Source organism: Helianthus annuus, chromosome 5 (genome assembly GCF_002127325.2).
Source record: "Helianthus annuus cultivar XRQ/B chromosome 5, HanXRQr2.0-SUNRISE, whole genome shotgun sequence".
Lineage (NCBI taxonomy): Eukaryota > Viridiplantae > Streptophyta > Magnoliopsida > Asterales > Asteraceae > Helianthus > Helianthus annuus.
In genome coordinates, this window is record NC_035437.2 from 108,590,706 (window position 1) to 108,723,258 (window position 132,553).

Genomic DNA, 132,553 nt, shown 5'->3' on the forward strand with positions numbered 1-132,553 from the left:
GGATTTGGGTTGCCTCACTTGTCTAGTGGGCTTCTTCTTTTCATCCTTAGGATTTTCATCATCCTTTGACTCAGAAGTACCCTGCGCATTCAGCTCCACATAAGCTCTTTTCTCCTGTTCCCACCTGGCTTTATCCTTAGCCTCTTTATCCCTTTTAACACTTGCTTTTGCTTCTGCAAGTGCATTTGTGGTGACATCAATTTTCTTACTACCATCTGGCAAGGGAATCTTTTTGGTCATGGCATCTTTTTCTGGTTCAACATACAGACCATCATCTATTCCCTTCTTCTTCCACTCCTTGATTTTATCCCCCGTTTTGGCATTATCTGGGGGTAATTGATCGATGAAGAGAACAGTGAGAGGAGCAGTGCCAGTGGTATTCAGGATGTGGGCCTTTATAGCCTTGATGTCTGCTTAAGTGTTTCTAAACCTTGACTCCATCATGTTTCTCAGCTCTTGTACATATATTGCATGTTGCTGATCTGCCATTTGTCTTTGTTGTTGGAGCAGGGGTTGAAATAAATTCCACAACCCATTTGCAGCAGGTGCAGGTTGTGTAGGTGCTTGAGCTGGAACAACAGTGGTTGAGACCTTTTGAGCATTCAACAACTGTTGCATCATATCTTTTATTTCAGCAACAGATGTCTCAAGATTGTCAATTCTACCCGTCAATTCCTGATACTTTAAATCATCACCCAATTTAATGGGATCATCTGATTCCCCACCATCAGTGGTTGTATCAATGTGTGATTTAAGGAAGGAATTCCAAAAGTCATTCATTGATGCTCCTTGTTCTTGGTACTGGGGTCTTCTTCCTTCAACACTTGATAACCTTTTGAAGGTACCAGTGGTCATAACAAACTCACTGGTGGTTACCATAGGTGCTATAGAAGGAATTGCCTTCAAGGGAGTCTGATTGATAAAATAACTGGCCAAATGTAGATCTGTTGATCCAAAACTTGTAGTTGCTGCTCCACTTGAACTACTGACAGGAGTTACTTGTAACTCCTGCAGTGTAACCTCCTCAATTGTTGCTGGGATAACAGGGGTATAAGCATCAGACCCAGTCACTTGTGGGAGTGTACTCTCAGTAGCAGGTGATTGAGAGGAGCTGGTTTGTGTCTGAGTTATAGCAACTGCATGCAACAAGGGTATTATGGATTGTGGTAATGAGAGGGGTGAAGATATGGGTGTTGAAAGAGATATGTCCTTGGGATTAGAACTAAGGAAGATGGATCCAATTGGATCCAGAGCTTCATAATGTGGGGTCCCTGTGTTTACAACCTGATCCTTTTGTGAGGATGCAGGAAGAGTTTGAGGCAAGGGTGGAGATCTTTCTTCCATCTGTTGTGAGGAAGTAGCAGCAGTGGTTTCTGGTGACATTTGTGTTGTCACTGGCAGTGGCTCTGGGATTTCATCTTCCAGAGTTGCCTTTGATTTGGGTTTGGGGGGCCTTTTGGATGATTTCTTTTTGGTAATGGCAGGTGTGGGTTTCATAGCAGTGGTTGTGCTACTATGATCACCTGGAGCAGTGGGCTCAGCAGCAGATACATGAGGAGCAGTGTTATCTGCTAAAGTCTGCTCAGGCACCTCTGCTTTTGTTTTTGTAGGTGTTAACATTCTAGTGAATGTTTCAGGTGTTAAACCATTTATTTGAAAATAAACACCTTGTTTGAGCAAATTTTCATTTTCCTTTCCGAATTTTTGTTTAAAATAGTAGCTAAGAAACCTTGGAAAAAGTAAAAATGATTTGCTGTCAACATTTTTTACCAAGTCATCAAAGATCTCCTGGGAATAGTTAAAATTTTCATTATGTAAAATAGCAAAACCCAGGTATTGGATCTTTAATGGTATTTCATTAAAAGCAGTTGTTTTATTTGAAACGCACATCAAAAGAGTATGGAATAAAAACCTAGGTGCAGAAGGGAAGAAACTTTTTGTAAGGTATCCCTTTTTGTTTGTTCCGCATACCCCCTTTCAAGGAAATCAGTTTTTAACTCGTTTTTGGGAAAGAAGGTTTTACCTTGCTGGTCATTGAGTTTAAAGACTTCCGAGATGGATTGTGGAGTAATTTGAATCTTTTTACCCTGTATGGAAGAGTTAATGGCTATGACATTCTCGCCTTGTTTGTCAAGGGTAGCATTTTTCCAAAACTCTCAATGATGGAATCGAAAGTGTGGGTGGTGGTGGTTTTTGTGAGTAAACTCAAGTAATTGTGAGAGGATTTGTATGGGATTTCTATGGGTTCAGCGGCCTTTTGAGTGACCTTTTTGGAAGATGAAGATGAGGATGATTTTGATTTTGATTTTGATTTCGTCATTTTGATGAAGAAGAACGATTTGAGATGAAAGTTGGAAACTGCTTTGAGAAGAAAATTTTGGAATTCAATTCGACAGTGTAAAACCTTGTTTGGGGGTTTTGGTCAGGGTTTTATTTTAGGGAAAAAGTAAATGCTGATGTGGCAGCGGTTACAAAGATCTGATGGCTAGAAACTGACCACGTGCCAACCTCTGATGAAAAGATGAATAATGGAGGACAGTTGTTTAGAGAACCACCGATGAAGCAAATATCAGTGGTTGCAATGGTCAAAGTGAAGACAGTGGATGATTTTAACTATTAGTGGATAACTTTATCAGTGGATAAAACACTGATTTTGAACAACAGTGTTTATCAAGAATATGAGAGAACAGAGGTTAACTTTCAGCAGTGGACAATATTTAGGAAACAGATGTTTGAGCACAACAGTAGTTAGGGGTAAAGAAATGGTAAGGGTTTGAAAGACTATTAAGTCAGCAACTATTAGTGCAACAGTGAATAAGCTTTTGACAAAAGATTTGAGCATCTGCTTGTTCTGATGAAGGGAATGATTTTGTCTTGTGTAACCACAATATCATGTCCAACATCTGTTAATGGTGATTTATGAAATATCTGCAAGAATGCTATCCTCAACAAAATACATTTTAGATGCAAATTGTCAAGTTTAATATGTCAGCAGTTTTTACAGGAATTTGTATTCAAGGTTTTGCCACATGTCTATTACAAGTTTTGAAGCTTTTATAAATTCATGACAGTGGTTTAGTACCCCAGATGATGGAAACCCTTTTACAATGGCTACTCATTTTGTGTCATAATATTTTAATTAGGACATGAGTATCCAAGTATTTTTAAGGTTTGTTAGCAATCAATCTTTGATCTGTGTTAAAACAAACTTGAGTTTGACATGACCTTGACACTTGTACCATTTCCTTTTGATCTAATTTCAAGGATGATATTACCATAAAAAAATAAGTGTTCTATATCCTGACAGGAGATTGAAACTTTTACTATCAGAAACAGGTAAAAGTACAAAATATATCATTCTAAAGAAAAATAATGAATAATATATCCTGTTTTATTTGAGAAAAACCTTTTTTTTTTAAATAATTAAAGGTTATTCTTAAAACAACATCAAAAAGGATCTAGTATACTTTCCAATTAAGCTCATAATCACATCATTCTTAAGTTTTATGAAAATGGTCAATGATTTGAAATACATCGTAATAACCACTGTTTGAGACCATTTCTGTGACAACCCTGTTTTCGAATGTCAAAGTCAAAGTCAAAATCCAAGTCAACTTTGACTGTAGATAGTCTATTTTCAGTTTTATTTATATTATGTTGAGTAAGTGTTGTAATCAGAAAGAATCGAGGTAATCGAATGTTTTAACGCGAGCCGATTTACAACTGTGAATGGTAGGAAGTAACAATGCGATAAAGTCAACTAATCTATAATCAAACCGATCTAACTATCACCGAACTCGAATCTCGAATTACGCGAACCTTGGGTGTTGTTATACGTGTGTGTGTGCCTTATGTGTTATCTGTGCGTGTTTACCTTATGTTTTGTGCTTTTTATGGGGATCAATCGAAACTCGAATCGAAACCTAGAAACTCAAAATCGAATACAATCGAAATCGAACTACGACGAATGGTAACGTTAGGATAAGGTGAATTATAGGTGATTGTATGTTAGATATAGTAGTTGGGACTGAAAGTAATTTGAATAGGAAACTCTATCGTACTCGATCAAACCGAAATCTCGAAAATCGTCGCCCGAACCCACGAACCAGGCTGTTGATCGAAAAGGCTATCAGCCGATCGAACAGCCCAGCCGATCGAGCAGGCTGTTCGATTGAGCAGGCTGTCCGATCGGGGAAGCCTGGCCGATCGGCCAGCCCTTTCCTCTTTTGGAGCCTATAAATAGGGCTGTCATTGTCACTCTTTACCACTTTTGGAAAGTTCTGACCGACCAGCTCGTGCTCCTCTTCTTTCCTCAGATTTCTTCCGATTTCGGTAAGTTTCTAACCTAAATCTTGTACTTTCTTAATCAAAACATGCTCCTACACCTTTCTATCTTTCGATTTTTGATTTCTAACCGTGAAATCACCAAGATCTAGGCATTCTTGGGTGATGTCGTCATGGTGTTCTTCAAGAACACCATGTCCTGACTTCAATCCACCATGACTAGCTTGGATCTAACCGATTTCCACATAAACAAGCTAAGATCTACCGAAGATCTAAACCTTTCCATGATGTGAAGGATTGAAAGAAGGAATTCCAACTTTCTTTCAACTCTTTTACGCTCAATGCCTTCAAACCGGTAGAAACGGAGCTTGAGCCAACTCACCAAATATTCTAGTGGATGAGTGGTTCAAGATTCGGATTCTATTTACGAGGTTCACCGATTTCGGGTTAAACATTAAACTACCGTTCCGAACCGTTCACTGGCCGGATTTGGGTGATTCCTGTCCGAACAGGTGAAACAAGTAAGAATGGAAGTTCCATGGTTCAGCTCGTCATCAAACTACCTCGATATAACGTCAAATAACCAGAACAGCCAAGTGTTAGATGAACAGGCCGACCAGGTCAGGATGTTGACCGAACGGTTAGGCTGTTCGAACGAACAGCCCAACCGATCGGATAGGCCAGCCGATCGACTAGGCCAGCCGATCGACTAGCATGTGGCCCCACAATTTGACAAACTCATGAGGTATGGTATTGAATGAAGTAATGTCCGATCGAACGAATGATTGGTAAACATTACTCTTCGGATCATGAGATACTATGCTTCAACACTTAATCGATTTTCAACTCGTTCGACGCACTGGAGTGCCACCCGATCGAACATGCTATCAGAACGAATAGGCTGTTCGATCGAATATGCTACTCGATCGAGTGACACACTGCTGAGAACTATTACTGAAGTTCCTAACCGATCGGTTAAGCCGACCGATCGAACAAACCGTTCGATCGATCGACCTGAAAGGTAGGTACACTTCAGTGTTCTCAAATGCTACAACAAAAACTTCAAAAGTTCAAACCATCATACACAAACACATCCTACTCAAAGGAAGAAACAATCCACTCGAACAGTCCCACCGATCGAGCCTACCGGCCGATCGGGCAGGCTGTCCGAACGGATTGTCCAGCCGAACTAACAACCCGCTCGATTGAACCTGCCGTTCGATCGACCAGGCTGTTCGACTCACTTACACGTTTTTCCATTCTACGTGTATTCATCGTTATGCTATCGAACTGTTCAGGCTAACCCTACTCTCAAGCGCTCCCTTCAATCCATCAATCAACCGCAGTGAGTATACTCGATCCCTTTTTGCTTTAGCACTTTTGGGTGTTACATACGTTACTTATCAAAATCACAAATCGACCACACTACTCAATTATTTGAACGCTAACCAATATGCATGTATTACGTGACTAAATGAATGCTTGTTGATTGTGTTTACACGTGGAATGTTGTCTACCTGCCTTAACAACGTAGTACTATAGTTTGGACTCAGCACCCGTTCACACGGGGATTGTTAAGGACAATTACTTGCATGGATTACGGTGGTAATCATGTATTGCGAACCGTCTCGGACGGTCAACCCGTAGTCATTGGTATTGATAGGTCCATGTCGATAATTAACATGCTTCGTTTTCCTCTGTGTACGTGCTGGTTATGCGTAAACTATTCGAACTTTATATGCTATTATCAAACTTGTATGCTCACCTTTACATTATGTGTATTGACTTTATTTTAACGTATGTGACAGGTGTTTAGGATGTTTGCTTGCTAGGAAAGCGAGGCTAGAATAAAGCTCTAGAGGCCCCCAACGAATAGTTGTCTGTCAGGAAAGACCAACTAGAGCATAGTTGTCTGTAGATCTTGTCAGGTTGGGTCTTTAGGAGCATTTAAACAATATTTATTTCATTATGATTAAATCTGAGTTGTCGGAACAGTGTTTCTTGTTTTGGATGTTATCTGTAATAATGTATTTATTTATTCGGGATACGGTATGGGACGTATCTTTAACTGGATTATATAAATAGTTGTTATGGAAACTTTTGGACAATCTGTTTCGCTCAGTGCCATGCCCCGATGATTCCGCCATCGGTTGGGGTGTGACAGATTGGTATCAGAGCCATAACTATAGGGAATTAGGCAGGACACGACCTAGTCCGGGTCACTGTCTTAGAGACCTAGACTATAGTTAGGAACCAACAGACCAAGTTTAGGTGCTATATCCTGCTACCCTACGCTATCACTACACTCAAATTTTCAAATAGAGCCAAGCGATTTGGTCAAGATTAGGTGTGAAAGCCGCAAACTCTCGACTAAATCGTCTGACCGATGATTTCTTCATTATTTTCGATAACAAACGAGGTGAATTATACCAAATCAGGAGTGAGATCCATGTTTTGATGAACAATCACCTCAAATTTTACTAAAACAAGGAAGAAATTGCTAAGCCATGGGTGAAACCCGAATCTTGGCAACCTATTCCAACTTTTACTCATCTCACCAAAGCCTCGACGGACTCCAACGACCTAAACTCACAAGTATGACCTAGGGAATACGCGCTGAATGCCCAAGAATCGAGGCAGAAACGCGATCCCAAGAGTCTAAAAGTGACGACAAGTCTACTGCGAATAGTCGAATCGCTTTGGGTAGTCAATGTCTAGTAGCCGCAGACAGTCCATTTCCTCGATTTTATGTGTTTCGATTCTGAGCCAGCAACTGCCGACTCTGATGCTTTGTTGATTTTTATGTGTTTTATGCGTATTTGCCTGTTTATGTGTTTAATTTTGATGATTCGTTCGATTTTTGCTATCACTTCGATCGACACACACGACTCGCATTGCCCTGCTATCTCAAAACGGTAACAAGTTGCTGCAATTCTAGACGATACTATGCTAGGATATACACTATACTATGCTGTACTTGACATGCTATACAAATATGTGCTACTATTCGATATACTATACACGGTCGCTATATACGAACGACGCACGAGCTGTGAATAATAGGTTTCTGTATTCTGACTGCATCCGTGATTAAGTGCCTACATGCTTATGTGCCTCTGTGATTATGTGTCTCTGTGCTCTATGTGCCTATGTGCTTCTGTGATTACATGAATCTGTGGTTGTGTGCCTACGTGTTTATGTGATGCGTGATTCGACGTGTTTCTAAGCTTTAGTAAGTAGTAGACGTGTGAGGTGAGATTTGATTTGTTGTGTCTGAGACATACGACAATGTCTGTTGCAGACCATGTCGTCATCTGGACACCGAACCCCACTCACTCGCTAAGAGAAGAGAGACAGACGTCTCGCTACTATCATTGCCAAGAGCGTGGCAAAAGCTATGAGTAATGTCTTTGAAAATGCCAGCAAGTCATCTGAAGAGTCGCGAATCGACGCTCCTAAGGATGCCAGCAAGACTGGTTTCAGCTTCAAACAGTTTAAAGCATACGGACCCAAGGAATTCACCGGAGAAGATGGCCCTACCGCCATGTTTCAATGGTTCGATTCAGTTGAAGTCACTCTGTGCCAAAGCGGTTGTCCTGAGAATCTCCGCACCCTCAATGCTACAGGCGTCTTCTAGTCCCGAGCTCTATACTGGTGGACGGCCGAACGAAACAAGCGCAGAAATGATGCGGCTTATGAGCTGACTTGGGAGGAGTTAAAGGCAATTATGATGGACGAATTTTGCCCTCCCCATGAATGCCAAAAGCTGGAGGACGAGTTTTGGAACATCAAGCAGAAGGATGGAGACAACGCTGCTTTAACTGCACGCTTTAAACAGCTCATTATCATCTGTCCCGATCAGGTCAAGACGTCAGACATGGCCATCAAGAAGTATATTCGAGCTCTACCCGATTGTGTTGCCGATTTTGTTCATGCCGCCAAGCCATCAACGATTGAAGAGACTTACCTACTTGCCGCTGAAATCAATGACAAGCGGGTAAAGTCTGGTTTCTGGGATAAGCATACCAAGTCTCTGCACCAAGCCACCACCACGTCAACCGTCGACACCACCACTGCCCAATCCTCCAAGTCATCAAGAAGAAAGAAGAAGCACAACAACAGCTCCAGCAACAAGAACTGTGCTGTGACAACAACTGCTGCCCCTCGACAAGCTTCAGTGATCAATGCGTCGCCAGCTAAGCGCGCTTACACAGGTCCCCACCCGCTCTGCCCCACATGCTCATACCATCATCCGGTGGGAATCGCCTGTCGTTTCTGCGCTCACTGCAATCTTTCCGGGCATTTCACTGCAAACTGCCGCTATGGTCCCCGTCAAGCCCCAGTCCAAGCCGCCGCTCATCAAGCTTTACTTCCGGCCCCTCAAGGCCAACCTGCAGCTCAAGCACCCGCGGTCAATGCTCGAGTCTGCTTTGCATGTGGTGACCCTAACCACTTTGCAAACATGTGCCCGAACCGGGTTGTGAAACAAGAACCCCAGCAACAGCAGCAGCCTCAGCAGCAACAGCAAGCAGCCCGTGCCAGAACCTTTAACATCAATGCTCGTCAAGCCCAGGCTAACAACAACGTGGTTAATGGTACGTTCCTTGTGAATGGTATTTATGCATCATGTTTGTTTGATACTGGAGCCGATAACTGCTTTGTGTCGTTTGAATTCGAGAAGCTCCTTAGTCGTAAGCGTTCTTATCTTCCCTCGTCATTCGAAGTTGAAGTCGCTACTGGAAGAACTGTTGCCGTTAATTCTGTTCTTCGTGATTGTACCCTAGAGCTCAACAATCACCTCTTTCCAATCGACCTTATTCCGATGCAGCTCGGAAGTTTTGACGTCATAGTAGGCATGGACTTTCTTCGCGAAAACCATGCTGAAGTTGTGTGCTTTGATAAGATGATTCGATTCTCGCTCTGTAACACCAAGTAAAAACGTGTCAAATTATACATAGACACGTGTCCTAAACTCCGGTTATGCGAAAGATTGAGTTTAAGGGACTAAAGTTGACAACAAATGAAAATATGCAAACGAAAGGATTAAAAGTGTCAACATGCCAAACTTGGGCCTCTGAATGACCACACGTGAAGAAAATATTCTTAAATGGGTAATTGATTGGGTATGCGAAGCCGTTTGTGAAAATAATCGGAAGATTATAAATTACAAGGGTTAAAAGTGTCAATATGTCAATTCTGACCTCTGAGTGGCCTTTTAACGAAACCGAGGCTTCGTAATATTCAAATATACTCCCGAGAATGTGTGATAAAAATTTCACGTGATTCCGAGATCGTTAAGCATGTTTTCTAAACTTTGGGTTAAAAGCGTCAACTTGATGAAACTTGCGTTTACAAAGGAATTTAACGAACCCGAGGCTAACGAAGTTTGTTTGCACATCCTTGGGCTCCAAGAAATTAACCACAAGGGCCTTGATTGCCAAAAATGGAGTTAAAAAGGGCTTAAAACGTTCAGGGACTGAAACTGCCAAGGTTTAAACTTGTTTTACCAGTTTTCCCGGTCCACGCGGCCCGCGTAAGACCCCCCTTAGGTCTTACGCGCCCCGCCTCAGACTGCCAGATACAGAAATGTGATGCCAGGTGCGGGTTTGGCCTGTTCCACCGCCTTAACCTAGTTCCTATCGACCTAGGGAGCTGTAAGTCGGTTTATTTTAGTAGCTTGGACACCTGGGATGATCTCCTAACCTCCTAAAACACCTGGAAGCAATCTAAGATCATGGAAATTCCTATATAAGTGCACCTCCTCTTGTGTTCTTGACTCACATTCACAACAATTCAATTTGGGACTTGCTCTGGAGCTTGCTAAGGACTTGGAGAAGATTTGAAGTGTAGAAAAGATTGCTAGGACCTGTAGTAAGCTTCTAATTACTCCTTTAAGTTGTTTAATTAGTTTAATTACTTAAAAGTCAAACTTAGTGCCTAATTAGTTTGACTTTCGTTTTTTTACATGTGGCTTAACCACTGATCAAATTGAAAGTGGTTATGAAACCACATTAGTATAGGTGATTAACCCCTGGAAGGGTGTCCCCTAATTATCTCGTTTGATTGGTTAAATGTCGGGTCAAAGTAGTTTGACAAAAAATCAAACTGGTCAGAATTGACTAAAATGATTAAAATTAATAAACCAGAGGTTCTAAATTATAATATAACATTCTAATGACTTGGTAATGACTATATAAACATGTTTTATCAGTCCTAATCCGACAATTAATCATCTAAGGGCAGATTATAACCGAAAGTCGCAAAAGCTTGACTTTTGCTATGACTTTCAGTTCTGGCCCATTCAAGCTTATTTCTTCCATGTTTTAAGCTTCCATTAGGACCATAATACATTGTAGTGTAACTCTCTGAAGTTATATTTCATGGTGCCTAATCGTTTGTCATTTATGCTCTTGATCGTAATTATGCTCATTAATGCCTAAAACGCCCTTTTTGTATAAAACCGAGATTTTTAGCAATGTGAATGAACTAAAACCTTTGCTACTGATATTTAGACATGTCTCGAAAATTTGACATCAGTTTGAGGTCTAGAATGGGAGTTATGCTCAATAGCGTAATTAAGGGACTTCTTAGTAATTAGAAAGCGTAATTAGCATAAGGCCCATCTAAACCCGATTTTTTGTTACCAAACTTTTTACCTACTGATGTTAAATAATATTTTGGGATTTTTAAAGATTTTTATTTATTTTTAAGCTGAACTTAACATAGGATTATAGCCTAGTTTCGGTAATTACCAATTTTACCCTTTTCACGCATAAAATGAGTTTTACATAACTTTTTGAAGCCAAACTTTTTGCTACTGATCCTAAATGATAAATGTATTATTTTGAACCTTATAAACTGACCAAAATATCAGATTTCCTATTTTTACCATATTAGCCCTTTAAATCGCATATTTAGCATTTTTAGCACCTAGTATGGGTTAAAACTATATTTATCACATAAAACTCATAACCTACTGAAGTTTTAAACTAATTTACATAATATTACAGTAAGCTAATGTTTTAAACTCAGAAACCTATTTTTAACCCTTAAAAGCCTATGTAAGATTACCAAAATGCCCTTACGGTGCATAATTGGTTATAAAAGGTATATTTTCTATATGTTAAGTATCCTACTGATATAACTTAATAAAATACATATTTTTACTAATCTAATCAGACCTGGAACCCAGTTTTAATAAATAAATTCTTTTATGAGCATCAAAATTACCAAAATGCCCTTATGGGACTTATTTTGGTTTAAATTGCTTTTTGGGCATAAATGTTGATATACTACTGATATATTAACATATTATGAGCATAATAATGATTAAGACCTGTTTATAGCTTGTCCGGTTACCCGTTACGCATTTACGCGTTCGGATCGGTTTACGTGACTAGTTTACGTAAAATAGCCGAAACGGGCTTAACCTAGTCATTAAAACCTCATTTTCCAGAATGTATTTAGTTTACCCATATTATACAAGTATCCAAGCTTGTCGGGTCTAAATCACATTCTATCCCGGTCTCCGCTTAATCTACCAGTTAGGTCCGTAAGGTTTCTTTCTAGCTAGTTGGTCTAAGTCTTCGACTTAAGTAAAGACCCATTAGCATCCTAATAAGATAATTAAACCTTCTATACAGATTTATAGCTTCCGGTAAAAAGTATCTTTCAAGAATCTTAGGAACTTACTGCTACATCAGGTAAATACTTTTAACTTATTTTCCCTATACGGGCTTGGGATACGGTATATTAATACCGCTTGGTCGGGTATGGGATTATTATGTCTGATTGTGATTTAATAAATCAGCATAACCCATTTTAATCTGTATTGTTTGATAACATAAACATTTGGGGGTTAACGACCGTGTCCTGGATATCCTTGGCTCAATTAAGTTATTAATGGCCACGACCATGCACGGGGTGCAGGCATGCACCCGACAGATGCAAATGCTAAATATTAATTTACCCACAAGTTGGGGATAACTCCTTTGTGGGTTCTATAAGTGGTGAGTCAGTTAACCATGTCCGGCTTACAAACTGGCCCCACATGTATGACAAGCATGTAAAACTGTATACAAGATTTTAATAAGATTGTCCCAAGTTATAAAAGATTTGTGCCTTGTGCATCTAAACCAATTTTCTTAAATGTTTTCAAAACGAGTCAGTTAAATTGTATTTACCAGTGTATACTGACGTATTTTCCTAAAGATTGATTTGACAGGTACTTATCGAAATAGGCTGGAGCTATAGGGTGTTGTAGAGGATGTTGCAAATCCCATAGATACCCTGAGTCTGTAGTTTTTGTTTCTTTGTACTTTATGATCCGCCTGTGGATCTTGCTACATTCCGGTCTGTATTTTTCTTGTACTCGAACATCGACAGACAGTATGGTTTGTAATAGTTTATTTACCCAGCCTTCCGCTGTGCTATATCATTGTGTGTGTTGACAATGATGATATCAACTACGTCACGATACTCCCCACCGGGCCCACCGGTAATACGTGGAATATTGGGGTGTGACAGGTTGGTATCAGAGCCAACATTGAGTGAATTAAACACTAACCTTTTGTGTTTAATCTCAATGACACAATAAGCACATTCCTTAGACTCTCGAGTCTAGGCAAATGACCTAGGATGCATCTTTATCTTTCCTTTGTTATTTTTATGGTTTGTTTTATTTTGTTCTCTTGTTCAACAGGAAGTTAACCATCATGCCTCCAAGACTAAGAGGACGTGGCAAGGGACCCATGCGTGGAGGACCGTCATCTGCTGGGCCATCGCACAGACGCACTCCATCGGCGTCTTTTTCCACCTCCGACTCCCGCGATATGTGGGGTCAACCTTTCGAGCCGGCAAGACACTCAGTCTCGCTCAGCTCTTCGCCATCTTTTCATCCGTCTTTCGGACCATTTGCTCCAAATGAGCCCGAACACTCTCACCATTCGGACCAATCTCACCATTTGCATGAATCATACCTACCGCATAACTCTTTGCAATCTCATTCATTTCATCATTCCGAATCCCCCTACTCTCCAAGACAATTCAACCCAGCTGACTACGTTAACGACTTTCTCGGCTACAACCCGTTGGGCCCTGAGGACCATTTCTCTCAGGAAATGGAGATGGATGATGACCCCGACCCGGAAATGCAAACAGGAACCCCGGGCCACCCGATCAGCATATCTAGTGGGTCTCCGTTTCAGGGATCTCCTTATCGTGGACCTAACTCCTTCCAAGAGAGGATGGCTACCTATGACTGGATCTTTACTCCATCTTATCATAGCTCTCCGGCTCAACCACCTTTAGATGATCCTCAACTTCAAGCTGTCTCTCCACCACCACTCCCCGTAGAGGAGCCACCACAGCAACCACCGCAACCACCTCCCGAGCCTCCGAGGCGAAGGAGGAACGCCCGTATGTCCGTTAGAGGAGGACCCCGTTTCAGTTCTCCTCGAGGATCGAGTTCCTATCCCCCTATTCCAGAGGACCCTCAGATGGGTGGGCCCTCAAACGCGGCACCTGAGGATAACCCTCCGCAAGCTTCTTATGCACCACCTATGCCGCTTGTGGGATTTGATAACCCAATTCCGACATACCCAGGTTCTTCTGGGTATAATCCTTATGGAGACCCGTCGGGATATCCATTGGGCTACGGAACTCATGACCCATATCTTACGGCTGCGTAATATCACCACCTTTATCCTTCTACTTACCCTCCTATGCCTCCAACTGACTACCCAATTCAGGGTTATCAGTATCCTCCATATCAGCCACCTCCTTCCCAGCAACTACAGCAGCAGCAACAAAATCAGGAAATCTTGGAGAGGTTGGACAAGGTTGAGCAGAAGACCAAGAAGAACAAGGAGAGGCATATTAGCTTCATGAAAGGCCTCGCCAACCTTATCAAGGGGAAGAAGAAATAGAGGGTTGTTTTTGTTTCTTGTTTATTGTAATAATGTCCCTGCGTGGACATTTGTCTGATTTCTGTATCAAGTCCCTGCGTGGACTTATTTTCATTCCTGTATACCCCTGCGCGGGTAGTTTGTCTTTCTTAAGTCCCGTTTAGGGCGATTGTATTCGTTTTCTTCGTAATGAAGTTTTAACTTTGGTTTTAATTGTGTATTTTATTACACCATGTTATTTCCTTTCAGTTTATAATTGATCTGCCAAAAGAAACTCTTAGAGGTATAACCTAGCCAAAGTATTAATTGGCTATGATGGTACAACCTTTTTAAGATAGCAAATCTCAGTTAACATCTGAAAATATGTTAACATTCCTAGCTGTGTGGTGCGAGAAACCACACAAGCTTCCAAAAGGTACTTGGACCCTTCCAAGTCATATAAAGCCAAAATAATCAATATGAATCCTGGCTAGAAAATATCAGTGTGATGAATACACCAAGACATCCATTTGAGATGCATGCTTTAAGCAAAGGTGTAAAATGACAATGAAAGTACGATTCATAAACTTCTTGTCAAAAAGGCGATCAACTTGGTTCAGACCTTAAAAGATCACTGATTTTTGAGATCATTAATTAGAATCTCAACTCGTTCTTGTGACAAGCTTTTAAGCCATTTTAATGTCCTTTGAAACGATTTTAACGATAAATAAAATGCCTTCTATGACACTGACAGTTGTGAAATTTCTATCTTTTCCCTGTCTAGTAATATGTAGAAACGCATTATGTAAACATTTAGTTATGTTTTGAAATGGTCTAAATGGTTTAATAATACCATGACCAATGAATCATCAATGCGATGAACTTATATGTAATTTAAATTACTATTATTGTTTATATTATAGCATTTTGAAATGGCTGGCTCCGATGAAGTAAACAGTCATCCAGCAAAGGGCAATACCAGAATTAACATTACTGGTGCAGAACTACAAGCTATGATCACCGCTGCAGTCTCTCAAGCAGTTGATGCTAAGTTTAAGGAGTTGAGCATCGTTCGGTCACAAACTCACTCGAAAGCTCATTCTAAATCTCACACTCATAAGAAGAGTGAGTCAGTGCATTCGTCTAACCAGGGTAGTATACCCAAAAGACAGATAGATCTTGAGCCGACCCCTAGGTACACCAAGGGTTGTACCTACAAATATTTTGTTTCCTGTAAACCGAGGGATTTTACGGGAGAAAAAGGGGCGATAGATTGTATGAAGTGGATTGATGAGATGGAGACGGTGATAGACATTAGCGGCTGCGCTAAGGAAGATGTAGTTATGTTCGCCTCCCAATCTTTTAAGGGCGATGCCCTTACGTGGTAGAAAGCACTCGTGCAGTCCACCGGGAAAGTCCATTTGTATAACCTTTCTTGGGAGAAGTTTGTCGATTTGGTTAAGGACACTTATTGTCCTCAACACGAAGTAGAGCGTGTGGAGACCGATTTTCTCACTCTCGTAATGAAGGATCTAGATTGTAGATCTTATGTGACGAGTTTCAATTCCATGTCCAGGTTGGTACCATATTTAGTCACCCCTGAGCCGAAGCGCATCGTGCGTTTTATTGGTGAATTGGCCCCTGAGATTAAGGGAAATGTGAAGGCTTCTAAGCCAACCACCTATAGATCTGTTGTGGATCTATCACTATCCCTCACATTGGATGTTGTGAGGAGCAGGGCAAAGAAAAATTCTGAAGAGGGGAAGAGGAAGAGAGAGGATGATCAGTCCTCTCACTCAAATAAGAAAGGAAAGGGGAACTCTGGTTCCAAGAAGGGGCAGATTGATGACAAGCCCAGATGCAAGACTTGCCACAAGAGACACTTTGGAAAGTGCAATTGGGACCCACAGGCCAAACCATGTGGGATTTGCAAGAAGAAAGGGCACAAGTCTGTTGAGTGCCGAAACATCAAGGATGCAACCTGTTATGGTTGCAATGAAAAGGGGCATATTAAGACCAATTGCCCCAAGAACGCGAAGAAGCCTGAAGAGGCTAAGAAGAACAGTGCCCGAGTGTTCCAAATGCAGGCAAGGGAAGCGGTGACTGATGATAATGTCATAACAGGTACCTTCCTCATCAATAATATTTATGCTAGAGTCTTATTTGATTCCGGTGCTGATAAGTCCTTTGTAGATCATAAGTTCTGTAAGTTATTGAATTTGCCTATTAAGACTCTAGACATAAAATATGAGGTAGAACTTGCTGATGGTACCTTAGAATCTGCTTCAACTCTTCTTGATGGATGTTCAATATCCATCAAGAACCATTCTATCCCGCTGTCCCTCCTGCCAATGAAATTGGCTGGTTTTGATATAGTTTTAGGCATGGATTGGTTGTCGCATAACCAAGCCCAAATTGCCTGTGATAAAAAGCTTATCATTATCAAAACCCCCTCCGGTGAATCAGTCACTATCCAAGGGGACACACAATATGGATTGCCAAGCAATGTATCCATTCTTAAGGTATCCCAGTGTTTGAAAGGTGGATGTGTCATTTACATGGCACAAGTGACGGTGAATGTTCCAAGGCCGAAGATTGAGAACATCCCAATTATTTCAGAGTATCCTGATGTCTTTCCTGACGAGTTACCTGGATTACCTCCTGAGAGGCAAGTAGAATTTAGGATCGACATTCTCCCTGGATCTGCGCCTATCGCACGAGCTCCGTATCGCCTAGCGCCTACCGAAATGAAAGAGCTCAGAACTCAATTGGATGAGTTATTGGAAAGAGGTTTCATTCAACCCAGCTCTTCGCCTTGGGGAGCTCCAATTCTGTTTGTGAAAAAGAAGGATGGATCAATGCGCTTATGCATTGATTACCGTGAACTGAATAAGGTAACGATCAAGAATCGTTATCCCTTACCCAGGATCGATGACTTGTTCGATCAACTCCAAGGAGCGAGTTATTTCTCAAAGATAGATTTGAGATCTGGGTATCATCAACTTAAGGTTCGAACCGAAGATGTTTAGAAGACGGAATTCAGAACAAGATATGGACACTTCGAGTTCTTAGTGATGCCTTTTGGGCCCACTAATGCGCCTGCAGCATTCATGGACCTCATGAATAGAGTCTGCAAACCATATTTAGATAAGTTTGTCATTGTTTTTATAGATGACATACTTATCTACTCACGTAGCCAAATGGAGCATGAAAAGCATCTTCGATGTGTTTTAGAACTGCTTCGACAGGAGAAGTTATATGCCAAATTCTCTAAGTGTGAATCATGGCTTCGCAAAGTCCAGTTTCTTGGACATGTGGTCAGTGAACACGGTATTCAAGTGGATCCTACCAAAGTGGAGGCTGTAATGAATTGGGAAGCACCTAAGACACCTACAGAAATTCGCAGCTTTCTGGGTTTAGCAGGATATTATAGGAGATTCATTGAGAACTTCTCAAGAATAGCTGCACCATTGACTTCCTTGACCCGTAAGAAGGTGAAATTTATCTGGGGTCCCAAGCAGCAGGAATCCTTCGAGACTTTAAAGCAAAGATTGAGCAACGCTCCGGTTTGTCACTACCGGAAGGAATTGAAGACTTTGTTGTTTACTGCGATGCTTCACACACCGGCATGGGGTGTGTACTTATGCAACGAGGCAATGTGATTGCCTATGCATCGCGACAGCTAAAGGTGCATGAAAAGAACTACACCACTCATGATTTGGAATTGGGTGCTGTGGTATTCGCACTAAAGTTATGGAGACACTATCTGTATGGAACTAAATGTGTGATCTATTCAGATCACAAAAGTCTCCAACATTTGTTCAATCAAAAAGAACTCAATATGAGACAACGTCGTTGGATGGAAACGTTAAATGATTATGATTGCGAGATTCGCTACCATCCCGGTAAGGCGAATGTGGTCGCAGATGCTTTAAGCCGGAAGGAAAGAGTTAAGCCAATTAGGATCAATGCAAAGAGCATTGAATTGAAGAATAATTTGAATGAAAGACTGTTGGCTGCACAAAAAGATTCCATGTTGGAAGATAATCTTCCAAATGAAAAGATAGGTGTAACCGCTGAATTATTGACACCTGGAAAAGATGGAATTCTTAGGATGAATGGCAGAATTTGGGTTCCTATTCAAGGAGGACTTCGGGATGTAATCCTTCAGGAAGCCCACAATTCTAAGTATTCGGTTCACCCGGGAGGTGACAAGATGTATCAAGATTTAAAGGCCAATTATTGGTGGATAGGTTTAAAGAAATCTATTGCCACCCATGTAGCTAAGTGCCTGACATGTGCTCAGATTAAAGCCGAACATCAGAAGCCATCAGGACTTCTACAACAGCCGGAACTTCCCACTTGGAAATGGGAAATGGTAACCATGGACTTTATAACCAAGTTACCCAAAACAAAGCATGGAAATGACACTATATGGGTTATTGTTGATAGACTGACGAAGTCAGCTCATTTCTTGCCCATCAAGGAGACCCATAGCTCCGATAAGCTAGCCCAGTTGTATGTTGATAAGATTGTAGCTCTTCATGGAGTACCGGTAGCAATTATCTCTGATAGAGATACTAGATACACCTCTCACTTTTGGAGAAGTTTTCAACAATCATTGGGCTCACGTCTGAATTTTAGTACTGCTTACCATCCTCAGACCGATGGTCAAAGTGAGCGTACTATTCAGACCTTAGAAGACATGCTTCATGCATGTGTCATGGATTTGGGTGGTAGTTGGGACGACCACCTGCCTTTGATTGAGTTCTCCTATAACAATAGTTATCATACCAGCATTCAGGCTGCGCCTTTTGAGGCACTGTATAGAAGATGCAGAACACCTGTCTGTTGGGCCGAAGTGGGAGAAGCTCAGATATCAGGACCTGATATAGTCCTTGAGACAACGGAAAAGATTATTCAAATTCGAGATCGCCTAAAAGCGGCCAGGGATAGGCAGAAAAGCTATGCTAATTTGAGACGAAAGCCTCTAAAGTTTGAAGTAGGCGATAAAGTGTTATTGAAAGTGTCACCTTGGAAAGGTGTAATGCGTTTTGGTAAAAAGGGGAAGTTGAGCCCCAGATATATCGGACCATTCGAGATCCTCGAATGTGTTGGCAGTGTAGCATATAGGCTAAGACTGCCAGAGGAGCTAAGTGGAATTCATGATGTGTTCCACGTTTGTAATCTCAAGAAATGTTTAGCTGATGAATCTCTAGCAATGTCTCATAAAGATGTGCAAGTTGATATAGGCTTGAGATTCATTGAGAAGCCTATAGAGGATCGGCAAGTCAAGAAGCTCCGAAGAAAGTATGTACCGATAGTAAAGGTTAAATGGGACGCTCGTAGAGGTCCCGAATATACGTGGGAAGTTGAGTCTACTATGAAACAGAAGTACCCTCACTTGTTCCAGTAAATCTCGGGGTCGAGATTTCTTTTAAGGGGGTGAGGATGTAACACCACGTAAAAACGTGTCAAATTATACATAGACACGTGTCCTAAACTCCGGTTATGCGAAAGATTGAGTTTAAGGGACTAAAGTTGACAACAAATGAAAATATGCAAACAAAAGGACTAAAAGTGTCAACATGCCAAACTTGGGCCTCTGGATGACAACACGTGAAGAAAATATTCTTAAATGGGTAATTGATTGGGTATGCGAAGCCGTTTGTGAAAATAATCGGAAGATTATAAATTACAAGGGTTAAAAGTGTCAATATGTCAATTCTGACCTCTGAGTGGCCTTTTAACGAAACCGAGGCTTCGTAATATTCAAATATACTCCCGAGAATGTGTGATAAAAATTTCACGTGATTCCGAGATCGTTAAGCATGTTTTCTAAACTTTGGGTTAAAAGCGTCAACTTGATGAAACTTGCGTTTACAAAGGAATTTAACGAACCCGAGGCTAACGAAGTTTGTTTGCACATCCTTGGGCTCCAAGAAATTAACCACAAGGGCCTTGATTGCAAAAAATGGAGTTAAAAAGGGCTTAAAACGTTCAGGGACTGAAACTGCCAAGGTTTTAACTTGTTTTACCAGTTTTCCCGGTCCACGCGGCCCGCGTAAGACCCCCCTTAGGTCTTAAGCGCCCCGCCTCAGACTGCCAGATACAGAAATGTGATGCCAGGTGCGGGTTTGTCCTGTTCCACCGCCTTAACCTAGTTCCTATCGACCTAGGGAGCTGTAAGTCGGTTTATTTTAGTAGCTTGGACACCTGGGATGATCTCCTAACCTCCTAAAACACCTGGAAGCAATCTAAGATCATGGAAATTCCTATATAAGTGCACCTCCTCTTGTGTTCTTGACTCACATTCACAACAATTCAATTTGGGACTTGCTCTGGAGCTTGCTAAGGACTTGGAGAAGATTTGAAGTGTAGAAAAGATTGCTAGGACCTGTAGTAAGCTTCTAATTACTCCTTTAAGTTGTTTAATTAGTTTAATTACTTAAAAGTCAAACTTAGTGCCTAATTAGTTTGACTTTCGTTTTTTTACATGTGGCTTAACCACTGATCAAATTGAAAGTGGTTATGAAACCACATTAGTATAGGTGATTAACCCCTGGAAGGGTGTCCCCTAATTATCTCGTTTGATTGGTTAAATGTCGGGTCAAAGTAGTTTGACAAAAAATCAAACTGGTCAGAATTGACTAAAATGATTAAAATTAATAAACCAGAGGTTCTAAATTATAATATAACATTCTAATGACTTGGTAATGACTATATAAACATGTTTTATCAGTCCTAATCCGACAATTAATCATCTAAGGGCAGATTATAACCGAAATTCGCAAAAGCTTGACTTTTGCTATGACTTTCAGTTCTGACCCATTCAAGCTTATTTCTTCCATGTTTTAAGCTTCCATTAGGACCATAATACATTGTAGTGTAACTCCCTGAAGTTATATTGCATGGTGCCTAATCGTTTGTCATTTATGCTCTTGATCGTAATTATGCTCATTAATGCCTAAAACGCCCTTTTTGCATAAAACCGAGATTTTTAGCAATGTGAATGAACTAAAACCTTTGCTACTGATATTTAGACATGTCTCGAAAATTTGACATCAGTTTGAGGTTTAGAATGGGAGTTATGCTCAATAGCGTAATTAAGGGACTTCTTAGTAATTAGAAAGCGTAATTAGCATAAGGCTCATCTAAACCCGATTTTTGTTACCAAACTTTTTACCTATTGATGTTAAATAATATTTTGGGTTTTTTTAAAGATTTTTATTTATTTTTAAGCTGAACTTAACATAGGATTATAGCCTAGTTTCGGTAATTACCAATTTTACCCTTTTCATGCATAAAATGAGTTTTACATAACTTTTTGAAGCCAAACTTTTTGCTACTGATCCTAAATGATAAATGTATTATTTTGAACCTTATAAACTGACCAAAATATCAGATTTCCTATTTTTACCATATTAGCCCTTTAAATCGCATATTTAGCATTTTTAGCACCTAGTATGGGTTAAAACTATATTTATCACATAAAACTCATAACCTACTGAAGTTTTAAACTAATTTACATAATATTACAGTAAGCTAATGTTTTAAACTCAGAAACCTATTTTTAACCCTTAAAAGCCTATGTAAGATTACCAAAATGCCCTTACGGTGCATAATTGGTTATAAAAGGTATATTTTCCATATGTTAAGTATCCTACTGATATAACTTAATAAAATACATATTTTTACTAATCTAATCAGACCTGGAACCCAGTTTTAATAAATAAATTCTTTTATGAGCATCAAAATTACCAAAATGCCCTTATGGGACATATTTTGGTTTAAATTGCTTTTTGGGCATAAATGTTGATATACTACTGATATATTAACATATTATGAGCATAATAATGATTAAGACCTGTTTATAGCTTGTCCGGTTACCCGTTACGCATTTACGCGTTCGGATCGGTATAGTGACGTATTTTCCTAAAGATTGATTTGACAGGTACTTATCGAAATAGGCTGGAGCTATAGGGTGTTGTAGAGGATCTTGCAAATCCCATAGATACCCTGAGTCTGTAGTTTTTGTTTCTTTGTACTTTATGATCCGCCTGTGGATCTTATTACATTCCGGTCTGTATTTTTCTTGTACTCGAACATCGACAGACAGTATGGTTTGTAATAGTTTATTTACCCAGCCTTCCGCTGTGCTATATCATTGTGTGTGTTGACAATGATGATATCAACTATGTCACGATACTCTCCACCGGGCCCACCGGTAATACGTGGAATATTGGGGTGTGACACGCTCGCGAATAGTGATCTATTATGTGTGTACGGTGAAACAGCTTCGAAAGGTCTAAAACTTATGTCATGCGTCCAAGCTAGCAAGTATCTCCGCAAGGAATACAGCGCTTTCTTGGCCAACATTATAGTAGCGGAAAAGGAAAAGAAAAAGAAGGTTGAAGTCAAAGACGTTCCAGTGGTTTGTGAATTTCCTCAGGTGTTCCCTGATGATCTTCCTGGACTACCGCCAAGCCGTGATATCGACTTTCGTATCGACCTCATTCCTGGAGCTAACCCCGTTGCCAAAGCCCCTTATCGACTCGCACCATCTGAAATGAGGGAACTCTCAAACCAACTCCAGGAGTTACTTGAAAAAGCCTTTATTCGCCCGAGCACCTCTCCTTGGGGCGCGCCAGTCCTTTTCGTCAAAAAGAAGGATGGGACGTTCAGGATGTGCATCGACTATCGAGAATTGAATAAGCTGGCCATCAAGAACCGTTACCCTTTGCCTCGAATCGATGATTTATTTGATCAGCTGCAAGGTGCCAAGTGTTTCTCGAAGATCGATCTACGTTCGGGTTATCATCAGCTACGCATACAAGAGGAAGATATACCCAAAACCGCCTTTCGCACTCGCTATGCCACTATGAGTTCGTTGTTATGCCTTTCGGTCTAACCAACGCACCCGCGGTTTTTATGGATCTGATGAATCGCGTGTGTAAGCCTTATCTTGACCGTTTCGTCATCGTGTTCATTGACGATGTCTTGATTTATTCCAAATCGAAAGCCGAACACGCGCAACATCTACGTTTGGTTCTCGAGTTACTCCAGGGGAACCAACTCTATGCCAAGTTCTCCAAGTGCGAATTCTGGTTAGAGGAGGTTCAGTTTCTGGGTCACATCGTGAATAGTCAAGGCATTCATGTCGATCCCGCGAAGATTGAAGCAGTTAAAAGCTGGATTACGCCAAAGAACCCGTCTGAAGTCCGATCATTTCTTGATTAGCGGGTTATTACCGACGATTTATCGAAGGATTCTCTAAGATCGCTGTGCCGCTTACCACTCTTACCCATAAAGACAAGTCTTTTGTTTGGGGAGCTGAACAAGAATCCGCTTTTCAAACCCTTAAACGCAAGCTCTGCAATGCTCCCGTTCTCACGTTGCCAGACGGAAACGACGATTTCATTGTCTACTGTGATGCTTCTAACCTTGGTCTTGGCTGTGTCCTCATGCAACGAGACAAGGTTATAGCTTACGCATCTCGTCAGCTCAAAATCCACGAGAAGAACTATACAACCCACGATCTCGAGCTAGGTGCAGTTGTTTTTGCATTGAAGATTTGGCGACACTACCTGTATGATACCAAGTGTACGATCTTCACCGATCACAGGAGTTTACAACACATCTTTAATCAGAAAGAACTTAACATGCGTCAACGCCGATGGGTAGAACTTCTTAATGGTTACGGCTGTGAGATTCGTTATCACCCAGGCAAGGCAAATGTTGTTGCCGATGCACTCAGCAGACGGAGTTATTTGCTCAGTATTCGCAATACCCAAGCCCAGCACAACCTCGAAGCTCTCATCCGCGAAGCCCAACATGCTTGCTTTAACGAACGCACTTTGAAGAAGGAGAGAATCTACCATGATGGAGCTCAGCTAGTAAGCAAAGCAGATGGGATCTTCTATTATCTGGACCGAATCTGGATCCCTAAGCGGACCGAGTTGCGAAAGATTATAATGAACAAAGCCCACAAGTCCCGATACTCTATTCATCCCGGTGCCGATAAAATGTACCAGGACCTTCGTTACAAGTACTGGTGGCCGGGTATGAAACGGGATATCGCTCTCTATGTTGGAGGTTGCCTGACTTGTGCAAGAGTCAAGGCTGAACATCAACGACCTTCCGGCTTGCTCGAACAACCTCCAATTCCCATCTGGAAGTGGGAGAGTATAGCTATGGATTTCATAACCAAACTTCCACCCACGCCATCAGGTCACGACAGCATTTGGGTTATAGTAGATCGTCTGACCAAATCAGCCCACTTTCTGCCAATACGGGAAGACTACAAGGTAGAACGACTAGCCCGAATCTACACCGACGAGATCATTCGTAATCATGGTACGCCTCGCGACATCATTTCAGACCGTGACGCTCGGTTTACTTCGCGACTATGGGAAACGTTTCAAGCGGCCCTTGGTACGTCGCTTAATCTGAGTACTGCATTCCATCCTCAAACTGACGGACAAACTGAAAGAACGATCCGTACTCTTGAAGACATGCTCTGTGCGTGTGCTATAGATTTCGGTGGTAGTTGGAACAAACATCTGCCGCTAGTCGAATTCTCGTACAACAACAGCTATCATGCCAGCATACAAATGGCACCATTCGAGGCCCTGTATGGAAGAAGATGTCGTTCGCCTATTGTGTGGCACGAGATCGGGCATTCGCAGTTAACCGGTCCCGAGTTACTACAAGAAACGACTGACAAAATCCTCCAGATTCGCGACAACTTGGCAAAGGAAAGGGATAGACAGAAAAGTTACGCTGATAGAAGACGCAAGCCCCTTGAATTTGACGTTAGAGACTACGTACTCCTAAAGGTATCACCTTGGAAGGGTGTAGTCAGATTCGGCAGGAAAGGGAAACTAGCGCCTCGATACATTGGACCTTTTAAGATTCTGGAAAGGATCGGAAAAGTCGCCTACAAACTCAAACTACCGGAGGAACTTAGTAATGTCCACCCGACTTTCCATGTGTCAAACCTCCGAAAATGCCTAGCTGACCATGATTTGATTGTACCTCTCGACGATCTTCAGGTCAACGAAACACTACACTTCGTGGAAAAGCCTGTCGAAATCATGGATCGCCAAACCAAGCAACTCAGACGCTCACGCATCCCTATCGTGAAAGTCCGATGGGAAGGCAAACGAGGTGCGGAGTTCACTTGGGAACTCGAAAGCGACATGAAGGCCAAGTACCCACAATTGTTTAAGTGAAGATCTAAAGTGTCAAATTGGTAATACACGGTACTGTGCAGCTTCGAGCCTAATTTCGGGATGAAATTCCCTAAACAAGGGGAGGCTGTAACACCCCGTGTTTTCGAATGTCAAAGTCAAAGTCAAAGTCCAAGTCAACTTTGACTTTCTTTGACTGTAGATAGTCTATTTTCAGTTTTATTTGTATTATGTGGAGTAAGTGTTGTAATCAGAAAGAATCGAGGTAATCAAATGTTTTAACGCGAGCCGATTTACAACTGTGAATGGTAGGAAGTAACAATGCGATAAAGTCAACTAATCTATAATCAAACCGATCTAACTATCACCGAACTCGAATCTCGAATTACGCGAACCTTGGGTGTTGTTATACGTGTGTGTGTGCCTTATGTGTTATCTGTGCGTGTTTATCTTATGTTTTTTGCTTTTTATGGTGATCAATCGAAACTCGAATCGAAACCTCGAAACTCAAAATCGAATACAATCGAAATCGAACTACGACGAATGGTAACGTTAGGATAAGGTGAATTATAGGTGATTGTATGTTAGATATAGTAGTTGGGACTGAAAGTAATTTGAATAGGAAACTCTATCGTACTCGATCGAACCGAAATATCGAAAATCGTCGCCCGAACCCTCGAACCAGGCTGTTGATCGAAAAGGCTATCAGCCGATCGAACAGGCTATTCGATCGAGCAGGCTGTCTGATCGGGGAAGCCTGGCCGATCGGCCAGCCCTTTCCTCTTTTGGAGCCTATAAATAGGGCTGTCATTGTCACTCTTTACCACTTTTGGAAAGTTCTGACCGACCAGCTCGTGCTCCTCTTCTTTCCTCAGATTTCTTCCGATTTCGGTAAGTTTCCAACCTAAATCTTGTACATTCTTAATCAAAACATGCTCCTACACCTTTCTATCTTTCGATTTTTGATTTCTAACCATGAAATCACCAAGATCTAGGCATTCTTGGGTGATGTCATCATGGTGTTCTTCAAGAACACCATGTCCTGACTTCAATCCACCATGACTAGCTTGGATCTAACCGATTTCCACATAAACAAGCTAAGATCTACCGAAGATCTAAACCTTTCCATGATGTGAAGGATTGAAAGAAGGAATTCCAACTTTCTTTCAACTTTTTTACGCTCAATGCCTTCAAACCAGTAGAAAAAGAGCTTGAGCCAACTCACCAAATATTCTAGTGGATGAGTGGTTCAAGATTCGGATTCTATTTACGAGGTTCACCGATTTCGGGTTAAACATTAAACTACCGGTCCGAACCGTTCACTGGCCGGATTTGGGTGATTCCTGTCCCAACAGGTGAAACAAGTAAGAATGGAAGTTCCATGGTTCAGCTCATCATCAAACTACCTCGATATAACGTCAAATAACCAGAACAGCCAAGTGTTAGACGAACAGGCCGACCAGGTCAGGATGCTGACCGCACGGTTAGGCTGTTCGAACGAACAACCCAACCGATCGGACAAGCCAGCCGATCGACTAGCATGTGGCCCCACAATTTGACAAACTCATGAGGTATGGTATTGAACGAAGTAATGTCCGATCGAACGAATGATTGGTAAACATTACTCTTCGGATCATGAGATACTATGCTTCAACACTTAATCGATTTTCAACTCGTTCAACGCACTGGAGTGCCACCCGATCGAACATGCTATCAGAACGAACAGGCTGTTCGATCGAATATGCTGCTCGATCGAGTGATACACTGCTGAGAACTATTACTGAAGCTCCTAACCGATCGGTTAAGCCGACCGATCGAACAGACCGTTTGATCGATCGACCTGAAAGGTAGGTACACTTCAGTGTTCTCAAATGCTACAACAAAAACTTCAAAAGTTCAAACCATCATACACAAACACATCCTACTCAAAGGAAGAAACAATCCACTCGAACAGTCCCACCGATCGAGCCTACCGGCCGATCGGGCAGGCTGTCCGAACGGATTGTCCAGCCGAACGAACAACCCGCTCCATCGAACCTGTCGTTCGATCGACCAGGCTGTTCGACCCACTTACACTTGTTTCTATTCTTCGTGTATTCATCGTTATGCTGTCGAACTGTTCAGGCTAACCCTACTCTCAAGCGCTCCCTTCAATCCATCAATCAACCGTAGTGAGTATACTCGATCCCTTTTTGCTTTAGCACTTTTGGGTGTTTCATACGTTACTTATCAAAATCACAAATCGACCACACTACTCAATTATTTGAACGCTAACCAATATGCATGTATTACGTGACTAAATGAATGCTTGTTGATTGTGTTTACACGTGGAATGCTGTCTACCTGCCTTAACGACGTAGTACTATAGTTTGGACTCAGCACCCGTTCACACGGGGGTTGTTAAGGACAATTACTTGCATGGATTACGGTGGTAATCATGTATTGCGAACCGTCTCGGACGGTCAACCCGCAGTCATTGGTATTGATAGGTCCATGTCGATAATTAACATGCTTCGTTTTCCTCTGTGTACGTGCTGGTTATGCGTAAACTATTCGAACTTTATATGCTATTATCAAACTTGTATGCTCACCTTTACATTATGTGTATTGACTTTATTTTAACGTATGTGACAGGTGTTTAGGATGTTTGCTTGCTAGGAAAGCGAGGCTAGAATAAAGCTCTAGAGGCCCCCAACGAATAGTTGTCTGTCAGGAAAGACCAACTAGAGCATAGTTGTCTGTAGATCTTGTCAGGCTGGGTCTTTAGGAGCATTTGAACAATATTTATTTCATTATGATTAAATCTGAGTTGTCGGAACAGTATTTCTTGTTTTGGATGTTATCTGTAATAATGTATTTGTTTATTCGGGATACGGTATGGGACGTATATTTAACTTGATTATATAAGTAGTTGTTATGGAAACTTCTGGACAATCTGTTTCGCTCAGTGCCATGCCCCGATGATTCCGCCATCGGTTGGGGTGTGACAATTTCCTTGTCAATTGATTGCAGAATGAGGAGACATGTACACATAAGTTTTGAAAGTCCTGTTATAGACTTTGTTACCATGTGATGACTCAGAAAAACTTGTCTAGTCCTCTTTTAAGTTTAATTACTGGTGATACTATTGTTACCTGATCTTCCCTGAATCAATGAATGCACACAGTTGCTTGATGACCATTGTTCACCCAATTTTGGACTCTTAAGTGTTTTATATTTATACTCTTTTCTTTTGACTTCAAAAGTTTTGAGATAAACACACTTTAGAGTTTTTGTGATTTTTCTTCTTCCCTTTTTACCCTTCCCATTCATAAGTACTAAAATACTCATTGGGAGGTTTTTATTGAAGGAATACTTAGACCAGAATCATTTTACAGCAATGTTTGGAGAGACTTGGACATTTTTGCACAAGCTTATGTCAAATCTCACATTGCATATGATTTAGTCTGTTTTAACACTTGATTTTCTTAATGCATGATTAACAAAGTTGATTTGATCCTTTTTAACAGGATTCTCAACCTGTTTTTCAACACATAAGATCGAATAACTAAAGTTTTAATTTCCCTCTTTTTATGTTAACAAAAAAACACTAATGTTTTCACTGAACATAGATTTTTGTTGACCTGAGGTACACACTTTAGCAAACATGACAGATACAGCACCAACTTCATAACATCAAATGAAATCAATTTTGTAAAGAAAATAATTATACCATAGTTATCAGATATATTGTCAGATTTGAACACTATAGGTGATTTATGCATGACATCACTTGTTATGAGAAGTTTGTGTGTCTTATGACATCTTGGTTGTTTTACAGAGTTTTTGAATAGCAACTTTGAACGTGCTCACTCGTTACTCTGTTTTTTCAACAAAATACGATAAACCTTAGCATCAATGATTTTTGAGCTGAACTGTTATGTCAAATTGATTGTTAGATTGAATTTGACTGTCCGTGCTCAGATACCAATTGTTAGGATCGGAGGCCCTCATGATTGTGTTTGTTTGAATAAATTGAGCAAATCAATAGATATGAATTGAGATTAAATGCAGTGGAAATGAAAACAAACTTTGTAAACACAATCAGAGGAAAAATAGTTTTGATAAACTCATGCTTCTCATTGAGTCAAATGATTACAATCAAAAGCTTACATGCATGCTTACAAACTAGACTCCCCCTCAGCCTGATGCTCCCTGGTTGATCGCACAAGATGAAAGGATTGGATTAGAGGAGAAGAACTTACTCAATCAATCAAATGTAACAGTACAGGGTACTGTTCCATTTATAGGCAAATCAAACCAGTGAAGCATCTAAGCTGACGTCACCATGAAAGTGACATCTAACAACCTAACAACCTTTAACCACTGTTACATATAACTACTGCTAGTTAAACACTGATACTATTACAATAGACAAAGTAAAGAACTATTTCTTCATTCCACTGCTTCATTCCAAGCAGGGCTTTGGTCTTTAGCAGCACTTGACTTAGGGCAGTGGAGTAACGAGCAGCATTTGTCTTCAGCAGTTGTTGTACACAAGCAGTACTTAATGGACAACAGTTGTAGTATACAAACAGTGGATGAGGGCCATCAAATGTTATAACCACTTTCAAGGGGAAAGTCTAATGCAAATAGTTGCTTATGATGAATCCACTGATGTGAACCGGTTTTGGCTCTAATTATCTGTTCCTCTGATAGGGTTCAATCCCAACACTGGCCGTGGCCCAACTTAGGAATTTTGACACACGGGCCCAAGCCCAAGTCACTCCCCTTGACTACGTTAACTACAATGAAAGCCCAACGAAAGCTGGTCAACCACTAACCTTTCCCGCTCTTTACGACCAGAGAACCATACTTTGGTCATAAGAAAAAAAGGAGACCATCAAGACGTGACCAAACGAGAGCATTTAATGCTTTTGTGACTGGCGGCTAAGCATGTGCTCCCGATGAGACAATCTGAAGGTAAGAAATGTAATGGAATGGGGATCATTCAATGCCGTGATCCCCCCATGATCCTCCGGAGATGACAACCTTAGAGCTTTTAACCTAGTAATACGATTACCATGGAGATGATTTGTTTTGTCCACAGACAAGGAGATATCTTCGTGTAAAGGGTCAAGAATATAAGGAAGTCATGTTATCATATAAAGGTGTCTTATCTTATCCCAAAACACAGAGAATACACATTGAATGCGCCAAGAACATTCTTGACATTGAATTGGTCAAAACTATTTTGTCCCTTTGATCCTACAAACGGTCTCTTACTCTCACGCCTTTGGTTAGACATGGACCCCCCTCGTGTTCTTCGTGACGAGACTAACACTGTTTTGTTTTATAGGTCTTTCCGGTGATCAGATACATGCCGGAGTGATTCTAAGTCAACAGTCACATCGGACTGTTAATTTTTGCATCAACAATAAGTGTATAAATAAATAATTTTTTTGTTTCATATACGATATATCAGATGATTTTTAGAAATTTCAGTTTCTTTCCCATACAACATGTGATTATTTTCTGTACACTACATAACCACATATATATTAAGGGGAAAGATCATTTAAGAAGAAATTTATAATAAAACAATAAATAGTTTAGCTTTCCCCACACTAATTGTTCTCTCTCTAGGAATTAGTCAAAAAGCATTTTATCCTACATATATTAAATATCCTATGCATGTCGAAAGTCACCATATGTTTTTCCTACATATATTGAAATTAATTATGCATATACCGAAATTCATCATTCACTACAAATTAGGTTTGTTTTGAAACACTATATTTTACAAATGAGTTATGAGTTTAATTTATTTAGCCAATTTAGACGGAAGAGAACTAATGAATTAATTATATAACTTTATATTTATGTCTTTATAATAACATTAAATATAAATATTAAATAAATTTTTTTATTGATTTAAAATTGTTCCTTTCATTTTTAAAAGACATTTTCTTCTTATTTAAACTTTTCACTAGACGATAGTATAGAAAAACCCATAACCTTCTTAAGTAGCATCATATCATAACGTGTCAATTTTTAGATATTTAAACAAACTTCGATTACTTACGATAAACTATATTAACTAAAATCATGTCCGGCCAGAAGGGGGTGTGGGGTGGGCAACGACTCAGGGCCCAAATTCTTCGAGGGCCCAAAAATTAATTTATTTTAACAAAGTTACGATGTAGAACTTAGAATATATAAGTATTGAATTGAAAATGACATGATGAGGTGCATGATTTGGTTGTTCTATGTCACCTTATTAGCAAGCAAAACCTTGGGTTCTAATCCTAATAACTTCATTTTTAGAGCATACGTAGTGGGGCGCTATGGCCCCCCATAGCGCCGGAAAACGCCTCGGAACACCGCCACGAAGGGCGGTATGGTAAAAAAAAATTGAGGAGCGCGATGTGGATAGCAGCGTTACTGGATTGAAGTTTGATTTTTTTTTTTTTTTTTTTTTTGTATTTTCTGGTTTTCCCCACTCAAACATATATACAAACATCCAAAATTGTTAGATCTGTTTTGAAGAAGAGGGGTGGGGTTTTGTTTTGTTGCAGGTTTCAAAGAAGGGGTGGGGCTGTTTTGTTGCAGGTATGGAAGTAGGAAGAAGGAAGAAGAAAGAGGGGTTTTTAAAATTTGTTTTTAACATATTTGGTCCCTGCAAGTCTCAAATATCTAAAATTTGTTTTTAAAACTTGGTTTTTAAAATTGGTTTTTAACATATCTGGCCCCTGCAATTATGAAACCTTATTTTATTTAATGTTTTTTATTTAACAATAAAGGGTTTTAATTTAAAAAAGTTAGAAATTAATAAAAAAAATTGAAAATTAATTAATTGAGTAATGATGACAAAGGGGCTTTATGACTATGGGCTCAAGTTGCATAACGTCCCATAAAGCCCCGTGATGACATGGCGTGCCACATGTCGCATAACGGCCACAAAGGGGCCTTATGACTACGGATGGCCTTAGTTGATTTTTTATATATGTTTGTTACCTATACATTAAATGCAAATGACATTAATCGACTAATATTGTGTTACATTAAATCAAAATGGGAATTATAGTTTCTTCTTAAATCTAGTTTGAAAATGATTATTTATGTTAATTTTTAAAATATTTTTCAATCTATAATTAGTTTTGTGTGTTTCATTTTTTTATGAAAAAAGTCTTATTTTGTTTTTTGTTTCTCTTTCAATATGTGTATTTTTCTAAATAAATTTGGGTAGGTTACATGATCGTAATTAACGAGTTTACGATGTAACTATTCCATATTTTCTTAATTTACCCTTACAACGTGTTTTCTTTCTATGTTTCGTTGTCCAAATGCGTGTGTGATGTGCTTTTTATCTACATTTCCATGTAAAAAAACATTCCGCCGCAATATGCGGGTGATTCCACAAAATTTTAATTCATTTTCATATATTTAAAACTTTTTTTAATATTCTTTTTAAAAAGTTTATATTTTAGGGGTTTGTATTTTATCTTCGCACAGGGCCAACAGATTTTCGAAGATTTTCAAAGACGGCCCTATTTTCAAAGACGGCCCTAACTAAAATTAACCGACTCGAAACAACCCTTTTCTTCTTTCACACCACATCACCTACCATCACGTTCCTTCTTGAAATCCTGAGATTATAAATCTTATAACTAACAATGTGAACAAAAATAATCCTACTAACAACCACCAAACGGCAACGTTATTAAAAACCAACAAAAATAAAATATTAAAATCCAAAATAAACAATTAAATATAAAAATCTATGTAGTGATTCTGACATCACAAGGAACAAAGGTTGGGTGTATAAATATGAAGCATGCGTCTCTCTTTCTTTGTATATTTTAAACACACACACAAACACACACATTTAGTGGTGAGGTGTAGTACACTAATGGCTCAAACGACGCCGAATCACAAACTTACCGTCTCCGGTTGGGCTGCCCGTGACAAGTCCGGCGTCATCACTCCCTACTCCTTCAAAAGAAGGTATATATATATAGGAGATCTCAGTTGTTATTGTTATACTTTATTAGTCTTTTTAGATTTAAATCACGTGTTTGAATAAACTATGTTTGATTTTGTGATTTTACTTGTAGAGTGAACGGGCCGGATGATGTTTCGATCAAGATCTTATATTGTGGAATTTGTCACACTGATATTCACCATGTCAAGGACGAGTGGGGCATCACTATGTACCCCGTTGTTCCAGGGTATATATCGACCATTCTTTATCTCTCTTGGTCACTTTACGCTCTTGGTTAACGATGTTACGTCAACGTATGTGTCCGTATAATATGAATTTGTGGGGATGGGGTTTCATAATAGGATTATTCTTTATTATTATGTTAATTTCAACTACTTGCTAAAGGATATTACATCGGATACCCAACTACTTCATTATACACCCTCTAGTTTCACTCATGTGCGTATATAGAGTGATATTTTTTTAAACGGCGTAAGATTCTATGGAAAATAGAACGGGGCCAGCGGGGTATGTAGTGATATACACATACATATATGTGTATGTGACGCATAGTAGAACTGCAAAAGCAAAAAAGAAGCATTGAGAGAAAAATGAAATATTATAAAATACCAAAACCAATAAATGCGTAAATTAATGCAGTCTACAACTTACACGATTTCTTAAACTTGAAATGAAATATATAAAGCTGTAATAAAACTGAGAAAAGCTGTTGAAATTCGCAATTGGGGATCTCAATGTTAAATGTTGTTTTACATATGTGCCGTTTACGACATATTCAGTGGCGGAAGCAGAACGGTTTAGTTAGGGGGTCATCATAAGCTTATATTCTATACTGGTTCAAATTAGGGGGTCCATCTCTAAGTTTGTTCTTCAAAAACTCAAAATTTATAAATAAAAATTCAAAAAGTTCCGGTGACCGGAGGGTCAATGGACCCTCTTGACCCCCCTCTGGTTCCGCCCCTGGACATATTTAGTCTAACTTATGCATAATGCCAAGATATATCGGTAGTTGGCATCTTATGAATTGAAGTGAGACAAAAGGTCATGACAAAAGTTGTATGTTTTTGTCTGTCATATTTAATTATAGAGTTAACTGCCATTTTTGTCCCTGTGGTTTGGTCACTTTGGCCATTTCAGTCCATTTTTCAAAAATGCGCCATTTTCGTCCCCCACGTTCTGGAAAGGTGCCATTTCAGTCCAAAAATCATAACCCAGTTAAGTCAGTTTGTAAATAAGGACTGATTATGTAAATTTGTAACATAAAGGACTGATTGTGTAAATTTGTAACACCACCACCACTAGCTCTGCCACCACCACCACTCCGCTGCCACCACCACCACCACCACCACCACCGCCACCACCGCCACCACCGCCACCACAGCCACCACAGCCACACCGCCACTCTGTTAACTGCCGCCGGAACCGGAGCTCAGCCTAAAAATCAAAACAGATGTCGTCTTCTTCGTTTCAACAACAGTTTCCCGACGCTTTCAAAGTGTCACAAAAACAAAGAAACCCAGCTTCTTTTTCGTTTCAACGACAGTCGAACCCAAACCAAAATATGAAACTCAGCCGCAAAACACTCCAACCTGATGATGGTTTGATAAAAGTTTAAAGGCGGTGGTCGGAGAACGAAGATAATGGCCGGTAGTCGGTGATTGATAAGTGATGGCGGTGGACGGAGATGATGGTACGACGATGACTGAATTAAAGAGAAACAGTTACAGGTTCTGGGATGATCGGTGTACGGTGGTGTGGAGGAATGATGGTGGCAGTGGAGATCGTTAGTTACTATTTTAACGTCTTCATGCTGCGCAGACGAACTGAGCAGAACAGACTAGATCCAATGAATGCCGACAGCGATGATGATGAATCGCCGGAGTATGATTCAGAACCCAGAAAGTTACGCGACGGTTGTAGTTTTGATTCAACATCGGAGAAAATCGTTGTCGATGAAAGCGGAGATGGAGGCCATGATTTCTTATATGATTCCTGCACGTCATCTGATACCATTGGTGCACCGTGTACAACTAAAGTCAACACATCATGGGTGAACCATGAGTTTAACTTTGAACCTTTGGATCCACGAGTATGGGATGTCGGTTATTTTTCGTGTGCCAGAACTAAAACTGAGTTCTTGCCCACAGGCTCAATGATTGAAGAGGTTTTTGGCGTTGAATCTTGGGCAAAAATGAAGAAGAAGCTGATAATTTAGCAAGTAATGTGGCAAAAATGAAATTAGGAGAAAAGGTTGTTGATTGGTGGTGGTGGCAGTGGCTGTGGTGGCTGTGGTGGCGGTGGTGGTGGCAGCGGAGTGGTGGTGGTGGCAGGGCTGTGGTGGCGGTGGTGGCGGTGGTGGTGGTGGTGGCAGCGGAGTGGTGGTGGTGGCAGGGCTAGTGGTGGTGGTGTTACAAATTTACACAATCAGTCCTTTATGTTACAAATTTACACAATCAGTCCTTATTTACAAACTGACTTAACTGGGTTATGATTTTTGGACTGAAATGGCACCTTTCCAGAACGTGGGGGACGAAAATGGCGCATTTTTGAAAAATGGACTGAAATGGCCAAAGTGACCAAACCACAGGGACGAAAATGGCAGTTAACTCTTAATTATATTTTCTTAGTTTAATTTATTTTAAAAATATAAACTATTAATGCATAGAAGCTGACTTGTTTTGTGATGAATATTTTGTCTATTAATTTCTTAGCCACGAGATAACCGGAGTGATAACTGAAGTCGGGAGCAATGTGAAAGGGTTCAAGCCCGGGGATCGAGTTGGAGTAGGATGTCTGGCAGCAACGTGTTTGGATTGTGAGTTCTGCAAAAGCTCCCAGGAAAATTACTGTGACAAAGTCCAATTTACCTACAACGGCATCTTTTGGGATGGCAGCATCACCTACGGTGGTTACTCGGAAATGTTGGTTGCCGACCATAGGTACAACTATTCACTACACACTTCTATCTATCTCATATTTAACACCCAAAAAAGTTGAAACGATCCTAACAAAAACTGATTAGTTACAAAAATTTAGAATTTAGAGTAAACTGATAAAATGGTCCTTGAGGTTTGTTCACTTTAGTCTAAAACTCAAACCTTTTGAATTTGGGTCCATGTGGTTTAAATTTTGTTGTCATTTTTCATCCAAAATCAAAATCTGGTCAGGTTTTTCAGTTATCATCCAGTTTTTCTGTCTTTTTCCTTCCTTTGAATGAAGGGCAAAATGGACTTTTAACGTTTTATTATAACAAATTAAAAAGATCTGACCGTCTTTCATTAAAAGGAAGGAAAAGGAAAAATAACTGGATGTTAACTGAAAAATCTGAACAGATTTTGCTTTTGGATGAAAATGACAACAAAATTGAAACCACGGGGACCCAGATTCAAAATATTTGAGTTTTGGACTAAAGTGGTAAAAGTGATCAAACCTCAGGGACAATTTTGGTAATTTACTCCAAAATTTATAATCATCAGTTTGATGTGTACTAACGGAACCAATATATACCAGGCCCGTACTTTGAACATTAATATTAACATATAATGCGATGGTGGTTGGGTCTTAATGGCATTATCTACCGGTCAAGGTAGTAAGTGATTATAAAGAAAGTGTGTGGAGTGGACCACCAATAAATTCAAGCCATATAGGAGTATTAAATTTAAATGGGCCCGGTCCACGCACAAATGGGCCCGCTGCCTGTCCAGCTTACCAGCTATGACCCATTTTCTCAATTTTCCTTGCCACTCATATTATCATATGTATATAGATAATTATATATGCTCTCCTTTTGTTTTAATCAAACTTTTTTCTCCTATCGTGCTCGACCGGTGGGGTAGTGTGTGAATCACACGGGTTTAAATCAAAAAGTTTGGATTGGTGTTTTATTTCATATAGTTTTTAGTTTCATAAATAGGTAATAGGGTAAATTACTTTTTTAGTCTCTGTGTTTTAGTAGTTTTAACTAGTTAAGTCCAAAAGCAAAAAGTTTAACGATCTGAGTCCCTATAAGCCTTTTCTTTAACCATTTGAGTCCTTTTGAGACCAAATTTTAACCTTTTGAGTCTAATTTTTTGGACTCAAATCGTTATAAAATAAAGAAAATTGGACTCAAAACGTTATAAAATAAATGGCTAGGGACTCAGGGCGTTAAACTTTTTGATTTTGGACTCAAGTGGTTAAAACCATTAAAACACAGTGACTCAAAAAGTAATTTACTCTTTCTTTATTAAATATGATCATAAAACTATATTGCTAGAAGAATAATCAAGTTTTATCAATCACCTTATAATTTTACCTGCTTTTAACCATTGAACTTAAAGGGTGTTCATCCAAATTTGGTAAACAAGTAATAAATATATATATAAAGTATGTTCATATATAATTCAAATATTTAGGTCAAATTGGTTTGAAAATTACAAATTCAAATTCGATTCGAAAACAAAAAATCAAAATTCGGTTAGGTTCAGCTTTCGGATGTTTTAGTACAATTCAAATATTCAACACCCTAACCCATATAGGTATTTTTTCTGGGATTAAGAAGATTTAAAAAAATATATTCTTGCAAAAAAAAAAAAAAAAATTATGTTATGCAACTTTTTTTTCTGGTTCTTCAAACTAAAAAAATAGAATAAATTTGCATAATATCATTTTTTTTGCTATGAAGGTATGTCGCACATGTACCGGAGAACTTGCCTATGGATGCAACGGCACCATTGCTATGCGCAGGAATCACAGTGTACACACCGATGATTGACAGCAAATTACATGAGTCGACTGGAAAGCGAATCGGGATTGTTGGGCTAGGAGGGCTTGGTCATGTGGCTATCAAATTCGGTAAGGCATTTGGCCACCATGTAACCGTCATTAGCACCTCCCCTTCCAAAGAGAAAGAGGCCCGAGAACGCTTGGGTGCCGACGATTTCATCATTAGCAAAGACCCTAAACAAATGCAGGTTCGTTCTTAAATAATAAATTATTTTAAACAAAGAGTAAATTATGTTTTTAGCCCCTGTGGTTATATCACTTTTACTATATTAGCCCAAAATAAGATTTTTTAACATATCTGCCCCCATGGTCTCTATAACTAACCATTTTGGTCCCTAAGTCTAGAGATCATGGGGGCCAAAATCGTTAGTTATAGAGACCGTGGGGGCCAAAATGATAAGATTTAGGGGCCAAAATGGTTAGTTATAAAGACCATGGGGGCAGATATGTTAAAAATTCTTATTTTGGGTTAATATAGTAACAGTGATATAACCCCAGGGGCCAAAAACGTAATTTACTCTTAAACAAATGTGTATCATCAACAAAATTCCAACGGAACCCACGAAAGCAAAAATAATTGATAATAATATATATATATATATATTTTTTTATTATAGATAGATTCAATAAGATATTGTTGGCAACACTATTATTGACGGAATCATCTGTAGATGATACTCATTTGTTCAATAGTAAAATCGAGTATTGTAACATATTTTGGTAAACGTTAAGTTGACTTATATTTTGTTTAGTCAAAGACGAGAACACTTGACTTCATACTGGATACAGTGGCTGCACCACACTCGCTTGGGCCATTATTGGAGCTACTTAAAGTGAATGGAGAATTGTCGCTTGTGGGTGCACCCGATAAGCCACTAGAGTTGCCTTGTTTCCCTTTGATCTTTGGTAAGCTTCTCAACTTAAGTATTTACTTTATACGTCACACTTATAATCACTATAAATCGAAGGAACTTTATTGACGGATAAATCACATATATGTTACTAAAAGTCTAGGGAGAAACTGAGTATGGGTAAAAACGATTTAAATATGGTTTTGCTTCTGAAGTTCGAAAAATCCTTCAAAAGATTAAAAATATCCATTTACTCAAAAAGTTTTATCAGTTGTTTCAATTTTATCCTGGTCTCAAACAACATCCATCTCATCGTTAAGTTTAACCCTTGTGTCTATCATGTGATGGGCGTCTTGGTCATTTTCCCCACTAAACTCAAGAAACCCTACATAGTCCAAATCTCACTCATGCCTGTTTGTTTATTCCAAGGAAAAAAAGACATTCTCCAACATCCCTAATTTCATTCGATCCTACACAAAATGCAAAACCCTAATTTCATTTAATCTAGACATTCAGCCTCTCGATAATATCTCAAACCGAAACCACAAAGTTGTTTGAGACCATCTAATCTCAGGCCATAATAGTTCCAGTCCGAGATGACCGAGATGCATCACATGACAAACATACGGGTTAAACTTAACGAGGAAATAGATGTTGTTAAAGGTCTGGATAAAAATAAACCAACTGATACTGATGAAACTTTTGGAGGTAAATAAATATTTTTAATATTTTAGAAGAAAATCATAATTTTTGTCAAATCTCTAGGAGCAAAACTGAATTTTACTCTTTCATAAATACCGCATATTAGTTATAAATACGTTAATCTTTTATGATAATTAGTATATTAAACAATTTAAAAATTTTGGTAATTTTTAAACTTCCAACCGTTTTCTAGTGACGATTTGAGTCCGGGTCAGCTCATTTCAATCGGTTTAGACCTAACCCAAACTTGTTCAAATTTTATATGATATATGCAAGTACAAATACTCATGCACACACATATGTATATTGTTTTCGGTAAATGTGTCATGCTAAGTATAAGGATGTTTGAATATACTAGGGAAAAGGGTGGTGAGAGGTAGCATTATCGGAGGAATGAAAGAGACACAAGAAATGTTGAATTTTTGTGGGAAGCACAACATCACATGTGATATCGAAACGGTTACACCAGACAAAATTAACGAAGCCTTAACCCGATTGGCGAACAATGATGTCAAGTATCGTTTTGTTATCAACATCGGTGACAAGAAGCCAAGCCTTTAGTTCAATGTCTCAGATATAGTGTCTCGTTTCCGTTTTGTGTCTACTAGAGAGGATACACTATGTTTGAATGTCAAAATCATTTTGTTTTCTACATGAATAATGTGAACAATATATTCTGCTAGCTTATTGCTTATAAAAGGGTTTCTATATGCCAGTTGTGGGTCTGGATCCATATATAAGTTTATGTGATTCTGTTTGTTTGGAATTTGACCGGATAATAGATTTGGGTCCAGGATTTAGGGTATTCATAAATTACTTCAAATCAATGTACTAATTTGCACATGAAATTATAGCATAGTGACATCTTTATGGTGGGATAAAGCTTAGGGACTATTAACCACTGGGTGTCAGCCCAGTGGCCACCGACGCCCACACAAATCGTGGGGACCCAGGTTCGACTCCGGTCGGTGACAATTTAGTCACCCGAGGTCCACTCGATGGTTGGGGACTCACCGCCAGGCAGCAGTGTCGGGGTGCTAGCCTGGAAAGGGTGTAAAACCCGACAGGATCTTTCAATGATATCAATGTTAACTTGTGTAAGTGCGGAAACCAAACACAAGCGGATTCAAGAAAACAACAAAGTAAAATAAACACAATAATCAAATCAGCATACGATCTTGCATTCACCTTAACACCGATGACTGATACAAGACGCACAAGGATCTCGAGTGGGTTCTGACCTTCTACCAAGCGATTAACCCTTTAAACATAACAAGGGTTTGTTTATATAGTACTTAAAATGGACCGAAACCATCCTAAGCCCACTCGAGATCTCACCAAAACCCATAACTACATTCGACCCCAACATAATAGTTAAAACATTACAATATCAACCCTATACTATAATATTTCTCTATGAATAAACCTTAAGGTTCCAACAATCTCCCCCTAGGTTTATGCATAGAGAGTCTTGAGACTTCAACCATCACGAGCACCACCCAGACGATCTTTGAGCCCACCAAAACCTTTTGTACGAATGTGAATCGCTGAAGCAACAGCTGCAGTCCATCCCTTAGCAATTTCTTCGTATTTTTCAGTAGCTCTGATTTGATTCTGAGCTAACACTTCCAGGTCTTCATAAGCAAGATTCAATAAGTCGACTTGATCCACCAAGCGGAAATTCACATCATCATCACAAACAATCACTGTCTGCCCTAGACGTTCATCATAAGCCCAAAAATGCAGCGATTTCAAGGCGCCTTTTGGAATCTTTCTTACTAGGGGAATCACTTTCTCCTTGTCAGTTGCAGGCCAATGAACTACCTTCATTCTCTTGTTTGTATATGGATCTCGAACACCTTTAACTGGTTTAACAAGAGACTCTGCAGTATGCATGGAAGGAAAACCACGAAGAACCTCCCTCTTCAACCTCTCGTAAAACAAATGACCACGACCTCCAGGCTTATCATCCACATAAGGTGCATTAGACAAGTTTGTCAAATCAATCTTGGTAAATGTCTGAAACTGAGCTGGAGCCTTGTACCATTCAACAGGACCAACTTTTCTCTTAATCCACCATCTTCTACGATCATGATCAAATCCCCAGCTAACAACACCAGATCCATTTCCAACTTTATCGTAGAGAGTTTCACCAACATCCATTAGATGATGAGTTGCTTGAGCATCATCATCATCATCATCAGGATTAAGATTCTTGTTCTTCAATATAACAAACTCCCTTTTCTTCTTAATTCTCTCAGCCTTTTCCTTCTCTGCGATAGGATCAATCACCCTTTCAAAATACTTTTCCATTGAAGCACTTCGCTCAGCATCATCTTTATCAAAGGCTTTTCTTCTGTTCTCTACATCTTTTGGGTCAGAAAATTCATTCCCAAATTTCTTCTCCAACTTTCCACGTAAATCATATACCATGTTGAACAACAAACTGACATCTCCTTGAAGCTGTTCAATTTGTTGATTCTTTTGCACTATAGTATCTTCAAGTTGGATGATTTTGGCATCTTTATGAATTGAATCTTGCTCAACCACAATTAACCGTTTCTTCATTTCTCTCATACTAATGAAATCATCATCATCGCTTGAATCATCTTCAAACGGCATTCTAAACGGCTCTTCAGGTCTCTTACCACTTGAACTGCTAGGCATATCAAGAACAACTCTAGAAGGACCTGCAGATTCAGAAACACCAAGTGGCATTGTCTCAACAGCAGTATCAACATTAACATTAACATTTGTAACCTGAACATCTGCAGTGGCGGTTTCCAAAACATCTCTTTGAGAATCAGTGTTGAACTCAAAGATATCTTCAGTAGTGGTGGTGGTGTCAGTGACATTTTTCTCAAAATCGAAATCATATAATCCATCATCATCTTCAGCAGTACACACAGGTTGATCTTTGTTTTGCTCAACATACATTCCGAGTCGAGGATCCCTCCTTTTTCGCTTCAAAGGCAATGAATCAGGATCCTTTGGGTTTTCATCAGGCTCTTCATTTGATACTGTAAGATCGGAAGGAGGATTTCCCATCTTATCAGTCATTGATTTTAATAACAAAGCCAAACTTTCAGCAGTAATCACCGATGGAACAGTAGAAACAGCAATATCAGCTTCATTTTCAGGAGGAAGCTCTTCATCATCTCCCGAATCACACATAATCTCTATGCCCCCATCGTCAGAGTTAATTGTTAAGATCTCTGTCTCAGGCTCATCAGCAACTGCACCCTGGACATCATGTTCTTCAGCTACCATTGCATTCACAGCTACAGGTTGTACTATAACTGGATCAGCAACTACATCCTCAGTCTCAGCAAACTGACCAAACTTCTCCAGAGGAATCAAACCTTCAAACTTCTTTTCAGTACCCTTTTTCAGAGTTAGAGCACCAAAGCAAGCAGGGCCCATAGGCTTCAATTCCAAAGTATCTCCAGATCGCATCAAATCTGGATAACGCACATTTAGAATCATCTGCAAGAACCTTGGATACATCAGAAACTTGTCTTTTCGAACTCCTGTCACATTTCTTTTCATCCCTTCGAATATGTACTTTGAGTAATTGAAAGGTGCATTGGTTATTAGACAGGTAAAAGCAGCAGATTGAGTGATGTTCAATTGATCAGCGCCTCCTCGATTTTCTGTCATGCAGAGAATGAACATGTGTACCAATAAACGCTAATAGGGATGCACAAACTTCTTCACTAACGGAGGGTACTTTCCTTCATAACTTAATCTTGGCAGAATCGCTTCCACAGTTCCTACTGGCAGCTCAATAGAATCAGTTTCCCGGTCGTTGAACTGCAGTACCTCTCTGATCATCTGTTCAGTCACAATGATGGGTTTCTTTTGAATCTCAGCAATTAAAGCTCCCTTTCCTTCAGCTCCAAGAGCGTCAAAACTAGCAGTCTTCCAAAAATCTTGAATTAAATTCTCGTAGACAACAGGATTCTCTCTTAATGCATGAACAAGTCTGCAACTATTCAATCCTTTAATCAACGACGTATATAATCCCCTGTGCTTTGCTGGAGGAGCAGCCAAGTATCCAGCATGATTATGCGTAGAAATAAACTTTAGATCCATATCTACACAACAAAAACATTAATTCCATAAGAATTTCTTTCTTGATGAAGTTTATTAACAAGACAAAACTGGTCAACATTCAACAGGCTGATCATTGATCAACAACTCAGATTGCAAAAGTCAGCAAGGATGTTTTTCAAGTCACTCGAGACCATAATATTTCAAGTCGAGACCATACAGTTTCGAGTCGAGACCTTGGTCGAGACAACATAATCACTCGAGACCTCAGTCGAGACAGAAGAGATTGCGACTCGAAACCAATATGACATCGACTCGAGACCTCAATCGAGACAGAAGTGATTGCGACTCGCAAACACCGATCTCGAGTCCGTAAAAATTTCCTTCAATCTGAGTCGAGATCTCCCAAACACCTTTTGATCTGTTAAACTTTGGATCAAAATCCAAAAACACTTTCAAAATCATTTGAAGACCAAAACATGTCCAAATTTAGGGTTCATGAGCATCTTCAAACATTCATATGATGTTCAGACTAACTTCATCAAATCTTCAATAAAACCTGCAAAGACTTCAACCAAAACATCATCAAGTTCATCAGATTACCTTTAATCACAAGTCGAGACCGGAGTTATTGTCGGACAACACAAAGAAATCGCCGGAGAATGAGAGAGAATTTGAAAGTGACAATGATTTGTTTCGAGTGCACAGTGGGGTCTCGAGTCGAGTTCCCTTTAAATACCCAAATCTGTGGGCCGGCCTTTAATGATATGGGCCGAGTCCACAGTCTCGATTCGAGACCATTCATCAATTTGAAACTTGGACTAAATAAATATATTTTTCAATTATTTCAGAAATCCAATTGAAAAATCAATATTTTCTTATACAACCCTTCAACTTTCTGAGCATGTTTTATTAGACCAAAAACCTACAAACATAAAATTAAATAATATCGAAATATTATTTACAAAAAAAAAATAAATAAAATAGGAAATATCATAATTTGCTCAGGGATCAAATCACGGGTTTTGGACTTGACTACACTTATCAACACTGATCTACCACTGAATGATCTAGACAATTGCCAGTATATTTGTCCACCTAAACTCATCTCCCAAGACCTTCCCATATAACTGCCTGTAAGAAATTTTATCATGTTTTGATTTCTTAACAATGAACACCCAATCAAATACTAATCAAATCCTGGAAATATAAACAGCACACTCTATCATGCAAGTAGCTTCCCTACCACATATTTCACAAGTCCAGTCCAGATCTCTGAAATTTTAACTGGGATCAGAATAGATCTTAAGCAGAGATGGTATAATATACAAATCAAATGAGATTTTCTCAGTTTGATATAGGTTTCTTGGGTTTCTTTTGGGAACTTGAGGACCTCTTTCGGGTGTATAAATGATCTACAGAGCGACAACGTACAGCTAGGTCAGCATGTATCTCGATACAGCCGAAGCTGACGTTGCCTAGCACCTCCAGGTCAGCATATATCTGGATGCAGCAAAGGAGATACACGACTTTTTCAGAGAAAATTTCAGAGTCAGACCAAAATTGTGTGTATCGGGACAACATACAAGCATTCAAATAGAAATGAGCTAATCCCAAGTGATTTTCTTTCCTGAGGTCATGTACTAAATTAGTTCTAAACAGAACAGCCGATGTTTCCAGTCTTTAAGGATAGAGCCTACCAACACATCGTTCTAGAGTCAAAACTGTTTCAATACTGGTCTTACATGAGTCAGCCCTCGACCATAATGTGAAAATTCATTTCATTTCCCAGTCATGGCAATGTTTCTTTTTGGATTTTAAAATTTTTTATTGTTTTTGTATTTTTTCAGAATTTCTCCCCCTAAATTTGTGCATAAATAAAAACTACCTAAGAATAGAAAACTTTATGAACAAATTTACTTAAACATAAACAACCATGCTCAGTCGGTATACCAGATCATTTTCAGAAAATCAACAAGCACTTTGAATTTTGAGCTGCTGACAGGTTTGGTAAATAAATCGGCAGCATTTGCATCTGTGTCGATTTGCTCAAGTTTAATAAGACCTCTGTCAAAGCAGTCTCTAATGAAATGAACTTTTATGTCTATGTGCTTGGTTTTGGAGTGAAATAAAGGATTTTTAACAATTTGTATTGCAGCATCATTATCGCAGTAAATAGTAGTATTGAGATAAGTCAAACCGTAGTCCTGCAATTGATGTTGCATCCACACCACTTGAGAGCAAGATGCAGAGGCGGCAACGTACTCAGCTTCAGCTGTAGAAATCGCCACTGTTTGTTGTTTCTTGCATTGCCAAGAAATGAGCCTGTCACCCAGAAATTGACATCCAACTGATGTAGATTTCCTGTCACTATCAGTACCTCCAAAGTTGCTATCAGAAAATGTAAACAAGTCAAAATTGGAATCCCTCGGCCGAAAGATTCGTTTAACAGCAGTAAGATGAGAAGTTTTAGGATTAGCCTGATATCTTGCGCAGTTGCAGACAACAAACATGATATCCGGACGGCTAGCTGTCAGATACATCAACGACCCGATCATAGACCTATACTGACGTTGATCAACAGAAGCTCCTTCTTCATCTTCAGTCAATAATGGTCTCTTCGCCATTGGGGTTTCAGCTGATTTTGCGTTTGAAAACTTGAATTTTGCTAGCACATCATCCACATACTTCCCTTGATGAATAAGGATGCCTTGAGAATTCTGTTTGACTTGTAGACCCCAAAACACTGTCATTTCTCCGAGAGCACTCATCTCAAACTTCTTTTTCATAACTCTCTCAAACTCCCTGCAAAGCTCCTCACTTGTAGATCCGAAGATAATATCATCGACATAAATTTGAACCAAGATCTGATCCTTGCCCACTTTCTTGATAAACAGAGTCTTGTCTATCGTGCCACGTGTGTACCCATGAGCCAAAAGATGTTCAGTTAGTGTAGCATACCAAGCTCATGGTGCTTGGTGTAATCCATACAATGCCTTGTCTAGCTTGTAGGCATATTCTGGATGATCTGGATGCACAAAACCTGGTGGCTGCTCGACAAAGATTTCTTCCTTCACATCTCCATATAGAAACGCTGTCTTGACATCCATCTGATACACAGTGAACCCCATATATGACGCGTAAGCTAAGAAGATCCGGATGGCTTCAAGTCGAGCAACCGGAGCATATACTTCATCATAATCCAGACCCTCTATTTGTCGAAAACCCTGAACCACCAGCCTTGCTTTATTTCAAACAGTAACCCCTGCAGAATCTTGCTTGTTTCGAAACACCCATCTTGTTCCAAGTTTGCACTTTCCCTTTGGCAACTCGACAAGTTTCCATACTCCAAGCTTTTCAAACTGGTTCAGCTCTTCATGCATAGCGTCTACCCAGCCTGGTTCCTCCAAAGCTATATCAACAGTTTTAGGTTCTATTTGTGAGATGTAGCAAGAATATAAACATGTATTGATGGTTCCTGATTGGCTCCTGGTTAAAACTCCTGCATTTACAGGACCAATCACATTCTCTATAGGGTGATTTCGTTGGAGACTTGTAGGTATTGCCATATCAGGTACGGTCTCGTCTTCAGGAGAAGCATTTTGATTATCAGCAGTGGTGTTGCTAGACTCCCCCTCATTAGATGCTGCAGTATGATGAACAAATGGAGTGGTAACAATGCAATCTTCAGGAATGGATTCAGGAAATAGTGCAGATCCTGAACCATTAGATACAACACCACTTGATGAAGCACCTTCAGGGGATTGATGGGACGTTTGCTGAGGCGTAGGATGCCGAGTGAAAACCATTCCCGGTGGGTCAATGGTATGATTTCTTGATCTTTCTTCAGCTTGTTCTTCCTCTTCAGTGTCACCAAATGACAGCGGTTGTTTCGGAGTAGACACACCTGCAAGTGTAGGGACACTTGACAACATGTTAAATGATTTAAATAATGCAGCATAATCATATAACCAATCTGGTCCAACTCTAGCATCCGTAGCATTTTCTTCTAGCCATTCAATGTTGCACGACTCAACGACCTTTTTAGTTACCTTGTTGTATACTCTATAGGCTGAACCTTTAGCGTATCCAACAAAGTAACACTCGTCCCCTTTGACTTCAAACTTTCCATTGGCGTCCATGAGTAGTAACACACATGGGCAACCAAAGATGCGAAAGTGTGAAACCGAAGGTTTACGTCCTTCCAGAATCTCATAAGGAGTTTTCATATGACGTTTGTTTACTAAAGCATGATTCTGGACGTAACAGGCCGTGCTAACAGCTTCAGCCCAGAAGAAACTAGGAATCTTTGAATCGGCCAGCATAGTACGCGCAGCCTCTATAAGAGTACGATTTCGTCTTTCAGCCACTCCATTTTGTTGTGGAGTTCGTGGCACTGTACTGCTGATCAATTCCCTTTTCTGCACAGAATGTATCCATGGTAACATTTTTGAATTCCGTCCCATTGTCTGATCGAATAGCCTTCACTTTCGTACTGGCTTGATTTTCCACCAAATTAATAAATTGTTTGATCAAACCCGCAGCCTCACTCTTGTGACTTAGAAAGTATACCCAGGTGTAGCGTGAATAGTCATCGACTATCACGAGACAATAAGCCTTCTTGCGAATACTTAACACATTCACTGGACCAAACAGATCCATATGAAGTAATTCAAGCACAGCTTTGGTTGAGGGTGTAGGCTTGGATTTATGAGGCTTCCGATGAGCTTTTCCCTTGGCACAAGCAACACACTTTTCTACCAACATAAAGTCTTTGATTGGTAGATCACGGACCAGTTGACCTTTGGCAAGTCGATTCAAATTCTTCATATTCACATGTCCAAGACGACGATGCCACAATAAACATCATGTTTTGATATCTTCGAAAATAGACAAGTAATTTCTTCACACGGCTTCTTGTTCATATCAATGACATAAGCATTTCCCCGTCTCTCAGCTGTCATAAAAAACCAATCTTCAGGAATGACAATCCCTGGTTTCAATACGTAGCATCCTTTCTTTGTAAAATGAACTAAATTTCCTCGGTCACAAATTTGTGAAATGCTCAGCAAATTATGTTTCAGTTCTGGGACATAATTCACATTTTCGAAGCTTAAAACGCCCTTTTTCACTGTTCCCTTCAACGTGATTCTTCCAGATTCTCCTCCCGCAAAAGAGACATATCCCCCGTCAAATTCTTTTACATTGACCAGTTGAGACAAGTCTCCCGTCATATGCCTGGAACAGCCACTATCCATGTACCAGAGGCGCACGGTAGTCCTCCACAGCTGTTCCTGCACGATTAGCGGGATCAGTTAGATTTAGGAACCCAGCCATAGTGGATCTGGGTTTCCCTTGTGCATCAACGTAAGTTACTCTCTGCCATACCAAATTGTCTTTATTTAAAAATTTCGAAGGATTTTTAATGGCAGAATTTTGATGAGATGTATGAGACGAATTGGAATGCGTGGCCTTAGCTTTAGGTTTCCAATGCTTATTTGACCATTTAGAATTGTAGTGACCAAACGCTTTATATTGATTTTTCGAAAAATCCTTTTGTTGATTTTGATTTCTACGTTTGGCTGCATTCCAATCTTGATCAGAAGGCTTAACCTTACGATAGTTATTCCTCATTGTCTTAGACTTTTCAGTCGTCACTGACTCTGAATAACAATATCGGTTTGGCTTGACTTTCTGATTTTGTGCATGTTTATTTTTAGACTGCACACTTGGGAGATGAACACAGTTTCTGGCGATGTGTCCAGCAATTCCACAATTGAAACAAGTTTGTCGTTTCAGTGTGTGGAAGATTTGATGCTTCACAGCAGATGCGGGTCTCTTGGGTCTTGAGGATTGAGCTTGCTTGTTTTGTTGGCTTGTGCCTTTTCTGAGCATTTAGATACCTGTTGGTCAGAACTAGCACTGGCACAAGCATGAGATTTAGATGGATTAGATTTATCTTTGTTTACCATTTCATCAGAACCATTTTGAAAGGGTGTTTCAGATTCCGTTTTAATTTTGTCTTCAGAAAACTTTTGTTGCAATTTATCATCTAAAACAACCTCTTTTTCCTTTTGAAAATCAATTTCAGTTTTAATCTCAGAAGATGTTGAAACTTCATCAACACATGAATCATCTGAGTTTGATAATGGTTCCTTTTCAACCTCAGTTTCTAATGGGGTCCCACTAGGTTCAACATTAGGGACATCCACTGAGATCGATTCAGAAGAAGAATCAGAACACTGTTGATTTTCTTGGGAAGGAATTTCAGTGGTTTCACTGAATGCGTCCTGAGGGACCTCACCTGTCACACTATCATCAGCTGAAGAGTTAGAAACATTAGAATCACAATTTTCAGCTACTGAAAAACATTCATCATCACACACATTATTAAAAGTTTCATCACAAGCATTCACAGTTTTGCCCATAACATCAGGCCCAAAAGAAGACGAAACATAACTATGAAACGAGTTCAAAAACGATTGTCCAAACACACAACCAGAATCAGTTTTATCAAAAGTAGTTTTAGAGGAATCAGAATCTAAAGTTTGTTCATTCCCAAACATATCTCCCCACCTCACTTCAGGTACTTCATCTGCACATGATGAAGAAACGTTAGGATCAAAAGTACCCTTGGATACAAAACAAGCTGGTTTAACCACCTGTTTTTCAACAGGTCTGACAATAACTGATGACTTATTGTTTTTGGGACCATAAGTCATTTTGCTTTCATTCATTATCTCCTCCTCAGTCATAGGTAAGTAAGTATAATTGTCATTATACGGAGGAGGAGCCTGATTATACCCCAATCCCAACCCTTTCCTTTTATGGTATGCTAGCTGTTGATCACACGGGTTTTTGACTAATTTGCTAGAGGAATCAAATTTTTTAATATTTAGCTCATTTATTTGATATTTATCTTTGATAACCTCCAATTCTTTAGTCACATCGCATAGTTTTTCTTTAACCATGAAAAGTTGGGTCGTTTTTACACTAACATCATCCTTGAGTTGGATGATGTCTTTTCGCTGAGCTTTGATTTTCTCCTTAAAAAGTTTTTCATTATTAGTCAAAGTGAAATTTTTCCTTTTAATGTCATTATAATCTTCGATAAGCTCAGCGTTGTGTATTCTATAGGCTTCAACCCGTTCTCTGCATTCAGGGGTACAGAAAACAGAAATTACCTCTTCTTTGGTGAGACCCTTGACTGGAGCTGAAAGAATCTGAGTCATGAAAGCAAGATTTTCGGCTGAAATCAAGATTTTCGGCTGAAATCTCCTCCTCAGGTGCTGACGTCTCATCCTCAGGCGCTGAAACTTGATCATCTGTGGCCATGAAAGCAATGTTGCTTGAATTAGCTTGATTTTCTGGAGCTGAGATGTTCAGTCGCTCAATTTCCGAATTCCAATCAAAGGGCGAATCAGGCTGAACCACCAAGGCTTGAGCCAATCCCAGGGGTTGAGGACTTCCACTGAGAGCAGCATCAGCAGACATACTCGATGTGGTCACAAGAGCTCTCTCTCGATTAGGTGTAGCAGGTGCAGCAGGTTGGGCTGGAGTTTGTTCATTATTGACCCTAGGTTTGGTACAGTTTCTTGCCAAATGACCTTGTTCATGACAACTGTAGCAACGAAACTCAAATGGCATTTTTGTGGGTCCAGTAAAGGTAAGACCTTGCCATTTGTTTCTCCCGGTTTTCTTCACAAAATTTTTGGCTCTAAATGCCGCCATAGCCATCTGCCAAGTTATATCCATTTCTTCTACATCTTCGGGATGAATTTGATCTAAGTCATCCATAGAAAACTTAGGAGGATTAAGTTTACCAGCAGCAAAAGCATTCAAGCAATTTATGACAGAAGCAGCTATATCAAGGTTTTCCTTTGACTGTTGCGAGAAGAAAGCAATCATCTCGTTTGTAGCAATGGGAGTTGACGATGCAGCAACAGTAGCATTAGCAGAAGGTGGTGCAGCAGCAGCAGCAGGTGCTGGAGTTCCAGCGTAGTAAAGATTTGGTGAGGTAGGAGCAGCTTTAGCAGAAGCAGAGTTGCTGAACGTTTGAAAACCAACGTGAGATACAAAAGCAGTATTATTGCTTGATGTCGATGGTGTTGCAGTGAATCCTGCAGCTAACATGCTATTCTTGTAATTTGTTTCTCTTTGTTTATCATCTAGCTCACAAGCCTTAATGTGAGAAATCATTTCAGATAAGCTACATCTTGCTAGATCCTTGGTTTTCTTTATCATTGCGACGTGATGATCCCAACTTTTTAGTAAAGCATTTAGAAGATGCCTGTTAGATGAGGCATTTGACGTGTGCATTTCCTCCATCTGCATTTGAGTAACCAACTTAACGATTCTCTGAATTTGATTATCAACAGTCTCTCCATATATATGATTAAAATTGTTGAAGCTTTGACTCAGCAGATTCCTACGACTCTCTTTCATATCTTCATTGCCTTCATAGACATCTATCAATGATTCCCACAATTCCTTAGCAGATTTGCAAGTGCGAAAACCAATAGCAATGTCTGGTCCCAATGCCATGGTCAGGTAAGAAAATGCCATCTCATCCTCCTCAACAATCTTAAAATCTTCTTCAGTATACCGATCAACAGGCTTTTTCACTTTCACACCATCATCAGTAGGACTATCCATCATAATTTCTCTTGGGCCTCTTAGAATACTACGCCAGATTTTTGCATCTTTGACCTTAACATCTTTCTCGAAACGCCACTTCCACTCAGGGAATTCATTTCCATCTAACAACCGGGGAACACGAGTGGTGGTTCCAATGATGGAATCCAGTTCTTGATGTTTAGACATAGCTGCCAAGTCCACAGTTTGATTACTTGAAGTCATGGTTACTTAAGTCCTTAATTAATTTACTGATTAATTAATTATTTAAGTTCAAAAGTCCAAGAGTCCAAAGTTCACAATTTGAAAGACGTTGCAAATGACGTTGCGAGTCGAGACAAGAGTCGAGACTGAAGTTGCGAGTAAAAAATGACAGCTCGAGACCACAGCAGTTACGAGTCGAGACAAGACGAACTATCCACTCGAGACAGAAGATTTCTATACTCGAGACCACAGCAGTTGCGAGTCGAGACAAGACGAACTATCCACTCGAGACAAAAGGTTTCTATACTCGAGACCACAGCAGTTGCAAGTCGAGACCAAACAAGCTTTCCACTCGAGACACAAAGCTTCAATACTCGAGAACAAAGTCGTTGCGAGTCGAGACCAAAGACTTTCAATCGATACCCTGCAAAACAGATTGATGAGATAATAGTAACCGTGATCCCTGATTTTCAGCAGCTTCCAAATATTCAAAGATATGATATCTTTGAATCTTTTATCCTCAACAAACTTCCGTTAATTCAGCAAACACCTTAACAACGAATCACAATCCAAAATCAGCAACTTTAATCAATATTTGTGAAGAACAGTTGAATCCGAACACAGTAACAATACTGAAATTCTGTAAAACACTTAGCAAACAAGATCAGTACCAATTAATGCCTTCTTGAATCCAATGATATCAAAACCGAACCAAGACTTGGTTTCTTGGCTCTGATACCAATTGTAAAACCCGATAGGATCTTTCAATGATATCAATGTTAACTTGTGTAAGTGCGGAAACCAAACACAAGCGGATTCAAGAAAACAACAAAGTAAAATAAACACAATAATCAAATCAGCGTACGATCTTGCATTCACCTTAACACCAGTGACTGATACAAGACGCACAAGGATCTCGAGTGGGTTCTGACCTTCTACCAAGCGATTAACCCTTTAAACATAACAAGGGTTTGTTTGTATAGTACTTAAAATGGACCGAAACCATCCTAAGCCCACTCGAGATCTCACCAAAACCCATAACTACATTCGACCCAAACATAGTAGTTAAAACATTACAATATCAACCCTATACTATAATATTTCTCTATGAATAAACCTTAAGGTTCCAACAAAGGGAGAACCCTTCCGCGGTCAGGGGTACCGTGCAATTTACCCTCTTCTAGGGACTATTAGGTCCTATGGTGGTTTTTCCAAATTTATTGGATTTCCTTCTGAATTGATGTATTTTGCTGGTGGCACAATGATACTTTAGCGGTCCATCAGTGGCCGTTCAAAAAAAATTGTATACATATATAAATATAACAATTCAATATTTTTAAGTATTATTGACAAATGTTTGTACGTTATTTGATTATTTAAATTCTTTTTAAGAAACTTATATGTTGAAATCAAAATGTAAAAAAATTGAAGGCACCAATAATATAACCCTTTGAAACATAAATTAATAACTAGTTTTTTTTTATATCGCACGTTGCAACGAAACCGAGCAAATGATAATGTAATACAAACGTGATTTGAAAATAAAACATGTTGTTTAGAAAGTCAAACCATTAGAACGATTTTAGTTTATCATCGTACTATTTTATGATACCAAATAAATACTTTATTTTGAGTATAACCTCGTTTTAACAAAACTTATAACGGAAGGCCAGGGAAAGAAATCAAGCACAACTATGTACTTAAGTTTTTAGAAAAAAGTCATAAACGTAACTTATTAAAGAAGTATCAAATTAATCGATAAATTAATATATTTAAAAAAACAATTATTAAAAAAAGGTAAAGGAAATATATGTTTAAAAGAAAAACAAAAATATATTACTAAAAGTAAATATAATAATAAACTATTATATTATCATATATATTAAATAATGAAGTAGTAAAAAACTATATATTATTATAAAAATAAAGTTACTATTCATAATAACTCGAAAACAATATATATATATATAGTAAACTGCAATTTTACCCCCTAGGGTTTAGGCCAATTGGCACTCTGACCCCCCCTAACGAAATAATTGCAATTTTATCCCCAACGTTTGGTGTTATGTCGCAAGTTTACCCCCTGTGAACAACTGCTGTTAAAAGTCAACATAATTAAGTAATGGTCAAAGGGTATATAGGTCATTTCCACTATACTTTTGTATCTTAAACATTATAACCCCCTATACATTTGAGACTCCTAGCACTCTTAGCCCCTCACCTTCCCACACCGCTCCTCCACATCTCCGGCGATCTTCATCTCCGGCGATCTTCTTCTCCGGCGGTCGATCTTCATCTCGAAACCCTAACCTTTTTCCCTCAAATTTTCAGATCATACAAGGCGGTCCCTGGCTAAAGCTTGAAACATCTGTAGAAAACATCGCTCCATTGCTGCAAAAATCAATAACACCATTCTCGTCGCAAACCCAACAGAAAATCCATTACAAAAAGTATTTGCTGCCAATGTTACTCTGATTTAGAAACAAAATATGTTGTCGCTAATGTCTGTCCCACAAATTTGCTGCCAATGTTACTCAGATCTACTGTACAACACATGTATGAATTAATTGTAAATTGTTTCATGTGTTAAGTATACAAGAACTTAAGTTTCGTTGAAGATTCTTGGACACCATGATGGTAATTGTAATTCTTGATTCTTCGACTGTTTTTTTTCCTGCTGATGTTCCTAGAGTTTTGGGAAACATATAATTTGACTTTTCCTTTCTGATTTTTGTCAAATGACCAGAAAATGAGTGTGACGCCGGTGGTGGTGTATCGCCGGAAGTTGCAGAGCTCTGTTTGTTTGTAACAGTTGCTTATTTTGACCATTTACCTCAAAAAGTCAACTTCTTTTTGTCTCCCATGATCCTTCAGTAACCTTTTCTTTGTTTCTTAATTAATTAGATGACATCAGTTTATGGGTTTTGAATCTTTGATCCGAACAAACAGAGCTCTAAGATTCATATATAAGAAAGATGAAGAAACCCAGTATTGATATGCGTGAAGTATTTAACACCGGGGGGTAATATTGCAGACTACAACAAACCATAGGGGGGTAATAAGAAAGGACAATTTAGTCATTTTACACCAGGGGTAATATTATAGATTAGAACAAACCATAGGGGTAATATGAAAGGGCATTATAGTCATTTCACATTCCAGTTAACAGATGTGTTAACTTATTTGACACCAGGGGGGTAAACTTGCGACATAACACCAAACGTTGGGGGTAAAATTGCAATTATTTCGTTAGGGGGTGTAACACCCCGTGTTTTCGAATGTCAAAGTCAAAGTCCAAGTCAACTTTGACTTTCTTTGACTATAATTAGTCTATTATGTTTTATTTGTATTATGTGGAGTAAGTGTTGTAATCAAGAAAGAATCGAAGTAATCGAATATTTGATCGATGCAAACTAACTTACGACTGTGAATGGTAGGAAGTAACAATGCGATAAAGTTAATCAACCAGTAATCAAACCGATCTAACTATCATCGAACTCGAATCTCGAATTACGTGAACTCTGATTGTTGTTATACGTGTATGTGTGCCTTATGTGTTACCTGTGCGTGCTTACTTTATGTTTTGTGTGGTATTCAATCGAATCAATCGAAACTCGAAACTCAAATCGAATGCAATCGAAATCGAATTACGGCGAATGGTAACGTAAGGATAGGGTGATAAGTAGATAATTGTATGTTAGATATAGTAGTTGGGACTGAAAGTAATTTGACTAGGAAACTCCATCGTACTCGTATCGTCTTCAATCGAAATCGAAATATTGAAAATCGTCGCACCGAACACTCGAACCAGGCTGTTGATCGATCAGGCTATCAGCCGATCGAACAGCCCAACCGATCGAACAGACTGTTCGATCGAGCAGGCTGTCCGATCGGGGAAGCCTGGCCGATCGGCCAGCCCTTTCCTCTTTTGGAGCCTATAAATAGGGTTGTCATTGTCATTCTTTCCACTTTTGGAAAGCTCTGACCGACCAGCTCGTGCTCCCCCTTCTTTTCTCAGATTTCTTCCGATTCCGGTAAGTTTTCATCCTAAATCTTGTACTTTCTTGATCAAAACATGCTCCTACACCTTTCTATCTTTCAAATCTTGATTTCTAACCGTGAAATCACCAAGATCTATGCGTTCTTGGATGATGTCATCATGGTGTTCTTCAAGAACATCATGCTTTGGCTTCAACCCACCATGAATAGCTCGGATCAAACCGATTTCCACATAAACAAGCTAAGATCTATCAAAGATCTAAACATTTACATGTTATGAAGGATTGAAAGAAGGAATTCCAACATTCTTTCAACTCTTTTACACTCAATGCCTTCAAACCGGTAGAAACGGAGCTTGAGCTAACTCACTAATCATTCTAATGGTTGTGCGGTTCAAGATTCGGATTCTATCCACGAGGTTCACCGACTTCGGGTTAAACGTCAAACCGCCGTTCGGAACCGTCCACTGATCGGGTTTGGGTGATTCCTGTCCGAGCAGGAGAAACAAGTAAGAATGAAGGTTTCCGGGTTAAGCTCGTTGTCAAACTACCTCAATATAACGTCAAATAATCAAGAACAGCCAAGTGTTAGACGAACAGGCCGACCAGGTCAGGATGCTGGCCGAACGGTTAGGCTTTTCGAACGAACAGCCCAACCGATCGGACATGCCAGCCGATCGACCATGCCAGCCGATCGGCTAGTATATGGTCCCACACTTTGACAATTTCATGAAGTATAGTATTGAACGAGATGATGTTCGATCGAACAGCAGTTTGTCAACATTACTCCTCGGATCATGAGATACTATGCCTCAACACTTAGTCGATTTTCAATTCGTTGGACGTATAGGAATGCCACCCGATCGAGCATGCTGTTCGATCGAGTATGCTGTTCGATTGAGTGACATCCCGCTGAGGACTACTACTGAAGTTCCTAACCGATAGGTTAAGCCGACCGATCGAACAGACCGTTCGATCGATCGACCTGAAAGGTAAGAATACTTTAGTGTTCTCAAATACTACAACGAAAACTTCAAAAGTTCAAATGGCCACACAGAAACACGTCTCACTCAAAGGAAGAAACAATCCATTCGAACAGTCCAACCAATCGAGCCTACCGGCCGATCGAACGGACTGCCCGAACGGATTGTCTAGCCGAATGAACAACCTGTTCGATCCAACATACTGTTCGATCGACCAGGCTGTTCGACCCACTTACACTAATTTCCATTCTACGTGTTACTCATCGTTATACTATCGAACTATTCAGGCTAACCCCACTCTCAAGCGCTCCCTTCAATCCATCAATCAACCGTTGTGAGTATACCCGATCCCTTTTTGCTTTTAGCACTTTTGGGTGTTACATACGTTACTTATCAAATTCACTATCGAACGCACTATTCAACTATTTGAACGCTAACCAATATGCATGTATTACGTGACTTAATGAATGCTTGTTGATTGTGTTTACACATGGAATGCTGTCTACCTGCCTTAACGATGTAGTACTATAGTTTGGACTCAGCACCCGTTCACATGGGGTTGTTAAGGACAATTACTTGCATGGACTACGGTGGTAATCATGTATTGCGAACCGTCTCGGACGGTCAACCCGCAGTCATTGGTATCGATAGGTCCATGTCGATATTAACATGCTTCTTTTTCCTCTGTGTGTTTAAGATGTTTGCTTGCTAGGAAAGCGAGGCTAGAATAAAGCACTAGAGGCCCCCAACAAATAGTTGTCTGTCAGGAAAGAGCAACTAGAGCATATTTGTCTGTATATCTTGTCAGGCTGGGTCTTTAGGAGCTCTTGAACAATATTTATTTGTCTTATTTAAATCTGAGTTGTCGGAACAGAATATTTGACTAGTTGTTATCTGTAATAATTTGTTTGTTATTTGGGACACGGTATGGGACGTGTTATTTAAACTGAATAATAATGATAATTGTTGTGGAAACTTCTGGACAATCTGTTTCGCTCAGTGCCATACCCCGATGATTCCGCCATCGGTTGGGGTGTGACAGATTGGTATCAGAGCCATAACTATAGGGAATTAGGCTAGACACGACCTAGTCCGGGTCGCTGTCTTAGAGACCTAGACTATAGTTAGGAACCAACAGACCAAGTTTAGGTGCTACATCCTGCTATTCCTCGCTATCACTGCACTCGAATTCTCAAATAAAATCAAACGATTTAGTCAAGATTAGGTGTGAAAGCCGCAAACTCTCGACTAAATTGTTTAATCAGTGCTGATTTTATCAATTTATCAATGAATTCCTTATTATTTTCGATAACAAACTTTACTAAAACAAGGAAGAAATTGCTAAGCCAGGGGTCAAACCCGAACCTTGGCAACTTATTCCAACTTTTACTCATCTCACCAAAGCCTCGACGGACTCCAACGACCTGACCTCACAAGTATAACCTAGGGAATACGTGTAGAATGCCCAAGAACCGAGGCAGAAACGCGATCCCGAAAGTCGAAAAGTAACGACAAGTCTATTGTGAATAGTCGAATCGTTTTGGGTAGTCAATGTCTAGTAGCTGCAGACAGTCCATTTCCTCGATTTTATGTGTTTCGATTCTGAGCCCGCAACTGCCGACTCTGATAATTCGTCGATTTTTTTATGTGTTTTATGTGTATTTACCTGTTTATGTGTTTAATTTTGATGTTCGCCCGATTTTGCTACTACTTCGATCAACACACACGACTCGTATTGCTATCCTATCTCAAAACACTAATAAGTCGTTGAAGTTCTAGACCATACTATGATACGATATACGCTATACTGTACTCGACATACTATACGATTATGCGATACTACTCAATATGCTATATACAAACGACGCGCGAGCTTTGAATAATAGGTTTCTGTATTCTGACTGCTTCTGTGTTTAAATGTGTGTGTGCTTCTGTGCTTAGGTGTCTCTGTGCTCTACGTGCCTACGTGCTTCTGTGCTTCTGTGATTATGTGAATCTGTGAATTTGTGTTTAAGAAATTATGTGATGCATGTTTCGGCGTGTTTCTAAGCGTTAGTAAGTAGTAGACATGTGAGGTGAGATTCGATTTGTTGTGTTTGAGACATACGACGATGTCTGTTGACCATGTCGTCATCTGGACACCGAACCCCACTTACTCGCCAAGAGAAGAGAGACAGGCGTCTCGCTACTATCATCGCCAAGAGTGTGGCAAAAGCTGTGAGCGATGTCTTTGAAAACGCCAGCAAGTCATCTGAGGAGTCGCGAATCGATGCTCCTAAGGATGCCAACAAGACTGGTTTCAGCTTCAAACAGTTTAAAGCATGCGGACCCAAGGAATTCACCGGAGAAGATGGCCCTACCGCCATGTTTCAATGGTTCCATTCGGTTGAAGTTACTCTGTGCCAAAGCGGCTGTCCTGAAAATCTCCGCACCCTCAATGCTACAGGCGTCTTCCAGTCCCGAGCCTTAGACTGGTGGACGGCCGAACGAAACAAGCGCGGAAATGATGCAGCTTATGAGCTGACTTGAGAGGAGTTAAAGGCTATTATGATGGACGAATTTTGCCCTCCCCATGAATGCCAAAAGCTAGAGGACGAGTTTTGGAACATCAAGCAGAAGGATGGAGACAACGCTGCTTTAACTGCACGCTTTAAACAGCTCAGCATCATTTGTCCCGACTAAGTCAAGACGTCAGATATGGCCATCAAGAAGTATATTCGAGCTCTACCCGATTGTGTTGCCGATTTCATTCATGCTGCCAAGCCATCATCGATCGAAGAGACCTACCTGCTTGCCGCTGAGATCAATGACAAACGGGTAAAGTCTGGTTTTTGGGATAAGCATACCAAGTCTCTGCACCAAGCCACCGCCACATCGACCGTCGACACCACCACTACTCAACCCTCCAAGTCATCAAGAAGAAAGAAGAAGCACAACAATAACAGCTCCAGCAACAAGAACTGTGCTGTGACAACGACTACTGCCCCACTGCAAGCCGTACAGGCTCAGCAGCAGTCTCACCACCGACAAGCTCCAGTGATCAATGCGCCGCCAGCTAAACGCGCTTACACAGGTCCCCACCCGCTCTGCCCAACATGCTCATACCATCACCCGGTGGGATTCGCCTGTCGTTTCTGCGCCCACTGCAACCTCTACGAGCATTTCACTGCGAACTGTCGCTATGGACCCGTCAAGCCCCAGTTCAAGCCGCCGCTTATCAAGCTCTACTTCCAGCCCCTCAAGGCCAACCTGCAGCTCAAGCACCCGCGGTCAATGCTCGAGTCTGCTTTGCATGTGGTGATCCTAACCACTTTGCAAACATGTGCCCGAACCGGGTTGTGAAACAAGAACCCCAGCAGTAGCAGCAACAGCAGCAGCCTCAGCAGCAATAGCAAGCAGCCCGTGCCAGAACCTTTAACATCAACGCCTGTCAAGCCTAGGCTGACAACAACGTGGTCAATGGTACGTTTCTTGTGAATGGTATTTATGCATCATGTTTGTTTGATACTGGAGCCGATAACTGCTTTGTGTCGTTTGAATTCGAGAAGCTCCTTAGTCGTGAGCGTTCTTATCTCCCCTCGTCCTTCGAAGTCGAAGTTGCTACTGTTAGAACCGTCGCTGTTAACTCTGTTCTTCGTGATTGTACCCTAGAGCTCAACAATCACATCTTCCCAATCGACCTTATCCCCATGCAACTCGGAAGCTTTGACGTCATAGTAGGCATGGACTTTCTTCGCGAAAACCATGCAGAAGTTGTGTGCTTTGAAAAGATGATTCGATTCTCGCTCGCGAATGGTGATCTATTGTGTGTGTACGGTGAAACAACTTCAAAAGGTCTCAAACTCATGTCGTGCGTCCAAGCTAGCAAGTATCTCCGCAAGGAATACAACGCTTTCTTGGCCAACATTGTAGTAGCGGAGAAGGAAAAGAAAAATAAGGTTAAAGTCAAAGACGTCCCAGTGGTTCGTGAATTTCCTCAGGTGTTCCCTGATGATCTTCTCGGACTATCGCCAAGTCGTGATATCGACTTTCGTATTGACCTTATTCCTGGAGCAAACCCTGTTGCTAAAGCCCCTTATCGACTCGCACCATCCGAAATAAGGGAACTCTCAAACCAACTCCAGGAGCTACTTGAAAAAGGCTTCATTCGCCCGAGCACCTCTCCATGGGACGCGCCAGTCCTTTTTGTCAAAAAGAAGGATGGGTCGTTCAGGATGTGCATTGACTATCGGGAATTGAATAAGCTGACCATCAAGAACCGTTACCCTTTGCCTCGAATCGATGACTTATTTGATCAGCTGCAAGGTGCCAAGTGTTTCTCGAAGATCGATCTACGTTCAGCCTATCATCAGTTGCGCATTCAAGAGGAAGATATACCCAAAACAGCCTTTCGCACTCGATACGACCACTATGAGTTCGTTGTTATGCCTTTTGGTCTAACCAACGCGCCCGCGGTGTTTATGGATCTGATGAATCGCGTGTGTAAGCCTTATCTTGAGCGTTTTGTCATCGTGTTCATCGACGATGTCTTGATTTATTCCAAATCGAAAGCCGAACACGCGTAACATCTACGTTTGGCTCTCGAGTTACTCCAGGGGAACCAACTCTACGCCAAGTTCTCCAAGTGCGAATTCTGGTTGGAGGAGGTTCAGTTTCTGGGTCACATCGTGAATAGTCAGAGTATTCATGTCGATCCCGCGAAGATTGAAGCAGTCAGAAGCTGGATTACGCCAAAGAACCCGTCTGAAGTCCGATCATTTCTTGGATTAGTGGGTTATTATCGACGATTTATCAAAGGATTCTCTAAGATCGCTGTGCCACTTACCGCTCTTACCCGTAAAGACAGGTCTTTTGTTTGGGGAACTGAACAAGAGTCTGCTTTCCAAACCCTTAAGCACAAGCTCTGCAATGCTCCCGTTCTCACGTTGCCGGACGGAAACAACGATTTCATTGTCTACTGTGATGCTTCCAACCTTGGTCTTGGCTGTGTTCTCATGCAAACGAGACAAGGTTATAGCTTACGCATCTCATCAGCTCAAAATCCACGAGAAGAACTATACAACCCATGACCTCGAGCTAGGCGCAGTTGTTTTTGCATTGAAGATTTGGCGACACTGCTTGTATGGTACCAAGTGTACGATCTTCACCAATCACAGGAGTTTACAATACATCTTTAATCAGAAAGAACTTAACATGCGTCAACGCCGATGGGTAGAACTTCTTAGCGATTACGACTGTGAGATTCGTTATCACCCGGGCAAGGCAAATGTTGTAGCCGACGCACTCAGCAGACGGAGTCATTTGCTTAGTATTCGCAATACCCAAGCCCAGCACAATCTCGAAGCTCTCATCCGCGAAGCCCAGCATGCTTGTTTTAATAAACGCACCTTGAAGAAGGAGAGAATCTATCACGATGGAGCTCATCTTGTAAGCAAAGCAGATGGAATTTTCTATTATCTGGACCGAATTTGGATCCCCAGGCGGACCGATTTGCGAAAGATTATAATGAACGAAGCTCACAAATCCCGATACTCTATTCATCCCGGTGCCGATAAAATGTACCAGGACCTTCGTTACAAGTACTGGTGGCCGGGTATGAAACGAGATATCGCCCTCTATGTTGGAAGTTGCTTGACTTGTGCGAGAGTTAAGGCAGAACATCAACGACCTTCTGGCTTACTCGAACAACCTCCAATCCCCATATGGAAGTGGGAGAGTATAGCTACGGATTTCATAACCAAACTTCCGCCCACGCCATCAGGTCACGACAGCATTTGTGTTATAGTTGATCGACTGACCAAATCAGCCCACTTTTTGCCAATACGGGAAGACTACAAGGTAGAACGACTAGCCCGAATCTACACCTATCATGCCAGCATACAAATGGCACCATTCGAGGCTTTATATGGAAGAAGATGTCGTTCGCCTATTGTATGGCATGAGATCGGTCATTCACAATTAACCGGTCCCGAGTTACTACAAGAAACGACTGATAAAATCCTCCAGATTTGAGACAACTTGGCAAAGGCCAAGGATAGACAGAAAAGTTACGCCGATAGAAGATGCAAGCCCCTTGAATTTGACGTTGGCGACTACGTACTCCTAAAGGTATCACCTTGGAAGGGTGTAGTCAGATTCGGCAAGAGAGGGAAACTAACGCCTCGATATGTTGGACCTTTTAAGATTCTGGAAAGGATCGGAAAAGTCGCCTACAAACTCGAACTACCGGAGGAACTTAGTAACGTCCACCCAATTTTCCATGTGTCGAACCTCCGAAAATGCCTAGCTGATCATGATCTGATTGTACCCCTCGACGATCTTCAGGTCAACGAAACGCTTCACATCGTGGAAAAGCCTGTCGAAATCATGGATCGCCAAACCAAGCAACTCAGGCGCTCGCGCATCCCTATCGTGAAAGTCCGATGGGAAGGCAAACGAGGCGCGGAGTTCACTTGGGAGCTCGAAAGCGACATGAAGGCCAAGTACCCGAAGTTGTTCAAATAAAGATCTGAAGTGTCAAATTGGTAATTCATGGTGTTGTGCAGCTTCGAGCCTAAATTTCGGGACGAAATTCCCTAAACAAGGGGAGGCTGTAACACCCCGTGTTTTCGAATGTCAAAGTCAAAGTCAAAGTCCAAGTCAACTTTGACTTTCTTTGACTATAATTAGTCTATTATGTTTTATTTGTATTATGTGGAGTAAGTGTTGTAATCAAGAAAGAATCGAAGTAATCGAATATTTGATCGACGCAAACCGACTTACGACTGTGAATGGTAGGAAGTAACAATGCGATAAAGTTAATCAACCAGTAATCAAACCGATCTAACTATCATCGAACTCGAATCTCGAATTACGTGAACTCTGATTGTTGTTATACGTGTATGTGTGCCTTATGTGTTACCTGTGCGTGCTTACTTTATGTTTTGTGTGGTATTCAATCGAATCAATTGAAACTCAAATCGAAACTCGAAACTCAAATCGAATGCAATCGAAATCGAATTACGACGAATGGTAACGTAAGGATAGGGTGATAAATAGATAATTGTATGTTAGATATAGTAGTTGGGACTGAAAGTAATTTGACTAGGAAACTCCATCGTACTCGTATCGTCTTCAATCGAAATCGAAATATCGAAAATCGTCGCACCGAATACTCGAACCAGGCTGTTGATCGATCAGGCTATCAGCCGATCGAACAGCCCAACTGATCGAACAAACTGTTCGATCGAGCAGGCTGTCCGATCGGGGAAGCCTGACCGATCGGCCAGCCCTTTCCTCTTTTGGAGCCTATAAATAGGGCTGTCATTGTCATTCTTTCCACTTTTGGAAAGCTCTGATCGACCAGCTCGTGCTCCCCCTTCTTTTCTCAGATTTCTTCCGATTCCGGTAAGTTTTCATCTTAAATCTTTTACTTTCTTGATCAAAACATGCTCCTACACCTTTCTATCTTTCAAATCTTGATTTCTAACCGTGAAATCACCAAGATCTAAGCGTTCTTGGATGATGTCATCATGGTGTTCTTCAAGAACATCATGCTTTGGCTTCAACCCACCATGAATAGCTCGGATCTAACCGATTTCCACATAAACAAGCTAAGATCTATCAAAGATCTAAACATTTACATGTTGTGAAGGATTGAAAGAAGGAATTCCAACTTTCTTTCAACTCTTTTACACTCAATGCCTTCAAACCAGTAGAAACGGAGCTTGAGCCAACTCACTAATCATTCTAATGGTTGTGCGGTTCAAGATTCGGATTCTATCCACGAGGTTCACCGACTTCGGGTTAAACGTCAAACCGTCATTCCGAACCGTCCACCGACCGGGTTTGGGTGATTCCTGTCCGAGCAGGAGAAACAAGTAAGAACGAAGGTTTCCTGGTTAAGCTCGTTGTCAAACTACCTCAATATAACGTCAAATAATCAAGAACAGCCAAGTGTTAGACGAACAGGCCGACCGGGTCAGGATGTTGGCCGAACGGTTAGGCTGTTCGAACGAACAGCCCAACCGATCGGACATGCCAGCCGATCGACTAGGCCAGCCGATCGGCTAGTATATGGTCCCGCACTTTGACAATTTCATGAAGTATAGTATTGAACGAGATGATGTTCGATCGAACAGCAGTTTGTCAACATTACTCCTCGGATCATGAGATACTATGCTTCAACACTTAGTCGATTTTCAATTCGTTGGACGTATAAGAATGCCACCCGATCGAGCATGCTGTTCGATCGAGTATGCTGTTCGATTGAGTGACATCCCGCTGAGGACTACTACTGAAGTTCCTAACCGATCGGTTAAGCCGACCGATCGAACAGACCGTTCGATCGATCGACCTGAAAGGTAAGAATACTTCAGTGTTCTCAAATACTACAACGAAAACTTCAAAAGTTCAAATCCCCACACACAAACACATCTCACTCAAAGGAAGAAACAATCCACTCGAACAGTCCAACCGATCGAGCCTACCGGCCGATCGAACGGACTGCCCGAACGGATTGTCTATCCGAACGAACAACCCGTTCGATCGAACCTACTGTTCGATCGACCAGGCTATTCGACCCACTTACACTCATTTCCATTCTACGTGTTACTCATCGTTATACTATCGAACTATTCAGGCTAACCCACTCTCAAGCACTCCCTTCAATCCATCAATCAACCGCTGTGAGTATACTCGATCCCTTTTTGCTTTTAGCACTTTTGGGTGTTACATACGTTACTTATCAAATTCACTATCGAACACACTATTCAAATATTTGAACGCTAACCAATATGCATGTATTACGTGACTAAATGAATGCTTGTTGATTGTGTTTACACGTGGAATGCTGTCTACCTGCCTTAACGACGTAGTACTATAGTTTGGACTCAGCACCCGTTCACACGGGGTTGTTAAGGACAATTACTTGCATGGATTACGGTGGTAATCATGTATTGCGAACCGTCTCAGACGGTCAACCCCCAGTCATTGGTATCGATAGGTCCATGTCGATAATTAACATGCTTCCTTTTCCTCTGTGTGTTTAAGATGTTTGCTTGCTAGGAAAGCGAGGCTAGAATAAAGCACAAGAGGCTCCCAACAAATAGTTGTCTGTCAGGAAAGAGCAACTAGAGCATAGTTGTCTGTAGATCTTGTCAGGCTGGGTCCTTAGGAGCATTTGAACAATATTTATTTGTCTTATTTAAATCTGAGTTGTCGGAGCAGAATATTTGACTAGTTGTTATCTGTAATAATTTGTTTGTTATTTGGGACACGGTATGGGACGTGTTATTTAAACTGAATAGTAATGATAATTGTTATGGAAATTTCTGGACAATCTGTTTCGCTCAGTGCCATACCCCGATGATTCCGCCATCGGTTGGGGTGTGACAGGGGGGGTCAGAGTGCCAATTGGCCTAAACCCCACGAGGTAAAATTGCAGTTTACTCATATATATATATATATATATATACAATGTTGTAGAAGGCGCTAGGCGCTAGTCGGTCGGTGAGGTACCGCCTAGGGATTAATCGAGATTAATAGGGATTAATCGGAATGGACTTTTTATGTATGATTTTACAAATTTATATAAACATAGAGTTAGTTTTATACATTTTATATATAAATATACAACTTTGGGAGCCATATGTAAATTAGTGAAAGATAGAGGGGTGTTAAATGTTAAAAACCCCAAACATAATAAAACCTAAACTCTTACCCACGTTCATCATACGCCGCTCTTTCCCACTCTTCATTGTTCATCAGACAGATAAACAAAACACAAACCCTGATCCCCAAATTCGCTTCATCTAAACAATTATTTGTTCAATGGGGTTCGATTTTGAACGATGGATACAGATGCAGGTCCGATTAAGGTTCGAATCGAGGTAAGAACTCATTCCTTTTGACTGATTTGGTCCGATTTTGACCTAATATGATTCAATTTTGACTTGTTTTTTGACCGACTAGTCCGATTTCAGCCGATCTTTTACCGATTTTGACTTATTTTGACCGATTTTAACTTTTACCGTCTAAGTTGACCGACTTGGCAAAATCCGGGCGGTAGACCTCCGATTACCGTCTAGACGCCGATTAATCGGCCGCCTAATCCGATTTCTGCAAGTATATATATAGGCGAATCCGCCTTATGCCAAACAAGTGTCGGATATCTTTTCATATTTGACCCGATGCACAATTTATAATTTTATAACAAGATATATTATATTTTTATCATAATATTTTTTATACATTTTCATTTATGCCGCACTATTTCTTAAATACACCCTTTTAGAAGGATTGAAAGAAACATCTAATAGATGACTTGGACTTTGGCTGTATTTGACAATATTGCTTCAACTTATCTTCTCTTGGATAGAGTGGTTAATTACTTGCCCCTGCCTTAGCAAACTCAACTTTATATTATTTTATCCACCCACAAAATTTAGTCTACCTAATCCACCAAAAAGGACCATGGTGTTCATAAGTGATAAAGGAAATACATAAAAGTTAGAACATAAACTATAACATCTAAATTCAAATACATCTATTTTTGTCTACCGAATTTAACATGAAATAAGCTCGGATTAGTACTATTTTACAGCCTTCTTTGCAACTATCCAAGAACTACTAGATCACCCCTTTAATTTTGGGGAGACGAAGTTGAGGATATAATCAAGTTGACTCAAGCTTGTGCTTGTATAAGCTCGAACTCTGTTAATTTCAAGTTCGATCTTTGCTCGTATATTATTTATTAATTACATAGTTATATTATTAAAATACATACATAATTCTTTTATAATTATCATTTTATTAATATAATATTATGTATGTATATATAATTGGTTTTTTTATCATAATTATATACATGATTAATTATACAAATAGTATATGTGATTTGACAAAAGTAAGAAAACATACAAAAGAAAACGAAAACCACATATAAAGATAAATTTTCTAAGATTACCTTGACCCCCATCGATCTTCTTTTCCCCAAATGATTTATCATGTATAAACAGCAACACCACAAAGAAAGAGGCAATACTCTTGTAGTGTACCACCGCTTTTCCGACGAAGGTATGTTCCGGTTGTCAAAACTTTTATTAAAAACCCTAAGTCTTGGTGCTATATATGGAGGCACTCGGACCGTCTCCTTCTCTTGAGATATGCTACTTTTCTCGGTAGTAAAAAAAAAAATTGGTGGTAAACTCGGTTACAAGTTTAAATGAAGTAAAATAAAAATAAGCCCATCACAAATGGTTGTTTTATGGTAGTTTATGGATCACCAAATCAAACATGATCATACTAGCTAGCACTCTTTTGCAGCACTATTCGACACTAATTTTAGTTCAACTAGTATCTATGTATCTAACCGAATATGAGGTATAACTATGATAGCTAAGCTATCTAAAGTGTATCCTAAATTCCCGCATTCACAATGAAAAATATTTAATCATCATTTTTTTTTATCAAAAACCACTAACAACTCTAGCTTTTCTATCAAACACAATTATTTTCAATAAAGAGATTTGCTCACCTGATTTTGCCAACACCTTCATGTCAACCTCTACATTGTCGTCTTCAATTCTTTTCATTACAAATAGCAACATTTCTCTCAATCATCTTCATCAAAACTTAAAGTTTCAAACACCACCAGAAAGTTCTTTGCTTCCAACAATGGCAGCCAAGAACACCACCATCTTTTCCTTTTTTTCAACTCTCATTTTCTTCGGTTTAATCCATTCTAATCAGATTGATGCGCTGAATACTAACTACTACGATCACACATGCCCCAATGTCGAATCAACCATTACAAGTGTTGTGAAGAAAGCTATGATGAATGATCCAACAGTTCCTGCTGCGCTTCTTAGAATGCATTTTCATGATTGCTTCATCAGGGTGACGATTCTTCTATCGCTTAAATCTTTTACATGTGTATACGCACACCTAATAAATTTCTATCGCTTAAATCTTTTACATGTGTATACGCACACCTAATAAATAAGGAAATGGTTGCGCCACGTGTCCCGTGGGCCCAAGATTCTCTTTCCCACTTCTCTTATTTCATTTTTTCATATTTTCTTATTTTTAATAATTAATTTTTAAAAAAGAATAACAGTAACATGTTATCATATATTAAATTAATAGTTAGTAACTTATATGGAATTTCAATCATATCCTATCTCAAAATATTGTTTTATAATTCTTAATTTCCATTCCTAACTATTTAATATTTACCATTATCCAACACGTGCATTATATATTACAAAGGTTAATTTATAACCTAGTGTATATATATACACAGGACATATACAAGTATAATTGTTGTAATCACTATATCATTTTGTTTGATTACTGACACGACTATATAACCAAGTATTTGTTACGGCCAAATATACTAGCAAATGCGCAGCGAAAGCCAATTTTGCTACGTTTGGTCCTTAGCTATTCATCTCGTCGCTAATCACTTTTCCCACGGAATCACATTTGCTGTGGTTTTAGCGACAGAAAAATGTCACTATTTTAGTTATGGATTTTGCTACGTATTTTTTATTAGAAATTTGGGCTAAGAAATTTTGCTAAGGAATTATTTTCATAACTTCTACTAAGGATTCAGCTACAGAAGTTTGCACGGTTTTTCTCTAGATTTTTTCTAGAACCTAAAAAAAGAAGTTTCCTTTTTATGTATTATATCATTTTTTTTTCTTGTAAACAAGATATTCAAATTCTCTGAAATAGATACAAAAATCATAGTAGTGTGATGACTAAATATTTGTTTTTGAAGGGCTGTGACGGTTCGGTGTTGTTGAATTCAACTGGAAAGAACAAAGCTGAGAAAGATGGACCACCAAACATATCTTTGCATGCATTTTATGTAATTGATAATGCCAAGAAAGCACTAGAGTCTTTATGCCCCAAGACTGTTTCTTGTGCAGATATTTTGGCATTAGCTGCAAGGGATGCAGTCACTTTGGTCAGTAATGCATGGTTTAAAATCTTACATATACAGATTTCACATGTTTTGATCTTAACTCTTAATATTATTCTTTTGTGTGATTCGAATGTAGTCCGGAGGGCCAACATGGGATGTTCCCAAAGGAAGAAAAGATGGAAGAATCTCAAAAGCAACCGAAACCCGACAATTACCCGCTCCAACATTCAATATTTCTCAGCTTCAACAAAGTTTTGCTCAGAGAAGTCTTTCTATGGATGATTTAGTTGCACTCTCAGGTAAATAAACTAGTTTTGGAGGCAACAAAGTTTTGCTTACATGGACACATTGGTGACTGACTTTTAACTTTTAGTAACTGGCCTTTCACTTGCTAAATTATTACTTTCAGTGCCTGACGTTTTACTTTTAGTTTTATTTTTTTTTTTCCAAAGGCGGCATTTTTATAAAGTATTATAAAAATACAATCAAGGGGTCAACGAGAAGCTGAGAATCCCGAAAACAACAAACATCACATAATAACATCTCGCACATTGGATTCACACCATCTCTCCTAAGTTAAGTTAACGAGAGCAGGGATCTATTTTTAGGCCAGAAATACTCTTTGATAGCGTCCACCACCTTGTTAACCTAGTGAGACATTACTTTTAGTGACTAACCTGTTACTTTTTAGTGACCCACTTTTTTACTTAGTGACAGGCTTTTTTACTTGGTTAATGACTACTGATTTTAACTTTAGTGACACTATATTTGAGACAAAGAAAATAAGTGTTATTGTTACTATTGTTTAGGAGGACATACACTTGGGTTCTCTCATTGCTCATCCTTCCAGAACCGGATACACAACTTTAACTCAAAGCAAAGTGTCGACCCAGCATTACAGTCGTCATTTGCAGCCCGTTTAAAGAGCATATGCCCGGCACACAACACAGTAAAAAAGGCGGGTGCAAATCTTGATTCGACTCCCACAACTTTCGACAATAGATATTATAAGTTACTTCTACAAGGCAAGAGTATTTTCTCATCTGATCAAGCATTGGTCACTATGGCAAACACCAAAACATTGGTCTCAAAGTTTGCTAGCTCACAACATGAGTTTGAGAAAGCATTTGTGAAATCCATGATTAAGATGAGCAGCATCCATGGTGGCCAAGAGGTTAGGTTGGATTGTAGGGTGGTAAACTAAACCAAATTGGTGGAAATGGAAGGGACTGGCTTGACCCAATGTGTTCTTGAATGAAATTGTATAACATTTTTTATTTGTATTCCATTGGATGCTCAAAGTGTATTGCTACAGAAGTTAGTAACGTTTTGTGTTGTATTTTGATTTTTGGGTGAAAATATCATCTTTAAGTTTTTTTTTTCTTTCAGTTTTTTAGTTTTGTAGCCGTTATGTGAAACTAGCTAGATCATAAACATCGGAAGCAAAGAGAAAATAATCTCAAGAGAAAATGGATATAATACTGAATATTGAGTTAAGTCCTAATTTATAGCATATATCTAAAGGGTAAAGATACTATACAAATAGTCTTATCGTACAAAACGTACAAAAGGCATGAAAATGTATAAAAAACGCGGTGACATTTTCATAATTATTTTACCCGTAATTACCCTATAAGATTAAAATTACCCTACAAAATCAAAATTACCCTAAAAGATCATTTGTAGAGTAATTATGATACTCTACAAAATTACCCTTACAAGATAAAATTAGCCTATACGATCATTTGTAGAGTAATTATGATACCCTACAAAATTACTTTACAAGATCAAAATTACCCTACAAGGCCATTTTACAAAATTACCCTACCAGCTGATCAAAATTACCCTACAGGACCATTTGTAGGGTAAAGTTTACAAAACATAGCCTTTATCAGGCAGCGCCTTGGCATCCGTTGCTGGGTTCAAGATCGATAATTACTCTACGAGTAAATAATTACAAAAATGTCATCGCGTTTTTTTACCTTTTCATGTCTTTCATACGTTTTGTATGAAAAGACTATTTGTATTTGATCTTTTGCCATATCTAAATACGACAGGTCGAGCAAAGTTTGAAAAACCGAAACAGGAGGAAACCACCGAGTCTGAAATAAGGGCTTCAAATCACGAGCTTTTAAATAGAAAAGAAAATAAATTAAAACTTGTAAATTGGGGAAACTATTGAGTCTAAAATCAAGGCTCCATATCCTATCAATTACCTAGGCGCCCCCTAACTTCTTACATAGCCCAATCTTTTTTTGAACGGTTAATTTCTTTAATTCTCTGTCGTCCGTGGGACTCGAACCCAAGACCTTCCCCTTCCCAACCTAGGTGTTTTAAAGGCTTTACCTTTGTCAATGGACCACCACCCCATTGGTCTTATATAGCCCAATTATGCTTTTTATAAGTCGGACAAATTTTTAGCCAATTTACCTATGTCTAGCTAATCCAAGTATAAGTCGGACAAATTTTTAGCCAATTTACCTATGTCTAGCTAATCCAAGTAAAAGTGTACTAGCTCCTAGATCAACTCGGTATCAACTCCATTGATGTATTGGTATTATAAAGAAGGAAAAGGTCAATTCGGTGTAGAAATGACCTGTTATGATTTGAAATTGAAATGATGTTAGCTTGACGGGACGAAAGGGCTTAAAACAAAGAAGGGTTTTGTGTAATGCCAAGATAAGGAGTTTTGAAATAAAGAGGATCGCGGACTTGCAACAAAAGGCTCGTATTAGTTGGGCGAAATTGGGGGATGAAAACTCAAGCTTTTTCCACAAGTTCGTTAACATTAGAAAAGCCTCTAGTCAGATCCATTCCATATGTATAAATGGGGTGACGTACTTGGAATCGGGAGATATAAAAAGGAAGTTTAAGGCAACCTTCAAAAAACTTTTTATTCTGAACCTAAAAAGGTTAGGCCGAAATTGTTGCCTTCCGATTTTAATTGGCTGGAGGAGCATTAGTCGTTGGGTTTCGTTGGGCCCTTCTCGGTAGAAGAGATTAAAGCGGTGATATAGGCGTGCGATAGTGACAAGGCGCCGGGGCCGGGTGGATTCACTTTTACATTTGTTAAAAGTTTTTGGAGTCTCTTGGAACTGTTGTTTGTTAGCCTTTTTCAGCAATTTCACTATATACCGGAGGCGTGCAATATCGGTAACTCTTCTTTGATTGCTTTAATTCCAAAAGTGTGGGATCCTAAAGTTGTAAAAGACTTTCGACCCATTTCTCTAATGGGTTTGATGTATAAAGTAATTACTAAAGTCTTAGCTTCTAGACTTAAACCAATCTGTCACACCCCAACCGATGGCGGAATCATCGGGGCATGGCACTGAGCGAAACAGATTGTCCAGAAGTTTCCACAACAACTATTAATACTATTCAGTTAATTGATACGTCCCATACCGTATCCCAAATAATACAATATATTATTACAGATAACAACTAGGCAAATATTCTGTTCCGACAACTCAGATTTAAATTAATAACATAAATATTGTTCAAATGCTCCTAAAGACCCGGTCAGACAAGATCTACAGACAACTATGCTGTAGATGCTTGATCCTGACAGACAACTATTTGTTGGGGGCCTCTAGAGCTTTATTCTAGCCTCGCTTTCCTAGCAAGCAAACATCTTAAACACCTGTCACATACGTTAAAATAAAGTCAATACATATAATGTAAAGGTGAGCATACAAGTTTGATAATAGCATATAGAGTTCGAAATAGTTTACGCATAACCAACACGTACACAGAGGAAAACGAAGCATGTTAATTATCGACATGGATCTATTGATACCAATGACTGCGGGTTGACTGTCCGAGACAGTTTGCAATACATGATTACCACCCTAATCCATGCAAGTAATTGTCCTTAACAACCCCCGTGTGAACGGGTGCTGAGTCCAAACTATAGTACTACGTCGTTAAGGCGGGTAGACAGCATTCCACGTGTAAACACAATCAACAAGCATTCATTTAGTCACGTAATACATGCATAACGGTTAGCGTTCAAATAATTGAATAGTGTGTTCGATTGTGATTTTGATAAGTAACGTATGTAACACCCAAAAGTGCTAAAAGCAAAAATGGGATCGAGTATACTCACAGCGATTGAATGATGGATTGAAGGGAGCGCTTGAGAGTAGGGTTAGCCTGAATAGTTCGATAGCATAACGATGAGCAACACGTAAAATGGAAACAAGTGGTGATGGGTCGAACAGCCTGGTCGATCGAACAACAGGTTCGATCGGACGGGTTGTTCGTTCGGTTAGACAGTCCGTTCGGACAGTCTGTTCGATCGGCCGGTAGGCTCGATCGGCTGGACTGTTCGAGTGGATTGTTTCTTCCTTTGAGTAAGATGTGTTTGTGTATGATCGTTTGACCTTTTGAAGTTTTCGTTGTAGTATTTGAGAACACTGAAGTGTTCTTACCTTTCAGGTCGATCGATCGAACGGTCTGTTCGATCGGCCGGCTTAACCGATCGGTCAGGAACTTCAGTAGTAGTCCTCAGCAGGATGTCACTCGATCGAATAGCATGCTCGATCGAACAACATGCTCGATCGGGTGGCATTCCAATACGTCGAACGAATTGAAAATCGATTAAGGGTTGAAGCATAGTATCTCATGATCCGATGAGTAATGTTATCAAACAGCTCATTCGATCGAACATCACCTCGTTCAATACTATACCTCATAGAATTGTCAAAATGTGGGGCCATATGCTAGCCGATCGGCTGGCCTGGTCGATCGGCTGACATGTTCGATCGGTTGGGTTGTCCGTTCGGACAGCCTAACCGTTCGGCCAGCATCCTGACCTGGTCGGCCTGTTCGTCTAACACTTGGCTGTTCTGATCATTTGACGTTATATCGAAGTTGTTTGACAACGAGTTGAACCATAACACTTTCGTTCTTACTTATTTCCCCCTGCTCGGACAGGAATCACCCAAGTCCGGCCGGTGAACGGTTCGGAACGGCGGTTTAACGATTAACCCGAAGTCGGTGAACCTCGTAGATAGAACCCGAATCTTGAACCACCCAACCGTTGGAATGATTAGTGAGTTGGCTCAAGCTCCGTTTCTACCGGTTTGAAGGCATTGAGTGTAAAAGAGTTGAAAGAGAGTTGGAATTCCTTCTTTCAATCCTTCACACCATGTAAATGTTCAGATCTGTGATAGATCTTAGCTGGTTTATGTGGAAATCGGTTAGATCCGAGCTATTCATGGTGGATTGAGGCCAAAACATGATGTTCTTGAAGAACACCATGATGACATCATCCTAGAATGCTTAGATCTTGATGATTTCACGGTTAGAAATCAAGATTTGAAAGATAGAAAGGTGTAGGAGTGTGTTTTGATCAAGAAAGTACAAGATTTAGGATGAAAACTTACCGTAATGGGAAGAAATCTGAGAAAAGAAGAGGAGCACGAGCTGGCCGGTCAGAGAGTTTCCAAAAGTGGAAAGAATGATAATGACAGGCCTATTTATAGGCTTCCGAAAGAGGAAAGGGCTGGCCGATCGGCCAGACTTCCCGATCGGACAGCCTGCTCGATCGGACAGTCTGTCCGATCGGCTGGGCTGTTCGATCGGCTGACAGCCTGATCGATCAACAGCCTGGTTCGAGTGTTCGGTGCGACGATTTTCAATATTTCAATTTCGATTGAAGACGATACGAGTACGATAGAGTTTCTTATTCAAATCACTTTTAATCACAACCACTATATCTAACATACAGTCATCTATATTTCAAGTTATCCATTCGACATAATTCGATTTCATTTGCATTCGATTTGAGATTCGAGTTTCGATTCGAGTTTCGATTGATTCGAGTGAATACCACCCAGGACATAAAGTAAGCACGCACAGGTAACACATAAGGCACACACACAAGTAATATAACACCAAATTCGCATAGTTCGAGTCTCGAGTTCGATTGATGATTTGAGTAGCTTGATTATTGATTGATTAACTTTATCGCATTGTTACTTCCTACTATTCACAGTCATAAGACGGTTCGCGTCGATTAAACATTCGATTACTTCGATTTATTCTGATTAACAACACTTACTCCACATAATACGAATAAAACATAGAATCGACTAATTACAATCAAAGAAGTCAAAGTTGACTTGGACTTTGACTTTGACATTCGAAAACACAGGGTGTTACACAATCCTCCCTAGTCTCGTCTCCCCGGTTCAATCCGGTTTTATCAAAGGGAGATCAATTCTAGATGACCCGTTAATTCTTTGCGAAGTTTCTCGTGGGTCAAGGTGGCTAAGAAACGGTTACTTGTTTTCAAAGTTGATTTTCAAAAGGCATATGATTCAGTTAATTGGAGTTTCCTCTTGGATACTCTTAAAGCTATGAACTTCCCGCATCTTTGTAGGAAATGGATTAAGTGTTGTTTGAAGTCGGGTAAATCATCAGTCCTTGTTAACGGCTCCCCTACTCCCGAATTCAAACTTTTTATGGGTCTAAGACAAGGAGATCCAATTTTGCCTTTCCTTTTTGTGCTTATGTTAGAAGCTTTGGAGGTTATTATGAAAAGGGCGGTGGAAACAAGGTGTTTCAAAGGGGTCACCTTGCCTAATGGGGGTCCTACCTTAACACACCTTTGCTATGCCGACGATGTGGTTTTCATAGGCGAATGGTCGGTGGAGAATATCTTGAATCTTAATAGGATTTTAAGATGCTTTTTTCTTTGTTTCGGGTTAAAAGTCAATCTTCAAAAAAGTTGTGTGTACGGTTCCAGTGCTAATGAAGATGAGGTGCAACATATGTAGAGGATTATTCATTGCAAAGTCGGTAAGTTTCCTTTCACAATCCTCTAGCTCCCGCTTGGAGCAAATAAGAAAAGAGTTAAATATTGGAAGCCTATTGTTGACAAATTCAACTCTAAGTTGTTCGGTAGGAAGGCTAAATCCCTTTCATTGGTGAGGAGAGCCGCTCTTGCTAAAGCGGATATTGGTGCGTTCCCTAACTATTATTTTTCTTTATTTAAAGCTCGGGTTAGTGTTATCAGTTCCTTGTAAAAAATTAGAACGAAATTTTGTGTGGGCCAACAAGCATATTCAATGGGTAGCATAAGATAAGATAGTTGGTCAAAAACGTCATGGGGGCGAGGCATAGGAGATATAAGAAGTTTAAACATAACCCTCCCATGTAACATCCGCCAAAATGGGTAATAGAAAAATCCGACCCGTTTTGAAAATTGGATCCGAACCATTTGTAGACGATGTGCTCAGAGTAGTTTAACTAATACAAACTAAATTTAAGCCTAACCTAGAAACTCTAAGTTCTAAATTTATAAATTAAGACTCTCTAACCCTAAACCACACAACTGGAAAGTGTACCGATCAATGTAGTACAGCCTAAGAAGTCTGAATATCGAACCTACGAGACTCTATTGAAAACGTCTACTAGACTTTATTACTTATTTAAACTGACTCACCTTAATTGTTTTTATGTTTTCACAAGGGTTTTCTATTGACCGAATTGCAATTAATTAAAGATTAACTAAAACTAACTAAGACATGAACTTTACAAGATACAAGATCAGATGATGGAAAAGCACTACCTAGGTTTGGAATCCTATTTATGAATCATGATTTTCTAACGGTATTGGTAACCAGATGGAATCAAGATCTATGATGCTAATGGGGGAGGGATTGAAATTATGGTTTGAATTTTGAAATTTTGAAAGTAGAGCCAGAACTATCTGTGTTATTTATGTATTATTAATAGTAATATTAAATTTTAATTGAAAATATAAAAATAATGATTCAATAATGACATAAAATTGACATTGTTAAATCACCTAGATGGTTGCTACGTCAACATTGTGATGTCAATAGTAAAGATTGGTCACTTTTTGTACATAATAATTAAATTGAAAAAGATCACAAAAGTCAAACATTTACGGTGTATACGTGAATTTTCATTTCCACCAAAATTGGTTATGAAAAATACCCCTTTATTATTTTGTTTTGTTCTCGTCATGCAATTTTAAGAAATTACATTAACTAGTGTTTTTCAATAACGCGCGTTGCGCGAAAGGCATTGGTGTTTTCGACCGACATCATTCTTCAAACGACTCGAGATAAATGATGCGTAACCAGCCATATCCGGCATCGTGGAGTGTATTAAAAAGGGAGCAATTGGACGATTGGATGCTGCCTAGGTGTTTCTTATAATGCCCACGGGTTGTTCGTTTCAAAACCACAATTATGAGGATTCGTTTTTCGAATTTTGGTTGGATGAGATTTTTTTTTTAAAATAAGATAGAGATGATTATAGAAGAGGTGGAGTAGTTGTGGTAAAAAAATGAATAGAAGTGTGAGTATTTATAGTGAATAATTTTTTTAAACACATAGCCGTTGGCCAACGGTAAGGCCAAACGACTACTTGTCTTGGCTAATGAGATCCCGCCATGTCATCTTGATAGCCCCGTCCAACGCCCGGGCTGAAACCCCCGCCCAAGGGGCAACGCCGAAACCCAAGCCCACCCGGGTGGTGACTTGGGCGTTTGTACCCAACCCACGCCACAACCCCCGCCCCCGGGCTGAAACCCCCGCCCAAGGGGCCACGCCGAAACCCAAGCCCACCCGGGGTGGTGACTTAAGCGTTTGTACCCAACCCACGCCACAACCCCCGCCCCCGAGCTGAAACCCTCGCCCAAGGGGCCACGCCAAAACCCAAGCCCACCCGGTGGTGACTTGAGAGTTTGTACCCAACCCATGCCACAACCCCACCCCATGCCCCATATTTTAATATACCCCAAATTTAATGTTTTAATGTTCATTGGGGTTATTTTTTTATCATATAAATTTACTGTTCATTGTGTTTTCCTGTTTTGTTCTCGTCATGCAATTTTAAGAAATTACATTAACTAGTGTTTTTCAATAACGCGCGTTGCGCGAAAGGCATTGGTGTTTTCGACCGACATCATTCTTCAAACGACTCGAGATAAATGATGCGTAACCAGCCATATCCGGCATCGTGGAGTGTATTAAAAAGGGAGCAATTGGACGATTGGATGCTGCCTAGGTGTTTCTTATAATGCCCACGGGTTGTTCGTTTCAAAACCACAATTATGAGGATTCGTTTTTCGAATTTTGGTTGGATGAGATTTTTTTTTTTAAAATAAGATAGAGATGATTATAGAAGAGGTGGAGTAGTTGTGGTAAAAAAATGAATAGAAGTGTGAGTATTTATAGTGAATAATTTTTTTAAACACATAGCCGTTGGCCAACGGTAAGGCCAAACGACTACTTGTCTTGGCTAATGAGATCCCGCCATGTCATCTTGATAGCCCCGTCCAACGCCCGGGCTGAAACCCCCGCCCAAGGGGCAACGCCGAAACCCAAGCCCACCCGGGTGGTGACTTGGGCGTTTGTACCCAACCCACGCCACAACCCCCGCCCCCGGGCTGAAACCCCCGCCCAAGGGGCCACGCCGAAACCCAAGCCCACCCGGGGTGGTGACTTAAGCGTTTGTACCCAACCCACGCCACAACCCCCGCCCCCGAGCTGAAACCCTCGCCCAAGGGGCCACGCCGAAACCCAAGCCCACCCGGTGGTGACTTGAGAGTTTGTACCCAACCCATGCCACAACCCCACCCCATGCCCCATATTTTAATATACCCCAAATTTAATGTTTTAATGTTCATTGGGGTTATTTTTTTATCATATAAATTTACTGTTCATTGTGTTTTCCTTTTATCATATATGAATGCTTATATATGCCCATCGTAAATATGTTTCTTTTTTATTTGATTATTTAACAAAAAAGTATTGAAAGGTCTATATTAATATTTTTTATTATATAATAGTTATAGTCTAGGGATGGGGAGATAGACAGTGACGTATACCACCGCATCCAAGCTGGTTGGTGTAGGTGGAGAGCAGCCACTGGGATTTTGTGTGATAGGAGGTTCCCAACAAAATTAAAGGGAAAATTTTATAGGGTAGCAATTAGACCGGCTATGTTATACGGGACAGATTGTTGGGCCATCAAGAAAACACAAGCACGTAAGATGGAGGTAGCGGAGATGAGGATGTTGAGGTGGATGTGTGGCCACACGAGGTTAGACCGAATAAGAAATGAGGTTTTTAGGGAATGGCTAGGAGTGGCTAGTATATCAGACAAATTAAAAGAGGAGAGATTGGGATGGTTTGGGCATGTGAAGAGGAGACAGTTGACAGAACCAGTTAGAGTAGTGGAAACCATGACAGTGGAAGGAAGGAGGAGTAGAGGCAGGCCCAAGTTGACTTGGGATGAACGACTTAGGCAAGATTTGGTAGAGTTGCACCTCTCCGAGGACATGGTTCAGGATAGGAGCTCGTGGAGACGTAGGATTAAGGTTAAGGATTTGTAGGAGATGGTATGGACGTGCCCTAGCTTTGTCTTGGGGGGGGGGGGGATAGATTTCTTTCTCACTTTACGTAGACCTCATGTATGATGACTTTCTTGTATCTATGCCTACATGTTATTTGCTGATAATATATCTGACTACAGCTACGCTATATATTTATCTCTCTTTTGTCTATTTAGTTGTTGGTTGTTTTGGAGTCGGGGGTCTCTCAGGAAGCAGCCTCTCTATTCTGAGGATAGAGGCAAGGTTTGCCTACATTCCACCTCCCCCAGACCCTACCAATAGTTCAGCTATTTGTGGGATTTACTGGGTATGGTTGTTGTTGTTGTTGTAGTTATAGTCTAGGGGTGCTAAACGGGTCGGGTTTGCAGGTTGACAGGTTCAACCCCGCCTGAAACAGAAAAATTTAGACGAACCCGAACACGACCCGAACCCGAAAAATGTGTTAGACACAAGAACCCAAACATGACCCGAATTTTTGCGGATTAACCCGAACCTAACCAATTTGACACGAACATTTACTTATTTCTAAGTAATGTAGTCTAAAGTTCTAAAACCATACTAAATAAAATGTAACATCAAAAATCTTTCTATACTAATAAATAAAAATCCTTTTTGGACACGTGTTATTCTCTGGTAATTTCTCACCCTTAGTTTTTTATTTATCTCTTTTATTAAATAATAATAATATTAAACATCAATTTAACTAAATCTATTTATCTCTTTTGTTTAATTGATTTCTTTTTTAACTCTAAAGTTTCAATCTTTGGCAATTTAAGTCTAAAGTTTCGATATTTGGTATTTTAACCCCTTTGATTAATTTGATTTTTCACTTCTAATTCAAAAGTTTTATCTTTTTCAATTTAACCCCTTTATTTTTTTTTTTTACTTTTAATCCAAAGCTTTTCATTTTTTTTAATTTAATCTCAACATTTTTTTTTACTTTCAACTTTAGTCTCTTATATACTTTTCATCTTTCATAAGTTCTCCGTTTAACATGTCGTTCTAAATTTCCGACTTAACACGCCGCAACGTGCGTGTGGGGTTCAACGTTTTTCATCTTTTTTTTCCTGTTTGACATGTCCGTTGCAGCGCGTCTATTTTTCCCCGTTTTATAGGTCTGTCGCAATGTGCGGGTCAGAGATCGACTTAGTTATTTTTTTCTCGGTTTTACACACAGGCTCGTGGTGATGTGAGAAACATTTGCCTTTCATCTAACATGATATATAACTATTGAATCCCTCGCCGCATTGCGGCGGGTGGTAAATCTAGTTATAAATTACAACAAAACACATTTTCCAATAATTCCTTTTAAATAAGTTGTCTAAAAAGGGAATTTCAACAGACAAAAAGTAAAAATAAAAAAAATTGGCGCCCAAGGACTAACGATTCGTTGCTTGCTTCGAATATAACAAACCTGATGGCTTTATAGCCTAGTGACATGTTAGGGGTGGAATAAGACTTTGGATCAATAGGTCCTGAGTTCGATTCCCACAAGGGGTTTTTCCCATATTTATTAGGTTTCCTCCTGAATTGGTGTATAGGCATTATGCCTAGTGAAGATAGATATGATCGGATAGTTCCGCCATAGCACGATAGTACTCCAGTGATTCGTCAGTTATCCAAATTTATCGTTAAAAAAATCTTATGTTATTAAGTTTACAGTTAACCACCATACATGACCAATGAACTTTTTTTTTATAAGCATGACAAATGAATTTGCTCGTATTTCAAAAAGAAAACTTCACATTAACCTAAAACCTTCAACTATATATGCATTGACACAATCCACCCTATGTTTTATTTTAATAAACTAAACGCGTCAACCCGCAAACCTGAAGGATTTGACCCGAACCTGACATGTTAAGCTAAACGGGTTTGCGGGTTTGATCTGAAACTGATCCGAACCCATTTAGGGTAAACCCAAACCCAAGAAATTCGTGTTTGGTTTGTTTCGTGTTTTCGGACCCTGTCAGAAATTCACACCCCTATATACTCTTGCAAAAAGTTATGGTCCATCAACTTATTTTTATCATGTAATCACCATCTCTATCATCGCACCGGTTCACGTGACATGTTGATTAATCGTAAACACAAAAAATGGGTTATGTTGGTTCGAAAGAAAAACAACGTCGGTTCATAAATGAAAAGGCCTACACACTTGGTTATTATTCAAGACAGTAAAATAACCTTAGGCATGCTATTTTTTAACATGATTCATTAAAAATACATGCGTAACCGAATGGTTGGTGTAGCAGTTGAGAAAGTGACATACAAAATCATTAGTGTGCATTATACATATATTAAAAATAGAAGTCAATGAATATTGTTTTAAATCTACTACTTCTAATAAAACAAAACCAACTTATGCCACATGGCATGAACTTAAACCACTAGATGCCACGTGGCACTCCAATACTACTCCCTCAATCCCTTTGAGCGCCATTCTCTTTTACAACCGTTTCTTTTCTCCAATTCCTTCCTCACTACGCTACCTTCACACTCTCTTTCTCTCTCCAATCAATTTAATCTTGCCAAAATTATGAATTGGTTTCTATTTCAAATCAAAAAAACCCTAAATGTTAAGAATCATCTACATTCTAGAAAGTAAATCATCGGATTTCTCACTTCTATAACGGCGATCAACTATTGCTAGGGTTTGCACTCGCTGTCTTCAAGTTAATCGCACCAAACGACACTTCGAAGATTCAAGTAAATCGATGACGCTTACAACCTGGTAAGACAATCTAAACCTACTTGATCATAGTTTGCATGCAGACTCTCTCTTCAAACAACAATTTTTTCCTTATGATGATTTGTGTGTTTGTTTGTTTTTTGTGGTATTAGCCTTCCACAATTTCAATTTTGGATGGTTATTTTGATTGGAATTATTAATCTTGTTGTGAGAGTAGTGTAGCCAAGGTGTTTGTGGAAATGTCTCTGTTTGTGGAATTATTAATTTTGGTTGGAATTGTTAATTGGTTTGAGATTATGCAACCGGTTTGGGTGATGGACTAAAATAAATGTGATTTAGAAGGTACTTTAATATCTTATGTGATATTACCATGATAGCAATTGAAAACATGTAACTAGCATGTTTGTGAAATTAGTTGTGCATTTGACGGCTCGGTTTTAGGCCCCAATCAAACTGAATCGAAACCGAAATATTTAGTTATTGGAGAACCTCTTAATATTCATTTGTCCTAAGATTTGATCCGTTTTTTTTTTCGAAGTTGAGGTTATCTGCTTTTATGTTCAATCAAATGCCACAATGAAGTTTGCTTTTTTTTTTTTAACATTTTTAAAAAGGGTTTGATTATTGTTGATGTGTTCTTGGATTCTAGCTTAGCTGTTGAAGATGGATCTCTAAAAGTTCAAAGAAGAGATCTTTTGATGCTCGCTGTATTTGGTTCGTTGTTTGCACCTGCAATGGTTCCAATTGCATTTGTAGAAGAAGGAAAAGACTCATTGAAATTGAATGTGCAATATGTTTATCGAGTCGGGTCTTGGGTTCGGGTCACGCAAAAACTTATTTTAGACATAATTCAAGGTTTATTGAGTCAGCTACAATCATTCTTATATGAAATTGTTGTGTCATATATAATCGGCTTATAACATTCATGTTGGATAGTTTTGCAATGCAAATGTGTTGGAAATGTTAATCCGTTTTATTTCTAGCTAAATTTTATCTTTGTTATTGTTCACTAAGTTCCTTTATGATTGATGCTGACATATGATGGCATGATTGTTGGCGAAAACTCACGAGACACAGATCTTGATGTAAGGAGGAAACCTATGTTAATTTCGCTTGGAAATTATGACTTTTTTTTATAACTTGAGGATTTGTGACAGGTTAACCCAGTACGAAACAAGGCACTTACAAATATAAGATCTGCTGGAAATGATGAGAATGTGAAGCTATCACCACCTTGCAGAGTTCGTCTCATTTATCTATTTTACTTAATCTTAATTATCTTATTTGTTTTAGTTTGTTAAATTAACAAAAGATTATCTAAATATTAACCAGAAACTTTGAGCTTACTGATGCTAATTTTTTTAAAAAAAGTTTCTACCATCTTTTTGATTATGTTCTGTACAAATGTTATGCAGATGACACTTGAAGAAGCTATTGGATATGTGGCATCTGATGAGCTAATTGAGGCAATTTATTTGGTCTATACTTTGCGTCAAACGGATCAAATGGTTTAACAGTATTGTTGGTTAATAATTTAGGTTTCCATTCGGTCTGACACTTTTAGTATGAATCGAAAATTACGTTTTTCCCTTTAAGCAAATCTTTTTTTTCCCGACCCTTTTGAGATTAAATAGAACCTTGATCAACCTATCCATGCTGCTAACTCTTGGTGTTTTTTGCAGATGATAGTCACATCGACAGGTGGCAACACATTGATTAAGCAGTTCCATTTGTTGAGTGGGGCTGGACAGGCCATAACCCAGAACAATCGCAGAATCGACTGCTGGAAGATTTACATTTGCACGTGGTAACACATTTGGTATAGTAATTCTTCAAAGCGTCAACATTTTCTTTCTGTATGGCGTGGCAATTGTAGGTTAGATTAAGGGCGGGACTAGGTGTAATCAATGTCATTCTCAAGGATAATACAGGTGTGTAATATGTTAACAACTATTTTTTTTAGAAATCTGTATATATGTACGCTATGTACTCATATTGTTTGCCCTAAATTCCTAATCCCTAATTGATAATTTTTGATACTGAACCGATTCGCATAATTATTGGCAGCTACTGCGACATAGCCGATTTAGACGGGATGTTATTTGTAGACACTTTTTCGGGGTTGCTTTACCCATTTCTACTTGCTTTGGTCAACTCAAGTTGGGTCGAAGGTATTGAAATAAAGGTTATACATGTGCATTTGTAGTTGTACCTGTTTGACCCATATCATGAATTAGGTGTAATGTAATGCGGTATCTGTTTAAATTGGTTATCAAGTACTGCTAAAGTTTGAAACACTTAATGAAAGGAACACTTTTAATGTACTTTATGCAATGAAATATGTATATTGTTAATTTGAGATTAATCACAAATCATTAGCTGTGAAGCATGAATAAGTTGGACACAAATCTGGTCTCTTATTACTACATTTTAGTGGGTCCCCTTGAAAAAGCATAGCCAATAAGATCTTTATAAAATAGGATTTCAATTTGCAAGTTTTTGTTTCAAGGGTATTTGTGTCATCATTTTGTTGCTTAAACAATGTTTTCAAAACTAGATAGGATATCAAATCGGTAGCCTTATTGGTTCACCGGTCGGGTCGGACTGGTCGAATCGATAGGAGTGGATTTGAGATATCACATTAGTTAGTTTAAAATTTATAAATAAGTATACAAGTTTTTTTGTTTATATTTAGCTATGGGTCAGTATAAGTCGGTTTGACACTATATGCTTCTCCAGATATTTTACCAAAAAGTTATATTTACCTCAAACAGTAACTATTTTTCAAAAATTGATTTAGCTCATTATAAAACAATTTGTTGGCAAAAAAAAAAAAAATTCTACATGTTCATATGTCCTAATTAATGTAGGTTGCTTTTTTAGTGAGTGTTTTGGATGGGATGAGGGGTAAAAAGCCTGGTTATATGATTGGTAATGTTTGTAATAATGGGTTATCTTGGGGCTGCTATTTGATGATTGTAGACGCATTAGGTTGTATGTGGATGCCTTATGAATTTTAGCATTGTAGACTCATGATGTTGGTGTTGCTTGCTATAAGAACTTTTCTGTTTTATCTTTTTTTATTTGGCTCGCTTCGGATAGAAAATAATCCAAATCCACCATTCATAAGTAATTGGTCAAAGTTACTACCTCCAATGTCTAAATTACCTTTCATTGTATATATTAATTCAAACTAGGGTTGTGCATGGTTTGATTTAAAATCATGAAATTGTTTAAACCGGTAAACAGTTTGGCTTCATGGTCGGTTTTATTCTATTCTTTCGGTTGGTCGGCTTCAAAATTTTTCAAATAGTAATGAACTTTTTGACTTGCGATTTTACCGAAGATCGGCCGTATAAAATCTTGCTGGACTGTAAAATTTAACTATGTACATTTTTAAATTTATTCATATCAAGTAATATATAATTTTATTATCTATAATATGTAATTAATTAGCTTGAATTGGCCCAAGTGTCCACTGGCCACTATGAAGTAAGTTTGCATTCAATATTTGACAACCCAAAATCAAAATTGGTTGATTCTTATAAAAAAATGTGTTAATTTTTATCATTTGATTATCTTTGTTTTTGCTTATATAATAGTTTTGAGTGAGTTTTTATGTTAAATTTGGATCTTTATACAAAAAATGTGTTCATTTTTATCTTTGTGAGTTACTTTTCCCTGCTCGAACTTACCACCTGATACAATATGAATGTATGTTTATTCTCATTATATGTATATTTAATTTTGGCTGTAAACATCATAGGGTGATTAAGCAACAACTTGCTACAAAGAATTCTGACAATAATAACTATTGTTTATTCACTGCATCTAAGCTACAAAATTTACGAGGAATAAGTTACTTTAAAGGCGAATTCGAGAATTCTCGCGGTTGACATTCAGGTACCTCACATGCTTTGGCTCTGTTGCAGGTATTTTTTAAGCTTTATGGTTTTCTAGATTTATTTTCATTCAGATGTTAGTTGTTTGTCTCATAGTTTTAGCATAGGAAAGAAACTAAATATAAACAAAAGACACTTAATTTTTGTACCAGCCAAATCTTTCACCCCCTACACCCTACTTTTTTTGCATGTTTACATGGGGTGGCATGGCACGCTGGTGGGTTGTGTAACCGGTCAAAAAAGTTTGTGTGAAAAATGAGTAGCTTTAGTAGGTGTTGTGTCAGCTCGAAGTGGTGTAATTTCACAAATCATAAGGAAAAAATATCCAGTTTTCAACTGAAGAAAATAGTTTTCATATCATGGACTGAAAATTGCAGTTGATACATAACCAGTTTAAATCAGTTTGGCTTGCCATTTTCAACAGTTTGGGATGAGCTTTGCACACTTGTACTTCGTTTGCATGGTTAACGGGTCAAAACAGGTTGGGTTGACCTGAAAAGCTTTCTTTGTAATTCTTTTATTCTTTTAAATAATCGGTGAGTAACATACAATTACTAAATCTATGTGATCTTGATGATAGCGATTTATTCGAATAAATTGATTTAAGATACTTTATGAATTAAAAATAATAGTTTGAATTTGGATTACTTTTGACACTATGTTTTAGGTAATTTTTATGAATTCAACTTTTGTTGACCCATTTTATTAATAAGCAATCGGGGCAAATGGCCATCTCTAATGATTTCTATTTTAGTTTCTTACCGTATCTTTTTTATCTACTTTCTGGAACAAAAACAGTTACATTTTAGAAGGCAAGGAGCTTGAATTCTATATGAAGTAGCTTCAGGAAAAGAAAAAGAAGGGCAAAGGTGCTGGTGCTGCTTAAAGCTTTTCATGTATATTGTTAAGTATTATAATTTGGAGGGCATTTTAGTAATTTGGAAGCTTTTGTTTCGTTTAGTTTGATTTCACTAAAGTTAAATCTGTTTTAGTTGTTGTGCAATGCTAGCAGTAGCATTAATGTTATTATACTATTGTCGGTTTGTGGTTTTGTATAATTTTACATTAGGAAAATCTTAATTGATGATGTGTGCTTTATAATAAGTTGGTTAAAAGGATATTTGTTATTTTAATTTAAGTATCGATTATCTATATCTTTTATCTGACACGTGGCAAGCAATTAGTCAATGTTGTTTGAAGATTGTAAGCTTTTTTAATTCACATTGGATGACATTTAACCCTGAGATTTTAAACTCTTACAACATTTGCTGTAAAATATGATCCAAATGTACTTCTATTAAAATATAATGGGTTTAATAACCACATCTCTTTTACCCAAAGGATTGATACGATGATATATTTTAATGTGTATGGTACTCTTATCTTTATTTTAGATGCCATATAAATCCACCATGCAACTATTTACTCCGATCAAGTTAAAATGTCGTTTGCCCTCACAATTCATACATATCCTAAGCATCAAACCAAGCGAAGCATCACAGAAATGCAATATCCGCCTAAAATTTACCATTTGTATGTCACATTACATTTGAAGCTATGGTTGAAAGTGTTTGTATCTATATCCATATAGTTACACAAAGTTCATCTCAATGTCAGTAGATATTTATACGTTTATATTGAAAAATTCTATCATTACAAAGTTCATCTCAATGCCAGTAGATATTATATGTTTGTGTTAAGCCACCCGCGAAACTCGCGGGATCTTAAACTAGTCTTATAATAATATATAGTTTTTTTAATACTTTTATTATCTTCTTTACTTTTAAGTTTGATAAGCTTGTGTCAACCGGTACTGGTATCGAAAATACCGGTACAGTTATCGGTACATGATCGAATTGATTTTGAATTCTTTTAGTTCAGGAAATTCGGTACTGCTACCCGGTACCATTTGCTCATCCCTGATCACGGGTACCGTACGAACAACAACAGCATCGTGCAACTTTTTTTTGTTGATTTTCTTCAATTTTTAATGAGTTATTTTTTTAGTTCCAGGGTTAGGAATGAGCTCGGTGCCAACCAATATCGAATCGGTACTAGGACCGAAAATACCAGTTACGGTACCAGTATATGAGGTAGAAACCGGTAGCGAACCGGTACCAGGAACGCCATTATTGAATTAGTACTTAAGATCTTTCGGTTCGAGAAATTCGGTACTGGTACCCAGTATCATTTGCTCATCTCTAACCACAGGTTTCATACGAACAACATCATTACCATACAACTTTTTTGGTTGATTTTCTTTTGGTTATCTTTTAGTGTTTTTTATATATTTTCTTTTTATTCTTGTCAGCGGTTCCGTGCGCAACGCACTTGTAGTGATTTCAAAACACATGTAAACACAGACTAAACAACAAAAGACATTCGCCGCAACGCGGCGATAGTAAAAAACTAGTTTTATATAAAATTTCAAAATTAACTCTTAGGTTTAAGAAACTACAACTTACACCCTATGGTTTGTTCATAATAAAATTAACCCTAAAGTTTTAGAAAACAATATAACCAATGAAACTAATACAAATATTAGTATCATTAGAATTAGAGTAAATTGCCAAAATCGTCCCTGAGGTTTGGGCATGTTTGTCAGTTTCATCCAAAATAACTTTTTTGTACCATATTGCTCTTCACTTTTGGGAATTTTTGTCATTTTCATCCAAACGTCTAACTTTTTTTTTGCCAAAATCGTCCCTAAGATTTGGGATCTTTTGACATTTTCATAGTCTCACAGAAAAAGCAAAGCAAATTAGATGTTTGGATGAAAATGGCAAAAAATCACAAAGGTGAAGGGCAATATGGTACAAATAAACCTACACTAAAAATGAACTAAATTATAAATAAAGCCAAATTTACTGAAGTGTCTATAATACTATAAAAAGGAGAAGTTATGTACACACATGTAATTTTACATCGCGTCAACACTTTAAGCGATATGTACAACTAATTAATGCTTGTTTTGTGAGGGTAAAATTGTCAAGAGCATAGATTTTTAAGACACTGGAAGGGTATAATCGTAAATCTCACCTACACCCTACACTCACACACTCAAAATATTTTCCTTCACTACCCTCAAGAAAACTAACAGACATCTAACATTGGTTTGCATTTAATCAAATCCCTCTCCATATGATCATTACATAAATCACTTCATCTTCATCTTCCTTCTCTCTCTATTCAATTTCCATTATATTCCCAAACAGAAGTCTATGGAGAGAGATGCTAGAATGAGAAGGCAGGGGACATGACTTACTCTGGCAGGTGTACCAGCGACCTGACTTACTCCGGCCACGTTGTCGGTCAACCTCGGAGATAGAGACCGATACTATAAATGAACTAAATTATAAATCACCAGGTGAAGGGCAATATGGTACAAATAAACCTAAACTAAAAATGAACTAAATTATAAATAAAGCCAAATTTACCGAAGTATTATTCTATTAAAGAATAAAAAGTTATTTTGGATAAAACTGTCAAACATACCCAAATCTCAAGGACGATTTTGGTAATTCACTCTTAGAATTATTTACTGATTTATATATTGGAGAAGATATATTATTATTAAATAATATTTATTAAATAGAACACTCGGTATATAACTATAACGATAATCAATTAATCGACTTTTACAAAGTTTAATACTCATTTAAAATCTGAAATATTAATTAATATTTATGATGAAAATATTAAAGACTTTCATTATCAACATCCGGCATTAACTCGTAATAAAAACAACTACTAAAAATTTATTAATATTAAAATATAAATATTCATCTTAACTTTCTATCAATATATAAATAAAAAATATAATATAATAATAATAATTCTTTTTCAGTTGAAATTTTTAATAATAATAATAATAATAATAATAATAATAATAATAATTCTTTTTTCAGTTGAAAATCATTAGCGAGTCTCGAATAAGACAGAACAAGAATAAGATCGCTGTCATAGAAGCGTTCAAACTACACACATATCTACTTTACGTTGTTAATGGCGGACTCAAGAAGAAATAGGAAGATAAGGAAGCTGGTTGCTGCACAAGACTGTACAGATTTATCTAAATTGTCTGATCTCGTCGTCAAGCTCAACTTTGACGTTGATGTAACCGAATCGATCGACCGCCTGTCCGAGTTGGCAAATCACGGTACATAATTAATACAAATTACATTCTTTTCTTTTTGGTGTTCTCGTTCTTAAAATCGAAACGAAACCTTAAGGTAGTGTTCTTTTCATGGATTGTAATGAAATTGGAATGGGAATTCGTGTAGATATTGAAATTTAAATTGTAATAGTAATTGTAATTTAGGTGTGTTTGTTTTGCAAAATGGATTGAAATTTGGATGGAATTGGAATATAGATTATGTTGTTACTCAATTCCAATTCATTTTCTTGTTGAAACCAACAAAATAAGGAGTGAAATCAACATTCCAATTCCATCAAGACTTCATTCCATTCTGTGAAACGAACTCGAACCACTGCATAATTGAGTGTCATTCTGTAATAGTTGAAAGTTGTCATTTACAAAGTCAAAGTCTTAACTTACAGATTAGTTAGTTAGTTAAGATGTATTAACAAGGGGTTAGAGAATAATGAGAGGTAGATTGATTGGTCGATATTCTCTATAATTCTGTTTAACTCATGTCGAATATTATATGTGTCTACAGATGAGAATGTGGATCTGTGCTTTGCCTGTGATGTTGTTCCAGCACTAGTGCGGTAACTTAAAAATGAGGGTGAGGCCGCACGAAGTGCTTATATTATTGGCCTTCTTGCAAGCATGGTATCCGTGTGTTTTAGTCAGGCTATTTTTTTTAATTAGAAAAGTCATTGCAAATTTTCTATTTCTAATGTCTAACAGCCTAACTCTCAAGATGCCATTGCAAAGGCTTGACCTTTGCCTCCTCTTGTTGATCTGCTCAAGAGGAATGCCTGCCACAACTCCCCAAGAGCAAACATGGTCTTAAGGCATGCAACTCATGCAATAAGGTGCCTTGCTCATGAAAATGACTTAAACAAAAACATTGTTAGGTTAGGCTTTTCGCACGTGCAATATAGGTTTCTTATAACTGTCCTCTCACCACATTTCTTGTATTTAGGATTGAAGATGCAATCCCTGATCTTGTTCAATTGCTAGAATCTGTTGATGTGGAAGTGCTGAAAGCTTCAACATGGCTCTTGCATACACTTGCTATAAACAATGATGAAACTAGAACCCATGTTTGATGTTTGTATTGCTTGGCGAAACCTCTTACTAAGGGGCTGTTTGTTTACCTCTTAATGAGTCTCTTAATGGTTCAAACCTCTTGCTGGTTCAGCACTTAATGGTTCAAACTGTTTATTTCGCAAGCAGATGTCTGAATGGTTCATACTATACTAAATACTTTTCTTTCGGCCGTGTGGTTTGGTCCAAAAGTCAGGTTTAATCCAAAGTTTAAATTTTTAACATTTTGAGTTTTAATTGTTTCGGTCCTTAAAACTAACGGACCCTAACGATTCTTTGGCCCCATGTGCCCCTCACATAAGTATTATATATATACGATACTTAATGTATTACATGAAAAGACGATTTTACCCCTCACGTGAGGAGACATCCTGCCCAATATTTTGGTTATTTAGAAAAGCATTAATACTATATTTTGGCCAAAAAAAAAACAGAAAATCCATCTATACTTTTGAATTTGAGATTACCAAGTTTAAGATAATTGGTTTGCTAAATTTTTCACATCGGCCAGCACGATGACATCCAAGTTGGTATGGCCAATGCTGGTGGCATTGCTCCGCTGTTGGAACTTCTATATTTCAGTAACGACACTCTGAAACGCTATGCAGCATATTATCACGGATTATTCTTGAACTCTCGTGCGGCACTTGGAATAAGTTCAGCCTTTTGGATGGGTTTGGTTATGTATAGCATCGGAAGTCTTTGTTTTTGAGGATCACAAGTATGATTTTGTAGTGCAATACTAAAACAAAGATGGGTTTTGTATTACTTGAATAAAGTTTACAAGTAAAGAGTTTATAAGAACTTGGTTATGAATGAGTTATGAGGGGTGAGTGCAAATGATTCCTAGCACTCCTATTTATACTACTTAGGGGCTGATCTAAATGGTTTCATCTCTAGATCATTCCTTTACAAAAATCTATATAACAATATCTAGATAATTCTACATAAATATCAAGATATTTTGCTGAAATTCTGGAGAGTTCTATGGCAGATTTTAAGGGCTGTTTTGACCATCCTTTTCAGCCATTTCTAGATCCTTCTTGGCTGCATTGTTGTCCTTATAGTTAGGGGCGTTCAAAACCGGATATCCGAAAATTCGGATATCCGAATTTCGGATACGGATTCGGATAGTGAATCGGATATCTGAAAATCCAACTTTTTATTTAATTTTTATTTTTTTCATATTCGGAAACGGATATTTTGGATAGTTTTGGATATCCGAATATAAGTTTTCGGATATTTCGAATATTTTACGGATATTTTCGGATATTTTTCGGATATTTCGGATATTTTCGGATACTTCGGATATTTTCGGATATTCGGATATCCGAAAAAAATGAAAATTAAATTTTCGGATATTTCGGATATCAGAAAAATCCGAAAATTTTGAAAATCACTATCCGAATCCGAATCCGAAAAATTCGGATATTCGAATTTAGGATATCGGAAATTTCGGATATTCTATTTTTCGAATATTTCGGATCGAGTTTTCGAATACGGATAGTTTTGAACACCCCTACTTATAGTGGCCTCATGTTGCTGGAACAATACGGGTTGTTCCGGATCCTTCCGGGCAGCTCTAGACGCGACTAGATGGCCCCAGAAAGTTCTAGAAAGCTGAAATTTTGTGCTGAATTTTGGTGGGTCGTGACAGTATGCTATATATGGTCTTGCATTTAGCAAGGTAACGCAATTCTTTAAATATGTAAACGCAAAAGATTTTATACTATAACCCATGCGAATCCTTTCAACTTAATACATTTTCTTTTGTAGGATGTTGTTACTGATATTATAATAGGGTGTGCTTTTGGAAAGCTATTAGAGGGTGTTTTCATTGATGAAGTAACTACCTTTATTTTAAGCTATGCTTTTATGCAAACAACTGTGCTATTCAGTAGTTTTTACTTTAATTAACCTATCGTGGATTTCATGATACCTGTGCAGCGAACTAAGCTTTATGTAACAAAACGGTTACAAGATTGGAGGAAGGATTTCAAGTTGAAAGGGTCATCATCATCATACTTAGTAAATCCCACCAATAGCAAAGCTAAGGTAGGGTCTGAGGAGGGTAAGATATAGACAACCTTACCTCTACCCCGTAGGAATAGAGAGACTGCTTCCAGTGAGACCCAGACTCGATAGTAGTTTTGCATCAAGCCTTGGACATAAGGCACATAACACTTAGCTATTGAGACAACTACCGATTAGTGCATGCCTTGTCTTTCGTCTATCAGCGCCACCACATGATGCATGATTAACCATCCCCCTCTTTTAACGTTATTTTCACGAAATTAGTAAAATAAAGTTAAAATTAGTGCACTTTCACTTGTGCCCCACGAGCGCCTACACATATATGCATTATATGCTCATACCGCAAGCAGGGCGTTTCAACTTGAAAGGGTAACCATTATATATATATTACCTTAGGATTCTTCTTTTGACATTTCATTTGGATTTGATCCATTCACTTGACTCACAAATCAAATTTACTGATCCGCTGATTAAATAGATTGACCTATTTAGGTGGATCAATTCATTTAATTATTAATAATTAAACTTTTATTTTTCAGTCCATTTGATACATGTTGATTTTTTTTGATAATTTTTCTATTAGGTATTGAATCATTTGTTGCAATTAATGCTCAATCCCGGTAAATATGTTCAAAGTCAAATTTTGTTGGCATTTGTGTTCACCTGCTGTCCTGCTGACCACAAGAGAGTATTTGTTGATAACAATGCTATGTTGTTTAGGCCTATAACACCAAATAACTTGTTCTTTGTTTGAATTGTCTGTGTGATTACATTTTTTATAACACATTTGATGATATTTTTCAACATTAGATTTACTTTTGAAGCTTTTACAATCAGCCCATTCAGATCTTCGCAAATATGCTTGTGCAGCTTTGTCTGAATTGGCTGAAAAAACCACCTCATTTTCTCTGGTTGGCGCAGGACCATCATCTCCAATATCAAACGTCATTTTACTTAATTTCAATGTTACACGTAAAATAAGATGCCACATTTCGTATCTCTACATATCCACTAAATGATAAATAAGATGCCATGTCATTATATGTTGAAAAATCAATAAAAGAAAACCTTGTTGGAGGTAGCAGAGATTGTTGGGCCATAGATTTTAAAGGGGAATTTTTATGGGGTTGCGACTAGATCTAGATCGACTTTGTAGTTAAACTTTCACCAATAACCATCAACCCATTTATCCAGAAAATGGGTTAACTTTACACCTCTAGTTTATGTGTTAGCTAACTTGTGATTGTTTTTGATTCTTTATACTAGGATATTAATGCCAACAATCTAGAAGAGTTGTATGACTTTTCACAGGGCCGGCTCAACCTTTTTGGAGGCCCAAATAGAATTGTGAAATTCAGGTCTTTTATCCAGTTAGTAATCGTTAGGCCAATACTTACAGATTAAGTAAGTTTCCACCGTTTTGTGATTTATGAGTGTCACACCCCAACCGATGGCGGAAACATCGGGGTGCGAGCACTAAGCGTTCAGATTGCTCTGTTGATGTGGAAGTGCTGAAAGCTTCAACATGGCTCTTGCATACACTTGCTATAAACAATTATGAAATTAGAACCCATGTTTGATGTTTGTATTGCTTGGTGAAACCTCTTACTAAGGGGCTGTTTGTTTACCTCTTAATGAGTCTCTTAATGGTTCAAACCTCTTGCTGGTTCAGCACTTAATGGTTCAAACTGTTTATTTCGCAAGCAGATGTCTGAATGATTCATACTATACTAAATACTTTTCTTTCGGCCGTGTGGTTAGGTCCAAAAGTCAGGTTTAATCCAAAGTTTAAATTTTTAACATTTTGAATTTTAATTGTTTCGGTCCTTAAAAACTAACGGACCCTAACGATTCTTTGGCCCCATGTGCCCCTCACATAAGTATTATATATATACGATATTTAATGTATTACATGAAAAGACGATTTTACCCCTCACGTGAGGCGACATGCTGCCCAATATTTTGGTTATTTAGAAAAGCATTAATACTATATTTTGGCCAAAAAAAACAGAAAATCCATCTATACTTTTGAATTTGAGATTACCAAGTTTAAGATAATTGGTTTGCTAAATTTTTCACATCGGCCAGCACGATGACATCCAAGTTGGTATGGCCAATGCTGGTGGCATTGCTCCGCTATTGGAACTTCTATATTTCAGTAACGACACTCTGAAACGCTATGCAGCATATTATCACGGATTATTCTTGAACTCTCGTGCGGCACTTGGAATAAGTTCAGCCTTTTGGATGGGTTTGGTTATGTATAGCATCGGAAGTCTTTGTTTTTGAGGATCACAAGTATGATTTTGTAGTGCAATACTAAAACAAAGATGGGTTTTGTATTACTTGAATAAAGTTTACAAGTAAAGAGTTTATAAGAACTTGGTTATGAATGAGTTATGAGGGGTGAGTGCAAATGATGCCTAGCACTCCTATTTATACTACTTAGGGGCTGATCTAAATGGTTTCATCTCTAGATCATTCCTTTACAAAAATCTATATAACAATATCTAGATAATTCTACATAAATATCAAGATATTTTGCTGAAATTCTGGAGAGTTCTATGGCAGATTTTAAGGGCTGTTTTGACCATCCTTTTTCAGCCATTTCTAGATCCTTCTTGGCTGCATTGTTGTCCTTATAGTTAGGGGCGTTCAAAACCGGATATCCGAATTTCGGATACGGATTCGGATAGTGAATCGGATATCCGAAAATCCAACTTTTTATTTAATTTTTATTTTTTTCATATTCGGAAACGGATATTTTGGATAGTTTCGGATATCCGAATATAAGTTTTCGGATATTTCGAATATTTTACGGATATTTTCGGATATTTTTCGGATATTTCGGATATTTTCGGATACTTCAGATATTTTCGGATATCCGAAAAAAATGAAAATTAAATTTTCGGATATTTCGGATATCAGAAAAATCTGAAAATTTTGAAAATCACTATCCGAATCCGAATCCGAAAAATTCGGATATTCGAATTTAGGATATCGAAAATTTCGGATATTCTATTTTTCGGATATTTCGGATCGAGTTTTCGAATACGGATAGTTTTGAACACCCCTACTTATAGTGGCCTCATGTTGCTGGAACAATACGGGTTGTTCCGGATCCTTCCGGGCAGCTCTAGACGCGACTAGATGGCCCCAGAAAGTTCTAGAAAGCTGAAATTTTGTGCTGAATTTTGGTGGGTCGTGACAGTATGCTTTATATGGTCTTGCATTTAGCAAGGTAACGCAATTCTTTAAATATGTAAACGCAAAAGATTTTATACTATAACCCATGCGAATCCTTTCAACTTAATACATTATCTTTTGTAGGATGTTGTTACTGATATTATAATAGGGTGTGCTTTTGGAAAGCTATTAGAGGGTGTTTTCATTGATGAAGTAACTACCTTTATTTTAAGCTATGCTTTTATGCAAACAACTGTGCTATTCAGTAGTTTTTACTTTAATTAACCTATCGTGGATTTCATGATACCTGTGCAGCGAACTAAGCTTTATGTAACAAAACGGTTACAAGATTGGAGGAAGGATTTCAAGTTGAAAGGGTCATCATCATCATACTTAGTAAATCCCACCAATAGCAAAGCTAAGGTAGGGTCTGAGGAGGGTAAGATATAGACAACCTTACCTCTACCCCGTAGGAATAGAGAGACTGCTTCCAGTGAGACCCAGACTCGATAGTAGTTTTGCATCATGCCTTGGACATAAGGCACATAACACTTAGCTATTGAGACAACTACCGATTAGTGCATGTACCCCCTTGTCTTTCGTCTATCAGCGCCACCACATGATGCATGATTAACCATCCCCCTCTTTTAACGTTATTTTCACGAAATTAGTAAAATAAAGTTAAAATTAGTGCACTTTCACTTGTGCCCCACGAGCGCCTACACATATATGCATTATATGCTCATACCGCAAGCATGGCGTTTCAACTTGAAAGGGTAACCATTATATATATATATTACCTTAGGATTCTTCTTTTGACATTTCATTTGGATTTGATCCATTCACTTGACTCACAAATCAAATTTACTGATCCGCTGATTAAATAGATTGACCCATTTAGGTGGATCAATTCATTTAATTATTAATAATTAAACTTTTATTTTTCAGTCCATTTGATACTTGTTGATTTTTTTTGATAATTTTTCTATTAGGTATTGAATCATTTGTTGCAATTAATGCTCAATCCCGGTAAATATGTTCAAAGTCAAATTTTGTTGGCATTTGTGTTCACCTGCTGTCCTGCTGACCACAAGAGAGTATTTGTTGATAACAATGCTATGTTGTTTAGGCCTATAACACTAAATAACTTGTTCTTTGTTTGAATTGTCTGTGTGATTACATTTTTTATAACACATTTGATGATATTTTTCAACATTAGATTTACTTTTGAAGCTTTTACAATCAGCCCATTCAGATCTTCGCAAATATGCTTGTGCAGCTTTGTCTGAATTGGCTGAAAAAACCACCTCATTTTCTCTGGTTGGCGCAGGACCATCATCTCCAATATCAAACGTCATTTTACTTAATTTCAATGTTACACGTAAAATAAGATGCCACATTTCGTATCTCTACATATCCACTAAATGATAAATAAGATGCCATGTCATTATATGTTGAAAAATCAATAAAAGAAAACCTTGTTGGAGGTAGCAGAGATTGTTGGGCCATAGATTTTAAAGGGGAATTTTTATGGGGTTGCGACTAGATCTAGATCGACTTTGTAGTTAAACTTTCACCAATAACCATCAACCCATTTATCCAGAAAATGGGTTAACTTTACACCTCTAGTTTATGTGTTAGCTAACTTGTGATTGTTTTTGATTCTTTATACTAGGATATTAATGCCAACAATCTAGAAGAGTTGTATGACTTTTCACAGGGCCGGCTCAACCTTTTTAGAGGCCCAAATAGAATTGTGAAATTCAGGTCTTTTATCCAGTTAGTAATCGTTAGGCCAATACTTACAGATTAAGTAAGTTTCCACCGTTTTGTGATTTATGAGTGTCACACCCCAACCGATGGCGGAAACATCGGGGTGCGAGCACTAAGCGTTCAGATTGCTCTGTTGATGTGGAAGTGCTGAAAGCTTCAACATGGCTCTTGCATACACTTGCTATAAACAATGATGAAATTAGAACCCATGTTTGATGTTTGTATTGCTTGGCGAAACCTCTTACTAAGGGGCTGTTTGTTTACCTCTTAATGAGTCTCTTAATGGTTCAAACCTCTTGCTGGTTCAGCACTTAATGGTTCAAACTGTTTATTTCGCAAGCAGATGTCTGAATGATTCATACTATACTAAATACTTTTCTTTCGGCCGTGTGGTTAGGTCCAAAAGTCAGGTTTAATCCAAAGTTTAAATTTTTAACATTTTGAGTTTTAATTGTTTCGGTCCTTAAAAACTAACGGACCCTAACGATTCTTTGGCCCCATGTGCCCCTCACATAAGTATTATATATATACGATATTTAATGTATTACATGAAAAGACGATTTTACCCCTCACGTGAGGCGACATGCTGCCCAATATTTTGGTTATTTAGAAAAGCATTAATACTATATTTTGGCCAAAAAAAACAGAAAATCCATCTATACTTTTGAATTTGAGATTACCAAGTTTAAGATAATTGGTTTGCTAAATTTTTCACATCGGCCAGCACGATGACATCCAAGTTGGTATGGCCAATGCTGGTGGCATTGCTCCGCTATTGGAACTTCTATATTTCAGTAACGACACTCTGAAACGCTATGCAGCATATTATCACGGATTATTCTTGAACTCTCGTGCGGCACTTGGAATAAGTGCAGCCTTTTGGATGGGTTTGGTTATGTATAGCATCGGAAGTCTTTGTTTTTGAGGATCACAAGTATGATTTTGTAGTGCAATACTAAAACAAAGATGGGTTTTGTATTACTTGAATAAAGTTTACAAGTAAAGAGTTTATAAGAACTTGGTTATGAATGAGTTATGAGGGGTGAGTGCAAATGATGCCTAGCACTCCTATTTATACTACTTAGGGGCTGATCTAAATGGTTTCATCTCTAGATCATTCCTTTACAAAAATCTATATAACAATATCTAGATAATTCTACATAAATATCAAGATATTTTGCTGAAATTCTGGAGAGTTCTATGGCAGATTTTAAGGGCTGTTTTGACCATCCTTTTTCAGCCATTTCTAGATCCTTCTTGGCTGCATTGTTGTCCTTATAGTTAGGGGCGTTCAAAACCGGATATCCGAAAATTCGGATATCCGAATTTCGGATACGGATTCGGATAGTGAATCGGATATCCGAAAATCCAACTTTTTATTTAATTTTTATTTTTTTCATATTCGGAAACGGATATTTTGGATAGTTTTGGATATCCGAATATAAGTTTTCGGATATTTCGAATATTTTACGGATATTTTCGGATATTTTTCGGATATTTCGGATATTTTCGGATACTTCGGATATTTTCGGATATTCGGATATCCGAAAAAAATGAAAATTAAATTTTCGGATATTTCGGATATCAGAAAAATCTGAAAATTTTGAAAATCACTATCCGAATCCGAATCCGAAAAATTCGGATATTCGAATTTAGGATATCGAAAATTTCGGATATTCTATTTTTCAGATATTTCGGATCGAGTTTTCGAATACGGATAGTTTTGAACACCCCTACTTATAGTGGCCTCATGTTGCTGGAACAATACGGGTTGTTCCGGATCCTTCCGGGCAGCTCTAGACGCGACTAGATGGCCCCAGAAAGTTCTAGAAAGCTGAAATTTTGTGCTGAATTTTGGTGGGTCGTGACAGTATGCTTTATATGGTCTTGCATTTAGCAAGGTAACGCAATTCTTTAAATATGTAAACGCAAAAGATTTTATACTATAACCCATGCGAATCCTTTCAACTTAATACATTATCTTTTGTAGGATGTTGTTACTGATATTATAATAGGGTGTGCTTTTGGAAAGCTATTAGAGGGTGTTTTCATTGATGAAGTAACTACCTTTATTTTAAGCTATGCTTTTATGCAAACAACTGTGCTATTCAGTAGTTTTTACTTTAATTAACCTATCGTGGATTTCATGATATCTGTGCAGCGAACTAAGCTTTATGTAACAAAATGGTTACAAGATTGGAGGAAGGATTTCAAGTTGAAAGGGTCATCATCATCATACTTAGTAAATCCCACCAATAGCAAAGCTAAGGTAGGGTCTGAGGAGGGTAAGATATAGACAACCTTACCTCTACCCCATAGGAATAGAGAGACTGCTTCCAGTGAGACCCAGACTCGATAGTAGTTTTGCATCAAGCCTTGGACATAAGGCACATAACACTTAGCTATTGAGACAACTACCGATTAGTGCATGTACCCCCTTGTCTTTCGTCTATCAGCGCCACCACATGATGCATGATTAACCATCCCCCTCTTTTAACGTTATTTTCACGAAATTAGTAAAATAAAGTTAAAATTAGTGCACTTTCACTTGTGCCCCACGAGCGCCTACACATATATGCATTATATGCGCATACCGCAAGCAGGGCGTTTCAACTTGAAAGGGTAACTACTATATATATTACCTTAGGATTCTTCTTTTGACATTTCATTTGGATTTGATCCATTCACTTGACTCACAAATCAAATTTACTGATCCGCTGATTAAATAGATTGACCCATTTAGGTGGATCAATTCATTTAATTATTAATAATTAAACTTTTATTTTTCAGTCCATTTGATACATGTTGATTTTTTTTGATAATTTTTCTGTTAGGTATTGAATCATTTGTTGCAATTAATGCTCAATCCCGGTAAATATGTTCAAAGTCAAATTTTGTTGGCATTTGTGTTCACCTGCTGTCCTGCTGATCACAAGAGAGTATTTGTTGATAACAATGCTATGTTGTTTAGGACTATAACACCAAATAACTTGTTCTTTGTTTGAATTGTCTGTGTGATTACATTTTTTATAACACATTTGATGATATTTTTCAAGATTAGATTTACTTTTGAAGCTTTTACAATCAGCCCATTCAGATCTTCGCAAATATGCTTGTGCAGCTTTGTCTGAATTGGCTGAAAAAACCACCTCATTTTCTCTGGTTGGCGCAGGACCATCATCTCCAATATCAAACGTCATTTTACTTAATTTCAATGTTACACGTAAAATAAGATGCCACATTTCGTATCTCTACATATCCACTAAATGATAAATAAGATGCCATGTCATTATATGTTGAAAAATCAATAAAAGAAAATCTTGTTGGAGGTAGCAGAGATTGTTGGGCCATAGATTTTAAAGGGGAATTTTTATGGGGTTGCGACTAGATCTAGATCGACTTTATAGTTAAACTTTCACCAATAACCATCAACCCATTTATCCAGAAAATGGGTTAACTTTACACCTCTAGTTTATGTGTTAGCTAACTTGTGATTGTTTTTTATTCTTTATACTAGGATATTAATGCCAACAATCTAGAAGAGTTGTATGACTTTTCACAGGGCCGGCTCAACCTTTTTGGAGGCCCAAATAGAATTGTGAAATTGAGGTCTTTTATCCAGTTAGTAATCGTTAGGCCAATACTTATAGATTAAGTAAGTTTCCACCGTTTTGTGATTTATGAGTGTCACACCCCAACCGATGGCGGAAACATCGGGGTGCGAGCACTAAGCGTTCAGATTGCTCATGAGATTCCATAACACTAGATATTTCAATAGTAATTAAATTGATTTCATGCGATAATTGTCTAGATCAAACATCAACATCAAGTATCAAGTACAAAACATAACAAAATTCGTTCAAATTGTTTCAAATGGTTCTAGATTAAACTAAGATGTGTTTCTAAGCAGCATCCTAGCTTGTTTCAAGAACCCTAGCATCCTGTCAGCCTGCAACATGTATTAAAATAGAGTCAGTACAAAAATGTACCGACGAGTATACAAGTTTGAGTATATAGATTAGTAGATTAAACAACTCATATCCACAACGTAAGTAATAAAATAGTTTCAACCGTGCTATTGTTGCAGTCCAACCAGTGATAGCCCAAGTATCCCGATACTTTAGTGTTTACCCAAGACTCAAGGTAAACTAGAATCCTCCTAACAATACCCCCGAGAATAATTGGGAGGTGCATCTCCTATAGCGCCACTATTGTTAAGGCGGAACTACACACCTTGGGTTAAACGTCACTTAGCACAAAGAATCAAGAATCAAGAATCACAAGTTTCACGTACACATAGGATAAAGTTTAGATTCAAAAGTATCAAGTTTCGTAGTTTATAGAATACATGTTACATCCCAAAGTTTAAAACAAAAAGGGATCAAGTATACTCACAGTGATTGCTTAACTGTTGGGATTGAACCCTATCAGAGGAACAGATAATTAAAGCCAAAACTAGATCAGGGCAGTGGATCCAAAATAACAGATGTTATACTTCAAATCTCTCCCCTTGAAAGTGGTTTCAACATCTGCTGACCTCCAAACTACTGATCTCTACTAAACTGCTGATCTGCAATTGCTGCCCAAGACAAAGGCTGATGATAGACTAAAACTCTGCTGTTCAATCTACTGCTATAAGTCAAGCTCTGCTGGATATGTAAAGCACTGCTGGGTTCACATCAGTGGAAGGATGCAGCAGTCGTTTAGTTCACTTTATGAATTGTATTGTAATAACAGTTGTTAGCATAGCAGTGTTTGTATAGGTCAGATGTTAGAGTTTGTTAGGAGGTTAGATGTCACTTTCATGGTGACGTCAGCAAAGATGCTCAGTGGTTTGTTCCGTGCCTATAAATAGAACAGTGCTCTGTACTGTTCTATTAGCTCTTCACCATCTTCTTCCTGCACGAACAAATTACTGAGCTCGGGCTGAGGGGGAGTTTGTAAGCATACATGCAAGTGTAATCAAAGTTTGAAATAAATTTAAGCATTTTGTTCTCTGTTGAAAATGTATGTTTGTAAGCATTTCTCCTGTTTGATTGTGAAAAGTTTGTTTCCATCTAATTTCCGCTGCACTACTCTTTCATTGTTCATCTTAAATCAAACCCAAATCACAATCAATCCAAACTCAGATCCTAACAATTGGTATCAGAGCTCGGGCAATCAAATTTGATTTAACAATCATTTTGACATAAATAGTTCAACTCACAATCGTTGATACTGATAGTTTGTTCGTTTTGTTGAAAAACAGAGCAAGGTTTAATCACCATCAAAGTTGATTAATCAGTGCCTGTAAAACAACCAGGATGACGTGACAATCACAAGATGATAAGAATAACATTGGCTCTCTTTTCAAACCACCCATGCTTAAACGCAATGAATACAACATCTGGGAGAGAAGGATGGGTCACATCCTTGCTCAACAGAATACTGGATGTTGGAGGTCTGTTGTTTTTGGTCCCCATGTTCCTATGGTGCCAAGTGCTGAGGATGCAAAGAAGTTCGTACCTAAACCAACTGAAAATTATACTGAAACTGACTTTCAAAAGTTCGAACTCTATGCCAAAGTATTTAGCATCATAGCTTCTACATTACCCAATGAAATCTATGCTGGACTGTTGCATTGTAACAGTGCCAAAGAGCTATGGGATGCACTGAAGGAACAGTTTGGGGGAACAGAAGAGGTTATTGAAAACAATAGGGAAATTCTGAATCAGCAGTATGAAACATTTTGTCACATCAAGGGTGAATCATTGACCCAACAGTTTGAACGGTTCAGTTGTCTCATTAGTGAGCTAAGACTTGTTAAAGTTACATTTCCAAATGCAACTCAAAATAGCAGGTTTCTTAGATAAGTACCTGAAAAATGGGATACAATTGATTTTGTCACTAGAAATTCAGCTGAGTTCAAAGATCTGACCCTGACCCAACTCCATGGTAGACTCCTGACCTATGAAAGGGAGTTAAACCAGAAAAGGAAGTTGCAAGAGTCTGGTAAAGTTGCTGATGGAAATTTTAACAACTCTTTTTGGTCAGGAAGAATCTAGTAGCAGTAGTAAGGATCAGAGTTATGATCATTTAATTGACATAACTGCTGGTTGAAATTTTAACAACTCTGATTCTCACTCTGTAAATTATGCTTTCACTGCAAATTGTGAAAACCAGATATCAGATAATTTGTGTTTTGAACTCAATGATTTGCAACATTTTGATCCCACTGACTTAGAAGAGATGGACATTTTGCATCAATTGGCTTTGCTTAGTGTTAGAACAAGCAAATTCTACAAAAGAACAGGGAGAAAATTCCCAGGGCTTCATGGGAATTTGAAGGTGGGGTTGGATAAGTGAAAAATTAAGTGCTACAAGTGCAATAGGCTAGGTCATTTTGCTAGGAAATGCAGGAGTCAAACCACTGGTCCAATAATTACTCATCCTAGTTCAAACCCTAGACCAGAACAACAAATCACTGTGCACTATACCCAATATACTATAACATCCCGAAAATACAAATCCTTAAATTTGCAATTAAGTTGCAAATAAATTAGTACAATAAACTAATTAATAATGGCACTAACCTAGTTAGTGTAACACTTATGAGTAGTTGGAGACACTAAAACAAAATAAAAGAAACTAGAGGGACCAAAGTGTCAAACTTGAAACTAGTTTTAAGTTAACATTTTAATAAAAACACAAACTCAATAAAATTGAGTCTGTGGATCGATCAGAAGCCAGGGAGGGGCGACCAAGCTTCTCCAAAACCCTAACAAGCACAAATCTCATAAATTGAAGGTGATAGCCTGGTCCAAATCAAAATCCGAACATAGATTAGTGATCCTCATCACTAGGGGGTTACAAGGTCTGTAAAATTTGGTGTTAATTCTCTGTTTGAAATTCTCATGAAATTGGGAAATCTGAAATTAGATGATGCATGTTTGTGATTTGGTTAGCTTAGTGATTAGATGGTGTCTAGAAGTAAAACCTAGACAACTACATGTGAAATCATGTCCAAATTCAGGAAATTCCATGAACACATTGAATGTGGGTTATGGGTTTTACAAGATAATGATGAACACTAGGGTTTAAAATGATTATTCTAGTGTAATTTGAGTTTTATGAGGTACTTTCTGAAATTGGAAGTTTAAAACATGAGTAAATGGGACTAATTGAAGTTGATTTAGATGATTATTACAAGTCATGAACTTGGTTTAGATGATGTAAAAATCTGACCCGCTAGGTGTTTGTTAAAATGCCTAAGTGGGGATTAAAATGTTAAAAATCAGATGAAACGCAGATTTGATTATTTTAGAGAATTATGCGTTAATGATTATGAAAAGAGTTCTAAGTTGATTGTGAATTGAACTCTTTAGGCAAAGAATCCGGATCGTCAAGCGGACAAGCCGGAGCGGATACGCGTTTAAAGGGTGTGCTCTAAAGGTACGCGACTTGTCGTTTCGTTACATTTATGTAGATAAGCCTAGTCGAAAATATGTCTAATGTTGTTATAGCCAAAAATAAATAGTTGCGTTTGGTGAGTCTAGTAAGTGATGGAATTCACTCAACAAACCAAACGAGTCAAAATAAATAGTTTGTTAGATATGTTTATTGATAATATTGCTTAATTAGTCATAATGGGATGTATGTAAAGTGATGCAATTCACTAGATAAAGAACGGGTTAAACTAATGGTCATAACGGTAGTGTTGAAGTGACTCGAACATCACTCGTTAGATTGAGTAATAAAAGTAGAAACAATGCATTAGGAGGGATACGCTAAGGTGGACAAGCCCGAGGATGGGTAACTATGGTTAGAAAGCAATGTCGACGAATTATGAAGGTACGTAACTTGATTAGTTACATTAAATGAGTTATTGATAAGCTTTGTAAAATCTTATCGTTGAATCGAAATTTGCATTGAATTTATGTTGGTTATGATAGTAATATGAATTAATAGACTTAGTGTAGTTAACGAACCAAATTGGTAGTCATCATAAGTGGATGGTTCCACAAGATGAGCCAACGGTTCTATTGGATGAGAAATTGTAGTTTTAAGCGTTCTAGTAGTCGACAATGGCGACAACAATCACAATGGCATTTAAACCATGAAATTGGTAAGAAATGCGGGTGATAACAAGCCTTGGATGTTGGGCATAAGGCGCTATAGGTTTATTAGATAGATGGTTGCAAAATGTGTAAGGATAGAATGGGTCGAATAATTACATAGTGATAATTGATCTTTCGGTCCGTAAAATTCAAATTCTTGGGTATTAAATTTATAATAGTTACGTAGATATTGAATTTACGGACGCATAGGAAAAAGAATCACCTAAAACGGGCTTACGAGTCAAAAGATATGATAGTTTTAAGGTTGTAAACTGAGATTAGTGATGCTGAACTGATATACAGCAACCAGCAACAACCTTCTGTCGAAATCAGGTCGTCGCGCTACGCGACGGGTGAGAACAAAACTCGTGCGCGACCACCTTGGGTGGTCCTCGTCGCGCTACGCGACCATCCAAAGTGTTTGGATTTTGCTGTTTTTGCATATTTTTGAGTTTGGAACTTAACCGGACTTATATCTAAGGTATCAAAACTAATCTTTTGTGTGGTTTTGACCATAGGTGACGATTGACCTAACCCGGATGGCGATCAAGCATCTTTTCAAGAACCGAACACTACATTTTGAAGCTTCCGCAATGTTTTAAAATCTTTAATAGACTTTGTGTATGGGTTGTAAACAATTTCTAAACTACTTTTGGAACGTTTTTAACTTAGTCGTTAGTTGACTAAGGTGGATACTACTTATGAACTTCTTTAATGAAAGCTATGTTAATTAAGTACCATTTTATTTGAAATGGTATGATTTACTATTAAAATCAAGTAAAATTAGACGGGTGTTACATATACCCCTGCAGCACATGTTAACACTGCTCGCTATGCTGCAACCCCTGTGCCTGTGCATTATGTTCAAACCACTGTTCCACAAATTCAGCATGTTCAAGCCCCTGTTCCTCAGGCACAAATGCAACATGTTGCACCTCAACAAGCTGCTCCAACAGTGGTACAACCAGATCAGCAAAGCTTTTTCACACAAGGCTTTGTTGATTGGAGCAGCATGCCTGATGAACTTGGTGATGAAAATTTTGCTCCCTATGCTTCTAATGATACTTTTGATGATGAATTTTGTTTGATGGCATTAGAGTCAATACCAGAAGGGGTAGAAACTGAAGGTGAACAGCTAAGTGCTGAAACAGTGGATGTAGTTGCTGAAGCAGTGGTTACTGCAGTTGCCGGTGAACTACTGCTGGGAGAAAATTCAGAAACCCTGATTGAACCACTGTTTGACCCCTGGTCCAAAGAAGACAAAGAGAAAGAAGAAGTAAAGAAAGCTGTTGAGAAAGAAGTTAGAGCTGATGAAGAAGGTGATCATCAATGTGATTGTGCCATGATGGCTGCTGCTAAGGTATCACCTCAAGTTCTTGAAAAACTGTGTTCAGACAAATGCATAATTGCATTTGCTAACATTAAAGAGGTAAATGAAAACCTTAGGGACAAGGTCTTATCTGATGAAGTCAAATTTGAAAAGTCATTAAAAGAACTTAAAAACAAATTGGCTGAAAAAGACAAAGAAATCAGCAGTCTCAACGAAGAGCAAAGCATAACCAAGACTTAACTCCAAACTATGGTAGAAAAATACCAAGTTTGTAAAAAGGAGTTGGAATCCTCCCAAATCACTTGTGAAAAATGGGTGGAATCTTGCAAAGGTTATGAGGTCATGCTTGAAAAACAGATTAAGAGCAATGTAAAATTTGGTGTTGGTTTTAGAAAACATGATGAAATTGAAAACAATGCTTCTAAAGAATCTGTTCAAACCATTGTTGAAGTTATTCCCACAAACAAGGATGGCCAAGAGATTAAAATAACTGACAAACTTGGTAACAAAATTACTCTGGAAAGATCTGTGGGATCCTCATCTTTTGAGGAGATTAAGAAATATCAATTTAAACCCACATGGTCTGATGAGTGTGACATCCTTGAAAACTTCAAACCAATGGATTTCACAACCACTGATGGTGTAAAAGCTCCAAAAGCAAAGGTCATTCCTATCAAAGATATCCCAACAGTGGTTCAAAACTCTGTTACTAAGGAATCTGAGAAAAGGAAGAAGAGAGAAAAGATTAAAAACCTGTTTGGTATTTTTTGTGAAAAGAGGAATCATCTAACAAAAGACTGTTTTCATCTAAAAGCACATGATCTAAACAAAACAAGTATCATTGTACCTGCTGAAAGCTGCACCATCTGTGGTATAAATAACCACAAAACTAAGGAGTGTGTGTATCTCAAAAACTTTGATGAGAAAAAGAGTGAGTACATTGCAAAAAAATCCTTAAGTTCATCAGCATCATCTGTCAAATTCACCAAGAAACAACCACTGTTTGTCCCAGTCCAAACAGCTGTCACAAAACAGCTGAATCAAACATCTGTTCAAAGAGATGTTCAAGTGACTGATGCACCTCCTGCCAATCAATTCAGGATAGGTAAAGGACAACCATCATACCAAAGGATCCCACATGTTTATGAGGCTTACAAAAATCCCTCTAAACCAAGAGTGAACAGGCATCCTTTTGGTTATCAATAGGTGATTGGCCAAGACCCCCAACAGTGGTTAGAGAAAAACATTCCCAAAAATGTTCAAACCCCTGAGCTAACCACTGTCCATGCATCTGCCATCATCCCAGACACTGTTGAGACCCCATCCAAAGCCTTATTGGCTTTGGAGACCTTAATGAACTAGTCCTTTTACTTCATGTGTAGGGAGCTTCTGCATGCTTAGATAGTCTTTGGTATGTAGATATTGGAGGCTCCAGGCACATGACAGGATGTAAAGCCCTTCTTCAAGATTTCAAAACTCATGGAGGGGGTGATATATCCTTTGGCAATAATAGTAAAGGGAAAGTTCTGGGATCTGGTACAGTGAAATTTGGTAATGTAAAATTTGAAAATGTCAATCTTATAGACAATCTAAAATTTAACATCACTAGTGTGTCACAAATGAGTGATAAGGGGTATGGATCATTCTTCACAAAGGAGTGTTGTAGGATTGTTGGACCAGAAATGGTTGAAAAGATTGAAGCAATAATAAAAAATGGTAAAACAAAACTTGTTGCTCAAAGAAGTGGCAATGTTTATGTTGTTGATATGTCAAAAGAGTGCCCCAGAACTGATGCCTGCCTGTTCTCAGTTGCATCAAACAAAGAGACAGAACTATGGCACAGAAGATTAGGGCACACAAATCTTAAGACAATCACTGCCATTTCAAAACAGGGGTTAGTAAGAGGTTTACCTCAAAAACTGTTCACCTGTCCTGAGCATTGTGTTTCCTGTCTAAAAGGAAAACAATATAAAAGCTCCTACAAATCCATTGATGAGTCCAAAACAACCAAATGTTTGCAAATGCTTCATATGGATTTGTTTGGCCCAGTTAAAGTCATGAGTCTGAAGAAAAAGAGATATTGTTTGGTTATTGTTGATGACTTTTCTAGGTTTACATGGACTTATTTTTTACACTCAAAAGATGAGACTGCAGGCATTCTGCAAGACTTTGTGAAACAGGTTGAAAAGCAGTTTGACCTTCCAGTAAAAATCTTCAGAAGTGACAATGGCACAGAGTTCAGGAACAAGGAGTTGGATGATTTCTGTGTGTCAAAAGGAATTGTGAGGCTATATAGCATTCCAAGGACACCAGAACAAAATGGGGTTGTTGAAAGGAAGAACATAACTTTGATTGAGGCTGCCAGAACCATGCTTGCAGATTCAGGTTTGCCATTAACTTTTTGGGCAGAGGCAGTAAACACTGCTTGCTATGTCCAAAATAGAGTTTTAATCAACCCCAGGCATCAAAAGACTGCCTATGAACTGCTGTATAAAATAAAGCCATTAATCTCATATTTCAAAGTTTTTGGCTGCCCATGCTTCATTTTAAACTTAAAAGATTCTATCTCAAAGTTTGCAGCCAAAATTGATTGTGGTTATCATCTGGGATACTCAACCACTGCTAAGGCCTACAAATTGTTTAACACATGGACCAAAACAGTGGAAGAGACTTTGAATGTAAAATTCAATGAACTTTCATCACTGAAAATCCCAGCAAATCCTGCAGATTTGTTTGATCTTTGATAAATTCACTTTTGAAAATACTGCTGTCAAGACTAATAGTGCAGGTCCATCTGAGAATTCATCACCAGACTATGGGTATGAGATCATCATTCCTCAACAAAAGTCTGCCACAATGGGAAGAGCAGCAGGTGTTCAAAATAGTTGTCAAAGCTCAACCACTGCTACCTCAACAGTGGTTGACCAAAGTAGCCCTTTAACCACTGCTTCCTCATCATCAAACACTGCTGACAAAAGTCCTCAAACAGTGGATCAAAGTCAGCATGTGTCCTCACCATTACCTCCTATTCCACCACCTTTTGAAGCCACTGCTGGATCATCAAAGTCACCAGCAGTGGCTAGCTCAGATGATTCACATCTGCAGCCCTCACCACTTAATGCCATTGTTCCATACCAAGGGGAGTTAATCTTCTTGAAATCTCATCCACCAGATCAAATTATTGGCAACATCAATGAAGGGGTGCTCACAAGAAGTCAGTCCCAAAACATTTGTCTTTTTGCTGGTTTTCTATCTCTCCATCAGCCAGTCAAGTACCAAGAGGCACTGAAAGACAATAGCTGGGTAGAAGCCATGTAAGAGGAGCTCCAACAGTTCAAAAGACAACAAGTATGGGAGCTTGTACCACTGCCAGAGGGTGTAAGTCCTATTGGCACAAAGTGGGTCTTCAAAAACAAAACTGATGAAAGGGGCATTGTTGTCAAGCATAAAGCTAGGCTTGTGGTTCAAGGTTACAGACAAGAAGAGGGCATTGACTATGATGAAACATTTGCCCCTGTAGCAAGACTTGAAGCTATCAGATTATTTCTGGCCTTTGCTGTCAACCACAACATCAAGGTGTATCAAATGGACATTAAATGTGCATTCCTCTATGGTAAGATTCAAGAAGAGGTGTATGTTTGTCAACCTCCAGGCTTTGAGGATCCATTTAATCCAGATCATGTCTACAAGCTAAATAAAGCTTTGTATGGCCTGAAACAAGCACCAAGAGCCTGGTATGAAACTCTTTCCACCTTTCTACTCTCCATTGGTTTCACTAGAGGAAGAATTGATAAAACATTGTTTTTAAAATGGAGAGGGAAGGATTTGATGATTGTCCAAATTTATGTGGATGGCATCATCTTTGAAAGCACATGTAACAAAATGTGTGAGGAGTTTAGGCAACTCATGACAGCTGAGTTTGAAATGAGTGCAATGGGTGAACTCCAGTGTTTTCTTGGTCTCCAAGTAAAACAACTGCAAAATGGCACTTTTATCCATCAAGGCAAATATGCGAAAGAACTTTCAAAGAAATTTGATATGGATGATTGTAAGCCATGCAGTACACCCATTGCAACCAATAAATTAGTCATGTCTGATGAGAAGGATGAATTGGTTGATCAGACCTTATATAGAAGCTTGATTGGGTCTTTATTGTACCTAACTGCATCTAGACCAGACATCACGTTTGCAACATGTGTCTGTGCAAGATCCCAATCAGCCCCTAGAAAGTCAAACCTTATTGCTGTAAAAAGGATATTCAGATACCTCAAAGGTGCTCCCACACTTGGTATCTGGTATCCAGCTGATGGTAAAATTGAGCTTTCAGGTTTCTCAGATAGTGACTTTGCTGGAGGTGACAAAACAAGGAAGTCCACTTCAGGAGGGTGCCAATTCCTAGGCAATTACTTAGTGTCTTGGCAAAGCAAAAAGCAAGCAGCTGTTTCCACATCCACTGCTGAGGCAGAATATATAGCTGCTGCAAGCTGTACAGCCCAACTACTCTGGCTTCAAAATCAGTTGCTGGATTTTGGTATCACTGCCTTGAAGACACCACTCATATTGGACAGCCAGGCAGCAGAAAATATCATCAAAAATCCAGTTTCTCATTCAACCACCAAACACATTGACATCAGACATCACTTTGTGAGGGATTGCTATGAAAAAGGTTTGATTTCTTTACATCATGTTCCAACTAAGGATCAGCTGGCAGATGTGCTAACCAAAGCATTAGACACATCCACCTTTGAAAGCTTGATCTCTAGGATTGGCATGCTAAACATGGAATAACAGGCAAAATCCTGTTTTTCTATGAATAAAAGCATTAAAATGTTTTCAGAACATCAAAAATCCATCCTTAAAAATAGCTTAAAATGAATTTTTCATTAAATCCTTAAAAGTCTGCCATAACCACTGATGAGTTCAAAAGTCTGATCTACTTCAAAAGTCTGTCCACTGCTGAAAGTCATCCCCTGTTCTTTCATTCCTTTGATAAGCACTGTTGTTCAAAATCAGTGTTGTATCTGCTGATGTGCTATCTACTGGTAGTAAAAATCATCCACTGTCTTCATTACCGTTGCAACCACTGCCTTCATCAGTAGTTTTCATAAAAGTACTGTCCTTCACTTTATCAGGGGATGGCACGTGGTCAGCACATAGTGGTCAGACCTTTTGTAACCGCTGCCACATCAGCATTCACTTTTTCTCCATAAAACCCCCTTTCAAAACCCCAAACAGGATTTTACTATCGAATTGAATTCTTAAAAATTCTCTTCTCAAATCAGTTTTCATCACATTTCATCAATTTCCTTCAGAAATTTCTTCGATCGTCTTCTCCAAAAAATGACTAAATCGAAGTCTACCGCAAAATCCACCACAAAATCATCTTCCAAATAAGCCTCTCAAAAGGCTAAACCCACAGAAATTCCACACAAACCTTCTCACAATCTTCTGGGTCTTCTCACAAAACCCGGCACCACAGATGCTTTCGATTCCATCCTCGATATGATCACTGTTTCAAAGTACAAAACTTTGTTAACAGCAGATGCAACAATATATTTGACGACCCAAAGAGAGTTTTGGAAAAATGCAACCCTTGAAAAACAAGGTGAGACTGTCACTGCCATTAACTCTTTTCTAAAGGGTAAAGCTGTCAAAATCACACCACATTCCATCTCGAAAGTCTTTCAGCTCGATGATCAACAAGGTAAAACATTCTTCCCTAAAAACGAGTTAAAAATTCACTTTCTTGAAAGAGGGTATGCAGACACAATGATGAAGAGGGATACCTTACAAAAAGGTTTCTTCCCTCCTGCAACAAGATTTTTATTTCATACCCTCCTAATGTGTGTTTCAAACAAAACCATTGCTTTCAATGAAATACCATTAAAGATTCAAAATTTGGGATATGCTATTCTTCAAGAAGGAAATTTTAATTACTCCCAGGAACTCTTTAATGATCTGGTTAAAAATGTTGAAATAAAATCATTCTTACTGTTTCCAAGATTCCTAAGTTATTATTTTGAAAAGAAATTTAGTAAGGATGATACTTCTGCAATAAACCAAGGTGACTCTTTTCAAATAAATAGCTTAAGTGCTGAAACATTTACAAGAATGTCAACACCTTGCAAGACACAAGCAGAGGTGCCTGAGCAGAATTTAGCAGCAAACACTGCTCCTCAGGTATCTGCTGCTGAGCCCACTGCTCAAGGTGATCAAAGCAGCAGAACAACTGCTTTGAAACCCACACCTAAAATTCCCAAAAAGCCAAAACAAAAGAAATTCAAAAACCCCCCAAACCTACCAAAAAGGCAACTCTGGAGGATGAGATGCCAGAGCAACTGCCAGTGACAGCACAAAAGTCACAAGAAACCACTTCTGCTACTTCCTCACAGTAGTTGGTAGAAACATCTCAACCCATAACTGAAACTCTCCTGCTTCTTCTCAAAAAGAACAGGTTGTACAAATAGGGACACCACAATATAATGCTCTGGAATCACTTGCTTCCATCATCCACAGCCCAATGCCCGGGGCAAATTCTCTTTCTACACCCAACCTCACATCCACAATTCCACCAAATACAAAGATTTTGTTGGATGCAACTGATTTGAACCAGGCACAAACCAGTCCTTCTCAATCACCTGTCCATGAGAATATGCCTCAACAACAGACTGGGCCTGATGTATCAATCTTTGCTAACCCACCAACACAACCTGAGGAGGTTACACCCCTTGAGTTACAAGTAACTCTTTGTGGTAATCCAAGAGAAGCAGCCACTACAAGTGTTGAACCCACTGGTTTACATTTGGATAGTGGTTACATTAATAAGACTTCCTTGGAGGCAATTCCATCTATAGCACCTCTGATAACCACTGGTGAGTTTGTTTTAACCACTGGTACTATCAAAAGGTTATCAAGTGTTGAAGGAAGAAGTCCCCAGTACCAAGAAAAAGGGGCATCAGTGGATAATGCTTGGAGTACACTCCCTGCATCAACCACTGTTACAACCACTGCTAGTGGGAAATCAGATGATCCCATTCAGTTGGGTGATGGTTTAAAGTACCTAGAATTGACGGACAGAGTTGCAAAACTGGATACCTCTATTGTAGAAATCAAAGAATTGCTGCATCAGTTGTTGCCATTTCAAATTGTACAACCCACTATTGTTCCACCTCAAGCACTTGCTCCACCACAAGCATCTGCTGCAGATGAGATATGGAACTTATTTCAACCTTTTCTCCAACAACAACAACAAATGGCTCATCAGCAACATGCAATACATGTCCAAGAGCTGAGAGCCATAATGGAGTCTAGGCTCAAGAACACACAAGCAGATATCAAGGCTATCAAGGCCCATCTCTTACAGACCACTAGCACTGCTCCTCCCACTGTTCTCTTCATTGATCAATTACCTCCAGATAATGCCAAAAAGGGGGAGAAAATTCAGGAGTGGAAAAAGAACGGTATAGATGATGGTTTGTATGTTGAACCAGAAAAGGATGCTATGACCAGAAACATTCCCTTACCAGATGGTAGTAAAAAGGTTGATGTTACCCAAAATGCACTTGATGAAGCTGTAGCAAGTGTAAAAAGGGACAGAGCGGCAAAGGATATGTCAAGGTGGAATGAGGAGAAAAGAGCTTTCATGGAGCTGAATGCGCAGGGTTCTTCTGAATCAGAGGATGTTCAAAATCCTGTGTTAAAAAGAAATCCCACTAGAAAAGTGAGGGAACCCAAGTCTATACCATCCAGACTCTCAAAGCATAATCCAAAACCACCATCCAAAAGCCCCCAACATCAAACTTCCACCCAAACAGTTGTTGTAACACCTGCTGTGTCAACAGTTGCTGATACTTCAGTGGTTCTAACAACTGTCAGCCAAACACCTGCCATCACTTCAACACACACCACTACCACCACCTTACCACCAAAAATCACTTCACCACCAAAATCAGCCATTCCATCATCACTTCCTGCCAAAAACCAGAAGACATCAGATGTTACAACATCTGCTGTAATGACAACAGTGGTTGAGACACCAGTTGTTTCAACAACTGTTAGTCAATCACAAACCACTGCCACCAAAATCACTACCACTGCTCCACTTAAAACATCATCAACCTCTCCTCAACCAAAAAGGAGAAGGTTAATCTTGAAAGATGATGACATTTCACCACCACAAACATCTTCAAAACCTCTATCACTTGTCACAATTCCAAATCCTATTCCTCTCTCTTTATCTCAAATTCAAAAGCCATTACCTCCTGCAGGTGTTCAATTTCCTCTAGAACTCATAGCAGTTAGAGAAGAAATCAAATCTCTCTATTATGAGGATGACCCTGCTAAAAGGAGTTTGCCATCAGTTGAAGGATATTGGCCTAACAATATTGAAGAATATTTGAAAGTCAAGGCTAAGCAAGCAGAGTATATCTCAAAAAGAAATACACAAGGGAAATCTGATAGAGAAATTCAGTAGAATTATCAGTTTCTACTTACACAAGTCAGTGCTTTGGAGCGATTTGCTAAAAATGTATGTCAACAAATTTCAGAAAGGGCAAATGAGACCTTGAGAAAAGACTACATTGATAACATCATGACTTACAAGAAATACAAAGGAGAGAAGTACATGTATAAACACTGGACCATTCCTGAGCTTGAAAGTGAAGCAGCCAGGATTCAAGAAATGATCAAAAATAAGGTCAAACATACTCCTCCTGAAAAATTCAAAAGGTTTGTATCTGACAAGGCTTTAGAGTTGAAGAGAATGAAAGAGGAGCTGATAGCAGCTGACTATGGGTCAAAGAATTCTGTGTCAAAGTGGGGAGAAGATAGGGTCAGGGCCACCTACAAAAGGTTGGAAGAACTTAGAAAGAAGGATCCAAAAGTTCCACAAAAACCTGACTATTCCAAAGCAGAGGTCTCAACAAGACCACCAAAGCTGCAAGTCAAAAGAGCCACTGCTCTAGCTGGTGGTGCCATCTACAAAAGAAGGGATCAAAATCAGCTGGGTATTGAATCAATTCAAGAGTTAATGGCTGGAGATGACTTTGTGAAAGAGGGCATAAATAGAATAATTGAAGAAACTCTTGAGCTGAATCAACCTGCAAATACTGCTCAGTCAGTCATGAATAGGCCTGCATCACCAAACACCTCATCCAATAAAAATCAATTCAAGAGTTGAGCTATGCTTTTATGCAAACAACTGTGCTATTCAGTAGTTTTTACTTTAATTAACCTATCGTGGATTTCATGATATCTGTGCAGCGAACTAAGCTTTATGTAACAAAGACGGTTACAAGATTGGAGGAAGGATTTCAAGTTGAAAGGGTCATCATCATCATACTTAGTAAATCCTACCAATAGCAAAGCTAAGGTAGGGTCTGAGGAGGGTAAGATATAGACAACCTTACCTCTACCTCGTAGGAATAGAGAGGCTGCTTCCAGTGAGACCCCGACTCGATAGTAGTTTTGCATCAAGCCTTGGACATAAGGCACATAACACTTAGCTATTGAGACAACTTCCGATTAGTGCATGTACCCCTTTGTCTTTCGTCTATTAGCGCCACCACATGATGCATGATTAACCATCCCCCTCTTTTAACGTTATTTTCACGAAATTAGTAAAATAAAGTTAAAATTAGTGCACTTTCACTTGTGCCCCACGAGCGCCCACACATATATGCATTATATGCGCATACCGCAAGCAGGGCGTTTCAACTTGAAAGGGTAACTACTATATATATTACCTTAGGATTCTTATTTTGACATTTCATTTGGATTTGATCCATTCACTTGACTCACAAATCAAATTTACTAATCCGCTGATTAAATAGATTGACCCATTTAGGTGGATCAATTCATTTAATTATTAATAATTAAACTTTTATTTTTCAGTCCATTTGATACCTGTTGATTTTTTTTTGATAATTTTTCTGTTAGGTATTGAATCATTTGTTGCAATTAATGCTCAATCCCGGTAAATATGTTCAAAGTCAAATTTTGTTGGCATTTGTGTTCACCTGCTGTCCTGCTGACCACAAGAGAGTATTTGTTGATAACAATGCTATGTTGTTTAGGCCTATAACACCAAATAACTTGCTCTTTGTTTGAATTGTCTATGTGATTACATTTTTTATAACACATTTGATGATATTTTTCAAGATTAGATTTACTTTTGAAGCTTTTACAATCAGCCCATTCAGATCTTCGCAAATATGCTTGTGCAGCTTTGTCTGAATTGGCTGAAAAAACCACCTCATTTTCTCTGGTTGGCGCAGGACCATCATCTCCAATATCAAACGTCATTTTACTTAATTTCAATGTTACACGTAAAATAAGATGCCACATTTCGTATCTCTACATATCCACTAAATGATAAATAAGATGCCATGTCATTATATGTTGAAAAATCAATAAAAGAAAATCTTGTTGGAGGTAGCAGAGATTGTTGGGCCATAGATTTTAAAGGGGAATTTTTATGGGGTTGCGACTAGATCTAGATCGACTTTGTAGTTAAACTTTCACCAATAACCATCAACCCATTTATCCAGAAAATGGGTTAACTTTACACCTCTAGTTTATGTGTTATTTAACTTGTGATTGTTTTTGATTCTTTATCCTAGGATATTAATGCCAACAATCTAGAAGAGTTGTATGACTTTTCACAGGGCCGGCTCAACCTTTTTGGAGGCCCAAATAGAATTGTGAAATTGAGGTCTTTTATCCAGTTAGTACTTGTTAGGCCAATACTTACAGATTAAGTAAGTTTCCACCATTTTGTGATTTATGAGTGTCACACCCCAACCGATGGCAGAAACATCGGGGTGCGAGCACAAAGCGTTCAGATTGCTCATGAGATTCCATAACACTAGATATTTCAATAGTAATTAAATTGATTTCATGCGATAATTGTCTAGATCAAACATCAACATCAAGTATCAAGTAAAAAAACATAACAAAAGTCGTTCAAGTTGTTTCAAATGGTTCTAGATTAAACTAAGATGTGTTTCTAAGCAGCATCCTAGCTTGTTTCAAGAATCCTAGCATCCTGTCAGCCTGCAACATGTATTAAAATAGAGTCAGTACAAAAATGTACCGGCGAGTATACAAGTTTGAGTATATAGATTAGTAGATTAAACAACTCATATCCACAACGTAAGTAATAAAATAGTTTCAGCCGTGCTATTGTCGCAATCCAACCAGTGATAGCCCAAGTATCCCGATACTTTAGTGTTTACCCAAGACTCAAGGTAAACTAGAATCCTCCTAACAATACCCCGGAGAATAATGGGGAGGTGCATCTCCTATAGCGCCACTATTGTTAAGGCGGAACTACACACTCTGGGTTAAACGTCACTTAGCACAAAGAATCAAGAATCAAGAATCACAAGTTTCACGTACACATAGGATATAGTTTAGATTCAAAAGTATCAAGTTTCGTAGTTTATAGAATACATGTTACATCCCAAAGTTTAAAACAAAAAGGGATCGAGTATACTCACAGTGATTGCTTAACTGTTGGGATTGAACCCTATCAGAGGAATAGATAATTAAAGCCAAAACTGGATCAGGGCAGTGGATCCAGAGTAAGCAGATGTTATACTTCAAATCTCTCCCCTTGAAAGTGGTTTCAACATCTGCTGACCTCCAAACTACTGATCTCTACTAAACTGTTGATCTACAACTGCTGCCCAAGACAAAGGCTGATGATAGACTAAAACTCTGCTGTTCAATCTACTGCTATAAGTCAAGCTCTGCTGGATATGTAAAGCACTGCTGGGTTCACATCAGTGGAAGGATGCAGCAGTCGTTTAGTTCACTTTATGAATTGTATTGTAATAACAGTTGTTAGCATGGCAGTGTTTGTATAGGTCAGATGTTAGAGTTTGTTAGGAGGTTAGATGTCACTTTCATGGTGATGTCAGCAAAGATGCTCAGTGGTTTGTTCCGTGCCTATAAATAGAACAGTGCTCTGTATTGTTCTATTAGCTCTTCACCATCTTCTTCCTGCACGAACAAATTACTGAGCTCGGGCTGAGGGGGAGTTTGTAAGCATACATGCAAGTGTAATCGAAGTTTGAAATAAATTAAAGCATTTGGTTCTCTGTTGAAAATGTATGTTTGAAAGCATTTCTCCTGTTTGATTGTGAAAAGTTTGTTTCCATCTAATTTCCGCTGCACTACTCTTTCATTTTGTAAAGTTTCTCTGTTTGAAAGCATTTCTCCTCGTCTCGTTTATAATTTTGTAAAGTTTCTAAGTTTCTGGTTTAACGATGACGGCACGGTACGTATTGAGACAACGGTAACTCATCAACATACAACCATTCTGTTCAGATGGGAATCACCCCTGCTCGATCAGTCGTCCGTTCATAACGAGTTTATGTCGGAATCCGTATTCCGGCCATCTTTTCCGGCAACAACCCGTTTCCAAACCAACTCCTAGACTAATAATCAAGTCTACAGTCCGTTTAGGTCCGGATCTCACCGTTTTGTGTAAAAGTTCAAGAAAAGATGAAGTTAAACATAAGTTTTAGCTTGAAAAGTCTAGATCTAGCATAGATCTAGTGTAAAAAGGCATGAAATTCCTCAGATCTGAGCTAGATCTTACCAGGAATGACATCATATAGTAGTTTGTACAAACCACCATGATGACATCATCCTCAAGAACTCAGATCTAAGAGATTTCACGGTGAAAAGTTTGATTTCAAAGAGGAATCACGTAGAGAATGAAGTGTAGATCAAGAAAGTACAAGGATCTAGTGTAAAACATACCAAAATCGCCAAGAAATCAAAGAAATGTGGTGTGCGTGCGTCTGGGTCGAGTGAGGCTGTCACATCAGTGAAGGACTGATGTGACAGACCTATTTATAGTGTTAGAGAGGGACTAGGGCGGTGTGCACTCGGATCGGATGGCGGGTCGATCGAGTGGCCATCCGATCGGGTGATCATCCGATTGGATGGCTATCCGATCGGATGGTCATCCGATCGGATTGCCACTTGGTCAATCCTATCCTTTCCGCGTTCCGCCTTTGATTCGTTTGCGAGTTAGATTAAGCGTTTCGTTGCGTATTATTTGGTAAAAGTATCACATAACTAGATTACATCATAAATACCAAAAGTTTCCAAGTTTCATAGATTCCGCCAGTGACAAGACTCCAGTCTCTCACTCAACCAAGAATCAAGTTGTACGAGTCTCAAGAGTCAAGCACCAAATAAGTATCAAGAGTCTAGTTTTCCAAGTATCAAGAATCCAAGTATCAAGTATCTAGTTTTTAAGCATCAAGTCTCATAATATTAAGTATCAATTATCAAGATTCAAGTATTAAGGTTCAAGTATCATAGTTTTAAGACTCAAAGTATCAAAAGTATCAACATTACATAGATTAGGGACTAAAACTGACAATAGGCAAAGTATAAGGACTAAACTTGCTGTAGGTCCCCGTATCCCGTATGGATCGTAACAAGACTGCTAATTTATCAAGGGTGCGGAATCCCCTTATAAACCTTCGAACACAGAAACAAGATTATGAAGATGAACAAGAACTCGAACACACAAACACCCAAACTTTCCAACTGATCTTATGTGATTATCAAACCCTTAGAAACGTTTTACAATCACTAAGATCTCCAAGAACCTAACAGCCGATTTCTGTTTGTTCTTAACCTCTCAAACTCGAATGCTCTCTCACAACCTCCAAAAGTCTAACCCTAAAACTCAAGACTAAGGCTGTTTATATACACACAGCCAATAACTCGAATTGGGCTTTGCCCATATTACATTTGTCACATAAACTTGGGCCTAATAGACTTAATACAATCTTGGACTTGATTGGGCTTCATAGAACTCGTTTTTCTTTAAGTCTTCATGATCCAATCTTCTGTTTAATATCCAAAGACCAATCCAAAGCTGTTGTCATATAACATGCACCAACAAACTCCCGCTTGACAATAGCTTGCAAAGGAAACTTTAGTCTTCAGAATCTCGCAGTCTTTGGATAGCGTCAGCTTCAACATGAATTCTGTCAGCAACAGACTCCCCCTAAGCTGATGCATCCAATCACCAAATCGCCCAACTTTTGATTCAGCATTCCATGTAAGTCTTCACAGCATCCACTCTGCATTGTAGAAGGAGGATTCTACCAAGCAGCACAAACTCCTCATCTCTTCACAGCAACTTCTCATCAACAAACTGCTTCAATCTGTATACTATAAAACAAACATCTCGAGAAACCATAAGAATTTTTCAACATAGGAAAAGAATTATTATTATTCAAGAGATAGTTAAACTATATTACAGATTAAGCACTTTCCAATTTTATCACCAGCACGCAAAACTTTTTGTTCAACACACAAGAACCTGCCTGATTGTAAATTTTGAACTCACTTTCTAACACCGTCTCCCCCTATCAGTAACAATTCCTCCACGAATAACAGTTTTCCGTACATTAATAATTTTAAACAGAAAAGACACTATTTTTGGATTTGTATATTTTTCTGAAAGCAAGTAAATAACAAAAAGCGATAAACACTCTATTTTTGTGAGAATCACCGGTAAGAAGATCATATCAGCATAATCAAACTGTTTCACACAATTATGTAATGTTTTAGTGAAAGGCAGTTCAAGACGATTACCAGTATGTTTGTCCAATTAAACAAAATGCATGAACATTTCAAGTACCATTACCGTATGATACGTTAAGGTAATTTTAATACTGATATATTAGCGTGTCCCACAACAGGATATACCCCCGCGATCAAGGTATGCACAAAGATTCATCGTAGTAGGTGAGTATACTGAATTCGTCCGTTTTGTTTTTCAACGATAGATAATTGGTGAACAGGTCAGTACTTCCGTACAGCAGAGAGACCAAAATATCTTATCGAGGGCTAAGACATATACCATTTTTGGTACGAATTGTGCATTTTGCACTTATTTAATGACTCTCTATGAGAGCTTTTTCATTTTCATGGTTTTGGAATTTTTAGTTCTTTTAAGATATCTTGGGTGTGTCTAGGTCAGCATGTATCTGGATGCAGCAGAAGGACACCCCTGATATCCCCGGATGAAATAACAGTATAAAGACCTAAAACTTCAGATTTTGGCAATCTATCAACGCAAGAATTAAGGTCATTAAACCATACACCACTGATGTATTCCCCACTCATACTCAGTGCATTTAGGTTTATATCACATTGGTAAGTTGATTATTTCATGCTTTTTGCCTACTGGTACATCATATGATGAAGCTGCTATCACACACTTAAGCAATTTTGGTTCAATTTCAGTGTGACAGTCTAACTTGCTGATGTACTATCATATGTCCTTTTTCACACAGTGATAACTCATTTTTGATTTTCTAATTTTTTATGTTTTTGATTTTTCAATGTTTTTGTATTTTTGATATTTTTAAGAAAGCAGTAAACTATTTATAAAAATTCTTATGAAAAACCAGTTATCCAGGATTCCTCATCCCGTTGAGTTCGACTAATGTCACGGCCCCCGACCCGGTTTGACCCGTTTTAGGAGCCGCGGGACAGAAATCCTGCGGTATTTAATTTAGGCGACAGCGGAAGTCTTTTTAAAACAGGATCTTTAGTATTAAAACTGCTCATTACATAATTTAGGGATAAAACCCAGTAATTTACAATAATGTGATTTCCATGGAAATCTTTATTTTTAAAACATGTTCCTTTATTTATTTACACTGAGCCACTTTTCTAAGCTGGTAGTGCTTCCTGGCACTTTTCTTTGCTCATAACAGATTACCTGAAACATGTTTGAAAAAGGTTTTGTCAGCGGGGAAATACTGAGTGAGTTCATTCAGTTTTTAGGAAATGACCCATAGTTATAAATTACAGCATAAGAGCGATTACAATGGTTTACATCTTTATTTTTATCTGGCTTTCTGCCACAATGGTGACAAGTCACAATGGTGACGATGGTCATACCACTATTAGGTTAATGAACTCTAATAGTGACGTTTCTCCCTAGTAGGTCAATGAACCTAACTGGGAGAAATAGTAATGTGCACAATACCCCACTAACCAATAAATCAAGATATCCACGACTTAGTCCCTGTAATTATAACACTTTGAAAATAATTTGGAGTATTGTAAAACAGTTGATAAAAGAAGAATGACTCACATTGCAGATTTAACGAGCAGTGTATAAGCCTACTGATTAGCCTTGATTATTTCTAATTTAACAATAATGCACACAAAACAGGATTAGTGATCAATACAGCAGTTACGATAATTTCCCCGAGATCAATTTTGACAATGAATGTCCAAGTGCAATACTTTGGCTCATTTATCAAAATGACAAATGATAAAGTATAGTACTTCAACTCGTATATCGAATTATCGACAACGACAAAGTACAATGCTTCGGCTCATTATCGAATTATCGACAACGATAAAGCATAACCCAATGTGGGCGGCACTTAGACATTCTTTGAATATATTGATTCCGGAAACTGAATCGTAATAGCGATCGAGTAATTACCCTGTTCTGCGGCAGTGATTCGATAATTGTGTGTGTGTGTTGGACTGTTTTGCTTATAACTCGATCTACGTAACTCCGATTTTCGTCGTTCCAGTGCCAAAATTCAAGTCCCAACCCCTGCTATTTATACTGAGATTTTGACACCGTCGCGTAGCGCGAGGGGGTACCCCCTTAGGCGTCGCGCTACGCGAGTGACCACCCTATTTTCATAGGGTAGCCCTTCGTGCAGGTAGGCTTGCTGTGTTGTCAGTTTCTTAAAATTCGATTTTTACAATTAGTTATGAAGATAATCGTTGGCTATGGTTTATCCCCCCCGAGTTTTAGGGGCCCTGATCCTGATTCTGAAAATTCTGAAAATTTTAGGGTTTGTGTAGAATCACTTGGGTGTCTCAATTAGAGTTTCCTTAATAGCTAATTACTATCCTAATTAGGGATTTTAGTGACAGTTGTTACATCCTCCCCACCTTAAGAAAAATCTCGTCCTCGAGATTCACTGAAATAGATGAGGGTATTTTTACTTCATCTCTGATTCCAGTTCCCAAGTGTATTTTGGTCCTCTTTTGGATTCCCATTTGACTTTCACTAGCACTAGTCGTTTGTGTTTTGAAAAACTTAATTTTCCGATCTTCTATTTGTAGGGGTTTCTCTATCATTTATCTCTATATCTTGAAGAGGTATTACCAAGGATTCGCCTGATAGACGTTTCTTGAGATTGGATACATGAAACACATCATGTACTTCAGCTAATTCTTCTGGTAGTTGTAAATGATAAGCTACTGGTCCTATGCGTTGGATTACTGGTAATGGTCCTACATATAAGAGACTTAGCTTCTTCTCTTATCGAATTTATAAATTCCTTTCCAAGGAAATACTTTCAATAGCATTTTGTCTCCAACTCGGACTTCGACGGCTTTTGTTTATTATTTGTATAGTTCTTCTAACCGTCTTCAGCCTTTCCTTCGTGATACTAAATATTACAGTCGTAATCATCGAGGATTTCCCTTTTTCCTCATGTTTAATTCTTGTTGCTCAAATATGTATCTTAATTTCTTATGACCCATATGGATAGTAAGCTTGCTTAGATAATGTTTCCTAATCTTAAGGATAATTTGTGGTTTCTATTGGATTTTTAACAGCAGCAACGATGGCTGGAATAGCGTTGGCTATCCCTTGAGCTATCATTGTTGGAATAGTGTTGGCTATCCCTTGAGCAACGATATTTTCTATATCCTGCCTAGTCATATATTGATCCCCTGGTTGTTGCTCAGAATCATTAACCTCATTAACTGGTTCATTATTAGCGTTTTCCATTTGACAACTAAGTTATAGATAAATAATTAGTATAAGAAATAATTCAATATTACACTTAATTGCACATAATCACGTATACGAACAAAATTTGTAAATTTTCTAAAATTTCATGCTTCTATATACAACCGTTTTATTATTTATCTTACACATACTGATTTTACTATTATTATTACATAATAGTAGTTTCATAAATCCCCTATTCTTTTTGTCAACGATATTCTAGTAACTGTGTTCCCTCTTATCGTAGTTCCAGGAGATCTGTCCCCCAATCTCTTGGATCCTATTCCCAGTATCCATTAGTTCTTTACCAAAGCGAAGTTCAGCCTTATTCTTGTTACTCATTGGTGGATTTGGTAAAGGTTCTAGATGGAACTTGAGGAAAAAGCTTATAGGGATAGTTTTGTAACTGTATTTCGTTAATCAACCATTCGTCTATTTGCGAGTGAATTGAAGCGTTTGGAATAGCTGGTTCTAAGTTCATTGGTAGTTGTGTTTCAAGAGAGTGATTAAAAATATTTTCATTAACAGGCTTAATAGTATTATGGCTTGCCATTATAGAATCTAACTCTTCCTGAGATGGTAATTTTTCAATTTGCCAAGAACTTTCCCCAATTTCTATCTCCTTGGGTTTCTCGAAAGGTAAAGCATTAAATTCTATAGGTTCTTCTATGTCTGGTATATATCTATTGAAATCTCTGGAAACTTCTATTCTTACTGGATAGAGATTTAAATTCTGAAGGGCCTCAGACAAGTTACTCATGCTGTTTAGCAAAATAGACATAGTCAGAATAAAATTTATAGAAAACTTTTCAAATATTAGTTCCTACTGGGTACTATTGGAATTTACATCATACGAGGTTTTATTTGAAAATTTTATGATTTTCTTGATAAGACTTCTAGACTGTAGATAATAAAAGTACTAATACTTGAGTCAAATTATTTAAGAATTTGTATGACTTACTACATTGACTAGCATATAAAGATCTGCTCATATTGTATACAATTAGTCAAATAATCACAAATAGCAATTAATGGAAATTAAGTATTTTCTAAATACTTAATTGGCTTAAATCAGTGGCTTGAGAAGTGGCTCTGATACCACCTTATTTCTGTCACGGCCCCCGACCCGGTTTGACCCGTTTCAGGAGCCGCGGGACAGAAATCCTGCGGTATTTAATTTAGGCGACAGCGGAAGTCTTTTTAAAACAGGATCTTTAGTATTAAAACTGCTCATTACATAATTTAGGGATAAAACCCAGTAATTTACAATAATGTGATTTCCATGGAAATCTTTATTTTTAAAACATGTTCCTTTATTTATTTACACTGAGCCACTTTTCTAAGCTGGTAGTGCTTCCTGGCACTTTTCTTTGCTCATAACAGATTACCTGAAACATGTTTGAAAAAGGTTTTGTCAGCGGGGAAATACTGAGTGAGTTCATTCAGTTTTTAGGAAATGACCCATAGTTATAAATTACAGCATAAGAGCGATTACAATGGTTTACATCTTTATTTTTATCTGGCTTTCTGCCACAATGGTGACAAGTCACAATGGTGACGATGGTCATACCACTATTAGGTTAATGAACTCTAATAGTGACGTTTCTCCCTAGTAGGTCAATGAACCTAACTGGGAGAAATAGTAATGTGCACAATACCCCACTAACCAATAAATCAAGATATCCACGACTTAGTCCCTGTAATTATAACACTTTGAAAATAATTTGGAGTATTGTAAAACAGTTGATAAAAGAAGAATGACTCACATTGCAGATTTAACGAGCAGTGTATAAGCCTACTGATTAGCCTTGATTATTTCTAATTTAACAATAATGCACACAAAACAGGATTAGTGATCAATACAGCAGTTACGATAATTTCCCCGAGATCAATTTTGACAATGAATGTCCAAGTGCAATACTTTGGCTCATTTATCAAAATGACAAATGATAAAGTATAGTACTTCAACTCGTATATCGAATTATCGACAACGACAAAGTACAATGCTTCGGCTCATTATCGAATTATCGACAACGATAAAGCATAACCCAATGTGGGCGGCACTTAGACATTCTTTGAATATATTGATTCCGGAAACTGAATCGTAATAGCGATCGAGTAATTACCCTGTTCTGCGGCAGTGATTCGATAATTGTGTGTGTGTGTTGGACTGTTTTGCTTATAACTCGATCTACGTAACTCCGATTTTCGTCGTTCCAGTGCCAAAATTCAAGTCCCAACCCCTGCTATTTATACTGAGATTTTGACACCGTCGCGTAGCGCGAGGGGGTACCCCCTTAGGCGTCGCGCTACGCGAGTGACCACCCTATTTTCATAGGGTAGCCCTTCGTGCAGGTAGGCTTGCTGTGTTGTCAGTTTCTTAAAATTCGATTTTTACAATTAGTTATGAAGATAATCGTTGGCTAGGGTTTATCCCCCCCGAGTTTTAGGGGCCCTGATCCTGATTCTGAAAATTCTGAAAATTTTAGGGTTTGTGTAGAATCACTTGGGTGTCTCAATTAGAGTTTCCTTAATAGCTAATTACTATCCTAATTAGGGATTTTAGTGACAGTTGTTACAACTAAGTGTTCAAAGCGAGCTCGATCAAAAGATTTTGTGTAAAGATCAGCAAGGTTATCTTCTGTGTCGACTCGGTGCAGTTCAATTAGTCGTTTTTCAGCACAATCCCGTATAAAGTGATGACGTATGTCAATATGTTTAGTTCTACTGTGCTTTACGGGATTGTTTGTGATTGATATAGTGGCATTATTATCTATCATAATAGGAGTACGAGTGAAATCCAAACCGTAATCGCGCATCTGCTGTTGGATCCAGAGAACCTGAGAGCAACAGCTACCCGCAGCAATATATTCAGCTTCACACGTAGAGGTAGACACACAGGATTGCTTCTTGCATTGCCAAGACACGATCCTGCCTCCTAAGAACTGACAACCACCTGTTGTAGACTTTCTGTTTGACTTGCATCCTCCAAAGTCTGAATCAGTGTAAGCAACGAACCTCAAATCACTATCAGCTGGATACCACAACCCAAGTTTAGGTTTCCCCTTCAAGTAACGAAGAATACACTTCACTGCTTTCATCTGTGACTCTTTCGGATTCGCCTGATATCTAGCACACAAGCATACGGCAAACATGATGTCTGGTCTTGAAGCAGTCAAGTACATTAGAGAACCAATCATCGCCCTGTATTGAGTTGGATCAACATCTTCAGTGCTTTCATGATCTGGGCCGAGATTGTGGTTTTCGCAAATAGGTGTCTTGAAAGTAGAGTAATCATTCATTTTGAATCGAGCCAAAATGTCATACACATACTTCGTTTGATGAATAAACATCCCATCCTCCTTCTGTTCAACTTGTAATCCCAGAAAGTAAGACAGCTCACCCATAGCACTCATCTCAAACTTGCTCTTCATCACCTGTTCGAACTCTTTACACATGTTTTCATCAGATGACCCAAAGATGATGTCATCCACGTATACCTGTACCAGCAGAAAATCTTCCTTCTTTCTCTTAATGAACAGTGTACTGTCAATCTGACCTCTTTCAAAACCATTCTTGAGCAGATGTGTAGACAGTGTCTCGTACCACGCCCTGGGAGCTTGATGTAACCCATACAATGCCTTATCAAGTTTGTACACTCGATCTGGATAATCTGGATCAACGAACCCATCTGGTTGTGAGACATACACCACTTCTTGGACTTTCCCGTAAAGAAATGCACTCTTCACGTCTAGTTGGTGAACTTTGAAGCCCTTGAATGAAGCAAAGGCTAGAAACAAACGAATTGCCTCCAACCTCGCCACTGGTGCAAACACTTCATTGTAATCAATCCCTTCCTGCTGATTAAAACCTTTGACAACTAACCTAGCCTTGTTGCGTGTGACAATACCACGTTCATCCTTCTTGCACCTAAATACCCATTTAGTGCCAATCTCTCTTCCACCTTTCGGAAGATCCACTAACTCCCAAACCTTCAACTTTGCAAACTGAGTCAATTCCTCTTGCATAGCTTCAACCCATGAATTGTCTTTAAGAGCCATATGAATGTTCTTCGGCTCCTCTTGGGAAATAAAGCAGCTATACAAGCAATCATTTACTATCCCAGTTTTCTCAATCGAAACAAATAACCCAGAATTCACTGCTATGCTACTTCTAGTCTGAACACCTGCAGTAGGATCTCCAAGTATCATGTCAACTGGATGATCTCTATTTGCTCGTGTAGTAGCAACAGCATCGACTTCTAGATTATCACCCAAGTTTGATCCAACCTCCCCCTGAATATACTGATTTGCAAACAAATTAATGAAATCCTCCCCCTGATTGGGTTCGGGTTCACTATCGCTTGAATCATCATCAGCAGCACCTTGAGAAGCTTCTGGAGCATCTGACATATCTACATTCGATCTAGGCATAAATTCGCCTTCATCGTCTTCACCAATCACTGTTTGAATCAGCTGAGAAGCATCTGCATCAGAAACCTCAGGAATAGTAAATGATTTAAACACATTGTCATAATCATATAATATAGCAGGACCACTCGTTGATTGTTGAGGTTTGTAAGAAGTAATTTCTACATTGAAAACAACCTCAATTCTACCAGTTTTTAGATTAAAAACCCTTTTATTCAGTGTGCCAGGCACGTAGCCTAGAAAGTAGCCTTCATCTGCCACCTCACCGAATTTTTGTTTATCTTTGTTTCGCACAATGGTGCAGGGTAATCCAAATGGTTCAAAGCCTGTTAAGTTTGGTTTTTCGTTAAACATCAACTCATGACAAGTTTTGTGAAAACGTTTAACGGTTAAAACTTTGTTTATGACATAGCAAGCTGTATTCATAGCTTCTCCCCAGAAAAGAACTGGTAGCTTTGAATCTGAAAGCATCATCCTAGCGGCTTCAATTAACGTCCTGATTTTCCTCTCAGCGACTCCATTTTGTTGAGGAGTGTAAGGAGCGGAATATTGATGTTCAATTCCCTTTCGAAGACAATAGAGATCTAGAATCCGATTCTTGAACTCCGTGCCATTATCACTCCTTATCCTCTTGATCCTTGCATCATGAACATTTTCCAATTTTGTAAAAAGATCTATCAGCATCTCCGCTGTCTCATCTTTTGTACCTAAACAGAAAACCCATGAATAACGTGAGTAATCATCAGTGACAACAAGACAATAGTATTTTCCACCTATGCTCCTTACGTTCACTGGACCGAATAAATCCATGTGAAGTAATTCATAAGGGGCATTAATGGAATTTACTGTTTTAGACTTATGAGGTTTCTTTTGTTGTTTTCCCTTTTGACATGGAAGACATTTATCTTCCACTTGAAACTTCAGCAATGGAACCCCTTTCACTAGCTCATTTTTAATGATGTAGTTCATTTTGCGGTAGTGAATGTGGGCCATGCGTCTGTGCCACAACATTGATTCAGCTTCAGATGCTTTTACTTTTGACAGTAAACACGCCACCGCAGCAGTTGGATCCTTGGCACCCATGTCCATGACATAAGTATCATTTTTCCTTGGTGCACGCATTACTATCCAATCGTCTGGAATGACCAAACCCGGTTTCAACACCAATGCCTCAGTATTTGTAAAATGGACCGAGTGACCCTTGTCGCAGACTTGTGATACGCTCATCAGATTGTGTTTCAGCT

At 38.6% G+C, this 132,553-nt stretch overlaps 4 protein-coding genes across 5 annotated transcripts; all 4 read left to right on the top strand.

Annotated features, from left to right (window-relative positions):
- The first annotated feature begins 11,359 nt into the window (after nt 1–11,359).
- On the top strand, nt 11,360–13,973 carry LOC110943450 (extensin-like). The gene is made up of 3 exons (XM_022185199.1): nt 11,360–11,391; nt 11,928–11,987; nt 12,986–13,973. Exons 1-3 carry the CDS (start codon nt 11,360–11,362, stop codon nt 13,971–13,973), a joined length of 1,080 nt encoding a protein of 359 aa, XP_022040891.1.
- Nucleotides 13,974–33,148: 19,175 nt separating this feature from the next.
- Nucleotides 33,149–40,394, top strand: LOC110941024 (probable cinnamyl alcohol dehydrogenase 6). Its single transcript, XM_022182627.2, has 6 exons — nt 33,149–33,346; nt 33,457–33,570; nt 36,056–36,283; nt 38,008–38,296; nt 38,861–39,014; nt 40,020–40,394. The coding sequence occupies exons 1-6, from the start codon at nt 33,177–33,179 to the stop codon at nt 40,220–40,222; spliced, it is 1,158 nt and encodes a 385-aa protein (XP_022038319.2). The 5' UTR covers nt 33,149–33,176; the 3' UTR covers nt 40,223–40,394.
- A 28,767-nt stretch (nt 40,395–69,161) lies between these two features.
- On the top strand, nt 69,162–71,826 carry LOC110941025 (peroxidase 64). Its single transcript, XM_022182628.2, has 4 exons — nt 69,162–69,410; nt 70,297–70,485; nt 70,580–70,742; nt 71,253–71,826. Exons 1-4 carry the CDS (start codon nt 69,189–69,191, stop codon nt 71,645–71,647), a joined length of 969 nt encoding a protein of 322 aa, XP_022038320.1. The 5' UTR covers nt 69,162–69,188; the 3' UTR covers nt 71,648–71,826.
- An 11,415-nt stretch (nt 71,827–83,241) lies between these two features.
- LOC118492236 (50S ribosomal subunit assembly factor BipA-like) lies at nt 83,242–86,348 on the top strand. Of its 2 annotated transcripts, none has more exons than XM_035990127.1 (6): nt 83,242–83,552; nt 84,525–84,595; nt 84,668–84,751; nt 84,926–84,976; nt 85,193–85,441; nt 85,578–86,348. In XM_035990127.1, exons 2-5 carry the CDS (start codon nt 84,539–84,541, stop codon nt 85,319–85,321), a joined length of 321 nt encoding a protein of 106 aa, XP_035846020.1. In that variant the 5' UTR covers nt 83,242–83,552; nt 84,525–84,538; the 3' UTR covers nt 85,322–85,441; nt 85,578–86,348. The 2 variants fall into 2 exon arrangements, with proteins under 2 accessions (XP_035846020.1, XP_035846019.1); XM_035990126.1 differs by having other exon boundaries at nt 83,243–83,552; nt 84,160–84,595.
- The last annotated feature ends 46,205 nt before the right edge of the window (nt 86,349–132,553 follow it).

Bases quoted from the DNA above. Each gene is read 5' to 3' on its own strand.
- LOC110941024 (XM_022182627.2), top strand. From the start codon at position 33,177: ATGCGTCTCTCTTTCTTTGTATATTTTAAACACACACACAAACACACA. The intron at 33,347-33,456 runs GTATATATATAT...TTTTACTTGTAG, and splicing joins CCCTACTCCTTCAAAAGAAG to AGTGAACGGGCCGGATGATG. The intron at 39,015-40,019 runs GTAAGCTTCTCA...TGAATATACTAG, and splicing joins TTGTTTCCCTTTGATCTTTG to GGAAAAGGGTGGTGAGAGGT.
- LOC110943450 (XM_022185199.1), top strand. From the start codon at position 11,360: ATGCCCTTACGGTGCATAATTGGTTATAAAAG. The intron at 11,392-11,927 runs GTATATTTTCTA...CCTTCTATACAG, and splicing joins TGCATAATTGGTTATAAAAG to ATTTATAGCTTCCGGTAAAA. The intron at 11,988-12,985 runs GTAAATACTTTT...CTTGTTCAACAG, and splicing joins GGAACTTACTGCTACATCAG to GAAGTTAACCATCATGCCTC.
- LOC110941025 (XM_022182628.2), top strand. From the start codon at position 69,189: ATGGCAGCCAAGAACACCACCATCTTTTCCTTTTTTTCAACTCTCATT. The intron at 69,411-70,296 runs GTGACGATTCTT...TTGTTTTTGAAG, and splicing joins TTCATGATTGCTTCATCAGG to GGCTGTGACGGTTCGGTGTT. The intron at 70,743-71,252 runs GTAAATAAACTA...ACTATTGTTTAG, and splicing joins TGATTTAGTTGCACTCTCAG to GAGGACATACACTTGGGTTC.
- LOC118492236 (XM_035990127.1), top strand. From the start codon at position 84,539: ATGCTGACATATGATGGCATGATTGTTGGCGAAAACTCACGAGACACA. The intron at 84,596-84,667 runs GTAAGGAGGAAA...GATTTGTGACAG, and splicing joins CACGAGACACAGATCTTGAT to GTTAACCCAGTACGAAACAA. The intron at 84,977-85,192 runs GCAATTTATTTG...TGTTTTTTGCAG, and splicing joins CATCTGATGAGCTAATTGAG to ATGATAGTCACATCGACAGG.